Source organism: Perognathus longimembris, chromosome 4, assembly GCF_023159225.1.
Source record: "Perognathus longimembris pacificus isolate PPM17 chromosome 4, ASM2315922v1, whole genome shotgun sequence".
Classification (NCBI taxonomy): domain Eukaryota; kingdom Metazoa; phylum Chordata; class Mammalia; order Rodentia; family Heteromyidae; genus Perognathus; species Perognathus longimembris.
This window is the reverse complement of record NC_063164.1, coordinates 42,559,302-42,698,418: the sequence shown is the minus strand read 5'-3', so window position 1 is coordinate 42,698,418 and position 139,117 is coordinate 42,559,302. Positions and strand designations below refer to the sequence as shown.

The 139,117-nt window shown below is 35.9% G+C and overlaps 1 protein-coding gene across 1 annotated transcript; it reads right to left on the bottom strand.

Annotated features, from left to right (window-relative positions):
- Window positions 1-28,417: 28,417 nt before the first annotated feature.
- On the bottom strand, window positions 28,418-118,496 carry Nckap1 (NCK associated protein 1). Its single transcript, XM_048345133.1, is given in 33 exon segments — window positions 28,418-29,316; window positions 30,917-31,006; window positions 35,697-35,806; window positions 36,563-36,593; window positions 36,595-36,680; window positions 40,382-40,433; window positions 40,435-40,476; window positions 45,001-45,081; window positions 45,492-45,574; window positions 51,986-52,079; window positions 54,932-55,029; window positions 55,313-55,443; window positions 55,628-55,846; window positions 58,217-58,348; window positions 59,124-59,263; window positions 61,572-61,691; window positions 64,831-64,963; window positions 67,495-67,640; window positions 69,421-69,479; window positions 71,773-71,854; window positions 74,888-75,020; window positions 75,807-75,913; window positions 76,300-76,396; window positions 79,122-79,178; window positions 81,447-81,603; window positions 82,889-82,937; window positions 83,995-84,132; window positions 86,711-86,801; window positions 86,881-87,023; window positions 87,845-87,901; window positions 88,438-88,530; window positions 104,236-104,346; window positions 118,247-118,496. Coding segments are annotated over 33 exon segments (3,387 nt in total). The 5' UTR covers window positions 118,355-118,496; the 3' UTR covers window positions 28,418-29,199.
- Between the last annotated feature and the right edge of the window lie 20,621 nt (window positions 118,497-139,117).

Genomic DNA, 139,117 nt, shown 5'->3' with positions numbered 1-139,117 from the left:
GTGAAATCAGCTCCAGTGGTTCACACCTATAATCCTAGATACTCAAGAGAGCTACAATCTGAGGATCTCAGTCCAAAGCCAGCCCAGGCAGAAAAGTCTGTGACACTTTTGTCTCCAAAAAACTAATCAGAAAAACCTGGAAGTGGCCTTGTGGTTCAAACTGGTAGAGAAGGGGCTGGGAATATGGCCTAGTGGTAAAGTGCTCATCTCATATACATGAAGCCCTGGATTCAATTCCTCAGCACCCATGTATATAGAAAAAGCTGGAAGTGGCGCTGTGGCTCAAGTGGTAGAGTGCTAGCCTTGAGCAAAAAGAAGCCAGGGACAGTGCTCAGGCCCTGAGTTCAAGCCGCAGGACTGGTAAAGAAAAACAAAACCAAACAAAGTGGTAGAGAAAAAGCCTTGAGAAAAAGAGCTAAGAAGCACTCAGGCCCCATAACCAGAAAAAAAAAAATAGTGAAGACCTTACCACCAAGATTAGAACTGTTTTAGGAACTTCATCTTGTAAAGTCTGTTTCCTTTAAGCAAATCCTCAAAATTGCTAAGGCCAGATAGGAAAGCTATAACTTCCAATCTCTACCTTCAGTATTTTACCGATGTGTGACTGATACAATATTGAAGGAAATACAATAATAAATAATTTCTTGAGGAAAAACAATCTAGCCAAATCCATTAATTACTACAGCTATGGTACATGAGAGCTCTAAAAGAAGTAATTGTATCTGTCTCTAAAAGTCTGCTTTTACTTATTTCCCTCATAAAAGAAAGGCTCTTATGACCTCTGAAAATTTAAATTATCATTGATAATAAATATTATTTATTTGGACCTTCAAGATGGGCTGCCAGCTTGAACATGTGTACTATTAACGTTGGATTTGATAGAATAAAGACAGTAAGGAGAATGAGTCTATAGCCTGGACACATTTGATGAGGTTCAGGGTTTGATAGGATTTTGCATGTAGGTGCCCTGGGAACTGTTGTTCGCCTTGCCTATCAGATACACAAACATTATGTAAAAGGAAGCACAAAATGCAGAAAGAGTCTCCAAAAGAAAACTAGAAGATCATGAATGATACGCAACCTGTTAGCATGGCCCTCAGGAGGCTGAGGCAGGAGGACCCCGAGTTTTCAGCCTGTCTGGACTACATAGTGAGATCTTGCTGAAAAAATACATAAAACATTTATAAAGGTGTTCTATGAAGTTTCCACACTCCTTTATTGCATCTAAAATCAGCTGTCCTATCTACCCTGAGCAACAAGAACCAGGATGCAACAAGGAAACTTGCACCTACGTGTTCATTGCTGCACTGTTCACAATAGTCAAGATATGGAAACAACCCAGATGCCCCACTACAGATGAATGGACCCCCCAAATGTGGTACCTACATACAATGGAATTTTACACAGCCATTAGAAAGGATAAAATAATGGCATTTGTAGGGAAATGAATGGTACTAGAACAAATCATGTTGAGTGAGATATGCCTACAACAGACAGACAAATGGTGCATGGTTTCCCTGATATGTGTGTGTTCGATTTAAAATGCAGTGAGATACAACAAAGCAAACAGGACTCAAGATATCAATGAGACCAAAAAAGATAGCAGTGAGACCAAAAGAGGACAGTTTGGGGAGAAAAGCACCAAATAGTAAGACCCAAACACCTCTTCACATGTACATAAAATGATTTACAGACTGGAAAGAACCCCAAAGGTAAGGAAACAAAGGACATCTTCTGAAATTATGTTATCAATTTTAGATGATTCTATATTCTTTACCTTATATATAGGGTATGTGTGTGCACATCTGAGGGAAGCTGGGAGGAGGGCACAGAATGAGTGGAAAGTGGGTAGAGAAAAAATACAGCAGAGGGGCCCATCAGCTGCACTGTACATAGATGAAAGTGAACTAAGCAACTCAAGGGTGGTGATGGGAGGGAAGGAATGAGAGAGAAAGAGGGAATGAAGGATACTAAAGGAAAGAAATGTACATATCACTCAATCTGGAAGAAATGGTTTTATTGTTAAAATTCATAAAGTTAAAGTTCATAGCTTTGTATATTAGAATGATGATTTTCATCATTGTAAAGTTTAAGTGTGCACTGTTAAATATATGTAGTTATTAAATCTCAATAGAAAATATATTTAAAAAATAAAATGAGCTGTTTTTTCTCTTTGCCTGACAAAGATAAACTAAGTTTTGAAAGTAAGTTTTGAACCATCCAAGTTCATTCTAAGTAAAGAATTTATCTGAAGCCTTCCTCTTCTCTTTTAGAGACACTCAAACTTTGACATGTCACTACTCATTACCAAAAACCACCTGGGGTTTTTAAAATACTTCGCAAAAGGAAAGAATTTCACTCCTTTTGTAGAATCCACTACCTTGGCAGTTTTGGAATGAAAATGTTTTAATTTGTATGTAGAATACAATCTTCTTTGACTAAAAAAATGCAATATAAGCATCCCCAGAAGTTCTTGAAGTGGAATGCCCATTAGATCATATTTGTATAATTCATGTTAATGTGTCAAATCATGATGACAATGGTGTTGATTAACACAATGACCACATATCTATTTCGGTCTATATCTATTAAGGTTTAAGATACAGGAATGCTGTGTGTAGGAGGACCAAACTGGACAGGATATAGAGGAAATGATGGAAGTTCTTTTGGAGGAGAGGTAGAATAGAATTTTTAAAGACGGTTTCAAAGAATATTGTTATTTGTGGAATGATCATTCAATCATCCATTCATTTGTTGAGTGTCCCAGCTCACCATCTAAGTACAATGATCTTTGGTTTTACAGATAACACAATAAGAAAAGCAAGGTCCCATCATAAAATTTAAATTCTACCAAGTTTTCTCTTCAACGTGGAAAAAACCATACCATGGCCAGCCCAATGACTTACTAAAATTTTTCTAGTGTAGAGCTTAAAGTATTCCCAAACTTAAAATTTTTAATTATGTAGAAAAAAAGAATATTTTTGTCTTTTGTTTCGTTAGGAAAAGTACTTAGATGATACTCACTGTCCTATATGCAAGGACATACACACCACTGTTTTCTTTAGTCTTGGCCTTAAACTTAACATTGGGTGAGGGACTTGAAACATGAGGTTGTGAAAGAACTGGCTGGTGGCAAATAATTAATTAGTACATATGATCTGCATTGGGAAAACTGTTTACAGGGAGAAGGATGGAACATTGAAATGCAATGTACTGACATGTTGAATTGAAACCCCTTTGTTAAACAACCAATTAAAGATAACTAAAGCCAGGTGCTCACACTTGTAATCCTAGCTACTTAGGAGGCTGAAATCTGAGGATTGCAGTTAGAAGTCAGACTGGGCAATAACGTCCTTGAGACTCTTATCTCCAATTAACCACCAAAAGCCAAAAATGTAAGTGTGTATTAAATGGTAGAATGCTAGCTTTGGGGCTGGGGATATGGCCTAGTGGCAAGAGTGCTTGCCTCGTATACATGAGGCCCTGGGTTTGATTCCCCAGCACCACATATACAGAAAATGGCCGGAAGGGGCGCTGTGGCTCAAGTGGCAGAGTGCTAGCCTTGAGCAAGAAGAAGCCAGGGACAGTGCTCAGGCCCTGAGTCCAAGCTCCAGGACTGGCCAAAAAAAAAAGAAAAAAAAAGAATGCTAGCTTTGAGCAAAAAGCTGAGGAACAGCAACTAGGATCTGAGTTCAAGCCCCATTACTGGCACATACACACACACACACACACACTTAAAAAATTAAATTTTATTTTTTTAAAGAAAAATTGTTTACATTTTACTGACATATTTCAATATTGGCATGTATTTATTTCTACATTTTCACCTAGTACAAGCCTATGAGTGTACACTTGAAATCATTGTTAGTCCCTCAAGAGACATATGTGATGTTTCATCTCACCAAAGTATAAGTGCCTATTTTTACTTTCTTTCTGTTTCTTCTCCCACATCATCTATGGATATGCTTTCTGTAGAAAATTGCATTTCACCCTCTAGGTATAAAAAGTCTTAACTAGAACTATCTGTAAGACCATAATTGCCAGGTTTGCATGAAAGTCAAGGAACTCTGTCACTAGGTGCCACATCAACAATTCAATGATGCAGCCTAGTGTTAAAAATATCACTTACAGTGAAAGGCTGGGAGGAGAGCTTTGCTGAGCATTACATCTGTTCTGCATTTTATTTTCAAGCTTACTTCTCTCTAAAGTGTGTGGGCGAGCCAGCCACAGGCTAAAATCTTCCCTAAAATGTTTAAGAACCAAGCAAAACACCCTAAGATTCCAACACTCAGCTTATAGTAAGACAAAGGCAATCAAGTTAATTGCATAGAAGAGTCCAATTGCATTCAGAAAAAGGAAAACATGAGTCATACAATCAATACTTTCTATCTATTATAATTGCTAGGAAAATCAAAACTTCTACCAACTGTTTATGCATACATTTAGGTATCCTAATTTGCTTTATATATCCATATATCCCATGTTTTCAATTGAATGCAATTTTACTGTAAGACTTGTATCATTTTTTTCATAAAATGTAAATTTTACATGAAAGTTGTACCCTTAATAAACATGTAATATAAAAAAAAGACTTGTATCATTTCATGTACACATGTACACAACATATCTAAATAGCATATTTATAAATTAGTATAAGTAATATTAATATATTGCCTAAGCTACTATAAATGATGGAAATAGATTATTGGAAGAAAGTAACTGTGAACCAGTGGTTTATATCTGTAATTCTAGCGACTTAGGAGTCCCGAATCTGAGGATGGAGGTTTAAAGTCAGCTCACACAGAAAGAATTCCCAAGATTCTTCTTTTAACCAGTAAAAAGCCACAAGGAGAGGTGTGGCTCAAGTGGTAGAGTGCCAGTCTTGAGCAAAAAAAGCCAAGCAAGATCTTGAGGCCCCTGAATTCAACCTCCAGTACCAAGCCAGGCAATAGTGGTTCATGCCTATAATTTTAGCTACTCAGGAGGCTGATATCTGAGGATCACAACTAAAAGCCAGTCCAGGCAAGAAAGTCTGTGAGATGCCTAACTCCAATGAACTACCAAAAAGCCAAAAATAGGGTTATGGCTCAAGTAGTAGAGCACTAGCCTTGAACAACAACAACAACAAAGTAGCAGCAACAAAAATCAAGAAAACAAACAACATAAATAAACTGACACTTAAGATATTTGTTGCTTAAGTCATTATTAGAGAGAAAGGAAAGAGAAAGAGAAACAGCAGATCATGGAACCAAGAATAAGAACTATCTAGAGAATGCAATCAGGTTGCTGAAAGAAGTGTGCTAGCCCCAGGCATCAACTTTTCATCAATACTACCTCTTTCCTCCTTTCTAATTCTGATTAAATGGTCCTGATTGGACAAATGAGTTACGATAGGTTCCAACTAGATCCCACATCTCACCAATATAACTTCTAGGAAAGACAAAGCAGTTCATACTGTAACTAACACAGGTAGCTCTAGCTAAGACCTGGCCCTGGCCTTCCTGCAGTACAGCATCCGGACAGGAGGCTTTGCCTCATGCACTTGGATGAAAATGTGAGCAAAGCTCCAACTGGCTAGAAAGGCATTCTGGAAAGGATCCAGTCATAACTTTAAAACCTACCTGATTTTTAAACATTTAGAGGTGACACTGATCAAAATACATTATACTTTAAAAAATGGCATATTAAATTGAAATCCCATTGTACAACTACATAAAGATAATTTTAAAAAGAAAAACGAGCATGTAATAAGGGGAAAAAATCCTTGAATGAATTGGATTTGGTGTGGCAGTTTTGTAATTTCTCTACCTAAAATTCAGGTTTTATAATAATTTACATAACTATAGCCCAGGCAGAATTCCACAAAGCATTTCATTCACTGAAGTTCTCTTAAGGTACCACTTCATTTCAGCCAACATCTGTACCCACAAATTTAGGTTATCTTATTTACTTGATGCATTGGGGAGATGCATGTTAAGTGATGTATTTTAGACACTCATGAAAAAAAAAATCTCAAAACTCTAAACTTAAATCTGATTGCTACCAATTAGGGATTCCTTTATATATTTTGGGAAAATGTTCAAGATATCTCAAATTCTTTCTAACTTGACTGATTTTTTTCCTTGCCAAATTTAGTGTCACCGTATGCCTCTTTCCTGGAAAACATCACTTTGTATTGGAATATTATTGTAAAACTAAATTTATTGCTGGACTATTCTATAACCCATTATACTTCAGAGTGAGCACATGAATAATCTCAGGCTTGTAAGTGTAACAAGGAGAAGAGCGTGGCCTTACTTAACAGTGTTCAGACACTACTTTCTCTTCTGAGGCACACAGGTTCAGCAAGTGGCTAACACTAAGCCCACCCTGAGATTCTCAAGAGCAAGTTCAAATGAGTTTCTCTTACCAGAATTTGTTAAATCATTGCCCTACAATGTCAGTGTGTCTGGAGAAGGTAAAAAGTGGAGCTGTGGCTCAAGTCGTAGAGTGCCAGACATGAGCAAAAAAGCTACATCAGAGTATGAGGTTCTGAGTTCAAGCCCCAGCCCAGTACAAAATAAAAAAAGAAAAGAATCTACCCATTATCAAATCCTCAGCATGGAACTAGCCATTTTTCTGTTTCATTAACCACATAAAAGTATAGATAGTGCTTAATATATATTAAATTATGGTTAGCAGCATTTCTTTCTCCTTGTAATTTTTCTTTTGTCTTGAGAGTTTATGCTCATCATTTCTAGTTTTTCATAAAGTATTTGTGGGTTAATCTGAAATACTCAGGAGACGTAGATCCAGAAGATAATGGTTCAATAAGTCTAGGCCGAAAAGTTCAATAGACTCTATCTCTAAAATAAGCAGCACAAAAAGCAAAGTTGTAGAGGTGGCTCAAGTGCTAGAATACCTTCTCAGAACATGTGAGACCTTCAGTTTAAACACCATAAACTTCCCATGTCATCTACCTATCATACTTCTGACTATATATCCAGAGGAAGTCAAATCACCTTATCAAAAAGATACCTACATTCTTGTTTTTATTGCTGCACTCTTCAAAATAGGCAAGATATTAAAAACAACACACATGCCCTTCAATGGGTGAATGGATAAAAATGTGGTACGTATACACATATATTTTTACATACTATAATTCTGCCATAAAAAGATGAAATACCATCGTTTGTAGTAAAGTAGATGAAATTGGAGAATATTACAAGTGAAAGAGACCAGACACAGAAAAAGGTAGGCTGGATAATGAGTATGATAGTTAATTAATGTATTGTGTGAGAATGAGTGAATGAGGGTAATTGAGTAAAACATAGAATTTGGGTTGTTATTTTTATTGTCTAGTATCTCAACTTTTAGCTCTAAGAATTTTTTACATATAATACCATGTTTTTTAAAATCATATGTGGTTGTGCATATGCATAATCCTAGCTTTCAGGAGGAAGAGGTAGAAGAATCATGAGTTCATTAGCCTGAGTCACATAGAAACCCTGTCTCATTTTTTTTTTAATTTCACTGCACATTTTCCTAGAGAAATTTGTTTTACTCTTGTGAGTGAGTGGTAGAAACGAATCAGCTCTTAGAAGTCACCCAGCATGTACCTCCTGTCCAGAGCTTCAGAGTGTTCCCAAATAGTCAATGGGGCCTTGTTCACTCCTAATCTCTACATGCGAAAGTACCCTGAATCCTAAAGTTCAGCCTTCCTATTGCACACATTTCCTTCATAGAGGCATAACAAGTAAACTGAGGCTGAGGCTGAGACTTTGCCTTTGATGTTTGAGCAATAACTCCTAGGATCAATAGACCCCTGACATTCTCCACCATTTAAGCCATGCTTTGCTGTTCAATAACACCATTCCAAGGCTCTTTCTATTCTTTGACTACTGTTTCCCCTTCCATAGAGGCCACTCATTCTCCTCATCATGCCAACACAAAGTTCTTTCTCAATACATAGTCCCTTCTTCAGCCAGAACAATAAATAAACAGAAGTTCATGAACTCTTTCCTAGCTCTGGCAGTGGATATAGACTGCACCTTTTCAGGACTATATCCTTAGTCACATTGCTCCTTGTTGCATATGCGTGTATGAATTTCTGATACCTCTATGTAGAAGGCCAAAGTGTAACTCTTTTATGTGCCTCTATTATTCCTTAGCGTGGCTCTTCTCAAAGCAGATTCATATTTGTAATCTCAACCAGAATAAATTCTGTTCTATTCTGTAAAGTCTTTTCTATTCTAACCACCCAGGTCAGGAGTGGCTGGTAAGCATGAGAAGAAAGTCTTTCAAATGTTATAGCCTTAAATCAGGAAAGTTCATCTCCTTTTTATGGTGACAAAAAAAAACAAAACACTTGTACAAAACAAAGCCTAAGACCTTCCAAAATCTCACTACCTTCAGAAAAGACCATCCATAACCTCCAACAATAATGACTTAAATCTGCTTCCTCAGCTCAGAGTTTGTTTCCTGAAATTACCTGGGTATTGCCAAGGTCTCTGCTAAAGCCTAAGTTGGTGCCTTGTAGTTTCCTGTTTTGTGACTGGTCTCTGAGACTCACCAACTTATTTCTTGATCTGAAGCACAATTTTTTTCACTATCCCTAAGATAAACACTTAATTTCTTTTCACTTAAAATGTTGTGAAGAGAATTTTTTCAGGAAATTTGAGAGGAATTACTTAATATAACTAAGATAGGAAGGTTACAAGTTGATAAATAGCTCTGACTTGTTCTCCCTGTCAGATGTGGTTCTTAGAAAGTTCCATGGAATTTTAGACCTCCGTTGTTGTTGTTGTTGTTGTTGTTGTTGTTGTTGTTGATGATGATGATGTTGTTAGTGCTGGACTTCACCACATTGGTGCTGTACTTCTTTTTGTAATCTTGAGCAAGTATCTTCACCTTTCTCAGCCTTGATTTCTTCCCCTGTAAATGCCAATGATAATAATCCTAAACCTCATATAGTGATCAAGATTAAACAAGCTAATGTATATTAAGATTTAGAACAATTTCTGGTGCAGAGTAAAATCTAGTAAATGTTCATTATTTTTACTTTTTTCCCTTGAAGTCAACTCTTCCCATCCTAAAGACAAATTCTGAATTCTCTTGTCAGTCTAAGCATCCCAAGTGTCATGGTACCCAATATATGAGGCCTTGACACTTCCTGCATGCTACTTACATGTTCTCATCAAAGAAAATAGATAACTTATAATTTACTCATACTTCCCTGTGTAGGAGCTTCATACTTCCACATGAAGTTGAGAGAAAAAACCACAGGATTTTCCATACCCTGGTAGCTGTTCAGTGAGGAAATTTCTGGCTTTGGATGAGATGGTTTGCCCAATGCTCTAGACTTTTCACTGCTTGCTTTTTCTGGACTGAAAGTATACAGAGATCTACAGTTCTTGCCTCATATCCGTAGGGTCAAGTTAGCTGTGGTTACCTTGTAGTTCCCTCTTTAGTACTCTCCGACTTGGGACTTTAAAAAAGCCAGGCTACCTCACACTTTTCAGTCACATGTTACCAAGAAGGATAAAGGGAATTTTGCATCCATTTAAAAATATAGCAACAGAGATCAAATAATCTCTCATCTGAAAACATGGAAATACCTGTCATGGACTTCACAACTCACACCATGATGGTGAAGAAAGCAGAGGTTCAATCACCTATTACATCCATCTCTATGCAAATTTCCATGTCCTAACCAAGTGGACCATGCACACACATAGTTGCCATCAAGGAGTACACACTCTTGAAATAAAGATATGAAACACAATACTTTATCCAACGTAAACTGGGTCACAGACTTCATGACATGGGGATGAGAGCTACAACTTTGAAAATTCTCTACATAGGTAAGCAGAGGGTAAACAAAAATGTTTTAATAGCTGGCACCAGAGTTCTTAGAAAGGAAGCTGTATCTGTTTAGGAAATGCTTTTATAAATATCAGATGGATGCCAGAGCTAAAGTTCTGCAGCCACCAAGAAGCGAGTATGAATTCAGAAGGTAGAAGAGAAGAGACAGAGAAGGACCAAGCCACACCGTGACAGGCCAGTAAGTAATAAAATGACATGAGAGTGACAATGAAAATAAAAGAAAGAATAATGGCTCTCTACTTCATGGTAGGCCTTGTTCTGTGTGTTTTCCATAGGTTATATCATTTGGGTATTGCATGATCTCATATAAATGTAGATGATTGATATAGATAGATAGATAGATAGATAGATAGATATAGTTGTAGATACAAATGTAGATGCAGCTATAGAAGTACATATTACTTTAGAATGTAGTGCATATGTATATAGATACATATCTAAAGGTTTAATGTATAGTATTCCATTTAGAACAGTTTTACATATAGAGATATGTTTAAAATAGAGATTTTCTGGGTGGCAAAATTAAGTGAATTTTAACATTTGTAGTTTTTGGCTTATTTGTATTTTGCCTGAATACACATGGATTTACTCCCAAAAATATGTTGTAGGTTTTCGTTAATGACAACTATTATGTTACAAAACAGAAAAATCATTTAGGTGATTATCACTACTAAAAAAAAACTTATACAAACCAATAATAAATTATACTACACTTACTCTGAGAAAATAAAGCATATGATTGCATTTTAAAAATATATTTACACTTCCCAAACCCTATGGTTTACAAATGCAGTTTCTTTCCCTATGGGCTTCATTTTAGGCAGAGGTGTATCTCCCATGCATGTGGGCTGATGGTTGTAGCATGGTCTCATATGCTTTGATCGCCAAAAAATTTTTTAGCTATATCTGATGTTTCACAACAATCCTAGAGCACTAAGCCACCCACTGTTTGAAACATAAATTAAAAGTCACTTACTTAATACATTCTTTTTGGGAAACATCTTCAGAATTTCAAAATGAAGAGGAATCGAATCGTAACTCTCAGGCCAAGTACTAATGTCTGGGAGCAGAGAGAACAGGAAAACACAGCTTCTCCTTGCTGGGGCTTTTCTCCTCCACTTAGTAACAGAGAAGGCAATGTGGTCACCACTGTGATGAACTTCCTTTACAGCCAAGCACTGCTGATATATTGCCTTCTCTACAGAATGTCAGCTCCTCTGCAAACGGTTCTAAAGAAAAGTTGGTTTTCTTTCACAACATTTGATGGATAGGATTCAACCAGAGGCTCAGATATTATGCTTGAAAAAGACAGGCAAAAACCACCAATTCATGTTTATGTGCTTGTATAGGCTGCTGAGTCGCTAGAAAAATAGCATATGGTATAGAAAAGCATATACTCAGAGGGTTGGCTTAAGGGTCCCATTGGAAGACATTCTTCTTTGTTCTTCCATTTTCTCAAATATAGTTTTGTGGTCTACAAAAGTAAGACTGCCGCTTCTCATTGAAAAGTTAGCTTTTGGGTGAAGAATATGTAAAAGATAATTGTATACATTTTCTCTGGAATGGGCTAAAAGATACACCATCTGAGCATCACTCAGAACCCTTGGCTGTATCTCTCTTGGCTGAACTCTTGGTTGTATCTATTGCCAGCTTCCTACATTACAGTCTACTTGAAAAAAAAATACCTATCATGCTAAGAAACTATATTCCTAGAAAATTTCCTAGTTTTTAACTCATTGAGTCATAATTTTTTCAAATCAAACCAGCAAAACACATGTATTGTTGTCATCTGATTTGTTCTGTGGTAAATATCCTTACCAGTAATCTTTCACAGATCCAATGACAAATGCCTCTGTTCTCTTCATTTCAGTGTGACAGTTGATTAATTGCTACCTACACTACAGACACAAGCTACTATTAATTACAAAGGTGCTAAATATATTAAGCAAGTTATTATTCAGCAGAGATTTTTAGTAATACATAACTTACTATTTCTTTATGTGCTTGCTCTACAGTACAAAACTATTGCAAACACCATAAAAACACACTCACTTATATTAATAAAAGAGGGATTTGTTGTCCATTTCCTGTGTCTGCAGAAGACTTCTTTCCACAGGTAGACAAAAAGACAAAACACAGGAGAATTTTAACTTCGTCTAATAATTGCATAAACTTTATAGAAGGAAATATACGTTTTTCAGCTTGGAATAAAAATATATGTGTTTATAAAATATATTTTATTATATATTACATATTTATAAAGTATATTTTATTAAATATATTATCTTCTTGGTTCTGAAACTTTCTGGTTTGCATTTCTGAGTTGATAATTAGCCTGTCTTTTAAAAAATGATAGTGAGCCTCTTAAGAGAAAATTAACTAACTTGTTAAATTTTCATCTACTATATCAAATGATGACATCAAAGCTAGATTTCCTAAGTTAGATTTGAAGTCCTTTCCTTAGTAATGTACACTTGCATCTGAAAAGATAATAAGTAATAATAATAAAATAGCTTTCCCAAGCACCTCAGACTGAAGTCCCAGCTGTATTTGGTTACTCGGGATGGGAAATAGAACCATCGTTTTTCTTCTTGGCTTGCAAGCTTTGCTGCTGAATCTTTTCCACATACACAACTCTTATTTCAAAGAGAAACCCTGCTGGGAGGCTGGAAGACAAGACTGTGAGAGAAGGAAGTTATGGTAATTTCCCACCCCCCAAGACACCAGTGAGTATTTCAAATGCTTGCAGCTCAGGGGGTCAAAAACCAGGCTTTACTCTAGATTGCAAGACTGTAAGGAATGATTGCTTTCTTATCCCACTTGCAAGACTTCACAGATCTGTCATCTCATCCCAATTTTTCATGTCACCAGTAACCTATTAAACCAAAGAAACGGTATGATTGTTTAAGTGGCTAAGCCAGGCTCAATGTTACACACAGGGTCCCCAGGACAGGATGTCCCCAAGTAACTGAAGACAGTCCATTGTTGTCTATGTTTGGGGATCAACCTGCCCACAATCTCCCAGGTAGCTTCCCAAGCATTCAGAAAATTGTCTCTTAAATTGAAAGGATGAAAACTAAGGAAGCAGAAAAGTTGGGGGGAGAGAGAGATTATTTTATGTGTGTTTTGATCCTGGGCTTGAACTAAGAGTCTGGGCACTGTCCCTGAGCTATTTTGCACAAGGCTAGCATTCTATCACTTGAGCCACAGCTCCACTACTGACTGTGTGTGTGTGTGTGTGTGTGTGTGTGTGTGTGTGTGTGTGTGTGTGTTTACTTAATTGGAGATAAGCGTTTTCTGCTCTGGGCTGACTTCCAGCCACAATTCTTAGATCTCAGCCTCCTGAGTAACTAGTTAACCAGGCATGAACCACTGGCTCCTGGCTCAAAGGGTCATTTTTTTCTTAGTCTACATTAGTTGTACAACAGGAGTTCATGGTGACATTTATGATAGATATATTGAACAAAATCATTTAGGAAAAAAATACACTCTAGTGTAAATATTCTTCAAGCAAATTTCTTTCCTTTTTAGTCTTAACAATATTATCTGAATTAGGAAGGAGAAAGGGAACACCAAAATGGTGAGAAAGAGGACAAAGGTCATACCAATGCAACAATGATGCTTAAGAGATAATATGTTGTAAACTAACTGTACAACTTAAGGGGGGGTGGAAATTGGAGAGGAGGGAAGATGGGAGAAAATGAGGAGGGAGGTAACAAATTTGACAAGAAATGTACTCACTACCTTATGTATGTAACTGTAACTGAAATGCTCGAGTTCGGATCCCCCGAGAGACCACCAGACACCAAGACCAATGCAAGCAGCAAAAAGGGCGTTTATTTCGAGCTAGCTCAGTCCTCTGCACACTCAGCGCTAAGAGGCCCTGAGCCTAGGGCTTCCAGCTGTTTTATGCAATCTTTGGGGAAGGCAGGGACTTAGCATACATCATAGCATCTTTTAACAAATCAACACACACCGCGGGAAAATTAAAAAATAATTCTAAAGCATGTTTGGCGCATTTGGTGGCGGGAAGGAATCTGGAAAGGGTCATTGGTCAGATCAAGGGACCGATGCATTTAAAATTGATTGGTTAAGCCATAGGGGTGTAGCAAGGGGGATATGTGCACAGCTGCAGGGTTTTGATTAGATATTGGAAATTGCACTAACAGTTGGATACTGGAAATCCCTCTCACAAATACTGGAAATTGCACTCACGATTAGATACTGAAAATCCCAGTCACAATTACTGGAAATCACACTCACCGTTGGAGATGGTCTTTACTGGGAAGCGAGAGGTGGGGGGGTAGGACTTATGGTAAGGTCAGTCAGGTACAGAAGGTCAGTCAGGTACATCACCTTGACAATAAAAAATAAAATAAAATAAAAAGAGTCTCACAAACATTCTTGCCTGGCAGGCTTTGAACCACAATCTTCAGATTTCAGCCTCTTGAAAAGCTAGGATTACAGGAGTAAGCCACCAATGCTTGGTTCTTGTATATTGGTTTATTTAAGTGAAGAACCACATTTAGGACCCAGAGCACTAGAACACAAATAACTTGAATAGAAATCAGAGTTTTCTGAGCAGCATTTTGAATTTGATTTGTATTATTCAGAATGGAGCCAGTGAACAAAAAAGGGTACAACAATTGGGTTCAAAACAAGCTCCTTTCAAATTATTAAGAAAAGCCTTTCTTGGAGTACATTTACAGCAACTGATTTAATAACCAGATATATTCCTGATTTCTTAAAAAAAATACAAATTCTGATTCATTTGGTGTTTACACATTCACAACATGTCTGTTGGAATAAGGAAACTAGGGAATCCAATAAAGGCCAAATACAAAGGAAACAGCAATGTCCTACCATTTGGGGTAGCTCTAACAAAAGAGTAGGGAACTTGTAAAGAAGAGGGTTGTTCAGCTCACCTTTATGAGGTTCAAGCGCAAGCAAATTCTTCAGACTTGCAATATCTTCTTTGTCTGGTTCCCTTAGATCCAACCCCCCGCCTCCCCACCGCCAGCTGCTTGAACATTGATGCTAAGCCTGCAGCAAGTTATACTTTGGGGAAAGAGACCAGTGGCAATAGAACTTGTTCATTAAAAAACAACAGACTTCAGATGAAACATTTTCCTATACTGTTTTATAAATGCCTCAACAAATTTGGGGTGGATATACTTAAGTAAATTTAGGTTATTGACACCTTTTATTCTGAAAGGCCTTTTGGGAATGGTTTTTGCATTATCGTTTCATTTTTCCCAAGGTACATTTCATATTTGAATTCTTTTAGGTAGTGTAGCAAGTGCAAACAAAACACCAAATAGACTCAGCCCTTTAAAAGCTTTTGTCCCATAGAGTAGATATGATTCAATTATGTCATGAAAAATCCTTTTTGTCTAAAAACCTGCTGAACTTGGGTGAGCCTCACCCTAAAACCATTATCTAAGGATTAGAAGTTGCTAAATGACATTCCCAGCTCAGCAAGTAAACTACCATTTTGAGTCTTTAACTCCTATTTCCTGCATTGAGAGTAAAAAAATATATTTATTTCTTTTAAAATTTTTTCCCTACTTTAACTCTGTTGTGTCGATATAAACCTTAACTAACACTTAAAAGAAACTTTTTAGTTTAGAAGGGTGCAATTTCTACATCTCAACATTATGAGAGGCTGGAAAAGAAAACATAACTTAAAAAATATTGTTGGATGTTGTTTTAAAAATCAGGAGGTTTTTGGTTTTTTTTATAGGAGCAAAATATTGTTTGCCTTTTAGATAAAGTGTTGCCTATTGTGTTCTAAGGAACTGGCTTCCACAAAGACTTTCTTATCCATCCCTAAAAATCATCCAACTACAAACAGCTACTACCACAGTTCTGTTTCTGCTTGTGCCTGAAAGATTTCTAAATCCTTTCAGTGGAAAAGCCAGCAAAGATCAAAGCGGTTTCACACATATGAATGAGATACAAGTGCCACCCCTTAGAAGTGCACTATAATAGTTAGTCAGAACTCTTCCAATGACCTGTAAAAGTGATATATTACAGAAAGACATTTTTTTCTCCGCAGAAAGGAGAGAGAATGAATTAGAAAAGGTATATTTAACAAATTCAATAATCCATTGTGTTAATATAATTTTTTCTCTATTCTGTGGAATTCACAGTTTCAAATGCCTTGCTACTTAGCCATAATGAGAGCAGAATTTTAATGTTAGAGTGCAACTTGACGAAAAGGTCTATTGCTTTTTAGTCATCGGAATAAGGATGCTTTTCACTTATTCTGTTATGCAGGTCTTGAAACAAATTAAATGATGTACTAGCAGAATATTGTAGGCAGGTTTCAAACAAAAAAGGAAGGAAGGGAGGAAAGGAGAGAGGGCAATTCATTTTATTTGCTAATAATATATATGTATATTTGCTAATGATATTTTAATTTTCTAGTGAATTCAGTTTTCTATTGGATAGTATTAATAACACTGAAACTTTTGCCTAATGCTGGTACTAAGGCTTGAACTCAGGGCCTAGGCACTGTCCCTTAGTTTTTTGTTTTGTTTTGTTTTGTTTTTTCTTCACTCAAGGCTATCACCTTACCATTTAAGCCACAGGCTTTGCTGCCAAGACTGGCTTTGAACCACAACATTCAGATCTCAGCTTGGTGAGTAGTTAGGGTTCCAGTCACAAGGCATTGGCAATCAGCCCCTGTCTAGTTTTAACACAATCACATTGAATAGTCATTATTTGTTTCACTGATTGCCTTTGGCATCAAGTGATGAGTGTTGTCATTGGTGTTATGGTCAAGATCAAATTTAATGCCTCCTCCATAAGGTGATAAGCTTTGTGACATCAGAACCATATCTTGTTCTTGTACACACCAAGCATTTGGGACACAATGCCCTATGTGTTCATTCACTCTACAAATATTTATTGAGGACTTTCTCTGCACAGGGATCTTTTCATTTCAAGATAGGTAAATGTAGTCAAATGAATTCAAGTTAACCACAACAAAAAAGAATCTAGCTATTTTCTTATTCTTATCCTCTCATGCTTAATTGTTCCTGTGTGTTTGTTCCATTCATCTTTCCCCCCTAGTCCCGTTCATTTTGCTGTTCTCTATTTTAATAGCCCAGAGCCACAGGAAATCTCTCAACTTCTGCCCAACTCCTACTTCATGAAAATTTGAGTTTAACCCCCATAACTCTTGGCCTTTTGGTCCTAATATATGTGAGAAAAGTCTAATAAACAAAACAGCACAACATTTTCAAACAGTTTGACTACTTCTATTGAGTCAGATTTTTTTCCCTCGTTTAATTCACAGTAGCCAGGAAGAAGTCAGATATTGAAATAAGATTATGCAAACACAGATAGTGCTTGCATTAGAAGTATTTCTGTTAAATGAAACTGTGGACAGGATAGGTAAGCATGAATAATTCCACCTGTGAATTTAACTTTGTTCTATATTTTACTTTCTGTCCCCAATATCTAACACACAGTAAGCATTTTGAGCCACAGCGCCACTTCTGGTTTTCTGGTGATTAACTGAAGAGTCTCATGGCCTTTTCTGACACAGCTGCTTTGAACTGTGATCATCAGATCTCAGCCTCCTGAGTAGCTATAATTACAGGTGTAAGCCATCAGTGCCCAGCTTCTTCCTTTCTTTCTTTGTAATGTGCATGTCCTTTAATCCCAGCTACTTAGGAAGATTATGGTCTGAGTCCAACCTGGGTAAAAACACAGATCCTACGTGGTACCTAAAGTAGAAAGGGCTAGAGGTATGGCAGCTGGAAGTGTGAATCTATCCGCCTAGCAAATGCTGTGCCCCGAGCTTAATTCCCAGGACCACCAAAACTAAACAAAAACTGGGTTTACTGAACTGATATTGGGTTATGGCATATGATTTCTAAGTTCTATGATTTATGTGTCAAAGCAAGGAAGGGGTACATGACATAAAAGCTGCTGAGGTTTTAAATTCTAGAATGATACATATCCATTGTCAAGATGAGTAGACTAGGGGCTGGGGATATAGCCTAGTGGCAAGAGTGCCTGCCTCGGATACACAAGGCCCTAGGTTCGATTCCCCAGCACCACATATACAGAAAACGGCCAGAAGCGGCGCTGTGGCTCAAGTGGCAGAGTGCTAGCCTTGAGCGGGAAGAAGCCAGGGACAGTGCTCAGGCCCTGAGTCCAAGGCCCAGGACTGGCAAAAAAAAAAGATGAGTAGACTAAAAGCTGACAATTTGTATTTAACTTTCATATTCAAGCATTGCTTTTAAATGAAAACTTGGCATATCAATCTTTGTTGTTGGTGAGGGTGGGGGTGGTCACCATGGGGCTTGAATTTAGGGCCTAGGTGGTGTCCCTGAGTTCTTTTGCTCTACCACTTTGAGCCACAGCTCCACTTCCAGTTTTCGGGTGGCTAATTAGAGCTAAGAGTCTCAAAGACTTTGCTGCCTCTGAGCTGGCTTGAATCGCAATCTCCAGATCTCAGCCTTTTAAGTTCCTAGGATTACAGATGTGTGCCCACCCCAGCAACCCAGTGCAAATCAATCTTTATAAACTCAATGGCATCAGTTAAAGCAGGAGAGGCTAATGCATAATTTCTCAGAAACCAATTGTCCATTATAATCCTCTTCAAGACACTACACATTGCAAATAGTCATATCTTCTCTCCTGACCTCTTTAGAACTTCAGCTACTTAGAATGTCAAGAAAAGTTCTGTTATTAACTTATTTCAAAAAGTAAAGAATTAAATCCTCTCCTAATAAGACCCCACGCTCAGAAAATATTTTGTGAAGTGAAAAAGGCTAGTGGCTGGACAGATGCTCTAAAATTTCATTGGTCAAAATGTCATTTGTATAATATCAGGAGCAAGTAATATATTTTTTTTTCTGTAGTGAGGAGGCCCAGAGGAACATGTACAAGCCTTTTCTCTCCTTTCAACACAATCTAGTTTTGCAAATGGCAATAAAACCAAGACCAATTGTGATCATTTTAGCTGAGCATCCAACCCAACTAGCTGTCTGAGCACTTTGTGAGCATCTCAAGTGTCACCCCAAGCACTATAGGAACTCTCCAGGTTTCCTGCCTCTCTCCTAGACAGACATCCCAAGGCTCAATCGCTCTGTATACTTTTAGGAACCTTTACTTCAAAAGGTATAAAGAAAGTGGTGCTATGGCTCAAGTGGTAGAGTCCTAGCCTTCAGCTCAAGGACAGCGCCCAGACCCAGAGTTCAAGCCCCATGACAGACAAAAAAACAAAAACAAAAACAAAAAAAGGTATAATGAGGGCTAGAAGCATGGGCCAAATGGTAAAGCCTCTACTTATTAAGTATAAGACATTAAATCCAAGCCACATAATGGAAATAAAAATAAATAAATACATAAAATATAATGAGATTAGCATATGAAGCCAGGCAGAGCTTTCTGAATAGGCTTGCTATAACATAGTTCAAAGGTTTGGGAAGATTCTTGCAAAGTGTTACATCTATTTTCCAACTGTAACATTTTCTGTAGAATACAAATAGTAAGATTTTGCTTTAGGAGATGGTTCACAGCTAAAGAGAGTATAGTTACGAGTTGTGTGACCTAGGCACGGTATTATCAGAGGCATGATATTTTTCACTTGCCAGCAACCTTGGGACCTGTGCTCAGATGTGACAGAAATAGCAGAACTCACTAGAGAGGGCATCATTGACTCCTCCAGTTACTTCTGGGTGCTGTGACCTCCAGCAGCAAAGGCATTCATTCCCCAAGGTTGTTCTGCTTTCTTAAAAGCCTTTGAGTGAGCCTCTACGGTCCTCACTGTGTGATCAGCTGCCAAAGGAATTGCCAGTGCAATCTTGAGCAGAGATGAAGAATTATACTGATAGGATAAAATTTCAAGGCTTACTAATCCCTTGTTTTTGGTGACATGAGATCATCAGGACAGCCTGCATTCAGAAGGCATTTCTGCAGAGGGATATGATTACAGTTAAGTGTCTCAAACCTCAAGCCTTTTCCCCTCATAGAGTACTGAGTCTAATTAAAGGTGAATCACTAGAATGAAAAGACCATTTTAACAAAATCAGGACAATCACTTTATAATTTCTCTGTTGCTCTTTAGTATTTCACTTACATCTCTCTTTTTAAAAAAATTGGAAATAAGAGTCTCGTGGATTCCACCCCCCCCCCCCCCGCCTTTGGGGTAGTGGAGGGGGTTTCAGAGGTGGAGAATAGTCTAACCTAAACATTTAACATTCTCAGGAATGAAAGCTCTCATATACTACTAAAAGTATGTGATTACTCTTTGAGGGCAATTTTATATTCTTTCGAGAGGTCGTATTTCATCACAGTTTTAATATTAAATTCCCTAATGATTAGTGATGTTGAACGTCTTTTCATGTATTCATTGCCCACATTTGTATATTTTCTTTTTCTTTTTAAATTTAACTTCATTGTCAAGGTGATGTACAGAGGGGTTACAGTTACATGCATAAGGCAGTGAGTACATTTCTTGACAAACTTGTTACCTCCTCCCTCATTTTTCTCCCACTTTCTCTCCTCCCCAACTCCCCCCACCTGAGTCATACAGTTAATTTCCAACATATTGTCTTGTATCACTGTTCCATTGGTTAGCCCTTTATCCTTTGTCTCACCATTTTGATGTTCCCCTTCCTGTGCCTAATTCAGATAAACAAATACAATACCCAGGGTACCAAAGTCAAATATAGTGATAACAGGGGCTAAGCCAAAGGAAAGAAAAATCCAAGAAAAAAGAAATAATTTCAATAGTACATGAAAAATAACAACGAGAGACATTTGATTTTCATTTGGTTTCATTTCACTTAGCATCATCTTATATGATCATATAATAGTCATTGAGCTATTTTGATCCTCTGCTAGGGCTATCCCAGACATATATTATTACCAATGAGGGAAAACATAGTCTTTTTCTTTGGGTCACTTCACTTAGTATGATTTTTTCCAAGTCTCTCCATTTCCTTATGAATGGGGCTTTCTGATAGAAGCATAGAATTCCATAGTGTATATATACCACATTTTCTTGATTCATTCATCTACTGAGTGGCATCAGTGTTGGTTCCATATTTTAGCTATGGTAAACAATGCTGCAATTAACATGGTTGTACTGGTAGCTTTAGTATGGCCTTGTTTGTGATTCTTTTGGGTAAATGCCCAGAAGTGGGGTTGCTGGGTTATAGGGGAGCTCTATGTTTAGCCTTTTGAGGAAATGAGGGCAATTCTATAAGATGAAAAAACCCAATCATCTAATAAATATAATCACCATTTACAGAATACCTACTCTAGGGCAAGCCTCAATCTATCTCATTATTGTATTTATGATGCTGACACTGTACTCATAAAAGGACATGTTGAATGGAAACCCCTTCCTATATAAAATAAATTGAAAAAATGTGTGTGCTAGTTAATGCTTACAAGAGCTCTCTAAAAAGTTTATTAAACACTTAAGGAAACAAATACAGAGAATTTGTCCATTACACAGTTGGGAGTCAAATGTCACATTTGCTTGATGCTGTAACTTCTTTCCATTGCCCACCCATCCATTAAATCTTCTAAGGAACCAGTGAATAATGACCATTAGCATTTCACTATGACTATGGTGATAAGGTTAAGCATGTGTCACATGGCATAGCAGAAGCACTGCACTAGTGTTCTAGTTCCCAAACATCCTTTTCTGTGACTTTGGTTAAATTAATTAACCTGTGCATAGGTGAACTGGATAATTCTAAGCTCTATTCAGCTATGAAAGACTAAAATGCTTCAAAATTGCAATCATTGCTACATGAGTGGCTCATTTAAGGATTAGCAATTATTACTGGAAATAACTTCATCTAATGTGTATATATACATATACATACACACACACACACACACACACACATACATAATACGTGTGTGAGTGTTTCTTTTTCCCAGTTCTGGGGCTTTGAACTCTAGGCGTGGGTGCTGGCTCCTGATCTTCTTTTGCTAAAGCACTCTGACACTAGAGCCACAGTGACACTTTTGGCCTTTTGAGTAAGTTTATTGGAGATAAGTCTCATGAAGTTTCCTACCCAAGCTAGTGCTGAACCCCAGTTCTTAGCTCTCAGCCTCCTGAGTAGGCAACAGCGCCCAGCTTCCATGTGTTATAAAGAAGTAATCAACTACACGCAGAGAACCTCCTACATCCATCTACTAGCAGACAGGTATTGTTTGTTACAAGGTGGGAATTCCCTTCAACAGCCAGATCCCTTCACAGAATAGCCAGTGTCATTTTTGTGCACATAAAAATTGAATACTTGGAATTGGAGGCATGACTCAGCTGACAGGGTAGTAGCCAATGAGCAAAAGTGTCAGGTACTGTGTTTGAATCCTGATCTTGGATCAAAAGAAAGAAAAGAAAAAGAAAGTAATATTGTATGAGTTTAACACTTAAATATCAAACGAGTGCTTTGTATGATGTAATTTGCCTCTAGTCCAGCACTTAGAAGGCTGAGGCAGGAGGAGCAAAAGTTTAAAGCCAGCTGGGGCTATGTAGTGAGATACTGTATCTGAAAATGGGAGGAGTATGGGATCTTCAAAATTGGAAAATATGTGACAGACTTTCTGGGAGTGATATTTGTAAGGTCTGCCCAGCCCTATGCAGGCGCCTTGCTTAAGTCTCTGCCCAGTACCTGTGTTACCTGGGTAACTGGCACACACAAACCTTACAATAATAAGTACTGGAAAGAAACCACTCAAAGGAACTAAGATTCATTGTGGTTTACAGTTTCAGTGGTTTCTGTTGTTGGTTGCTTGGCTCCTTTGCTTTTGGGAGACAGTGAGTGCATGGTGGAGTAGAACTGCTCAGCAGGTTGCAGACCCGAAAGCAGAAAACACTAGGAAGGACAAGTTATATATTGTAGGACATAAGCACTAGCTTCAATGGTAGCTACCAACTTAGGAGAAGCTATTTTTGTTGAGCCAAATCTTGCCAGATTTGTTTTTCTAGGGGTTGGATGAGTAGCTCAAGTGGTAGAGCTCCAGCTGAGTAAGAATTGTTTTTCAGGCACAGTTTCTCCTTTGGTCAGATATTCTGAAAACATTTAACCACTTTTCAAACTAGCCAATTGGGCAAGATTGTGATCCAAAGTTCTGACCAATCAGAACTAAGGGCAGTAACTTCATTAGGATAATACCTGGGTGAACTGCATGTTTGTTCACAGCATGTTGTTCACTTGGCTTCCTTTCAGCATGCCCTTCTACAGAAGTGAAATCGGGGCTTGCTGAGGTTTTTGGAGTTGGCATCCTCATTCCTATGTAACACTCTAATATCCTAAGACATTCCCAACAATATGTTCGGGGACATCCTCTAGTTTCCCACCACATTCCAATAATACTGTATTATGAATCCACTGAGGTATTAATCTATTAATTTGGTCAGAGCCCTTAGGACTCATCCACTTCACTAAAGTCCATCAACTGGTACCAAACTTTCAACCCAGGAGGGTCATGTCAAATTGCAAGTAACAGGTGGAGATTAAGAAAGAAATTGATTCAATAGATCCAGCTGAGGAGAACCACAGAGAAAAACTGAAGCAAGGAATCAAAATTGAACAAGTAAAGGCAGAAAGTGGGGCACAGTTCTCCCAAGCCCACTGTTAATTATTGAGGAAATGCTTCCAGTGCTTTATATACTAAGCAATATATAATGGGAAAATATGGGCTAGAAATCTTTATTAAAAATTAACCTCCGTTCTATTATTCTATCATTGTGTGACACTTGGTAAAAGATTTAGTTTCAGATGCAGTTCTCTTATTCATGAAAACTGGAGAAAGTTCTCACTGAGCAATTTAATTTTCAGATTAAATGAGATAAGGGGCATGAACAGCTCTAATTTCAGGACTGGCATTAGGTAAGCTCTGTGCTTTTTTTTTTTTTTTTGCCAGTCCTAGGGCTTGAACTCAGCGCCTGAGCACTGTTCCTGGATTCCTTTTGCTTAAGGCTAGCACTCTACCACTTGAGCCACAGTGCCACTTCTGGCTTTTTTCTATATATGTGGTGCTGAGGAATCGAGCCCAGGGCTTCATGTATACAAGACGAGCACTTTACCACTAGGCCATATTCCCAGCCCAGCTCTGTGTATCCTTTAGGCTATAGTTGGCGAAATAAACTTTACATAGCATTACTGGATTGAAGATCCATGCTCACAGGTGAGCGACATGAGAGGCAGTGCAATGATGAGAATTCAGCCCCTGGGCCACATTTAAAATCTTGGCTTCTGCTTCTATTCGGTATTTATGCAAGTGACCCTTCTTTGACCTTCAATTCCCACACAAATAAATAAGCTTGATCACATACAGGTGAAAATATTACAGAGGACTAAATTAGATAAAACATCACAGTTCTGGTGCAGAAATAAGCTCTCAATAAAATTAGGTAGCACTTTTGGATTGGACATCACCCCAAGCACCAGCCAAGGTAAAAACTTCCCTTTCTTGCCAGCCTAAATTTTGCTAGTTACACACAGACAATTGTACATTTTGGCTGAAGAATAAATTAGGACAAACTGACACTGAGTCAGCTTCAGCCTTTGCAGTCTGACAATGCCTTCTTCACTGTGCCTTCTGTAATCAATGACTATGTGATTGCATAGGTTATGGTCACATGTAATGAGCATGTTTTCTTTTTTTTGGGGGGGGGGGAGAGGGGTCCTTACTATATAGCCCAGGCTGGGATCAAACTCACAATTCTGCTTCCCCTTCCCTAGTATTAAATTTTGTTATAGTTCAATGTTCCCTTTCAAATAAAGATTAGCACTGCATATTCCTGGAGTGCAAATTTCCCTTTGTGCTTTAATGTACTGAATTTTTCTATCAGGTGAAATATGAATAGCCTCCAAAATGCAAGTATTTCTACTCAAGGGAAGAAGCTGAAAACTGTTGTGCATACAATTAAAGATGATATGCAAATTCAAGTTCAGAAGCAGTACTTCATATTGGCAGCCACTTATATTGCTTTACCTTTCTAAAATCAAGATGCCTGTAGTCCTTTTGGGCTACAGAGGCAAAATGCCTTAAACGGAGTGACTTATAAGAACAGAAATCCATTTCTAGCCATGCATGATGGTGCATAGGATTACAGAATCCTAGCACTAAATATGTAAGAGAACTATAGTTCCAGGCCAGCACTGGTTAAGAGAAACTCAGGCTAAACTGGGCTATCCAGCAAGACCTTGCATCAAAATACATTAAAGCGGGGGGGGGGGGGGGGGAATCATTTCTTATAAGTTGATGGTAGATTTGGGCTGAGGTCCTGGTTCAGGGGATGGTGACTTCTTGCTGCATAGTGACACATGGGGAGTTGCAGGGTAGTTCTGAGGAGACTTTTAGGAAACTAATCACACTTGAGAGAGCCTCACCCTCATTCAGAATCCCTTCCCAAAGGCCTATCTCCTAATACTGCCATGTTTGTTGGTTAGTTTTCAACTTGCAAAATTTTGGAGAATACAGATACTCAGATCGTAGTATGACATTTAAGAATAGTTTCTTGCTAAAGTAACTATGTAATGCAGTAAATGGATGCAAAAAATGTTTTTAGAAAAAGAAAATATACGCTAGATTTTTAAAAACAACTTCAAGTAGCACTTGATTTGTGAGGATACTTCAGTGAATTCATACTTCCACTAGAACTTCCAACATCTTCAAATCCTGTTAAAATTAGAAGTGGTGGGTTTTTTAAACTTAAAAAAAAATAAAACTCTCTACTCCATAACTGAAAGTAACTGCTGCCACATATTCTATAAGCTTCTCTTCCGATACTCCTGTTTATTTGTTAGTCAAATGCTGATTTCAAGACTCAGCCATTGACCATTTGGTCAAGTGTGATTTAAAGACACTATGAATGTGACTCAACCATATACCTACCACAGGCAAGATTTGGTAATCACTCAGGTCACATGTCCATACAGGATCATCTGCCCACTATCCATACCAATAATATGCCTATTCTCCTCACTCCCCAAGAAGTTAAGTAGGGGTTACAATGGGGGCTTACACTTTTAAACCAGAAAGAAGACATGGTCCTCTGTCACTAGGTTCTGGACTTCAGATAGCCAGTTTATCCTATTTATCTGTTTGTGTGCATGTGCACCCTCATGCCAGTCCTGGGCCCTGTCTGAGATTTTTTTTGCTCAAGACTAGCCTTCTACCATGTGAGCCACAGTTCCATTTCGGGCTTTTTTGGTGGTTTACTGGAGGTAAGAGTCTCATGGATTTTCCTGCCCAGGTTGGCTTTGAGCCACGATTCTCAGATCTCAGCCCCATGAGTAGCTAGGATTATAGGCATGAGCCTCCAGTGAGTGCCCAATTGTGTTGATGATATATGCTGCCATTTTGAGTGGCTATAAAGAAGTCATGAAAGACATAAGAAGTTATTACTTTAAGGACTATTCACAAACGTCTAGGAAGATTATATCTGAATTCTCACAAAGTCAAGTCATTGTAGTAGAATAAGCATAACTACAATAGCACATTAAGTATACAGTAAGTTTCTGTCTGACAGAATTTGGGCTTTGTTTAGGTCTCCTGATATGTAATATTTGTTATTTTTAATTAATGCCACAACTTAAGAGTGAATTAATGTACGTTTCCTTCTTTATTCATCAAGCTATATGAGAGTAGGTCTGCTAACTCTAAGTAAAGGAGAAAGAAGGCAACGAGAAAAGAAAAGGAAAAGAACTAGATAGCTAGAGGAGGGCCTGTAGCACTCCCTAGGACAAGACACTAACTGGTACACTTCTTTCTAACTTCTCATACATGTCACAAGCCTGTACTCAAATCTAGGGCTTTTACTTTCAATGTTCCCCTCTCTGACCTTTATCAGCTCAAATGTTTTCTCTTAGATAAATCTTCCCTGATAAAGCTTTTTCACATAGTACCTTCATAGATTCCCCACAACCTCCAGAATATCATCTAGAATCTGTGTAATGACCAGAATGCTTTCTCCCATCATTAAACGCAAATTTACAGTTAAAGGGCAGACTTCTCTATTTTACCCACCATTTTAACCAGGCAGATAAAACTTTCTGCTGAATTAATGAATAGGAAAGTGATAGGAATCAATTTTATTTCTCAGACATTTCCTAAGGGTCAAGTTCACCAGGACATAGATCCAAGGAATTTCCAATAAAGAAAAACAAGACCTTCCCTAAATGTCCATCCAAATAAAGTTACTAAATTATTCATGGTATATATATGGAGGCATTACAAAGAATATCAAACACCTTTTACTACTTTTGAATGACATAGCAGATCACAAAGTATGTATAGCATGATTATATTATAGAGAAAACAAAAACAGTATGGAATAATGTAAGGCTAGAAGAAAATAACAAAGGTTAAAATAAGACATTAAAAAGTTAGAAAAAAATAGTTATCAATTTACTTTTAACTTTTTCTTCCAAGTTACCCTACCAACCCCTCCTACCACTTTTTTTCTCTCTCTCTTTTATTTTTGGTAGAAAAACTTTCTGCAAAAAATAATCCAATGAAATGCCAGTCAGTAAGTGTGGTTGGATGTATGAGAAAAAAATCTGGGCAAGAAAGACTTCTTAACTACAAAAAGGTAATCTTTTCTTGGCCTAACAGTGGTAGAACATGGCTTATTTGTTTCACATATTGCAAAATGTACATATTCAAATGCCTGCTTTCCTTTCAGTATAGTACTGCCAACAAAGTTATTACCACTCTAGGATTCTCCTATTTTAAAGTTAACAACATTAAATCATAGTCTGTTTATGTACAGTAAGTAGTTGAAACTATTTTAAGTCTGAAACTATTCCATTAGATTTCTCTTTTAAAAACCCTATGGAACTACTAAAATCCTTTATCATGACAGCTATTCCCTAACAAATATAAAGTACACAAACAATATGCCAAATAGCAGTACAGTGATCTTGTACACACTGATTCCATCTCACTCTCTATATATGAACAAAGAAAAATATTATAACTGAATTCCCAGCAGCTTTCTTTTATCTCAACACAAGCTACCAGTGTATACATAAGAATCTGTAAATAACAGCTCTTTATGATATCCAGAAACCAAGCTGTTGAAAAACAGTCTTTACAATGTCAATCAAAGAGCAAAAAAACAACTGGTTAATTTTTAAACTAAATGAGCTGCTTTGGCCTTTAAGCCAACCAGTGAGCAAAAGGCCCTTTGTGGCTATCCATTCACTACTGACTGACACAGCACTACATTTGCACTAGTGACTATCTCTCATTTCTTCTCTCATTGCTTTAAGTAACTGCATTTGGGAACAGATGTAATTAGCAAATTGATGGCACAAGTTTTCTTTTAGTTCTTAACTTTAAACAGTTTTATGAAATTGTATTTTATTTCAGTATTTTCCCCCTAGGGGAATATTTTCTAAAACATTTAGGCAGCTCTTGTAATAGTTGACCTTAGCAAAATGATTTGTTAAAATATTTCTAAGCCAAAGTATGTTTTAAACTAAGTTTAAACTACAACTTTCATACTGTCATATAATTTTGCAAAGATCTTAATTGAAGAAATCATTCAAAATGTGATATAGTCTAGTGTTTATTTTATGTTATGGCAGATACACTTGAATTTCAAAATTTTAAAACATATAAAAAGTGGTTAAGGACTAACATTTGTATCAACAGTTGATAAATGTCTAAGATTGTTTATTATACAGCAGGATACAATGGTAGTGCTTATGCCAACAGGGCACCATGGAAGTAAGTCTAAAAATTATCACTAGGCTTTGTACAAGCAACAACATAGGCTGCTGTTTTAGAAGTGTAGGACACGATCTGCTTCTAATGCTAAGCAGTCCTTTAACATTTTTAATGTTATACAGTGTTAGAGTATTTAGTTTGGCAAATGTTTCAAAATAAAGTAGAAATGTATTCATAACATCACATAAATGCACATCCAATTTGTGTTTTCATTAAGAACCATAGGTATAGATCAGTACTCCTCCCTATATGAAATAATTTACACACAGATGAATGCTATATCACTATCTAAAATAATCACTAAATACAATTCTTTTTCAGAAATAAACCAAGCAATTTTTTCATTATCAAATATCAAAAACATGTTTTGCAAACAAATGATACTCCAAAATTATAGGAATTATATCAGTGAATGTGCAACCTAAATCAACCAAGTATACTGTAATACAGCCATATTAAGAAACCAATGATCAGAAAATACAACCGTATGAAAGAAACTTATAATTCACAAAACTATTTCAGGCCTTATGGTAAAATATTTCCACAGTTTACAGATAAACCAAGGCAACAAAAATGCGTGCTTGTCTTGAATAAGTAGGTATTTTATGCAGAAGATGTAACACTTTGTTTGTAGACAGCATGGTATGCATTTCTCAGCAACACATAAGGAAAACAAGACTCCAAGAGATCCATTGTCAGGAATGGTGATTCCTGTACAATCTGAAAAATTCCAAAAATTAGTCAAAATTCAAGAGTTTTATACCAGGACATTTACTGACAACTAAAAGGATACAATTTTTAAATTGCTCTTAGTAGAATCCAAACAATTTTCTTCCTTTTAAATTATTCTTAAGCAGATGAACAAAGGAGTTTCAATTAAAGGTCAGTTTGAGTACAACGTATCTTGATCACTGTCATCCCTTCCATCCCTTCTACCATGCTCTCCCAACCCCACCCATTCCCAAATCACTTTATAAAAATTTTATTGTCAAGGTGATGTACAGAGGGGTTACAGTTACATATATAAGGTAGTGAGTACATTTCTTGTCATATGTTACCCCTTCCCTTGTTTTTCTCCTACCTTCCCTTCCCTCCAGGCTCTCCCCCCAATCATTCTCCTTTACTAAAAATCTAAAATGTAGACCAAAACATCTTTAAATGCCACTTTAATATTGAGTACCTTCACTATCTTCAGAAATACATTAGCTATGAAAAAGAATACAAAAATATTTTAAATATGATCCATGTCATTAAGCATAAAAACAAACTCAACATTAAGCTAGAAAATAAAACCAAACATAAGACTTAACTATATTAACTTAAATGGGAAGGTATAATTCTAGAGTTCCAAAGGAAAGAAAGATTAATGTTGATTACAGTAGGAAACATCATCCAGGGGAAAAAAGCTATAGGTTTTTGGTGGTTTTTTTTTTTTTTTTTGGTCAGTCATGGGGCTTGAACTCAGGGCCTAGGCACTGTCCCTGAGCTCTTTTGCTCAAGACTAGTGTTATCACTTCGAGTCATAGCACCACTTCCAGTTTTCTGGAAGTTAACTGGAGTCTCATGGACTTTCCTGGCTGGGCTGGCTTTGAACTTCGATCCTCAGATCTCAGCCTCCTGAGCAGCTAAGATTACTGGCACCCAGCTAAGCTATAGCTTTTTAAGTCATTAGAATATAGACCTCTGCAGAAATAACAAAGGACTAAAAACAAAAGAAGAGGCACAGGCAGGCAGAGCATTGATAAGGCATAGCTGGCTCATAGACTCTGCAGAGGAGGTCTTGACAAGGCCCAGTGAATAGGAAATTATATTAGATGGATACAATGGTCAAAAAATAGTAAGTTGGAAAAGAACAGAAAAGCTAGGAAAATACAAGCAATAGATTAGAAGAATATTGTATGTTAATAGTAATCATTGATTTTATTGTTGTCTGTTATGATATCTTCAGAGTAAACTATAATGTCAGTGCTTTTTAGTAATTTTTAGAAAGTGTATAGCTTGGGTGGAGTGAATGCAAGAGATGAAAACAAGTGTTCTAGCCTTTTAAGACATTGGGGAGCGGCTGGGAATATGGCCTAGTGGCAAGAGTGCTTGCCTCATATACATGAAGCCCTGGGTTCTATTCCCCAGCACCACATATATAGAAAATGGCCAGAAGTGGCACTGTGGCTCAAGTGGCAGAGTGCTAGCCTTGAACAAAAAGAAGCCAGGGACAATGCTCAGGCCCTGTGTTCAAGGCCCAGGACTGGCAAAAAAAAAAAAGACATTGAGGAATGACTAGAAATTCTGTTATTAATTGAAAAAGCAAAGTAAGGCTTACCATATCCAGCAGTAAATAAACGGATTCTCTATTTCTTGTTGTAGTTTTATCTGTCTCTTGACCAATTTTCAGTAGACTGGAAGATGCCAGCTTAAAAGTACACACAGAGAGTATTTTAATGAACTATTCATGAGTTATTTACTTTCAGTATGCTGCAATCCCCAACACATTTCAATCATTCACTGCTATATGTAAAATAATGAGTAACTTAACAAATGAGCCTAGACACTTTTCACTCAAATAATTTAGAGAAGTATCAAGGGATACATTTAATCAAGTATTCATTCTAGTCTTTAAAACTGGTATTTTTCAGAACATGCTTCTTTCTTATAATGATTCAAATTATTTTCTCTCTTACCAGTATTTGCATTAACTATACAATAAACTTTTCCTTAAGCCGTAATTTCATTTTCTATGGCCAACGGTGTTGGCAAGTACTAAATGGAAAATTCCATAATAAACAAGTTACTAAGTTTTAAATTACATGCCATTCTAAGTAGTGTGATGAAATCTGACACCATTGACTGCATCCTGCCAGGGACATGATTCACCCGTGTCCAGCACATCTATACTATAGAGGGCTATGCTACCTGTCTGTTGACTGTCACAGTCGTGCTATGACTATGTTCAAGTAATCCTTATTTTACTCAATAATGGTAACAACTCATATCACCCATATCATCAGCCATGCTGTGATCTGGATATGACAAAGAAGAGCTTATAAAGTTCTTCCTTTAAGTAAAAAAGTAAAGTCCTCAACTTACAGAAAGGGGAAAAAAAATCCTATCAAATGTTGAAACTGCTAAGACCTACAGTAAAACAAATCCCCTATCCATGAAATTGTGAAGGAATAACACATTGTGCTAGTCGGACTACCTGTCAAACTGAAATATGGTAACTGTGTTTTATGCTGTCTTAAAATGGAAAAGTCAAGACAAGACTGTCACACCTATAATACAAGCAACGGTGGGAGATGTACACAAAACTATTCCAACTGACAGCAACACAGTTTGTCAGAAGGCACTGAAGACTTCAGCCATGCATTCCTGGAAATGAGTGCATGTCATTTACTGCAAGTAAGGGATGATTGCACAGACTTAGCAACAGGCTTGGACTGAAAACTATAAAGTTAATTCAAAGAGGCTGAATTGGAGCTGCTGCCACATTTCTGGCAGAATTGAGGAAGTTCATAAAGGAGAAAGAGTACTTTCTAAAGCAAATATTCAACTACAATGAAACAAGAAGATACCAAATAGAACTTAAACTCAAAAAAAAAGTGTAAAGATGGCACCTGAACAACAAACATGGAAGGCCAGATTAAGTCCGTGAGACTCATCTCCAATTAAGCACCAAAAAAGCCGGAAGTGAAGCTGTGGCTCAAGGGGTACAACACGAACCTTGAGCAAAAAAGCTCAGTGACAGTGTCCAGACCCTGAATAAAAGCTCCAGGACTGGCACAAATAAAAAGGAGAGAGAAAAAGACTTCTAGAAGTTGGCACAAAACAAAAACAACTACTAAAGAATCCCAAACATTGACATCATCTCCCCCTGACACCAAACCATAAGCACTGCCATGACTTGATAGATGATCTTCCTTTTTAGGTATTGTCAGAAAATCAATAGTACCATAACACAACACCACAATGCCTGTATCCTTCACCTTGACTTATCATTCCTGCAGGCATTGGGCCATGCACTGCATCATCTCAGATCACTGCAAGGAGGATGAGCAGAATACAGTACTTTAAGACACCATATTCACCTAACTTTCATTTGTGTACTGGTAAACTTTTCTATTTTATTAATCTTGTTAAAATCATATTATGATTAATTTGAGATCAACTTTTTCATAGGAAAAATAGTATGTATATGGTACTGTCCATAGCTTTAGGCATGCATGGGGCGACCTTATACTGCATCTCTGGCAGATAAGAGGAAGTACTATATTTCTCAGTTCCACAATTTCACATTGGGTTTGAATTAAAAGAACTCTGAAATTAGGAAAGCAAGTCCTAAATAACAGGAATAGAAACACTTTAATACTACTTTTTTTTTTTTTTTTTTTTGGCCAGTCCTGGGCCTTGGACTCAGGGCCTGAGCACTGTCCCTGGCTTCTTCCCGCTCAAGGCTAGCACTCTGCCACTTGAGCCACAGCACCGCTTCTGGCCGTTTTCTGTATATGTGGTGCTGGGGAATCAAACCTAGGGCCTCGTGTATCCGAGGCAGGCACTCTTGCCACTAGGCTATATCCCCAGTCCACTTTAATACTACTTAAAAAAAATACTTTTATTATCTTTAAGCAGTTTTGCAAAGAGTTGCCATTCACCAAAGCAATTTATAAATACAGTGCATCTTGATCACTGTTACATCACCTCTTTCAACATTTTCACCCACTCCTCCTAACCAACCCCTCCTTTCCTTACATTAATTTTAGGTTATATACTTAATTTTTTGTCTTTTAACAAAGTAGTTTATGTGCACAACGCGTGTTGATCTATGTCATCACATCAAAATCTTCACACACACACACCCCTTTACCCCACTCCTTCCCTTATATTTCTCAATTCTGTGGTATATACAATGAATTCTTGTCTGCAATGAATCTCTTCCCTGATTTATTCTTCTATCCCTCTCCCTTTGGCTCCACCCTACAACCATCTTGGGAGCATCCATTCCCTGGAACATATTTTGTTGGGCTTTGACTTCATTTTTTTTTAAGGAATTATACTACTTGTACTCTCCATAATTTATTCGACTTCAATTACTTTGTTTGTGCCCCTTCCTTACCACTTAGTGTGTTTACTTATAGATTTATAGACACATTCTAGATACCACAAATGAGGGAGACCAACTTAAGTTTCTCTGGATCTCTAGAAAGCTAGTATGGGGGTTCCTCAAAAGACTAAACATAGGGCTGGGGATATAGCCTAGTGGCAAGAGTGCCTGCCTCGGATACACGAGGCCCTAGGTTCGATTCCCCAGCACCACATATACAGAAAACGGCCAGAAGCGGCACTGTGGCTCAAGTGGCAGAGTGCTAGCCTTGAGCGGGAAGAAGCCAGGGACAGTGCTCAGGCCCTGAGTCCAAGGCCCAGGACTGGCCAAAAAAAAAAAAAGACTAAACATAGAGCTACCCTATGACCCAACAATCCAATCCTGGGCATTTTCCCAATAGACCACAAACAAAGCCACATTAAAGCTGCTAGACAATCATGTTCATTGCAACATTATTTACCACAGATCAGAGAATCAGCCCAGATGCCTCTCAATGGACAAATAAATCAAGAAAGTGTGGTATATATACACAGTGGAATTCTATTCATCTATCAGAAAAAAAAATGATACTGTACCATCGGTAAAGAAATGGGAAGACATGAAAAAATTAAGCAAAGTAAGCAAGACCTGGAGAAATGTAGGCTGCTTGGTCTCCCTCATTTAATACTGCTTCCAAATGGAAGGTTTTTTCTTCAAGTTATTGCTGTATTTGTGTGTGTGTGTGTGTGTGTGTGTGTGTGAGAGAGAGAGAGAGAGAGAGAGAGAGAGAGTGGTGTGTGTGTGTGTGTGAGTGAGAGAGAGAGAGAGAGAGAGAGAGGAGAGAGACAGAGAGAGAGAGAGAGTCCTGGGGCTTGAACTCAGGACTTGGGCACTGTACCTGAGCTTTTTTTTTTTTTTTTGGCCAGTCCTGGGCCTTAGACTCAGGGCCTGAGCACTGTCCCTGGCTTCTCTTTGCTCAAGGCTAGCACTCTGCCACTTGAGCCACAGCGCCACTTCTGGCCGTTTTCTGTATATGTGGTGCTGGGGAATCGAACCAGGGCCTCATGTATACAAGGCAAGCTCTCTTGCCACTAGGCCATATCCCCAGCCCTGTACCTAAGCTTTTTTTAGCTCAAGGCTATTGCACCACCACTCCAGCCACAGTTCTACTTCCAGTTTTTTTTGGTAGTTGAAGGTAAGAGTCTTTCTTGCCCAGGCTAGCTTCAAATCATGATCCTCACATCTCAGCCTCCTGAGTAGCTAGGATTACAAAGCATGAGCCACCAGCATTCAGCTTATATTTGCTTTTAAAACAAATTAACTAAGCAACCTTAAAACCTAATAGGATCTGTACCTGGAAAAGGAAGAAAACACTCATTTTTCCATGTTCTATCTTTTCTGTTAAATAATATGTGAATGGTTATACTGATAAAGAAAAGAATGAGCTATACTAAGATTAATATTTGGCAAAGCTTGATTTAGTTTTTCTGATAGCAAGTAGTGCTTTTATTATTGAGTTTGTTGCTATGATCAGTCTCTTCACATATAAGAAAATAAATCCTTTTATAGGAAATAATTTCTCTCTGCCTCATTCCCCACCCCCCCATCCTATTCTTACAAACTACAGGAAAACTTCTAGGTCAGTCCAAATATCAACTTGGGAGAAAAAAAAAAAGGTCATTTTGTAAAGCTCAGTAAGTGGGGACAAAACTTTAGTTTGGAAGGAAAAATCATAAACTATTCCTTGATTTTTTTTTCTTTTTCTATTTTTGGTGCCAGTAAAGGGCTTGAACTCAGGGCCTTCTTCTGTTCCTTGATCTTACTGCCTGCTTTCACTTGTTGCTCTTTCCAAAACAAAAGCATTTAAGGAAAAGCAAAAGTTATATACTTGAAAAAAGAATTCAAGAGGTAAAAAATGTCATACAAAGAAGGATGTAAGTGAGGAGATTACTGTTAGAACTCACAGTCATAATAATTTTGTTTCCCTTTTAAAATGTCATGAATTTTGTTACTTGCTTATACATACCGCTAAAAATTCTTTGAGGCGGTCTTCAATACTTCCTTTGTGAATTGTAAATAAAGCTGCAGCAATCTGGTTGATAGCCTTGGCCAAGCAATGTATATTGTTGCAATGCCCTGAGAAAGAACAAACAGGGTTCTGTACACTCAGAGTGACCCCCAAAATTTCAAGTTACACACAGACAGCAAGTCTTTAATGATTTCACAATCTACATAAATCGTAACATGATTAAAAGTACAGCTGGGCACAAATGACTTGCTTACTTTCATGAAGTCTATGTTTTACAAATACTGTAGCAAGTAAGGAACAAATAATCAGGTCTATGTTATATAAAACAGGCAAATTCTTTCAAAACTCCTTAAAATAAATCAGGCACCCAATGTATACTACTTACAAAATTAAAAAAGACATATTAAGCTGCTTTACAAACATTTTAACGCCCAATTCCTAAAACAATCCTATGATTTGAATATTCTCTTTATCTCATTTCATATATCAGAAAATTAGGAATTCACAAAAGAAAATAGACTGTTTCAAGTTACACAGCTAGTAAGGGGCAGAACTTAAGTATCAATACTTTAATACATAAATAATACTACACCAAAACCAATGACTGTTGTTGTTGTTGTTGCTTTTGCAAGTCCTGGGGCTTGATCTCAAGGTCTGAAAACTGTCCCTGGCTTCTTTTTGCTCAAGGCTAGCCACTCTACCACTTGAGCCACAGCACCATTTCTGGCCTTTTCTGTTTATGTGGTCCTGAGGAGTCGAACCCAGGGCTTCATGAATGCAAGGCAAGCACTTTACCCCTAAACCATATTTCCAGCACCCCAATGATTGTTTTTATTGGCAAGATTATTTTAAACAACTCTTACCTTCAATGGCAGGGCTGTACTGAGACATCACAATTGCTGGCAAGTGTTGGCAAAGAAACAGCTACAAAGACCATGAGAAGGCAGGCAATTTTATATTCTTCTTCAGGACTAATGTTTTCTAAATAAGAATAAACCAAGTTATTTCTTCAAGATTAGATAAGAGATGATAATCTAAACTAGACAAAATAAATTTACTGAAAATTTTGATTACTTGTTTAAAAATGTGTTATTTCAATCAAAGATATTGAAATAAAACATTTCACTGGAGTTTTATAGAACTGGCTAAAATTTTGTAAGAAGAAATAAAGTAGAAACAATATATATTACTACTGGCTATAATCAACTTTCCAGGCTCCTAATATAACAGGACTCCTAATATAACAATAAAGCAAGATTTTATTTTGTTTATTTTTTTGGTCAAGTCTAGTGTTCTACCACTTTGAGTTACAGCTGTTTAGGTAGTAGAGAAAGAATATCTCGGTCTTGGGGCTGGAATATGGCCTACTGATGATACAAGTGCTTGCCTCCCACCTGTGAAGCCCTGGGTTCGATTCCTCAGCACCACATATATAGAAAGGGCCAGAAGTGGCACTGTGGCTCAAATGGCAGAGTGCCAGCCTTGAGCAAAAAGAAGCTAGGGTCAGTGCTCTAGGCCCTGAGTTCAGGTCCCAGAATTGGCAAAAGAAAGAAGAAGAAGAAGAGAAGAAGAAGAAGAAGAAGAAGAAGAAGAAGAAGAAGAAGAAAGAAGAAGAAGAAAGAAGAAGAAGAAGAAGAAGAAGAAGAAGAAGAAGAAGAAGGAAGAAGAAGGAGAAGGGGAAGGGGAAGGGAAGGGGAAGAGGAGGAAGAGGAGGAAGAGGAGGAAGAGGAGGAAGAGGAGGAGGAAGAGGAAGAGGAAGAGGAAGAGGAAGAGAGGAAGAGGAAGAGGAAGAGGAAGAGGAAGAGGAAGAGGAAGAGGAGAAGAAGAAGAAGAAGAAAGAAGAGAAGAAAGAAGAAGAAGGAAGAAGAAGAAGGAGAAGGAGAAGGAGAAGGAGAAGGAGAAGGAGAAGGAGAAGGAAGAAGGAGAAGGAAGAAGGAGAAGAAGAAGGAGAAGAAGAGAAGAAGAAAGAAGAAGAAGAAGAAGAAGAAGAAGAAAGAGAAGAAGAAGAAGAAGAAGAAGAAGAAGAAGAGAAGAAGAAGAAGAAGAAGAAGAAGAAAGAAGAAGAAGAAGAAGAAGAAGAAGAAGAAGAAGAAGAAGAAGAAGAAAAGAAGAAGAAGAAGAAGAAGAAGAAGAAGAAGAAGAAGAAGAAGAAGAAGAAGAGAAGAAGAAAAGAAGAAGAAGAAGAAGAAGAAGAAGAAGAAGAAGAAGAAAAAGAAGAAGAAGAAGAAGAAGAAGAAAGAAGAAGAAGAAGAAAGAAGAAGAAGAAGAGAGAAGAAGAAGAGAAGAAAGAAGAAGAAGAGAAGAAGAAGAAGAAGAAGAAGAAGAAGAAGAAGAAGAAGAAGAAGATGAAGAAGAAGAAGAAGAAGAGAAGAAGAAGAAAGAAGAAGAAGAAAGAAGAAGAAGAAGAAGAAGAAGAAGAAGAAGAAGAAGAAGAAGAAGAAGAAGAAGAAGAAGAAGAAGAAGAAGAAGAAGAAGAAGAAGAAGAAGAAGAAGAAGAAGAAGAAGAAGAAGGAAGAAAAGAAGAAGAAGAAGAAGAAGAAGAAGAAGAGAAGAAGAAGAAGAGAAGAAGAAGAGAGAAGAAGAAGAAGAAGAAGAAGAAGAAGAAGAAGAAGAAGAAGAAGAAAGAAGAAGAGAAGAAGAAGAAGAAGAAGAAGAAGAAGAAGAAGAAGAAGATGAAGAAGAAGAAGAAGAAGAAGAAGAAGAAGAAAGAAGAAGAAGAAGAAGAAGAAGAAGAAGAAGAAAGAAGAAGAAGAAGAAGAAGAGAAGAAAGAAGAAGAAGAAGAAGAAGAAGAAGAAGAAAGAAGAAGAAGAAGAAGAAGAAGATGAAGAAAGAAGAAGAAGAAGAAGAAGAAGAAGAAGAAGAAGAAGAAGAAGAAGAAGATGAAAGAAGAAAAGAAGAAGAAGAGAAGAAGAAGAAAAGAAGAAGAAGAAGAAGAAGAAAGAAGAGAAGAAGAAGAAGAAGAAGAAGAAGAATCTCAGCCTCTCCTGCCCAGCTGACTTTGAACCACAATTCTCAGATATCAGTCACCTGGGTAGCTGGGATTCCAAGAGTAAGCCACCAGGGCCTGGCTGTTATTGCCTTTTTTTTTTTTTAACTCTAAGGTTATAGGGCAAAATATAGCTAGGATAACTAGATCCTAAAATTTCCTAATTGGAAATTGATGAGAAATATACCAAAAAAACTTATTTGCTACAATTTAGATAATTTATCATCTCACACATTATTCTGCAAAAAAATCACCATAAGAAAAAATCTTTTAGTTTTTCCCTTAAACTAGATATGAATATAATTGCAGCTGCTTCTCACTCCATTAGTCAATTCTTACTATAATTTCTTAGGAAAATTGGAGTGTTATTCAGAAAATACTCAGTTATGTACCTAGGAACTTCTAATTATCCTACTATTCACCATCACATATAACTAAGAATTAAACATTTTTTAAAAGCAATGATATTGTAAAATTTTGGTTATAAAAAACAGCAATAGCAAAACAAGTGGTAATATAATGGTAATAATAATCCATAACTATAGTTAATGTACTGTATGACTAACATAAGGAGGAGGTGGGGGTAGGAGAAGAAGGAAAAGAAAATAAACAACAGAAAACAAACCAAAAATACTTCCCTTGACTTTTCTCCCTATTCTAGGTATTATATTATTTTTCTCCCTTAAAATAAAACTCTTTGGCAAAGTCATTTTATATTACAATCTCCCATTTTATTTTACTTTTAAAACTTCTTGTGGATCATGAGGCTTGAACTTACTTAGAGCCTGTCTCTAAGTTTTTTTTTTTTTTTTTTTTGGCCAGTCCTGGGCCTTGGGACTCAGGGCCTGAGCACTGTCCCTGGCTTCCTTTTGCTCAAGGCTAGCACTCTGCCACTTGAGCCACAGTGCCACTTCTGGCCGTTTTCTGTATATGTGGTGCTGGGGAATCGAACCCAGGGCCTCATGTATACGAGGCAAGCTCTCTTGCCACTAGGCTATATCCCCAGCCCCGTCTCTAAGCTTTTTTGCTCAAGGCTAATCACTTTGAACCACAGCGCAACTTCTAGTTTTCAGTTAGTTAACTGGAGATAAGGGCCTTTTCTGCCCAGGCAATCTTTAAACTGTGATCCTCAGATCTCAGCCTCCTCCTGAGTAGCTAGGATTACAGGTATGAGAAAGCAGCACCTGGCACTATGTCTATTTTTTTTTTCACCAGTAAGAATTCAATCTTTTGACTGTAAAACTCTGCTGGCACTGATTTTGTCAACAGAACTTATTAACATTTCAGAGTTGGTCATTCTCTTTCCACTTTCCTCTCTCCTGGTTTTTCCTCAACTTCACTAGTCCTTCCAGTGCAGTACCTTTTTGTTATTTCTTCCTCTTCTCATTGAGCTTTTGAAAGCTGAAGTAACTTAAAGTTCAAACTTTAGTCCTTGTCACTGCAGCAACAACATACACTAAAAAGACTAAGCAATCTCACTCAGTCTTCTGGCTTAGATGGTTTCTGTATAGTGACCATGAGACAACCTAAGCTCCAGAAAAAAGAGATCTTGATTTTCTGAACTAGTATACTCAAGCCAAGAAAGTAATATTAACAACAAAGTATGTTTTTGAATACACAGATAAATATACACATGTAACTATATTGCCCTGTTATTTTTAGTAAGGGTGCTACATATTTACCAATCCATTTTACCTGATTTTTGTGAGGAAAGAGCCACCACCAATGCAGGATCGATCTCACAAGGTAATCCCAGCAGCTGATGATAACTCATACACATTCATTGCAACCTAGTAAATACAAAGAAAATTACAAAAGTAAGAAATATCCTAGCAAACATCTGAGCAGATTCTCTTTAGTAAGCAAAAATTTAGTGTTTTAATCAGTCTGTTTGCTTGTAGGAACACTAGAGAACTTCTGAAACTTGGTAAAGCATATAGTATAACATATGTGTGTAAGTGCTTTAGTACTCTGTGACATACTGCTAGTTACAACTTTCCCACTATTAGGTCAAACACAGTTTATGTACACTTTGTAGCAAATTCCAATTGAATCACTGTAAAGCTAAAATTCCTCCCTAAATGTATAGGTGCAAAATACGCAACCAAGAGAAACAAATAAATGAACAAAATATGAAATAATACTGACTTATGTTTCATGTTTATTCAAATCTACAGAGACAATTATTTTTTATCAAAGCAATAACTAAAAATCTGATAAAAGAATTAATTTTTCTGTAAAACATAGGGATTTCAAGTACTTAGGATACTCCGACTGCTCAAAACTCTACTTAATAACTATTTAAATAATTGTGTACCCTTGGTACTGAATTTTTGTGTGTGTGCCAGTCCTGGGTATTAAACTCTGAGCCTGGGCACTGTCCCTGAACTTCTTGTGCTTAAGGCTAGCACTCTACCACTTGAGCCACAGCACTAATTCCAGTTTTTTTCTATGTTCTTTGTTTGAGATAAGAGTTGCATGGCCTTTCTTGCCTGGGCTGGCTTCAAACCGTGATCCTTGAATCTCAACCTCCAGAGTATCTAGGATTCTGTAATCCTGTTGTACCTAGCTACAATTTTTTTAAAAATCCAAGAAATGAAATTGTACAGCTTAGACAGAAACATGCCATGCACTAAATTCTAAATAAAACAAAGTTAACTAGAATTCACCACTGAGAAGCTTCAGGGGGCACTATTTTTCCTCCCTGGAATAGTTGGCAGTGTGATTTGACAAGAAAAAGAAAAACAGATAGAATGAAAATCAAATTTAGACACTCTTGATAAAGTGACTTCAGTGGGTGCTCCTGAAGAGATCTTTACTCCATAAGGTATTGATACACATTGTTTAAACAGTGGTAAGGGATTAAGTCAGATAAGGAGAATATAGTAAAAAAGAAGTCTTCTAGAAATATAGAGGAAACCCTTCCTTGAAAAGTCAGTATCCCCAAACCAGGAAAGCTCTGCCAGAGATGAGTCACAGCTCCCAAATGTGAAATGTGATAGAATCTCTTGCTTTACACCTTGTTCTGAGGTTAAAATGCAATCATATCAGTGAAATTCCTTTATATGTAAATGCATTATATACATTAAGTATTTTCATTTTCCACTAAAGAATAAATTCCAGATAAATACATATTTGTAATACATTATTTCATATACAAAAATGAGTAGAAAATAGGTAACTGATTTAAATGTAATAACTAAAACTGCAAAACTCTTAGAAAATATGAGCACAAATCTCCATAGCCTTGAACTAGGAAACAGTTTCTTATATATAACAATGAAACAAATAATAAAAGGAAAAGTAGCCAAACTGAAATGCAGATACCATCAAGAAAATGAAGTGACAAGTGGGGGAAAAAAATCACAAATCATGTCTCTATTAATGGTCTTCTTTCCAGAATATATAGACTTTTACATTTCAAAAGTAGAAAGACTGCCTAATTCAAAATTAGCAAAAGTTCTGAATATATACTTCTCTGAAGTTATACAAATAGGCCATAAATACATAAAAAGGTAATATATGCCATTAAAGAAATGCAAATCAAAACAAATGAAAAGCCAATTCACACTGTAACCAAAAAATATTGTGAGGATGTAGGAAATGTGAAATTGGGATGGAGACATGGCTCAAGTGATAGACTACTTATCTAACAAGGGCAAAATGAGCCCTGAGTTCAAACCTCAGTACCACATAAAGTTTTATTTATTTTTTAAGTAAAACCCTTATAACATTGCTATAAAATGGTGCACTCTTTGAAAACAGTTTGGTGGTTCTTCAAAATTATAAACATACAATTTCTATATGACATTATAGTTCCATTCAAATGTTTATGAATTTGTGAATGAAGAAACTAATACATCCATGCAATAAAATATTATTCAATGGTATTTTTTTAATGCAGCTATATGGTAAACATGAAGGAATCTTGACATTTTACAACGCTAAGTTAAAGATGTCAGTGTCAGGGGCTGGGAATATGGCCTAGTGGCAAGAGTGCTTGCCTTGTATATATGAAGCCCTGGGTTCAATTCCCCAGCACCACATATATAGGAAGTGGCACTGTGGCTCAAGTGGCAGAATGCTAGCATCAAAAAGAAGCCAGGGACAGTGCTCAGGCCCTGAGTCCATGGCCTGGGACTGGCAAAAAAGAAAGAAAATATATATCTTAAAAAAAAAAAAGATGTCAGTTTCAAAAGACTATGTGCTAAATGAGGGAGGAGGTAACAAGTTGAACAAGAAATGTACTCACTGCCTTACATATGAAACTGCAACCCCTCTGTACTTCACTTTGACAATAATGGGAAAAAAAAAGACCATGTGCTATATAATTTACGTGTTGTATTCAAAATGGGTAAATCTATAGTTAAAAGATTAATGGCTATCTTGGGAGAAAGCAGAGAGTGACTGCTCTTGGTTTATGGGGTGAAGAAATCTGATGACTGCAGGTCTGTGACTATCCTGAATCCCACTGGATTTCATATAAATTTTATAACACTTGAATTCTAACTCAATAAGGTTATTAAAATCATTTTGTCGGTTTTTTTAAACAGTAAATTCTATTAAAAGTTTGCTAGAAACAATTGTAAAAAGTGCTAAAAACTGGATGGTTAATTCACTACTGCCAGAATATTAACTACAATTTTTGTAATCTCCCCCCTAATATAATAATTGATTTTTTAATGATTAATTAACTTCATGCTTCCTTCATAGCTTCTACTGCAGAAATAATTTTGAAGCCAGCCACAGGTCTGTTATCCTAGTTGTTCAGGAGGAGGAGATTGGGAAGACTGTTGGCAGAAACTAGTCCCAGGAAAAAAGCAAGACCTATATGAAAAATAACTAAAGCAAAAAGGAATAGGGGTATGATGCAAGTTTGAGGCCTGAATTTAAACCCTAGTATCATACTTGCCCCTCCAAACAAGAAACAAAATAGCTTTGACCTATTTGTACACAGTTTAAATGATAAAATCGTAAAATGATCACTAATGTTAAATAATCATTCAACCTAAATGATTATTTCTTTAATGAACTATAGGAAAACACAAAATTTAAGGAAACATCTTGGCCTTCTAGATTCACTATCTTGTATAAAGATCAGTAGAAAAACAATTACATACATGGTATCAAATACAAAGTTCTCACTAAGAAAAAAGCTCTTATCTACAGTTCTTACAAAGTGTCTTCTGAAATAAAACTTAACTGATAACTAGGACTTCAAAAGGTAGATAAAGGGCAACATTTTCAATCAGAATAAAGAGGTAAAAAAATATACATATATATATATATATATACATATAAATATGCAAATGACCCAAGACCTGGTTAGTGCAGAAGATATTTAATAAGAGGAAAAGGAGACTAAGAAAGAGAAGGTTAAAGAAGAAAAAAGACGTGGGAATTATAAAAGACTGATCAACAAGAAATTATTATTTTTAGTCAGCATTTTTCAAGATACACAGGAATAAAAATAATTTTCAAGAAACAGGAAAGCTCAGACATAGCTCCTGGCATGTCACATACCATATATTTAGATACATAATTACTAGCAAATCACGACTAGGATTAAATGAGTAGTTATATTTCATGGCTCAGTAAGTCTTCAAAGCAAAGACTGTGGGCTCACATGAAGCTGTCCATCTTCTACCTTATATTCATTAATTAATATTAGCTAGGTGTAGTATTACATGTCTTCAATTCCAGCACTCAGGCATAGTGGCATAAAGATTTAGAGTTTTAAGCTTGCTCAGGCTAAGCAGCAAGTCCCAAGACCAACTTGGGCTACATTGTGAGACTATGTCCCAAACATCAAAACAAAACAAAAAAACAAGATACTAAAGAAGACAGACTATAATTAACATCTTTTACAGGGAGGGGATACAACTCAGTGGTAGCATACTTGTCAAACATATCAAGCCCTGGGGTTCAATAAGCCCTGGGTTCAATCCTAAATACCTAACAACACTGTGAAACAAAAAGACAAAAAATCACTTTAAAAAACAAACTAATGTATTTAAAACAACCCTCATTTCATTGGCTCAGCTTTCTCATTCTGCTTTATAACTAAATATCAATAGGCATGAGTTTAAGGAAAACAAGACTAATTTTTCAGCAGTTCACATTGCTGCACGTGATTAAGACTGACTTCCACACTGCCTCGATAGTACTTTGGTGCCACACATTCGAAGATAAAATTTTAAAGACAAGCATGGCAATTCTAAAAAGAGGAATATTAAAGCTGTTTAGGTTTTATTTCATATGCAGCTTAAATATTTTAGTTAAAAAACAGTAAAAATCCAAATAGAACTTATTACCTTCATATCAGTTTCTCTTGGAATGTGATCTTTGAAATCTTCGATTGAACTTACAAGAAAAGGAATGTGATAGGATAAGACCTATGCAGGACAACAAACAAAAACACATTTTAAATGGTGATCTCCAAATACCTGAAATATTACTATTTGATAAATTATAATTTTTGAAAAATTATTTATCAATTTACATGTCATTTTTCTAAAGGATCAAAACACATGGAAATGGAATGGATTCAATGTTAAACTAAGTATGGTTCCAATGAAAAATTCTTTAATAGCAAGGTTGAAAAAATAGTGCAGAAAAAATAGACAAGCTGTATCCCTCCAAATTTCAATACCAAAGAGGAAACAATACGTTTAAACTCTTTCTATATATTTTATTTTCCATAACTTAAAAACCAAAATCTTAATTATATCATTGCCAATTGTGATTTTAAGAAATTAACAGGGTTTATATGGACAAGGGATATATACTTGTAATGGTTTCTTACATCTCTAAGTGCTTCTTGTGCCAATGACCGGAAGGATAAAATTACACCAATTATTGTCATCCTCTTCAAGACACTGTCAACAGCTATATTTGAAAAAAGGGAAGAAGAGAAGTAAAAAGTATGAAGTGAATTGTTTCATAACCTTGAAGAAAATTTGCAGTCATATAAAATTTTCATGACAAAAGACATGACTGGGGCTGGCCTAGTGGCAAAGTGTCTGCCCTCAAATACTTGAAGCCCTGGTTTGATTCTTCAGTAGCACAGATACAGAAAAAAAGCCGGAAGTGGCTCTGTGGCTCAAGTGGTAGAGTGCTAGCCTTGAGCAAAAAGAAGCCAGGGATGGTGCTCAGGCCCTGAGTTCAAGCCCCAGGACTGGCAAAAAAAAAAAAAAAAAAGACATGACTAATGCCAACTTGATCAACACATGATTAATATTTAATCTAATTAGAAATCAATGTAGTTGTAGTTTATTAATTCACATATCTATACACACACATATATAAAATACTTCATCCCTATAAATGGGTTAGATGGCTTAGGATCTGGAAATTATCCTACCTGTAATCACCTCTATAAAAAGAGTAGAGGTGGTCAAAGAAGAAGAAATTAGTGAAAAAAAGACTACCAAAATGAGTAAGAGTTAAATTCTCTCAAATGGCCTAGGAACTTTGAAAGACTAAAATTTTAAATTGTTGTGGGCTTGAGACAAAAAATGAAAAGTTACTATTGAAATTAAGACGGTTTGGCAGGCCAAGGTTACTCAAACCCACAAACAGATTTGATCACTCACATACTGATTAGAGAATATTATTTTGAAGATTATCATGTATTTAACATCCAAATTGGGTTAGCAAAATCCAGAGAGATTAGGACTAGAACAGCCAATACTTTCGGTCATTCTTTATAAAGCTAAGAAATTACTTAAGGCACTGAACTGTGTAACAAGAATATTCATATAAATGGAATAATGGTCTAGAGTTCAAGCTGCAAACTATCTTAATGGACAATTAATACATTACTGAGAGAAAAAAATATATGCATATATTTATTTATATACACACAATAAATTTCTAGAAAGAGGTATATAGAAAACTGTTAGCCATAGCTACTAGTTGAAGAACAATGGAGAGGCGCTACTTCTTACATAGCTGTTTAACTTCTGATCATAAATCTCTTATTAAATCAGACAAACAGGAATAAGATGAGCTAAAATGTGAGAAAAAAACAAAGCGACATAAGGCATGAGTACATTATAAATTCCACATACGCAGCCAGTTTTATTAATCTTTTTATCTATCTGTAGTACTCAAGAGTAACCAATAACCAAAAGAACGGCAGATGTTGAAGGAAATGGTGACATATGCCTAATAAGTTATTAACCAAAAACAAATGAGAAATTTTTTTCTAAGAAAATGTCATAAGTTGAGTACAAAGGAAGAGTACAAAGAGAAAACCATTCTATGCCATAAACCAAAACAACAAAACCTATGACAGGGAATGACAGGCCAGGCCCATCATTGGTGGCTCATACCTATAAAACTAGGTACTCAGGAGGCTGAGCTCATGGTTTCCCTAGCAGGAAAGTCCATGAAACTGTTATCTCCAAGGACAAATAGTAAAGTACTGGCTTGTTCAAATAGCAGAGTACTAGCCTTGAGCCAAAAAAATAAAAATTAAAGCTCAGGGACAGTGCCCAAAGCCTGAGTTCAAGCTCCAGGACCAACACAAGAGGATGTGGCCCAGAATTTAATAAAGTGGAAAAACTACTGCCGACAACCAAATTAAAAGTTCTAAGAAACTTTAGAGAAAGCAATTTGCTTAATTTGTTATTTAATAGCCTACTTACCAATCTATTTGACCACTGATATGCCCTAAATTCTCAATTTCCATTAGTTCCTCAGGAACTAATCTAATACTAGCTAGTGCAGGGGCTATCTGATCAGGAAAGCAACAGGTAATGGAAGAAAATAATAGCTAAATGTGAGATTAACCTAGAAAATGTCTTGCTCATGAGCTCATAGTATTCTTTAAGCAATGAAGTTGTTCTAAGTTTTTGGATGATATTAACAACAGATGTTTAAAGTTTGAACTGAATAATGCCAAGATAGAAAGGAAAACTAGAAGAAAGCAAGCTGCTTGCTTATTTATTTATTTATTTATTTATTTATTTATTTATGCCAGTTCTGGGGTTTGGACTCAGGTCCTGAGCACTCTCCCTCGCTTCTTTTCGCTCAAAGCTCACACTCTACCACTTAAGCCACAGCGCCACTTCCAGCTTTTTCTGTTATGTGGTGCTGATGAAATTGAATCCAGGGCTTCAGGCATGCTAGGCAAGCACTCTACCGCTAAGCCATATTCCCAGCCCTGGAAGTATATTTAGAACAAACCTATGAGTGTTGTTCACAAAAAGACAGTGAAACCATTAACAAGAGCTATAGGAATAAAAAGCAACAGACCTGAGGTATTACATTTAGAAGGTAAGATCTGCAGCAAGAGTTGTGAACCAAAATGCCAATAGCCTCTACCATAAAACTGTGAAGTAAAGTGGATTATAGACAATAAATAGGTCTTATGGGGCAAGTCACTCTATGTGGGAAGTACTCCATAGGTTTTTTTCAAAGAAGCCCTAAGTTTAGATCCTTTTTGTTAGGTTTGTTAATAAATTCCCTATTATTTAACAAACTAAATACCAGTAAGGGGAAACATGTTTGGGGGTGGAGAGGAATGTGTTCAGAGGGAGGGAACACAAACAGAGAAAGAGTGAGCAAATAAAGTAAATATGATGTACATTATATAAAAATTAAATTAGGTAACCTGAGATTAGGAATGTGGAGAATGTGAGAGAATGATGGAAGAAAGGGGTGACAGTAGTCAAAATGTATTATACTCACAAGCTGACTGAAGGAATTGAAACCAAACCTCTTTGCACAACAACTTTAATAACAACAACAATGATAAATAAAATAAAGACAAAAATAACAACAACACCTTGCATAGCATAGGGATAAACAAAGTCTGCCTTTAAACCACAGGTGACGCACAAATTTCCAAACTTTAATCTACAAAACACAGCTATTACCTGAGGAATGTGAGGAAATGAAGAATGAGACGTGAAATGAAATGGTTAATAATGTTTTTTAAAAAAAAAATCAACCCTTTTCTTTCTACCTATATGAACTGACTTCCCAGGAGAGAAGAGCATTTCCATTGCAGAGATCATCGCAATTATCTGTGAATCATACATCTGAAAATGTCCAACATTATGTTCCTTAAATTGGCTTATTAAACATAGATTGCTGTGTTCCATCACCGTAGTTCCTAAGTCAGTACATTCTGGGTGAGGCCCAATAATTTGTGTTCTTAACAATATCCTGAATGGGGCTGGGAATATGGCCTAGTGGCAAGAGTGCTTGCCTCGTGTACATGAAGCCCTGGGCTCGATTCCTCAGCACCATGTATATAGAAAAGGCCAGAAGTGGCACTGTGGTTCAAGTGGCAGAGTGCTAGCCTTGAGCCAAAAGAAGTCAGGGACAGTGTTCAGACCCTGAGTCCAAGGCCCAGGACTGGCAAAAAAAAAAAACCCAATATCCTAAATGGTAATGCTGCTTACTGCTCTTGGTCCTTGGGTCATACTTAGAGACACACTGGTCAAACTACCACTTGGTATTTAAACATACGCTGTTCAACAAAGCATTCAGACTCAAGATTAATTTAAAATTTAAGACTGAAGAGTCACTGGTAAATAACATGAAATAAAATTTGCTTAATAGAATTTTAGAGCAAGAATAAAAGAATAGGAAATCTCAAACTGATACTACTGGATATCAAGTGGAAGGCCCTGAATTCAACCCAGAACTGGGAAACAAAAACAAAACAAAACAAAAAAAAGAAGACTATGGATACAGATAGATGTTTTAGCTCAGTAAATAACGATCATAAACTTCTACTGACTAAAACTGCTGGTCAAGAATACAGAAATGAGTCAAGTACTGTGCTTGAGGATGTTCAGGAAAGTAGAGGCATCATAGTTTCAGTGAGCTACACAAGAAGTTCAGTATATACAATGAAACAGGGAAAAAAGATGTGGTTAGGGTCTGAGAAGTGTTTCAGAACTCTAGGTATTTCTGTGGGAGTAGTTTAAGCAAAATATTGTTACAGTAAAGGTCTCTGGAACAAACTTTAGGTTTGTTTATAGATGGTGGGAGGAAGGCAAGGTGAATGGAATGAGTTTTAAGAAGGAAAAAATTGTAATATGGAACTAGAAAATAATGGTCATAGAATCGAGGGTCCAAAATAAAATGAAGAACCTAGTTCCAAAAATAAGAGTATATCAGAGATTATAATGTAAGGAGAAAGAACATTATGAGGAGTTGCTCAGGTCACACAGAAGTCCTGGAAGTAAAAATAAATTCCAGACTTTATCTTTTAATAGAATGTATTTAGTGTTTGTGAAATTGGATTCCTATAAAAACACATAGACTTCTGTACAAGGATGAAGAATACACAAGAAAGGGATCAAAGAAAAAAGAGTATTTTGGATACAAATCAACTGAAAGAGTAGTTGCTACCTATAGATAAGTTACTCTCTTATATGAATCTTTTCTTTTTTTCTAAAACCCACATTAAAAAAACGTAATAAATTATATTCTTAAAAAATTTGAAAAATCAGCTATACAACTTTTGGGTGGGATGGGAAGAATAAACCAGGAGAGAGCAAGGGAAAGGGTAACAATTGTCCAAAAAAAAATGTACTTATCCGACTTACGTAACTGTAAGTCTTCTGTACATCATCTTCATAACAATTAAAAATTAAAATAACAAAACAAATTTTGTAAATTTGTGTCATAAAGATTCAATTCTGGCATATATTAAGGTTATAAAACATTACTGTTACACTAAAAATTCAAGTAAGCAGAATTTTTAATCTTGAAAACCTGCAAATTTTCTTTAGAAGTTTAACAATGTCAATTTTGTTCATTTATACAAAGGAGAGTTAATAAACAAAGCATTAAACATTTCAGGGTAATTTTAAATTTGGCTCTATCTAGAAGGTGCTTAGGAAATAGGAAAGTCAGGCTAAGGCTGGTAAGGTAGACACGACTTAAAAATGAGAAAAACCATCTGAAAAATAAGAAGTATAAAGAAAAATGACTAGAAAACAAAGAGTAAAACTATGCAAAACTTTTAAAAATGACTTATTTATTCACACTGTTCTTCTCTATAATATCCAGTCAATATTTTCATTTTATTAATGCATCAGTTCTAGAAGCTGATCTTCAGTATATTTTAACTTTATGCCCATTAGTTGTTTTGTTTTTGCAAGTTTACTGGGGCTTGAACTCAAGGTGTCATACTTGCTATGCATGCACTCACTCTACTGCTTAAGTCAAACTCCAGCCTTTTTAGTCTGGTTTTTTTTAATAGGTTCTTTCCAGGCCACCTAGACTAAAATCCTATTTATTGTCCCCACCATAGCTAGGATGACAGACCATATCTCACCAAGAAAAGTTGTTTTTGTTGTTGTTGACATAAAGTCTCACAAGATTTTTTGCCTGGGCTTATCTCAATCAGCATTCCTCCCAATTTCCACCTTCCAATTAGCTAGGATTACAGGAATGAACCACAGTGCCTAGGCTGGCTGATGATTATTGTTTTTAGTGTTGGATTTGAACTGCAAGTTTAATATATTCCAAGAATGCACACTACCACTGAACTATTCTTTCCTCCTCAAAGATTATTTTTTATTAAAATAAGCTTTTTCCTCATCTTCCAATATAAAAGAAGTTTCATTCAGAATTTCATTTTTTAGTGTTAGAAGAAATTTTAAAGTAATCAATATCCCCCACAATCAATTTCAAAAAGACATTTGAAGCAGATTTTAAGTTACTGGTTCAGACTCCCATGAAACCAAATCATTTAACAACACTGATAGATGAATCTTAAATCACTATACTAAGTCAAAGAAGCCAGAAAAACATTTTTCCAAAGAGAAATGCTGAGCTCCCTAGTAGTCTAGATATGGAGGCTGAAGTAGGAGACTACATAGAAATAGGAGACAACTTTCCAAGGTAATGGACCTATTCACCATCTTAATTGTGGCAATAGTTATAGAGATGTATATACTTGTCAGTAAAATACACTATTAAATGTGTTTCATTGTATGGAATTATACCTCAACAAACTAGATGTTTACAAAGTTATAGTATCAGAAACAAATTCTACTTTAAATTAGTGTAACTTACCAGCTATTGAGTTCAAGAACTAATTGATAATAACTATTCATTAAAATAACTGACATATATTTAAAAATTCATAAACAGATGTTTTATATTGTACAGATCCTCTGATGGTAAAAATGCTTTTGTTCTCTTCATAAAATAATGAGTATAGTTTTAAATTTTACTGCTTGGATTTATGTTACAAATTTTGGGCAAAAGTAAAATACTGAGTGTCAACATCTTGCTAAGATTTAGAAAATGTATTGAGTTACTCACATGATAATCTTTTAAAGAGTGCAGCCATCTGGTCTGGTTTGTCAAAGCTGGTCCTCATTTGTGTTAGAACATCAACATTCTCCACCACAAGTTTCTGAAAAAAAGAAAGATCCTTAATCAGGCACAGATTTCTGTGTTAATGAGATAAGAACATGCATGGAAATTACAATGTGACAAGTAAGAAATGTAAGTCATGAAATCCAGATGCTCTATTTTTGTTTTTTCAATAAAAGAATAGTAATAATTTAGATAAGAATAGCCTTTTTATCAGTTTTTCAAGTCAAGGAAAAAGCAACAAATTAGAAGAATAAAAAAAATAATTTTACAGAAGTGGTGCTGTGGCTCAAGTGTAGTGCTAGCCTTGAGCTGAAGAGTTCAGGGACAGGGCCCAGGCCAAGGCCCCATAACCACCACCACCAACAACAAAAAAATCATCTTACATTGAGATAGAGAACATTAGACACTAGAACAGCAGACACTAGAATGGACATATAAAGAGCAGCATATTCCAAAATAAAAAGAACTGCTAAAGCTAAAAGTAGCCAAAACAATCTAGAGCGTGTCTTTGGACAATGAGTACGTTACCAGATACACACAAAGGGAGAGTAACTTGTTGGGGAATAGTACCACTTGATAAGGATTGCATTCCAGAACAAATTATCAAATGGAAATAGAAACTATCTACTTTCTTCAGGAATCACCAGGAAAAGGAAAGAGAACAGAAAGAAGAGATATAAACAGCAAAGAAAATAAAGGACAGCTATTTAAGGAAAGTATGACTTGATAAAGAATGTTTTTCTTAGAAGCAGCAAGTTTGTTTAAAAGTTTTAAGTAAAATAAATAGAATTAATTTCATTTGGACAGAGATAAGCCTAGACAGTAAGCTGAGCTAGAAAGAAAATGAGATAGACATTCTACACCGCTACCGGTACCAGTACAACTAAGCTCATCATTAGCATACTTTCCTAGTTATTTCACAATGCAAATGTAATTACTATTTAATTTCTGATCACTCTATAAAGTTTTTTTTACAAAAGAATATCCTTTAGCAACTGTATAGTGGCTCTAGTCCTTTATTACACATTAATAGCGCCTGGGAGCAGTTGCCAAAAAAGTGTGTGGGTGTGTGTGTACATTCATGTGTGCACACTGCCTGTATGTATCTCCAGATTTCCTATCTTGATATCTCCCTTTCAACTATAACTTAAAATAGGGCTATATATGCATTTAAATTCTATGATTAATTTAATGACAAAATAAAAACTGCTAATAATCATAGAAACTACCAATTTAATAATAGTTTTCAACAAAATGAGACTTATCAAGTGAAACAAAAAGGAGTAAATTTTTTAAAAATTTACTTAGTATTGAGTTAAAAAGAAAATACTAACCTCTTAACATACATTTAATTTTGTTATTCTTTAGGATCCTATGAAGAACTAGAATTGATAGGCAAAATCCCAAAATAATTCTTTTGGCAAGACTGGAAAAAGAAATTGACTTACAAGCTACAACTCCAAATTAAACAATCAATTTTTCATAGAAAAGTAGCTACTACTATTTTTTCTCCAGAAAGTAATAAACATGTTTCACTATGAGTACACAAGTATAGTGTTAACTTTGTTTGACACAATCCTCAAAAATAAAGAAGCTCTGCTTTTTTCATGGCTCTGCATTTTTGGAGGGGAGAGTTCACAAATTTACTAACTGAAATAAAGAGGTCCTCAGCTACAACAGGAACAAGGGGTTTTTAAATGTACTATTTGCAGTTTCTCTCTCTCTCTCTCAGCTTACTCCCTTTGTCACTGTTTTTTATTTCTGTACCCTTTGTGTTGTAGGTAAGTTCATCTGATTTGGGAAGAAGGGGAAGCACAGAAACGGTGGGAAAAGGGTGAACCAATTAGGAGTGATACTCACTAGACACTATGTTGGAAATTATATAGTTTGGGGGTAGGGTTGGAAGGGGAAAAACTGGGAAAAAAGGAAGGGGGGGTGACACTGTTCAAAAAGAAATTACTTATTACCTGACTTACCTAACTGTAACCCTTCTGTATATATAACCTTTGCAGTAATGTTTTTTGGGTTTTTTTTTTGCCAGTCCTAAGACTTGGACTCTTTTTTACTCAAGGCTAGCACTCTACCTCTTGGGCCACAGTGCCACTTCTGGCTTTTTCTGTTTATGTAGTGCTGAGGAATCAAACCCAGGGTATCATGAATGCTAGGCAAGCACTCTACTGCTAAGCCACATTCCCAGCCCCTACAATAAAACTTAAAAAAAATTTTTTTAAATCTTTGTACAATATCAGGCAATCCCAAACAACTGAATTCTTAGGACTGATTATTCTGGTTTGAATAATCTGAATGACAAAGGCACAATGCCAGGTATGAGAGGATTGCACGTGTAGCCTTTAAAAACATGCTAATATTTAGGCAATCCTAGCTATTCAGAAGCAGAGATCAAAAAGCTCAAGGTTCGAGGCTAAGCTGGGCAAAAAAATTAGCCAGACCTCATTTCAATCAGTAAGTATTAGCAGCAAAGTCCTAGCTTCAAAGGAGTCTGTAGACAGAAAGATTATGGTCTGAGGCTGACTTCAAGTGAAAAAAGCAAGACCCTACCTGAAAGATAACTAAAGCAAAACAAAGTTGGGGGTACCAACTCCATTTTGATGTGACTCAACTGGTAACTAATATTCAAAGCTGTTGTTATTTCTGCAATGCTTTACAGGAAATTCATGTTTAAAGGGGTAAAACTGAAGTTGGGCATACATAGCATCTACCTGTGATCCCAAGCATAAAGATCACAGTTCAAGACCATCCTAGGCAAACAGACAAGATCCTGTCTCAAAATTTAAAAAGTGAAGGCGTGCAAAGCTCTGACTTTAATCCTCAGTACCATAAGAAAAAGCAAACAGGAGGGGAAAAAGTCAAGATTAATAAAGATATTACCTTAAGCTCAGCAACTTGTGATGAAATATGCCACATAAGGCTTTCACTTAGAAACTTCATACCATATGGACCAAGTAGTTCTGATAATGACCTCATTTCTGAAAGAAATGTAATTAATTTTATAATTGACAGAGCAAATACATTAAGAAAATAAATATTAACAAATTAAAATACTGCCTTATAGAAACATCAATACAAAATCTTGAGGAAAGTTTCTGTGATAAAAAAAAATATAAAATACTAAGTAATTCTCAGATATATTATATATAAAATCAAATGAAGTCACACCAGAATCCAAAGCCAAAAGAATAAGGCAAATCAAGTTTTCAAGCAAAACTATCAGGGTTTTTTCTTGTAGTAGACCTAAGACACATTGCTCACCTGATATGTCAGAATATTCTTCTGCATTGAATGTTAACTCATTTTCTGTAGGTAAGTTTACAAATGCTTTCATTGCAGGGAAATAGGCTATATGGCCATTACTGACTTGTCTTAACAAAGTTTCCAAATACCTAAAGGAAAAGTGAATTTATAACTGAGAAAGGTGGCTTAATTAAAAATTTATTATAGTATACATCATGCATTTAAAGTTGACTGATACCATGAATGAGTATCCATTAAAAGTTAATTTTCCAAAATAGTTCAAGTACAAAAAAAACCTTTTTATCACTCCAAATTTCTAAATGTGTTCCTTACCAATTTGTGTATAGACTTGTAATGGTTGGCTCTCCATGACTGTCTAAGTGTTGTGTTTGTTGAAGAAGAACATTATTAAACACCCTTGTAATATCAATCTGCACATAGTTTTCTATTGATTGAAGCACAGTCATATATGCTCTTACACTTGTTAGAAGCTCTGATGGTTTTGCAATTTCCTGTGTGGCTTGATTATACATAGTCATCCCAACAATTGATCTACAAAAGGCAGGAGGCAGGGAATAATGAAAGACACATGACTTTTCCATTTAATGCAAACAATTCATTCAACTTCACACCTGATAATAGCTAGCAATATAATCTTAAAAGTAATTTTTATAAAGCCATGAGATTACCACTGGCATTATCATCCAAGCAACCTACAAAGATGATACATGAAAGAGGAACACAAATGATTTTAAACACTCTAAGACAATCACAGCAACAAAAGTGACTTAGACATAGAGGGCTTTAAAAATTGCTTCATATGACAGCTGTATCAAGAACAGTTGAGCTATTTAGCTGATAGTTTGAACTCATTTGGCACTTTCACAGGAGTTTTTGTTTTTTATTTTTACGATTCTGTGAAATTAACTACAATCCTTATATTTAATACTAGGAGGTAACTAAAACCCATCATTTTACAAACAAAAACACTAACACAAGACTAAGGTTTCGAATACAACTAAAAGAAGAGTTACTTTGTTTGGAAGTGGAATGTCTAGAAAATGACGCCTACTTTGCTTGACTTACTGCTCTCAAAATACTGTATCACAGAACAAGGCACAACTTTATTGTTTTAATCACTCATAGCACATTAGAACACTTTTCTTATGTCCTAAGATGATTGCATAAGGCTAAAGGGAAACACAAGTGGACGTCTTCTACACATCAGGTCATTCACGTTCTGAAAAAGGCTCCCTTGGGTATTAGACATGTATATATTTAGACTTCTATTTGTTGAGATGGATCTTTAAAGACTATATAGACAAATTTTATCACTAATAAGAGGCCCAGATGAACCAACTCAAGATGAAAATTACTATTCTTGTATGTATCCACTGCTTTTTAAGTCATCAGCAAAGTGCAACTCACTAATATACACACAAAGCTATTTGTTCTGGAATAAACATCTTTCCTAGGTAAACAAAATGATCACTAAACAGTGGTTTGGTAAAAAAGAACATTTCTTTTCCAGGGAACCAAACTGTTTATATAAGGAAGAGTGAGCTGTAAACTGAACCCTTCCTTCTACTCACCAATCTTCCACCCTCATCCCGTTGAGAATAATAAACATTGGAAGGCATAATGTCCGATTAGAGCATTTCAAGTTTTTTTTTTGTCAGGATGCTTGCCTCATGAAGGAGAGCAAAAGACACTCTGCAACATCATCCTTTGCCATCTAGCCAACTGATGATTTAAAACCCAGTTTAATTACCATTTACTTACTTCATATTTTTTCTCTTACCGTACAACGTAAACTAAAGTTGTAGGCTTTACTATAGCTCCTTATTACTGTACAGTACTTAACAGTTAAACATATGAAAAATACAAAAATTCTGAGGATTAACAACCACAGAAACTTTAAAGAAATTTTGGAAAAAGTTTGATTTATGAATTGCATTGTCTTTAAAGAAAAAAAATCAAAATAATCATTTTTAGTAATATATACAAAAAGTACAAAGCATTATTTTTTAAATGAGGGGTTTCTCATGTTATTCAGTATCATTTCAAGGAATACATCTATCTCTAGCAAAATTTTAATTGGAATTGAGTTGTAGTCAGATGTTGGTACATCATGCTTGGAATCCTAGCTTCCAGGAGCCTAAGATCTGGATGATTGTGGTAAGCCAACATAGGCAGAAAAATCTACAAGATTCCATATCCAAAATAAACTGCAAAAAGCTGGACTGGAATCCTGGATCAAGGAATAGAGCCACAGTACCAGCTGTTGAGTGTGAGGCCCCAAACTCAAGCACATGTACTGGCAAAGAAAAACAAAAAACAGTTGGGTTCTCAGTGAAAACCTACTAAAATAATAGCGTACTCAAAATTCAAAACAGATGTAAAAGTTCACCTAGTCCTGAGGTTTTCAAGCACTGACTGTAACCTACCTACAAGGTATTTATATAAATACACAATTCATTACAGACATGCATACACATAACTGGAGTTTCCCAAAGTTAGTTATAGTTACTACAAGCAGTGTACTCATTTTTTCTTCCTTCTTTCCCCTCCCACTTCTTTTCTGCAACTTACTAGACCTATTTCATGACATTAGTTTTCAACATACAAACTGAAATATACTAATTTGTTCAAATCTTCTCATATAGCATTTAAGAAAGCTAAGACTCAGAGAAATTAAGTGAATTCGCCAGTGTTACTAGTAACAAGTATGCAATTAGAATTTGGAAATTTTAATTAATTCTCAGTTTACTATTTTTCACACTTCCTAGATTATTCTTTATACTACATGTTTCATTAATATTTTTCTCATAAAGTAAAATACTGTACAGAAATACTATTAACAATTAAGATAACAAACTCCTAAATCAACAGGAAGAAAAACCTTTTTATATTCTTTCTTACTTAGTGAAACGGATTTCCAGATGAGAAGTCAAATATTCTCGTGGTGTAAAGGTGTGTTCCCATACCACCATGTTTGGTACATAGTTTATAGAGAAACATAACTCAGAAAGTGCAGTGTGCAATTTATCAAGGCTGAAAAATAATTAATAAACAGTAAATAAAATGCTTGATCTGTCATCACAAGCAATACAAAATTAATTTTATAAATGTATCAGAGCTTATTTGGAGACATAATTGCAGAATTTGATTTTTTTAACCTTTTAAAGTGGAAATCATAGGTATAACGTATTGAAATAATTTTTAAGAGAACCTTATCCATTTCTACATTCACTAGTAATGACTATACTGAGTTAAGACACCATTTCCTAGTGCTATTATAATTTATTACAAGGGAAGGAACAATGCTCACAAAATGGCAATGCCTTGCTCAACTGAGGAATAGGGAATTTAAACGAAAAATATTGACACAGTCTCCCAATGCTTCCCTTCCAAACAATCAAATTATGTAGAGTCCTGAATGCTACCTAACCCAGCATTTCTGTTTTGAAATACTGGTATCAGGTATATCATAACATGCCAAAATAAAGTGCCAGTGATTTCATTTTAAATAAATTAAAATTTTTACATTGTTTATACTGTACCTCTGAAAATTTTCAGACTAAATTTTTGTCCTTCCATATCCAAATATAAAGAGAGTTATCTACTATATATTATCTATTAAAACTAAAAATCTTAAATTTTAGAAGAAATCAGATTGTAATTAAGTTTACAAAGATTTTTTAAAAAGCAATTGGCTGGAGGGTAAAAAAAAAAAAATACAACTTCTACCATTGCCTCAGCATCAATGTCACACAAAAAAGAAGTGTCTTATCAGATCAAAATGAGAGAATAAACAAGGATGGCTTACTTGGTCACTACCAGCCTGTTTTTCCTCATGCTCTCAACACCTGGTTTTTCTCTTTCAGGTTCTCCTTTCTTACCAGTCTGTTTTTTTGACTTCTTATTCACTGCTTGACTGATGGTTTTGGCACAATGCTTAGGCAGCAACTAAATATTAAGAACAATATTTTACATAATAGCAACTGCTTTGAATGCACACTAACCACTGAAGCAAATCTTAGCTGAATCCAGACTATATAGCAAATAACATGTGAGTAATGATACATACACACACACACACTCACACACACACACACTCACACACACACACACACACACACACACACGAAGCAGCCTAGCCATCTTGGATAGCTTACAAAACCTGGTATATCTGGTATGAACAAATACTTCATAGAGATTATTTCAAAGCTTATTCAAGTTATTATTTAAAGGATAGCTAAAAGCATACCAAGTAAACAAGGAGAAATAATAGTCACTAGGGGTAAATGGCCTACTAAATAAAACTATGTCAAGACATGACATACTACACTTTTAGAAATGGCTGGGGCAAAGCATAAAGTGAAGAGTGAAAGTACAGATTTTGAGGTTAGGAAAATCTTCAATGCAAAGCAAGAGAGGTTGGATTTTAAAGTGTAACAATCCCAAAGACAGTAACAGTTTAAAAAAAAAAAGACAGAACCACAACTTTCTTGTCTTAAAAATGTATCAGCATGTATTAGTTATACATTGTTTCAATTTAACATTTCCACTACCCTCCATCACTCTATCTCTTATGGCTCCTTCTCTTAAAACAATTTCAATGTATTTCACTGTTCTATTTCCACACATGTATATAAAGTATTTCAATCATATTTACACTCCATCTTCTGTGTTCATCCACCCCCACACTCTACCCACCCACAAACAGAGTCTATTTTACATTGTTATTATTTTTAGTACATATTTATTGTCCATGGTTTTGCTGTTGTGGTATTTTGCACATTCATAATCACTCTTTCCCTATCCCTTTCCCCCTTCTACTCTATAGATTTCAGAGAGCTTGGTTATGCCACCTTCATATGCAGATGCAATGCATTCTGATAATATTCACTCTTTATCATTCTCTTTCAGAGTTATTTTCTAAAGCTAACTCTACTCTGGAAGAAGAAAACCTTGGGACAAGGAAAATGATAATAAAGACAGTCAAAATGAGATGAGGAAAAAGTACAAAATAAGGAAATGTTAGATGAGACTTCTGATATAAATTAGACTTCTGAAAACTTAGATGTGAAATAAAAGAATAAAAAATGACACAAACATTTCTGTCTAGTACACTGCCAATATTACTGATTTACAAAGAGGTACAACTGGGATATAATTTAGTTTGGCAGGCGGCATATCCAAGAAATAAGAAATAAAATTAATATTTATAGGTAGAAGACAGCTTTATTTTACAATACAGTAGTATGTGACACATGCCTACTGTACACTCAGAATATGCCAATTCCAAATATAAAATGCTACCAAATTTCAAAATATTTAGTGCCAGAAATATAAAATATCATACCAGTAACATAACATGATACAATGATATGATGTTGGATATGCTGTCTCTTTAACAGAAAAGGAGCTTCAGATTAAAAACAAAATGAAACAGAAAACCCTCAGGATAGGTATCAACACATGAAGAAAAAGGAACACCAAATATATACTTTCTTGCAAAAATAAGAGTAAATGAGTATTAACAAGAAGAGAGTATGGTATATAATATTCATAAGTCTGTCATACAATTACCCTAAAATAGAGTACAAAATACTCTATTTTTTTAGATGTCATTAATTATATATCGATGGTGGCAATACTAATATTATTACTTGTAGGGTTTTTGTATACATTGGAATAACTAAATCTATTATTATAAGAAATAATAATACTTCCATCTTCTGTGTCCTTGAAACTCAAATTTTTAATGTGGAAAAGACAATTTGCATGTTAAACTGAACATGATAGCAATCTTGGGTCCTAAATCTGAATTAGAAGTATGAACTCCATGAGTGAAAGGAATGAATGAATCCTAATGAAGCCTAGATGAGATCAACAGGCATCCCTAATGTACAGATTAGGGTCTTAGATATCCCAATAAAATGAACCAAGAGAAATAGCTATGTTAAGAATATGAATAAGAAAAGATCTATGTAAGAATATGGGCAAAATGAAGATAAAGCTAGTACATATTTCATTCTTTTTTTGGAGGTGGTAAGGATTAAACTTAGGGACTTTGCACTTGCTAGGCATGCATATTTCTATACCACTGGGAGTATATCATGAAAGATAGTAAGAAAGCCCTCAATTGAGTAACTGTAAGGACCAAACATGGAGCAATTTTAGTGTGTGTGTGAGAGATCAGTAGGTAACAGCTCAGGCTTTGCCTTCACAGTCAAATTTTCTGTCTGTAAGGAAACATTTAAATTACTACCTGGTCACTAAGAGTACACTGTTCTGTGCAAATATCAGTGATGAGATTTCGAGCCTGTTTGGCCATTTCATCCAGGAACATATTACATAAGGACAGACTGCGATCTCCAATATGATGTCGCTATTAAAAACAGAATTATGGTAGTAAGAATTACAAGAAAGTAGCATGAATTATAACACATTTAAATAAACATGAAAAATCAGGTATAGGAAATTATAGATTTCTTTTCTCTCTTGTGACAACAACTCTACTGCCCTACTATTTTGTATCTGTTACAATTAACATAAAATATTAAGTACTTGGTGATTTCAAAATGTATAGGTAGGAGAAATCTTCATTTAAAAACTAGACATTTAGTCACTTTGGTGGCAAAGACCTATAATTCTAACACCTGGGAGGCTGAGACAAGAGGGTTACAAATTTGTGGTCAGCCCAAACTATATAGTTAGACCATGTTTCAAAACAAAACAAAAACAAACAAAAAAAAACCCACAACAATAACAACAGCAATCCTCTGGGTTTAATCTTCAAATTCCATAGTCATAATTATAATAAATTCATGACATTCAAGATTGCTAAAAATCCGGGGCTGGGGATATAGCCTAGTGGCAAGAGTGCCTGCCTCGGATACACGAGGCCCTAGGTTCGATTCCCCAGCACCACATATACAGAAAACGGCCAGAAGCGGCGCTGTGGCTCAAGTGGCAGAGTGCTAGCCTTGAGCGGGAAGAAGCCAGGGACAGTGCTCAGGCCCTGAGTCCAAGGCCCAGGACTGGCCAAAAAAAAAAAAAAAAAAAGATTGTTAAAAATCCCTTTCACATGGCACAGAAAAAGAAAAACTAGTGTACATGTATTTCTTGACCACAGAGGGAAAAATCATTGTTTATTATAAATGATCCTCTGAATAACAACAGTTGTTGTTACCCAAGCTTAAAGATTGGGATGAAATGACTGTTACCTCACATTTTTTAACAAATTCTACAATTCTAAATAAAGATACTAAACACTAAGTTATTTTTAAAAATACATCTTAATTTTTAATGTTTACTCTTACATCACATAAAATGATACTCTATTATTAAATATTACAAAAAATATTTACTGGGACTGGGAATCTGGCCTAGTGGTAGAACACTTGCCTAGCATTCATGAAGCCCTGGGGTTCTATTCCTCAGTACCACATAAACAGAAAAAGCTGGAGGTGGTGCTGTGGCTCAAGTGGTAGAGTGCTAGCTTTGAGCACGAAGAGGCTCAAAGACATTGCTCAGGCCCTGAGTTCAAGCCCCACAACTGGCACCAAAAAAAAAGTTTACTTACTTTCAATTCATAAATGACAATGTGTAGACTTATGGGAGAAATTTTAATGTTACATTTAAAAATTTTTAGTACTGAGGATTCCACCCAGTATATTATGCATGCTAGACAAGCATTCTTCCACTGAGCTTTTACCAGTTCCTTCCTGCACTAAAATTAAGACCTGTGTAGATTACACAAAGTTGCAATCAAGGTAATTAACCTATCACTTCAAATTTTTTCTGTGGTGAGAACAGTGTAATCTTTTTGTTGTTGTTTGCCATGGGACTAAGCTTTTTCGCTAAAAGCTAGCACTCTACCACTTTGAGCCACACAGCCACTTCATTTTCTGGTGGTTAATTGGAGATGAGAGTCTCACAGACTTTCCTGCCTGGAATGGCTTCAAATAACAGTCTTAGGATCTCAGCTTCCTGAGTAGCTAGGATATAGGTGTGATCCATGTATTGTTTAAGCAAGTTAAAAATACTTTTTTAAGCTGGGAATGTGGCTTAGTGGTAGAGTGCTTGCCTAGCATGAACTGAAGCCCTGGGTTCGATTGCTCAGCACCTCATAAACAGGGAAAGCCAGAAGTGGCGCTGTGGCTCAAGGGGTAGAATGCTAACCTTGAGCAAAAAAGAAGCCAGGGACACTACTCAGGCCCTGAGTCCAAGCCCCAGGACTGGCAAAAACAAAAACAACAACAACAAAAAAAAAAACCCAACTTTTTAAACTTGTTTTCCAACAGGATCTTGTTATAGCATGATTAGCCTTCAATTCACTATTTAGCAAACTTGAACATGTGTTTCCTCAGCTTCAGTCTCCCAAGTGCTGGAATTGCAAGCATGAGCCACTATACTTTTATTAACTGTGCCACCATCAAGTACAATAGATAACAGCCTCTTGAGTAGCTAGGATTACTGGTGTGAATACCCAGCAACCAGCCATAATAATTTTTGACAGATACTTGAGATCATTAAAACTACTGTTTAAACTGATCAGTAATAGTACATATGTGTGCACAAGCCTATGTCCATCTTATAATGTATTTTTGAAAATACATCTCTCATATTAATAACTCAATTAAATTTCTCACTCTCATTTTATTTTATGTATGGATTTAGGTATTGGACTTGAACTCAAGACCTCACAATCTCAGTTGGCCATTTTGCTGAATGCTGGAACTCTTGAGGCATATCTCCACTTTGGGCTATTTGCTGGTCAGGTGGAGACACAAGTTCATAAACTGTTCTGCCCAGAGTGACTTTGAACCACAATCCTCTGATCTCAATCTACCGAGAGCTAGAATTACAAGTTTGCACCATCAGTGCCTGCTTTTTAAATTCCCTTTGATTTTACCCCATAATTTGTAAATTCAAATTTCAAGTCTTTTCAGCAATAATTTAAGATGAAAAATAGACATGTAAACTTACTTACTACATACAGCTAACTAAATAGATTTCTAAGGAAATGATTTAAATCCACAAGGGCTAGGAAGGTGGATGGATTCGTGGTAGAGTGCTGGCCTAGCATGCATGAAGCCCTGGGTTCAATTCCTCAGTACCACATACACAGAAAAAGCTGGAAGTGGCACTGTGGTTCAAGTGGTAGAGTGTTAGCCTTGAGCAAAGGAAGCTCAGGGACAGCCCAGGCTCAGAGTTCATTCCCATGACTAGCAAAAATAAAAGAAATTCACAAATATTAATACCCACTTCACCATTTATTTTACATATATCAACCAACAAGTGAATGATGTATGCATGTTAATCCACCACACATACACATATAAATATGTATATAAATGCATACATATCTTTATCATACATATCCACCTAAGCATTTCTCTGACTGCATAAAAATAGTTTGAGTGGAAAGAAAGATTAGGACTTTTGTAAACCTTCGTTTGGTGACCAATTTAATCTAATTTACTTTGCATAGCATATAAATCACAATACTACACTGAAATTACCTCTTCTGGACACAGTTCATGTGTGCAACTCATAAAGTGAGTGCAAAGTAATGGAAATGCAATTGAGTATCTTGATTGAGAGGGTAACTCCAAACATTGCTGAAACATCTTCTCAAAAGCACGACTATAAAAACTACATTAGAAAACAAATAAAAACTAGAATCACAATTTTTATCATTAGTAGTTAAATGATTATATGGTTTATGCTTAAAATAAAATTTTCATTACTGTATTCTCTAATTAATTTCTTTTACCTGAAATGAATGAAAGTTATTAATTGGTTTTATTTATTCCCTTAAGAATAGTTATATCTCCCTCAAAGTATCTTTTACATGCTAATAATTATTTCAGAGTATACAAATAAATCTGTATATACATCAGTATTTTAAAGAAAAAAATATATAGAACATAAGTCATAACCATGGAATATGAATACATACTAAAATCCTGTATTAATAAATTTTATCAAAGCTAAGTTGCTATCAATTATCAGAACCATTGTTTTAAGTATTAAGAAAAACAATGCCGGGCTGGGGATATGGCCTAGTGGCAAGAGTGCTTGCCTCATATACATGAGGCCCTGGGTTCGATTCCTCAGCACCACATACACAGAAAATGGCCAGAAGTGGCGCTGTGGCTCAAGTGGCAGAGTGCTAGCCTTGAGCAAAAAAGAAGCCAGGGACAGTGCTCAGGCCCTGAGTTCACGGCCTAGGACTGGCAAAAAAAAGGTATATATGGTTTTGTGTTTCATGAGCTCCTTTTAAGAAACAAGCCTTAGGCTAGGAATGTGGTTTAGCAGTAGAGTGCTTTGCCTAGCATATACATGAAGCCTTGGGTTCGATTCCTCAGCACCATGTAAACAGAAAAAGCTGGACGTAGGGTGCTAGCCTGGAGCAAAGGAAAGCCAGGGACAGTGCTCAGGCCCTGAGTTCAAGCCCCAGGACTGGCAAAAAAAAAAAAAAAACTTTTCTGCTTGGTGATTTAGATTTCTTCTGCAATAATACTAATTAACGTCACACTAACAAATACCAAAATCACAAAGAACTGATTATTTTCCAAGGTAAAGGGCAGGAAAAGCTTTTCTAATGACTCTATTCAGTATGTAAAAACTCCTTATCTCAGCATTTTAGAAATAAAGAGACAATTAGGTTATTCAATTCACTTCCTGCAAGGCCAAGAAACAGGAAAAGAGCTGAAACTATACACCCATGGAACACTGAACTTAAGAATATTTGATGTTGAACTGTGGCCCAGTTCTACTAAACACTTGAATTTATTCATCTCATTATTAAGTAGTTACTATGTTAGACACTAAAGAAACAAACATATAACCTTCAAAGATTACATTCTCTAGTGAGGAAGAGGAGAAAAGTAAACTATAGTACCAAGTACAATAAAAAAAGGAAAGGACATTATGATAGTAACATTAAATTTCAATACTACAGAAGTGAAGTTATTAAGTATTTAATTCCAACATTCATTTTACTTGACCCTGATTCACTCTGAATTTCCCTTAGTCGAATCATGTAAAGGAAGCTTCCTTAAGGTAATCTGAGCTACTTCATATGTCTTCAAACAAAATCTTAAAAAAAATTCACATTAAGAAAAAGTGCTCTTACAGAAAAGAAACCTAAAAATAAACAATCTCAGTTTGGCAAGTGTCTTTTGTTATAAAGGTTCTATAAAAAGTCTATGATTCCCCTCTCCCACCCCTTTTTTTCCAGTCCTGGGGCTTGAACTCAAGGCCTGAGCACTATCCCTGGCTTCCTTTTGCTCAAGGCTAGCAGCACTTTACCACTTGAGCCACAGTGCCACATCCAGTTTTTTCTGTTTATGTGGTGCTAAGGAATCGAACCCAGGCTTCAGGCACGCTAGGCAAACACTGTACTGCTAAGCCACATTCCCTGCCCCCATTCCCCCTTTTTAAAAATTTTTATTTATTGTCAAGGTGAAGTACAGAGGGGTTACAGTTACATATATTAGGTAGTGAGCACATTTCTTGTCCAACTTGATACCCCTTCCCTCACTTTTTTCCCACGTCCCCTCCCCTATTCACCCCATTGTACAGTTATATTGTGCAGCATATTGTCTTTTAAGTATTGCTGCTGCATTGCTTTGCCTTTTACCCTTTGTCTCACCATTTTAATGTTCCCCTTCCCTAATTCAGACAGACATATATAAAATACCCAGGTTACCAAAATCAAACATGTAACAACAGGTGCTAAATCATGGGGAAGATGAATAGAGGAAAAAAGAAATAATTTCACATAGTATGATGAAAATAATAACCTCAATGACAAATCACTTGCTTCCTTATTTTGGAGGTCACTTCTTTTAGTGTCATCTTATGTGACCATATATGAGCTACTGTGATCATCTGCTAGGACTATTCTGGATATATCCTAATTATTACCAATAAGGGAGACTATAGAGTCCATGTTTCTTTGGGTCTGGCTCACTTCACTAATATGATCTTTTTTCTAAGTTTTTCCATTTTCTTACAAATGGAGCAATATCATTCTTTTTCTGTCAGCAGCACAGAATTTCACCGTGTATATATACCATACTGATACCTTTTTTTTAAGAACCTACTATTGAATTATCTTGTTAACATGAACCCAATAAAGAAACTTAACTTCAGATACTAAAAATTTCAAAGCATACCAAAATATAGAGAGATCTGATGTTTCCACTAACATTTCCACTAAGGAATCTACCATTTTTGTATGAAAGATAATTGTATTCATCATCTTTCCAAGTTCTCGGTGATCAGCAAGGCCAAGTGAAGCCTTAGAAACACTAGTATATGCCTGTAAAATACAACAAAAAACAAAAGCAGTTTAGGTAGAGACAACCTGTCATTTGACAACTCCACTGCAACACAGTATTCATCTATGCCCCTCTTGCAGGGCTCACAAAAGAGACATAGAAAATGTACATATGCTGGTCCTCACACTAATTCCTGTATGCTGAAAATTTTGGTTGGGATCTTTCCTAGGAACTTCATGTCTTCCATCCATATCCATAAAAAGAGTAAGAAACACTACCAACTTATAAATAGGATAAAAATCAATTCTCAAGCCCTGTAATGGCACAGAGCCACTAACGACTATTCTACAGATAAGACCAAGTTTTGTATACTGTTATTTTGCTGAAAAAGTAGAGGGAATGAGGAATGTGTATGGCAATATTCATTCTAATCTCAAAATATACTATGTGCATTTATTATAATGCTAAGCCTAATTAGATTTGCTTACCTTTAATTAGGTTTAGATTATAAATTTAGCTGAGTTCAATCTTTATTGAACTTCTGTTAACTAATATATACTTAAAACAATTTTAATAACAATGTGAGAATAGATTCAAAAGAAAGTAGCAAAATAAAATAATTTGATTTAAAATATTCATCTAAAATGACTTAACAGCAGTGGAAGGAGAAACATGCTACTAAAATGCTTTTAATTGAAAGTATAAGCTCACATTTGTCCTAGGTATTCAGTCCTAGGTATTCAGGAAGCTGAGATCTAATGAAAAAAGCCAGAAGCAGAGATGTGGCTCTAGTGGTAGAGCACTAGCCTGGAAAACAAAAGTCATGGACAGTGCCCAGGCCCTGATTTCAAGCCCCAGAGCTTGAAATCAGAGCTTGATGCCAGGCACTGGTAGCTCACACCTATAATTCTACCTACTCAGGAGGCTGAGATCTAAGGATTTGCTCATTCTTACAAACTCACATTTCTTTGCTTGATCTTTATTGAATCCTGGGCTTGGGCACTGTCCCTGAGCTCTTCACCTCAAGGCTAGCATTCTACCACTTAAGCCACAGCACCAATTCTGGTTTCCTGGTGGTTAATTTGAGATAAGAGTCTCAGAGACTTTCCTGCTAGGTCTGGCTTTGAACTGTGATCCTCAGATCTCAGCCTCCTGAGTAGGTAAGATTTACAGGCTTGAGCCATTGGCACCCGGCTGAATCTCAGCTTCCTGTTTAGCTATTCAGCTAGGATTAGAGGCATGAGCCACAGCATCCAGCTCTTTTGTTCTTTCTGCAACACAGTTTTGCTACATGGACTAGACTGGACTCAAGGTCAAAATCAACCTCAGCCATCCGAGTACAGCCATCTGAGTACATAGTGTGCACCACTATGCATTTCTAAAAATATGCTTTATTCAAAAATGTTTATATTGGCTTAAATTAGAAATATATTTATCCAAATTTAGTAACTAACACAAAATGTTTAAGGTTAGGCATACAAAACAAGTCTTCAAAAGGCACATAACAATTTACGTTGTTTTATAAAAATATTCATGTTAGGGGCTGAGAATATGGCCTAGTAGTAAAGTGCTCTCCTTGTACACATGAAGCCCTGGGTTCAATTCCTCAGCACCACATATACAGAAAAAGCCAGAAGTGGCACTGTGGCTCAAAGTAGTAGAGTGCTAGCCTTGAGCAAAAAGAAGCCAGGGACAGTGCTCAAGCCCTGAGTTCAAGCCCTAGGACTGGCAAAAAACAAAACAAAAATCCCAAAAATATTCATGTTAGTTAAAAATCATGTATGCAATAACAAAAAAAGAAAGAAAATTAAGTATTCTTACCTGTAACCTAAACCAATCTAATCTCATTCCCCTGAAATCAAATACTTCCCCATCTTCAACTACAATGTGGAAAAGAAGATTAGAAAACAAATTAATTTGTTTACAAATTTATAATCTCATAATAACAGCTAAGGAAATACTATGCCTGGGTATATGAGCAAAAGAATACTAGAGTTTCAAAGAAATAGTTGCACTACTGTAATTATAACAAGATTCTTCACAATAGTCAAAAGAGGAAGAAACTTTAAATGTCCATTAACAGAGGAACAGATGAATAAAATGTAGTATTAATTACCTTGGAATACTATTTAGTCTTAAAAAGGGATATCTGATACACGGTACAACATGGATGAAGCTTAACAATATCATGCTCAATGAAATAAATCATTTATAGAGCCAGGTGCAGTGACATAGGCCTTAAGTTCCACCTACCTAGGAGGCTGTGATAGAAGGATTGCCTGAGTCAATGGAGTATGAGGCCAGCCTAGGCCACATAATTGGATCTTGTTTAAAAAAGGAAAATAGGAAACCAGGCACAAAAATAAAAATCGTATTGATTCTATTTATATGAAGTATCCAGAGCAAACTAACAGAATGGTCATCTTCTACAAGTTGAGTAGAATAAGTGTTGTCTAACGGCCAGAATTTCTGGAAACTGGTGATACAACAATAGTGGTAGAACTTACCACTACTCAATTCCAAATTGATTAAGGTGGTAAATTTTTTAAGTATATTTTATACTAATATATGTATTTATATTTGGGGGGAGGGGTGTCACAGGGCTTGAACTCAAGGCCTGGGCTCTGTCCCTGCGCTCTTTTGCTCAAGGCTAGCACTTTACCACTTTGAGTCACAGCTCCACTTCTGCTTTCTGGTGGTTAAGTGAAAACAGGAGCTTCACAGACTGTCCTGACCAGGCTGGATTTGAATCAAGATTCTTAGATCTCTGCCTACTGAGTAGCTAGGATTATAGGCATGAGCTACCAGTGCCCAGCAATTATTTCTTTTTTGAAGTACTGGGATTTGACCTCAGGGTGTCATGCCTGCAAAGCATGTACTCTATCAGTAAGCCTTGCCTCCAGTCCTGTCTGGTACTGTTTATTTCTGAGATAGTCTTACTCCGTTGACCAGGTGTGTACCTGAATTACAATCTGCCTACTTTAGACTCGCCCTTCTTGCTGGATGGAAGAACATGCTACCATGTCCAGCTTCTATCCAGTAAGATGGAATCCCATAAACTTTTCTGTCTGGGCTGGCCAGGAACCGCAATCCTCTCAATCTCAGCCTCCCAAGGAATGAGGATTAAAGCCATGAGCCACCAGTAACTGGCTTATATTTTACAACTGAAAAACAAAAATATATATTTTTTTTAACTTAGGAACTGACATAGAAACACTTTTCAAATCCCATGAAGATAAATAAAGCAGTAATGGAAGGAGAAGTATGGAACTTATCTTAAGCTCTCTGATTTTCAGTGTGCTTATATGTCATCTTGAAACAATTGTGTACAACATAAAAAATGCTATGAATGGAAAATCCTATGAATGTATACAACATTTAAAAAAGCAATGAAAGAACATTCATAGGATTCTGGACAGTTTGCTAAAACTCCTTCAAATACTGCTATAGAAACCAAGCACCACCACCAAGATTATAGTAGTTTTTTACTTAAATATAGTAACTACAAACACTGATGGGACAAACATAAATGTTTACATATTTATTACTCAAAAGTTTTCAAGCTTTTGGTACCTCTAATTTAAAAGCTACTAAACTAAACTATTAAATCAATCCATTTGACTAGAATGCTGAAATAAAGAACAGATGATATGCTTAAAATGTCAATTTGAGGGATAAATATAGCTGACCTCTAAGTACTAACAGCTACTAAAACTTGCATAAATTGTTACATAATTGAGAGGTTAACTCTTAAACCCTGAGTTTCCAAATCTGTTATATGAAAGTAATAATTTTTAAAGTGATTCAGGACTCTGTACGCACACTGTGTGTGTATGTGTCTGGCTCAGGCTACACATTTTATAAATGGTATATGCTATTATTATAGGTACGCTTGGACCAAATACACACTTTATTTCAACATTCAGTATGTTGCTTTACTTTAAAAAAAACTGCTTTTTATCTCTACATAAGAAATATCAAGTTATAATTCTTAAGATTTTTTTATAAATAACATCTCAGATTCATCTTTGCTCCACAGAAAATAAAATTAAGACAAAAAAAGAGATGAAATATATCAAAAAATGAGATGAGTAGGTAAACATAAACTATTAAATTCTCTTATTATTTCAAGCATGAAATCTACTTAGAAGTATGCATTGATTTAAGACTTACCTTGTTTTACACTTAGGGAAGTCATAGTGTTAACAAAAGAAGACATGATAATTGATTCATCTTCAGGGCAAACAGAAAGATTCTGGAAAAAAAAGAAACCAAAAGTAACATTAAAAGCATGTAGTAGGGAAACAAGTCATAGGTCCATCAACTAGTAGATAAGTGAACAACCAGGTACACCCACATTATGTATGAAATAGTGTTCAAAAATAAAAAGAAACAGAAGGGTTATATACACTTTATCATCAAAACAAAAAAATATGCTAGCTAGCTCGGTGTCAGTGGATCATCTCTGCAACCCCAGCTACTTAGGAGGCTGAAATCTGAAGATCATGGTTTGAAGCCAACCTGGGAAAAATCCATAAGACTCTAAATAACCACCAAAAAGATGGAACTGCATCTGTGACTCCAGTTGTAGAGCACTAGCCTTGAGCACAAAACTCAGTGACATTATCTAGGCCCCCAGTTCAAGCCTTAGGACTGGCACAAAAAACAAACAACAATAACAACAACCAAAAAAAAAACCCTTTGCTACATGAAAGAAATATAAAAGATTATATAAACTATATGAACCATATACTTTCACTGATGTGAAAAAATTTCAAAAAGAAAGTTTTTAAAGTTAGAATGACATCACTGTATGGCAGTGATGAACTTCCTACTTGTGTTTCCTAGTTAAAGTAAGAGCTACCCATCAACATGACCAGTTATTGAGGGAGATTTGAGTCTTACAAACTTTTATAGGGCCTCAAGCCACAATTCTCGAGTTTTTGCCTTGCAAATAGAATTATGGGCTTAAGTCACATACTCAGCTATGATTTTTAATATAAAATTAAATTTGTATAACTTCCGTATCTCCCCACCCCAAAGAAGAAAATAAATCTTTCAAACTGTTTAAGGAAATGAGTATTTCAGGACTGGGGGTGTATTTCAGTGATAGAATGCTTGCTAGCATGCAAGAGACCCTGGAATGAATCCCTAGAACTGCAAAAAAAAAAAAAATCTGAAGTGGATGTTAAAATTACCATCTTTTAAAAAAGTGTATGCTTATCTGAGAAAGAGCGTATATAAAATACATTTTCAGAACATTAAGATCTACAAAACAATGTGAATGTACAAAATAATGTCATTGAATTGTATACTAATTAGAAAAGTCCAAATAATAAATTTTGTTATATATACTTCATCACAATAAAAATCTAATACCTATAAAAATAAACATTAACAGGTTTATAAATTTATTTCTAAATCTACATCTAAATCTACAAAATCAAAAGGACTGAATGTACTCTGCAACAGAAGAGAGGAATAAAAAGCAAAGATTTAGAGTTAAGTCTTAAATTTGAATACTTGCTCTATTCCCTATCAACTGCTGCTTCTCATTCATTAGGTATTTTTTCTCTTCAACTAATAATGATATCTACACTAATAAAAGATATTGCATAAAATTAAGAATATATATTACCAGTGAGCAACTTTTAATATCAGTATCATTCCTCCTGGTGATACTACTATTAGTATAATAACAAAAGATGCTAAGATGGGCTGGGAATATGGCCTAGTGGCAAGAGTGCTTGCCTCCTACACACTGGAGCTCTCGATTCGATTCCCCAGCACCACATATATGGAAAACGGCAGAAGGGGTGCTGTGGTTCAGGTGGCAGAGTGCTAGCCTTGAGCGGGAAGAAGCCAGGGATGATGCTCAGGACCTGAGTCCAGGGCCCAGGACTGGCCAAAAAAAAAAAAAAAAAAAAGATGCTAAGAATTTTCTTTTTTCAGTATGAAGGTTGGAGTGCTGAAAATTTTTTGTTATTTTGTCATTTTATATTAAAAAAAACCAAAGATTTCATTTCAAGTGCCTCAAACATTTCAAGATCATATCAAATATCTATAACCATGTTGATAAATGTCTAAATAGCTATAATATAGTTTCAAAGTTAGTTGGAACCAGGAGTTTTAGTTTCCTTCTCAGGCTATATGGTAATATGATTAAATAATAAACATTAACCAATGCCTCTGGATTAGCTAGTAAGTAATAACTATTTATAAGTAAAATTATTGTAAGCCAATAATATACAATTATTTAACAGGTTTCTGTTCCTTTTTTAGTAACAAATCTTTGTACACAAAGTAAGTGACAGAGCTCCATCTAGTGGTCAGAGAAGAAATAAATTGGCTAAGAAAAAAACCATTAGGTTTGAAGTTGTGGCGGTTTGTGTTTGGTTCTTAGTGGTTTTCTGAGCCAGAATCTCAATATATTTATGTGTGTTTATCTTCAACTTGTGAGCCTCCTGTCTCAACCTTCCAAGTGCTGGGGTTACACGCACGTACTAGCATGCCCAGCTAGTAGAGACCATTTTTTTGCTCTTTAGTTTTTACATAGCTATGAATGAAACAAAGTAAAATACTATTTTGTTATAGTCAGTTTACTAGACATAAAAATAAAGAGGAAATTTACACTAAGGTAAAAAGAACTCAGTGAAATACAGAAATTTTTTAAATGGGAAGACTAAGAGCCAATGGAGAAAATTTCAAAATAAAATTAGAATACTTAAATTAGAATCACAATATAAACTTTTATCTTTTTGGCCATCTTCTAAAAGTACTACTCAAAAGCACTTTTTTTCTGCTTTCCTCTAATACCTAATTACTAACTATACTGACACCACTTCTATACCCATAGCACTGTCCAAGTTCCCATTCTCATTACTCTCATCTGCCTTCCATAGCAGTTTTTCTTCTCTCTAGTTTCTGTGTCTTCTCTGGATCTCTAGTAATCCATTATCCACACTGTGCCAGGATGATCTTTCCAGATAGTACATCTGATTTCTGACTACCCTCTTGTTTCATAAAGCCTTCTATAACTGGTCAATGTATAACTCCATCCTAAGTATAAATAATTGTTTTTTTCATTGTGCTCATTCTGAGGTTTGTGTAAGCTTCATGCATAGATGCATCTCACTGGATTGTAACTGTTTTCTCACCTCAAGACAATTATCTCATTAACAATGACCATGACATAAAGTTTTTTTATTTCCATTACTTGGCACATAATTAGATTTCTTAAGTGTTAAATACTATTAAGGCAAAAAGTACCCAATGAGATAGCTTTTACCTGTACAAGTTCATTCAGAACAACAGCATCAAAGCCAGAAAGGTACTGTACGTAATACCTCTGCATGACGGGTCCATATTTCCTCACATGTGCTCTAAGTTCTTCCATGTAAAATATTAATTCAGCAATGTGCCTTTTTAAAAAATTAAGAAACATATTTCATATATAAGCTTGCAACATCAAAGAAAATATTAAATGTTTTGATATTATTTTAGAACTTTTGTCTTAGCCAGGATATTGTTGAATATTTAATATTATTTCCTCTTTAAATGATTTTATATGAATAAAGAAACCATGGAAAATAAAAAAAACTAAGATTCATAACAGCAGAAATTCCAAAATGCAAATAAAATTTGGAAAATTCATAACTATATCACTAAAACTACCAGAGACAAAAGAATATTACCAAGAGATATGATTTTGCTTTCATATGTCCTTATCTCTGTTTTCATTTATGTAACTCCTGTTGAGGGAATATGAGCTAAAACAACAATAGTCATTTCAAATGATACACAGAACTGCAATTCTTTTTTTCTTGTATACTAAATTCATTCGTATTTAATTTTTTCCTCTAAGAATTCTTATTTAACTGCTTTTTATGGAATATAACTGTAAAAAACAAATTCAAAATAATTACTGAGTATAGCCAGGGAATAAAGAACTTCATCACCACCTACAGCAGGAAACCTACAGAGAGGAACACCTCACCTACAGAGCACCTACAGAGAGGAAACATTAATAACACTAAAGCTTTCCCATTCTAATTTGATATCATCTAATATATGGACAAACATTCCTACTATGACAAACATAAAAAAAATCCTAAAAGTTTGCAAAGCAACTTTGCTTCAAACATAAACCCTTAGATTTCATAGCCCACAAATCAAAATAAGCAGCAAATAAGGTATTTCTAACTTACTTATCTATAAAGTCATCTGCACTCTTCTTTGGCATATTATCTGCATGACGAAGTAGCCAGATAATTTCATCTCGGGCAAAAGATAATGCCATAAAAACAAAAAGTGCCTATTTAAAAAAGCAAACAAACATTATTTATTCTCAAAGATTAAAACTAAATTTTCTCAGTCTTTATCTAAGGCAAAAGTCAATGGCAAGAAATGACAATATGAAACTCAAAAGAGAAGACTAACATAAAAAGACAAAAAGAAAAAAACAGAGTTAAAAAAAGAGAGAAAACCTGGAGCTCTGGATTTAGATGAACATGCATACTAGGAAGGAAAGTACAAGGAAGCTTGATATGTGAGAGTAGGCAAATTTATTCTTGAATAAATGTAAAGATCCTCTTTGTAGTTTCTGGCTCAAATCACAGTAAAAACTCACACAGAAAAAAAAACACGTTTTAACATTGTTTCATACAGCATACTTACAAAAGTAAAATTTCCATCAATTACCTTGGGACCAAGTAAGCCAGGCTGATCAGACAGGACAGTAGCCAATTCTTTCAATGCAGACCTTAAAAACTTGCGTCTTTCTCTGTGCATTGAGCCACTATAGGAAAAAAGACATTCGACAGTAACGTTCTACTAAAATACTTAGTGGTAATTAAAGTAACCTAGCTTTGTCAAATCAACTTCCAAAGTATTTTTAGAACACTGAAGACCCAACAAAAATACTGTTATTGTTCCTTATATTGTTACTTTCATAACCAATGTATTTGTTACTCTCTACCTACAAAAATTCTGCCTAACTTTAAACACAATTCTTTAAAAAAGCATTTCCCGGATGTAAGGGTGATCTGGCTGTGACATGTCACCCCATTGATCCTCAGGGTTGATTCCGCTGATCTGGCTGGCTAGGTGGGTGTCCCCTTCCTCCCTCACCGCTCCATGTGCGTCCCTCGCTCTCGGTCGAAGAGGATGACCATCCCCGATAGAGGAGGACCGGTCTTCGGTCAAGGGTATACAAATAGCTGCGCACCGCTGCTAGAACCTCCAAACAAGCTCTCAAAAAGCATTTCCCAATATTCAGCTATATTCTGTAATTTTAGTTCCTTGTGGGTTAACACTGGATTATGAAATACTTGAAGGCAATCACTGTCTTACTAGATACATTTTTGTCATTTCCACATGGAAATTAATACAAATAATTTAATAAATGTCTGATTATCTACATCCTTGTTTAAGTATATGCCTATTAAGTACATAAGACTAAATAAGTAAAAGCTGGATCAAAACCAGAACAGGGAAAAAGATAATGATAAAAATGTATTTTTAAACTAAAATGCAAAATTGAACTTATTTTTTTAACAAAAGGAAACAAAAAGTGTTTTCCAATTTCTCACACTACATGAAATATATAATATTCAAGAGTTTTAAATGTTTAGGTAGAGAATAGCTCTACAGGACACAAATAACTTGGCTTAAAACCAATCATTATATGTCTCTATGACCTATGGCTTCACCTCTAAGTTTAACTTCTCAAGTATAAAACAAGCAGGATGACAACTGCCTCAAAAGCTACATACAACTTTCAGGACACCTGATGCATACTACTTATATAATGTATTACTTTAATTCCAGTGTCATTTTCTTTTTGCAATAATGAAGTCCCTGGTGTCATTTCAAAGAAAGAAATGAATAAATGGTATTACTTTGCAAGGTTGTTGTGAAGATTCTGTATGTTCATTAATATTGACAAAAAGTATCTAATGTATTTGGATGGATCTGATACATGGTAACAAGTTACATGCATACTATTGATAATTATTTTACATAAAGTAGAATAAAGACTCAAAACTATGTTATCTGTACTAGAGAATCACTTCTTTTTTTTCTTTATTGTCAAAGTGAAGTACAGAGGGGTTACAGTTTCATATGTAAGGCAGAGAGTACATTTCTTATTCAACTTGTTACCTTCTCTCTCATTTCCACCCCCCCTCCGCTCCCCCCTTTCCTCCCCGGCCCCATGAGTTATACAGTTGTTTACACCAAATCATTTTTTTTAGTATTGCTTTTGAAATGGTTTTTTTTATTCTTTGTCTCTTGATTTTGGTATTCCCTTTCCCATCCCTAGTTCTAATACACGTATATACAGTATCCAGGATACTAAGATCAGATACAGTGATAGCAGGGGTAAAACCACGGGAAGGGAATATGAGGGGAAACAAAAGGGTACTGTTTCACATGGCATGTTGAAAATAATTACAACAATGATATACTACTTGTTTCCATAACCTGGAGTTCATTTCACTTGGTATCAACTTATGTGTTCATACGGGCATAGCTATTGGGCTATTCTGATCTTCTGCTATGACTAACCTAAACATGTACTAAGTATTCCCTATAAGGAAAACCATACTGTCCATGTTTCTTTGGGTATGGCTTATTTCACTTAGTATGATTTTTTTCTGAACAATGAAAGCACCTGTTCACCAGTAAAGGTGAAAAATGTAGGCACAAGGAATGACAGAACAGATATAATAGATAAAGATTGTTTAAATATCCCATATTCATCTATTATATTCCTGGTGAAATGTAAAAATGTTCTTATGTGGTCTGACTTAAATCATAGTAAAATTACACATGGAAGTAATGTTTTTAATTTTTTCATATAGCAAACTTACTGTAGTAAGAATTTTAAACTTCTAATGGTGTAATATTTTCATAATGGAAGGTGCTTGTTTTCTCTGACTTACAAAAGTATTAATGGGTCAGATATTATCATTTCTATTATCTTATTTAAGCTCATTGGGGAGAATATATACAATAAACACAACTAAGGTGAAAATCAAATTATGTGGAATTATTTTATGAGAAAACTGGAAAGTTGTTCAAAGGCCTTAAATATACTAATTTCTAATTTAGGATTTTTACACATTTATTAATATAAGAAACAAACTGGAGGAGTGTGTGAAGTGAACACTTTGAAAAGTATGGAGAGGGGCAGTCAAAGGGTGGGTGTGGACAAATATAGTCAATATATTCACTACACATATTTTTGAAAATGGAGCTACACAACTTGAGGAAATGGGTAGAGTTGGAAAAGATGGGGAAAATTATAAAATAAGTGACAGTGATCAAGATACATTGTACTTAATAAAGTGACTTGATAGGTTAAAACCGTATTAAACTTACTGGATAATATAGAGCTTAAACACTATTTATTTCATCCTAAGTAGAAGGTATACTTTCCAATACATCTTGAACATCATTGATCTGTACACACTCACTTATGTTTTAAGAAAGAAACTCACAGACAAAACAGAGCTACTTACGCATGCGAGACAGCTGCCTCTTTGCATTCTCTTATATCATTAATACGTTTGTTGTAGCTATATGTAGAAAGGAAATTTAAACCATGTCAATTTTAATTTGAAAAATAACAGTCAAAAAAAGCAATTAAAACACTAAAAAAAAATCACCTTAAAATTGACTGTTTCAACAACCAAAAAAAACCAACCAAACAAAAAAAACAAAAAACCTGGCCTTCGAAAGAGCTGAACAAAATCTACCTGCATCTTTTCCTAGCATCTTAGGTGCTTTAGTCATATTTTCCTAGACCAGAAAATCTCACATTATAATAAATCCAACAATAAAATGAAACTTCACAATGTAGATTTTTATTTTGCTAAATTTTATTTCCTTAAACTCCAATAGAAATACTAAAATTATACTTCTGATATAATTAACAATGATTTTAAGACTCTAACTGCTGACAAAGCTACCACTCTCTATCAAGGTTAACTAACTAATAAGCACTAAAAGCTCTGGAAGGACCTATATAAAGGACCACAGCAGTGATTCAGTGAGTATAGTAGTTTTGTGGTAGAGAAAATTGACATAAAAATTATCATCTTACTATTATTTTATGAGAGAAAATTGTGGTGACTTCTTTTATTAATTTGGCTTTTTGTTTTGATGGTTTAAACTCAGCACCCCAAGCTTGCTAAGCAGGCACTCTAAAACTTCAAACACTCCCCTAGTGCTTTTGGAAAAGAATGTTTCTTGATGTTGTTTTGTATTGTGTGGTACTGGGGATTGAAACCAGGTCCTTGTGCATGTGAGGCAAGCATAACTTTATCTTAAGCCACATCCTCAGCCTTATCAGTAATTTTTACCTACTACGAATGTTTGATTATTGTGTATGAGGCCCTGGATTTGAACTTTAAAACAAAAAAACCAATAAAATAAACCCAATGGCTAATAAAAGACAATTCATTTTGTGGTTCCATTAGACTTACTTCTATCACATGAGTTCACAGAATATACAAAGATTTGATTAATTTAAATGTTTACATGTACCTATGATTCCTTAAAGAGGTGATCCGTATTCTAAGACATTCTATACGTTTCATAGTTTTCAATCTCAGAAAGTAAAAATAAACAACATAAAGTACAATCTAAAATAAATTTATAGTAAGATTTGACATATATATTAGTGTCAATTGTTAGGACTACATACATTTTAATTTTTTTAATAACAGAATTTTATTTTATCTCAGTTTCACTGATATGAATGTAAACAAATTTCATTTTTATCTGAAACTAGCAAGTACAGCAAAACTATTCATCTTACATATAGGGTATTCCCAGAATATTTTAGATGCTCCTCTTTCTGGAGAATTTTTAAATTGCTAGCAAGTGTGAATTCAATTTAGCTTTTAATATACTGAGACTACAGAACCTCAAGTAAATGAGACTACTAAGCACTTCAAGAAAATACATTTCAGAGAATTATTTCCTTTACAAGAAATGAATAAGGGCTGGGGATATAGCCTAGTGGCAAGAGTGCCTGCCTCGGATACACGAGGCCCTAGGTTCGATTCCCCAGCACCACATATACAGAAAACGGCCAGAAGCGCCGCTGTGGCTCAAGTGGCAGAGTGCTAGCCTTGAGCGGGAAGAAGCCAGGGACAGTGCTCAGGCCCTGAGTCCAAGGCCCAGGACTGGCCAAAAAAAAAAAAGAAATGAATAAAAACAAATCACTTAGGATACATTCTATTCAAGAGAACATGATTTTCAGTGGTCTTACTGCTGTATTAGTTCAAAACCTAATGACGTACCTTTGATTACTTCAAGTATTTTATATACACTTTTCTTAATAATACTTCTACACTCTAAAACATACATGGCACATTCAGTAATGTGTCTAAAACCACATCATGATTTTTTTTAAAAAGATTCTTTTGGGGCTGGGGATATAGCCTAGCGGCAAGAGTGCCTGCCTCGGATACACGAGGCCCTAGGTTCGATTCCCCAGCACCACATATATGGAAAACGGCCAGAAGCGGCGCTGTGGCTCAAGTGGCAGAGTGCTAGCCTTGAGTGGGAAGAAGCCAGGGACAGTGCTCAGGCCCTGAGTCCAAGGCCCAGGACTGGCAAAAAAAAAAAAAAAAAAAAAAAAAAAGATTCTTTTTTTTGTCTTTAGAATAAAAGTTTGGAAAAAGAGCAGGAATCCTTAAGTTTTGTAACCTGTCAAGTTATTTGTAAAAATATTATGCTATAATTCCAGCATGGTTGATAAAAGCAACTTGCTGGAACCAGGTAATATAACATAGGATTAATATAATATAAAGACAAAATAACTGAAAATGCCTTACCCACGTATGTTTACAAATAAATCTTCCGCAGCTTTGTGAATGTGGAAAACTTCATCCCGAAAGAGAGAGAGGCAAGAACTACTTTGAAGAGCTAGCTTCCAAAGATTCAGTGCTGTAGCATCGGTATTTAGGATTCCATGGCACAAAATAAAGCCAACTTTAAATAAAAAGAAAAGTAAATGAGTGTAAAAGTATTTCAAAGTTACATTCTTATGTCTACAGTGGAGCTTTTTAGACACAGTCATTAATTGAGGCTTTAAAAAAAATTTATTGTCAAGGTGATGTACAGAGGGGTTACAGTTACATAATAAGGCAGTGAGTACATTTCTTCTCTTATTTGTTATACCCTCCTTCATTTTTCTTTCTCTCCCCTAGCTCAGATAAACATATATACAATATCCAATGTACCAAAATTATATACAGTGACCACAGGGGGTACTCCTTGGAGATTCACCTAGTACATGAAACAAAATGACAACAGTAAAATCCTCCTGTTTCCATTTCTTGAAGTTCATTTTGCTTAGCCTCATCTTATATAATCATGTGTACACAGCTGTTGAGCTATTGTGACCCTCTGGTAGGTCTATCCTACACATTTTTATGTTTATTTAGTAATTGGTTTTAGAGACATGATGTAAAGTCGCTGACCAAAATATGTGAAAGTTTGTTTGTTATTTTACAGACAAGATCTTTACTGTCTTCCCCTCCCCCCCCAACATCCACATATAAGGGAGACCATGTGCCTTTGTCCTTTGTGTTCTGGGCTTGTCTCGCTCAACATTATTTGTTCAAGATCTGACCATTTCCCTGTGAATGCCATTCCATTGTGTACAGGTTCCACATTTTTTAGATCCATTCATCTGTAGTAGAGCAAATGGGTTGTTTCCATATTTTGGCTATTGTGAATTGTACAGCAATAAACATGGATGTGCTAATTGAGGCTTTTAAGTGACAAGTCATAATACATAAACAAAAGGTTTCTTCTTCAATTGTAATTTTCTGTATTTTGAAAAGTCAGTTACTTAAACCCATACTAGTGAACAAAAGAAATGTCATTTCTGCATTGTAATGGAGAGCTAGAGGTCTTCTTGAGTTCAAGCCCCACTTCTAGCACCAAAAAGAAAAAATAAAGAGGCAATGTAATATAGCTCATATGCTACATTTTAATTGGCCTGGGCTCTTACTTTGTCTTATCACTTACTAGTTGTATAGTCAAAGCTTTACATTTCTCACCTATGAAATATACAAGGATTATCGGATCAAGATGAGGAATGCATAAGGATATATAGATACATATCTATATATAGATACCTATATACCTATATCTATAGCTATATATAGCTTAGCACCATGAGTAAAAAGCACAGAGGTTAAGATATGTTACAAGTTTATCCCTAAAATTTCCAACTTGGAGTAATTCCAAAACTAAGCCATTTACTTACAGATAATCCATTTCTCCATGGCATCCAAAGAAAGATATTCACAAGGCATCTTTAAAATATAGAGAAATTTGTAATTAAAAGAAATTCTTTAAAAAGAAAAAAACATATTGAGTCACTCTCCTGTCTCCCTCCTAAGAATCCAATTCTTGGTTGAAATAATATAACAAAATTGATAAGCTAGATAAGAATTTATAATGTATATTTAAGCTATAGTCAACAAATGACAATTAACAGCTTAATTCTTTCACATATGCATATCCTCAACCCAAATCAATGTACTATCTGTGTACACTGTCTGTAACATCTAAATTCTATACTTAGAAAGATGGTTTTTTTTTTTTCTGGCCAGTCCTGGGCCTTGACTCAGGGCCTGAGCACTGTCCCTGGCTTCTTTTTGTTCAAGGCTAACACTCTGCCACTTGAGCCACAGTGCCACTTCTGGCCGTTTTCTGTATATGTGGTGCTTCATGTATACAAGGCAAGCACTCCTACCACTACGCCATATCCCCAGCCTGGAAAGATGGTTTTTTTTAAAAGAATGTAATAATGATTTCTCCAGCTGTTAAGATATGGAAGTAATTCGAGTCCTTGATATTTTTCTGTATCTTAAAATTTTTACACTATGATAGAACAAAAAAAATGCTAAACATTAAGAAAAAGTATTCATTATTGGTCATAAAAATTTCAGTTTCTGTTGAAATCTTAGGAGTTACAAAATTACACAGTATAACTTAACTCATGAACATTTCACAATAAACATTACTGATGGATAATGCTGATTAGAAAAAAATTGAAACAACATTGCTTCGATCAGTTTTTTATGAGGCAAGTTTTTTGTTTTTTTTTTTTCTATTTTTTGCCATTCCTGGGGCTTGGATCCAGGGCCTGAGCACTGTCCCTGGCTTCTTTTTGTTCAAGATTATCACTCTACCATGTGAGCCACAGTGCCTCTTCTGGTTTTTTCTATATATGTGGTGCTGAGGAATCGAACCCAGGGCTTCATGTATATGAGGCAAGCACTATACCACTAGGCCATATTCCCAGGGCACAATCAGTTTTTTAAAAAGGTCACTGATGTTCATTCATAAAGGAGAATATAGACATACAGTGTCAGACTGCGCAGGATTAAGCATTGTACTGGGTGCACTTATGAGGCTTAACAATTGGGCATTTCTCCACTGATCAGCTGAAAGATTCCTTCGAGGATATACCATCTGAAGAGAAATTAGTGCATCTGAAAGAGACTAATTAAAACAAAAAAACAAATAAATATTTTTTCTTTTTCATTTCAATTTCAGCTACAAGAGAACCGAATTACAACTATGTTGCCTATATGAGTTAGATCTGTTCCATTCCTATACAGGTAAAACCTGCCCCTCTACCACTCCAATTCTAAAAAAGCTATACAGACTCTACAACCCTAGGCAAAAGCTTTGCGCAGGAAATCATGTTACTTTTTCAAGAGTTAAAATGTATGGCAACCTGGAATATTTATCTAGCTATTGATTGATACTGTGGCGGTAATGGAGACCAGACCATGTACAAGCTAGACAAGCACTCCCAATGAATCTTATTCTCAACTCAGGATGTTTATTTAAGAATAGATAGAGATTAGTTACTATCTTTTTGTATAATAAAAACTCTATGTTGGCAGTTCTTATTAATGAAAAACAGGACTGTATGGCTAAGTCTCAAGAGAATTTAACATGTTTTGTATTTCTCCAAAGAATGCCTCGTAAAAATAACCTGTATCATCTTATCAAATCTACATCTAGCTGCTCATTACAACTTTATCACCAAAGTAATGAACGTTTCATCTTATTTGTTTCGTACTCCATTTTATAACTATCCCTGCTATTTATCCTTCCTACTTAAAACTCCATATTGTGATTCTCAACAAAGACCGTAAATCAAAAACAAATAATATAAAATGATGGTTTAGGTATGGTTTATGTGGTTAAGCACCTACTTTGCAAGCAAGACACCCTGAGTTCAAATCTTAGTAACCCCCACCCCCCACAGCTCCCTCCAAAAAAAAAAAACTCAAAAAATTTTCTTATTTCAGACATTTTGGACTTAGGATTATTCAACCAGTATATAATACAACTATACAACAAAATAATATTGGGAAAATGTCTTCAGAATTGTTACTGAAAAAAATTGAAAGAAAATTCTTGTACTAACTGTATGTCAAGAATAGTATTAAAAATTTGAATTAACTCATCATACAAAAACAATAGATCACAATAGTAATGTTCTCAACTTTAATTCTGGTTTTGATACTCTTTCTTTCTTTCTTTTTTTTTTTTTTTTTTTTTGGCCAGTCCTGGGCCTTGGAGTCAGGGACTGAGCACTGTCCCTGGCTGGCTTCCTTTTGCTCAAGGCTAGCACTATGCCACTTGAGCCACAGCGCCACTTCTGGCCGTTTTCTGTATATGTGGTGCTGGGGAAATCGAACCCAGGGCCTCATGTATACGAGGCAAGCTCTCTTGCCACTAGGCCATATCCCCAGCCCTTGATACTCTTTAGAAAATATTTTTAACCTTGCCATGATACTTCTCCAGAATTTCATCTATAAATAACAAGGTTGGGTTTGATAATAAAAATTTGAAGAAAAAAAAAAAAAAAGAACAAGGTTGGAGGAGGTGACTAAAAATGTCCTTGAGGAACACAGGAACTGTTTCATTCTATGCATGAGCTCTAATGGCCATATTCTTTGCAGCCAAAATTATTTCATTAAGAACTTATATCATTATTATGCCAGTCCTAGGGGGCTTGAATTCAGGGCCTGGGTGCTGTCACTGAGCTTTTGTATTCAAACTGCTCTACCACTTGAGCCACAGCTCTACTTTTGGTGTTTTGATGGTTAATTGAAAATAAGAGTCTCATGAACTTTGCTGCTCAAGGCTCGCTAGCTTCAAACAGTGATCCTCAGATCTCAGCCTCCTGAGTAGCTCAGATTATAAGCATGGGCCACAGATGCCCAGCAAGAACTATTTATAATATATCTTTAAAGACAGACATCTCAAATTATTTCTACAAAATTCTTGTCATTTTTCTGAGATATGATATAATAGTTAAAACATATCAACTACTATATATATAAATACTTTTCATGGAGCTATTTAACATTTATAACAACTCATAGACATAGTGGCATTTTTACTCCATCTTAACAACAACAAAAAAAGAGTTAGGTTAGATAAGTAACTTATCCAGTATTGCATGGTTAGCAGTACAAAGAACTAAGATTAGCTGGGCACTGGTGACTCACACCTGAAATCCTAGCTACTCAGGAGGCTTAAATCTGAGGATCGCAGTTCGAAACCAGCCCAGGCAGGAAAGTCTGTGAGATTCTTATCTCCAATTAACCACCAGAAAAACAAAGTTGTGCTGTGGCTCAAAGTGGTAGAGAACTGGCTTTGAGTGGAAGAGCTCAAGGACAGCACACAGACCCAGAGTTCAAGTCCCATAACCAAGAAAAACAACAACAAAAAAAGGACTAAGATTACAACCTCATGGAAACTAATATGAGAGCTGACCACTTGTCTATAACCATATACTATACTGTCTCTATGTTATATATTAAAAATAAAACCTAACAATCACTATATACATTTCCAAGATTATATATACATATTTCTTGAGTCTGTACACACCACTGTGAATCTAACTCATTTTATGGTGCACAATTAGGTACAATTACACAGTCATTCAAATCCTTCATAATTTTCCCACAAAGAACTTTATTTTTTTAAATATCTATGATAAGTAAGTAATCTCTTATAACTACTGTAACAGACCTAAAACAATAGCTCTTACCTTGCTATGGGGTACAAATTCTTCCATCATTTTTTTTAAAGGGTTTTCATAATCCACAATCATCTGACCAAGGCGTGGGTATTCTCGGTCACTTAAAAATACACACATCGAATTTTAATGAGTTGTAAGCTATCAAATAATTATACAAAAAGCTTTATAATTTAGTCTACCTTGCTCCATGTGTCATTTCGTGAGCATAGTTGTACAATCCAATGATTGCTTTCCTTTCTTCAATTCGAGACAGCAGTATCATTAATGTTGTATAAGTTATAATCAAATCTAAGTAGTTCTTTGTTAAATCAAAGTTCACAGTCTAGAAAAAAAAATAAAGTTCAACTTTCTCTATGTCAAACTTGTAAACACAAAAACTTCATAATAGGTACTGAAAGGTAATAATAATTTTCTATTGTTTATTTTTACCCCCATTTCTGGAATCCTATCTAATGTAGAATCTCAAAATATATCTGAAATTTAGGAGTTCCAGATTAAAAAGACACTGTGTTTGTGATAATCTAATACATACAAGGGGCTTATCAGTGTTGTATTAAAAATGGTAATAGCTTTAAGGACAAAAGCAATAATAAGAAACACTGGCACCAATTTCATCAAAGAAAAAAGGAATAATTTTCTTCTGGTTGGGGATATAGCTCAGTGGCTGAACACATAGATGTCTTGCTTGCTTAAGGTCCTAGTTAAATTCCAAGCTCCAGAATAAAAAAGAAATGAAAAGAGAGAAGGAAGGCAAAGGGGAGAAGAAGGAAGAAAAAAGGGAGTTTTTTTAAACCATTAATTCAAAGGAAACATTTATCAACACGAGTTCCTCTATCAATGAATCATTAAACTAATAAAAATTCTGTCACATATGCGCTACAAAAAAATCTACTTTTTAAAACTTAGACAAACTAAGATAAAAGTACTAAAATTAAAATGATTTCACAATATGAACAAGATTTATACTCTGTAACAATGCCAAAGTATGTAATAAGTTTTTTTTAAAGCTACTTTAACCAAGCAATTTAACAATATTCAACTCTGTACTCCAGTTACAGACTTCTGTCCAAAGAAAAGCAGTTGGTTCCCTGAGTTCTTCTGAAAACATAAAAGCAAAACTTTTTTTCTTAAAATGGTACTCACAATATCAAAGAAGACTTGGCAAACATCAATTGTATTTAGCAATTCACAGACATGATCCTGAAAAGAGAAACTTAATTAATATTTTCTGTCTTTGGGGCGGGGGGGAGGGTTAGGGTAGTGCTAGTATAAGCCAGGGCCAGCAACCTGCTCAACGAGTGCTTTACCACACAGCCAGATCTTCACCTCTCTAAAAATAATTTTAAATCAAAAGACAGAAACACAGAAAATACATTTTAGATTTCAGTTCTGGAAGAATTTCTTTTCTTCTTTTTTTTTTTTTTTTTTTTTTGCCAGTCCTGGGGCTTGGAATCAGGACCTGAGCACTCTGGCTTCTTTTTGCTAAAGGCTAGCACTCTACCACTTGAGCCACAGCACCACTTCCGGCTTTTTCTATATATGTGGTGCTGAGGAATCGAACCCAGGGCTTCATGTATGCAAGGCAAGCACTCTACCATGAGGCCATATTCCTAGCCCCCTGGAAAAATTTCAATTTCATTATTTAAGTGACAAGGTAAGTATACAATTAACAAATATTAAATCCACTTGTAAAATACCAAGTTATATATATATATACATATATATTAAATACATACCTTAAATTCCATAACATCTACAAATGTGAAGTAATACAATGCCAGATTTTTCAGAATCTCTGACTTTTCTTTCTGCAGTTGTGCAAGCTGTTGCTGTAAAAACAAATTAGAGAGTACATTTCATAGAGAACAGCAATATAAAAATTTACTAATCTTCTTTTATGATTGCTATATGGAAGCATAAGCTTTTAGAGCAATATTTCTAAATGAGCAGGGCTTTTTAATAAACCAAAGTATTTGAGACAGCAACTGCTGCTAGTGATCAGCAACTGATAGATAGTGTGAGGCTACGAAACAAATCAAAGCATATTAGTACCAAACTGCACTACTATAAAGGAAAATTGGGAAATGTTAGGGGGGAAAAATCAGTTACCAAATGAATGCTTTAAGACAATTAAAACAAATCATGAGCATGATCATATTTCTAGAAGTGGGAGAAAAGAAAATGAAAAACAGAATGAATTACACTACAAAAACAATATGCTATATAAATTTCGAACTTACCAAAAAGAACATCCAGGCAAAGCCACGTCACGCATGCAAAATAAAATGTAGATACAAACATAAAATACAGTAACGGTTCCCTGACCAGATCCACAAAACACAATACATATTGAACAAAAGCAAAACCACAATAACAAAAAATAAATGAGGAAAAAGCAAAACTAGAATTAGACATGGAAGAAGGAATGTGAAAGACAAATATTTCAATCAACAGTATTATTAAATTTGCGCATTCTAATATTTCATTTAAATTCAATTGATACAATTTCTGAAAGAAAGGACCTAGTCATATCTAATGTCCTATATATTATAGTGCTGTCAGAATCCTGATACTCTTCAGAGTAGCCTATTTAATAGCAGCAGACCATCAGTTAGGAACTCATAAGGAAAGCAAAATCTTGAAAGGCACCTAAAACCAAGTGATTATGAATCTACTTTTTTAACAATATATAAACCAGGTGAGCTTCATTGTCCTTCAGAAACACTTACCTAATAAACGAGGAAGCTAGAAAATATGGAAGAGTGGTTTCAAAGTATCAACTATTCTATCAAAATCCACACAACTTTGAAGCCCTCATGTAGTTAGTTATTTATATGTCTACAGGAGCACTGGAAGAGAGATACCTCCATAATATAATTATAATGAAACATTATGGCAAGTCAGAATATTTACAGCAATAAATCTAACATCTGGAAAATATAGATACTTAAAAGAACTATCAAAATTCAACTTAAAGCATCAATGATAGCAGTTTGGTAGACTCAATGACAGGGTAAACTACCGTAAATAACTAAAGAAGTAAATTAGTAATGGGAAACATCCACAAATGAAATACCTCATATCTCTATAAATGACAGAAAAAAAAATTGGCTTATACTAATTGAGATAACTTTGTCTCTGAAAATAGCTGATCCTATTTTGCATACATTTACAGTTTTCTAAACAATTCATGTTACATCCATATATCCAACCATTATTAAGTGAACACGTATTTAAGAAATGATTGTATTTTCTCAGATTACACTACTTTTGCCATGTTCAAGAGTACTGAACTTTCATGACAGGTACCTCAGTCCTATCATGCTTTTCAGTACTAATATGAACTTCCAAAATACAACTAGTTAAAGCCGACTCATAACAGTATAACTATGAAGAGCCTAATTTGGTTGCCCCTGGACATATTAATTTCAACTTCTTCCAAATGAACCAAATAATTATAAATAGTGCCGCCCCTCTTCAACTTCAGTGTCCTAGTTTAGACAATTAATAACTCATAATTTTCTTCAAGAACTTACTCATATACAAATCCTCATTTAATATATTAAGAACATTTTGCTAACAAAACTCAGAGGGCTAAGTGTGGTAGTTCATGCTTGTGTCCCATGCTTGTAGGGAGGCAGACATTTCTCAATGTCAATCCAGGCAAAAAAGCCTAATGATGTACCTTCCCGCCATCTCAACAAATAAGTCAAATGTAGTAGTATAAGTCCGTAATCCTAGCTATGTGGAAGAAACAGGTAAAAAAAAAAATGTCTAAAGCTCTAGATTGTATCTAGATTGAAAAAAAGTGGCAGAGCACTTGCCTAGCAAGTACAAGGTCCTGACTTTAAACCTCAGTACCACAAACAAAAGAAGACAAATTAAAAAAAAAGTGTTCTACTCTTCCATGAGTCCAACATCTCCCTTAATAATAAAGTTACATCATAGTTTAAATTTCTCAATTTTATTTTCCCTAAAACTGTTGTGTTTCACTATTTGCTGACTATAATGTGTATTGATCACTAAGATAACTAAGTTCAAAATACACAATCTAGCATTCAAGGCTCTCTATAATCTGGTTAACTTAATTTCCTGATATAAAATGCCCCTACATCCATTCATTCACTATATAATAAGTACATTTTTTTTACCATTGTCTTTATACAATTCATACTTCCTTACCAAATCACAGTTTAAACCTCTCAGTTTAAATTCTCATTCTCATTTTCCAACAGCCACCCTGGGTCAAATTTCTTCTATGAGTGTAAACATTTTTTTCCTCTAAATGTGTGTAATTTCTAGCAGCAGCTATTCACTTTCTACTTTATCATAGCTACCTTCATCACAATCCACTCCACTAGACTTAAAGTTTTTGTCTCCATAGTTCTAGTTCTTATCAAAACCTCTGAAGAGGGGCTGGGGATATAGCCTAGTGGCAAGAGTGCCTGCCTCGGATACACAAGGCCCTAGGTTCGATTCCCCAGCACCACATATACAGAAAACGGCCAGAAGCGGCGCTGTGGCTCAAGTGGCAGAGTGCTAGCCTTGAGCGGGAAGAAGCCAGGGACAGTGTTCAGGCCCTGAGTCCAAGGCCCAGGACTGGCCAAAAAAAAAACTTTTGATAAGAACAAAGGCATGATAAAAAAAAAAAAACCTCTGAAGATTAAAAAAAAGCATCCAATACAAGAATTTAACAAATAAGGGATTGAAACTTCAAACTTAAGACATTTATTTCAGTATCAGGACAAATTTTGGGAAGTATTGCTAGAAAGTCCATCACTTACTATTCAAAAAAGGCAAGGTGACTCAGTATCTCATAGCCTAACATTTGCATCATCAAATGGGAGCTGAGTTGATGTGTACAATTAACCAAGGTAACATATACAAGAACATGTAAGCACCGAAGACCTAGAGATTATACATTAAATTCTGGATGTATAAGCAAAAATAAAACTATTCTAAATAACTCTAACACTACTTTTATTACTTCAAATAGAATATGCACTGAGCAGTTATGCCTTGACTTTTATATGTCAGGCACTGCTACATTTAACAAGTATTTCACACAATTCACTAGTTACATAGTGTAGTGGCAAAAATAAATTCCCATAAAGCCCTACAAGAAGGGGCTTTATTTTGTAGAGCAGAATCATTTTCAACATTGTGAAGGTTAAAATGTATACTGTAAAATATATGTAGTTATTTAAAACTCAATTTTTTTAAAAAAAGGAGCTTCAGCTTCAAAGAAAAAAATTGCTACATTTTAATTCTTAAATAAAAGAGAATCAACATTACCAAGAAGTATCGACTTCAGGTTCAATATCCAGCATAAGGCTTTCTTTTACTTCTGGTAGCATTGGAGTTCGAATTCAGGGCATTGCACTTGCTACACAAGTGATCTACCAACTGAGACACACCCTCAATCCTCTTTGCTTTATAGATCCTTAAAGTATCCAAAGATACCACCAATTATGAAAAACCCCAACTGTTCAGAATACATAGGGTTCTGTATTGTACCACGGATGACTCATTTTTCCTGTAACACTGCCCAAATTCTATTTAAATACATTGCATCTTTCAACACATCTGAAATTTTTACTTTGCCACTTAAATTAAGCACATTAACTTTTTCATTGCTTTTTGAGTACCACTTGCCTCTCAGCAGACATATTTTCACAAAATTAAAGGTAGAAAAACAATCATCAGATCACACAATTCGTAACACATTATTGTCACAATTGACGATGATGAACGACTGATTTAGAACTTTCTGTATCAACTGCTTAATGCAAAATTTTTGCTTTTGAAAAATTTTTAAAACCATACTTGATCAAAACAACATGTAACGAATTTGAAAATAGCACGGTTTACTTATTTTTCAGACAAGTTCTCATGTTTTTTGTCTGAACTCACCTGGACCATGGTCTTCCTAATTACGCCTACCAGGAGTTGGGATTACCACCATCCCAAGTTTGTTGGGTGACCTTCAGTTTCCTACTTTTTTTCCCCAGACAAGACTCTAATTACAATCCTCTCAACCACTATGTCCTAAAGTGCTAGGATTACCAGTATAAGCCAAACACACATCATTAAGATATTAAACATTGAAATCTCATTGTTTTTATTACATAAAAAGCAAGAAATGGGGGCTGGGGAGATAGCCTAGTGGCAAGAGTGCCTGCCTCGGATACACGAGGCCCTAGGTTCGATTCCCCAGCACCACATATACAGAAAAACGGCCAGAAGCGGCGCTGTGGCTCAAGTGGCAGAGTGCTAGCCTTGAGCGGGAAGAAGCCAGGGACAGTGCTCAGGCCCTGAGTCCAAGGCCCAGGACTGGCCAAAAAAAAAAAAAAAAAAAAAGCAAGAAATGGTTTTAAAACATACATAAGTAATAAATTGACATTATACAACAAGACATTAGAAAAGAACTACATGGAAATAGATTCTAGTTACTAATAACTTAGACATCTTCATGTCCTATAAGATAGTGTATCCACAAAGATTTCGAGCTTAAGAGCATTATTCTTAACCTTAGATACTGTGCAAAAACTTCTAATAGAGCTTGGAACCAGTGGCTCATACCAGCCAGTGCTTTGAAAACTCTGTGAGCCTCTAATTTTCCTAACCAGCAAAAAGCCAGTAATGGGGGTATGGCTAAAGTGGTAGAACTCAGCTTGAACAGAAAGCTAAGGGATAGCACCCAGCTCTTGAGCTCAAGCTCTAGTACCAAATATTTTTTTTAATTATAATAAGAAAAATGGTAAATATCAGGCATGCAAACTAACTACAAAGTTCTCATCTCTGCATGAAAAAAAAATCTTAGATTTGGGCTGGGGATATAGCCTAGTGGCAAGAGTGCCTGCCTCATATACACGAGGCCCTAGGTTCGATTCCCCAGCACCACATATACAGAAAAACGGCCAGAAGCGGCGCTGTGGCTCAAGTGGCAGAGTGCTAGCCTTGAGCGGGAAGAAGCCAGGGACAGTGCTCAGGCTCTGAGTCCAAGGCCCAGGACTGGCCAAAAAAAAAAAAAAAAAAATCTTAGATTTAACCTTTGTTCAGTTAAGAAGCATTTTCCACACAAAATAATATACACGAAACATTGATTCATGTTTAGTATTTACTAGTTTTCATTCTTTTAAAGAAAATTGGCCTAAGGAACCAGTGCCTAACAGAGCTAACTCAATGTTCTAACACAAAGATGTTGCAAATTTTTTATTTCTTCATTTATTACCTTTTACAACACTGAAGCTGCTTTTGTCTAATTATTTTTCTTGGACAAAATAATACTAGTATCTTTATCCTCTTAAAACAAGCCAGGCAGGGCCAGGAATTTGGCCTAGTGATAGAGTGCTTGCCTAGCATGCACAAAGCCCAGGGTTCAATTCCTCAGTACCACATACTCAGAAAAAGCCAGAAGTGGTGCTGTGGCTCAAGTGGTAGAGTGCTAGCCTTGGGCAGAGAGAGCTCAACGACAGTACCTAGGCCCTTATTTCAAGCCCAGGACTGGCCAAAGAAAACCTAACAGTCATGGCTTGGAAGAAAAGGAAAACAGTTATAAACATAGGAATCTTCCCAAGAGGAAAAAAAAAATACATTCATCTGAAGCAATCATTATTCATAACAACCTCATACTGGAAATAGTTCAGGTGCCTATCAAAGAATGAATAAATAAACAAAATGAGATATATACTTTTAACTGACTACTAGTCAACAAAAGGAACAAACTTCTTATGTATAAGCCAAATGAGGTCTGGGGATATGGCCTAGTGGCAAGAGTGCTTGCCTTGTATACATGAAGTCCTGGGTTCAATTCCCCAACACACATATATAGAAAACAGCCAGAAGTGGTGCTGTGGCTCAAGTGGCAGAGTGCTAGCCTTGAGCAAAAAGAAGGCCAGGGAAAGTGCTCAGGCCCTGAGTCCAAGGCCCAGGACTAGCAAGAAAAAAAAAGCCAAATGAACATCAAACACAATCAATTAAATGAACAAAACTAGCTGTAAACAAAACCAATATTACGTCATTCTCCTTTGTATGAAATGCCTAGAAACAGCAAGTTTATTCAAACAGAAACCAGATCCATATTATTTGTCTTGGTTTGAGGGCAAGCATAGGATTCATTACAAATGGACAAAGGATCTTTTGGGGGTGATGAGTTCAAGCTCCATTCTAAAGCTAAATCAGGTTAATGGTTTCACAACTATAAATTTACTGCAATTATACAAAAAATAGATTTGAGCAATAAGATGGTATTATATAATAAATGAAATTTATTCTGAGAAGAGCTTTAAGATTCTCCTATATCCAGATTTGTTAAGTTTATGTAGGCAGAACTATAACAAGTGTATTTTCTAAGGTACTGTACTATACTGTCTTCAGGAATAAACAATAATTGAAATGAAGAAAAATAAAAACTTGAAGGTATGAAAGGCAATAACTCAATGTTGCCTGGTGAACTTGTACCTGTCAGCAGCACCAGTTGCCATCTTGATGTTCATATCTTGCTATAACTAATTACAAAGATGGCATCTGATCAGTAAGAAAAGCTTATGCCTGGTAGATTCAAGTTAGAAATATATCACACATATTTTTTAAATTAGTAAAATGGAATGTAAAGGATCTACTTTATCTATTTCTATTTATAATTGAAAATGATGTCATTAATTGTATTATCCTAATACAGTAAGATGTCTTTTATTTTAAAAAGTTATACCTGACCAACTCAATTAGACAAAAGCATAGTGGTTTAACTAAAACTAAAAAGAATACTAATTTCAGGGGCTGGGGATATGGCCTAGTGGCAAGAGTGCCTGCCTCGGATACACGAGGCCCTAGGTTCGATTCCCCAGCACCACATATGCAGAAAACGGCCAGAGGCGGCGCTGTGGCTCAAGTGGCAGAGTGCTAGCCTTGAGCGGGAAGAAGCCAGGGACGGTGCTCAGGCCCTGAGTCCAAGGCCCAGGACTGGCAAAAAAAAAAAAGAATACTAATTTCATGTTTGCATTCATTTAGCCATTTTGTAACCAGAATCTTAAATTTCCAAAATATTTACCTGCAAAAAATGATTATACTCAGGTAATAAAATAGCCTTTATTTTAATTTTATTACTTTTATATTAATTTTTATTACACTTACTACTACATAATAGACAACTCCAAATGTGGATGAAAAGCAACAAGTTTTTTTCCTAATATAGTGGCAGGTCTGAGCAGTTTTTCTGTTTGTCTCTCCAGCTCTAGATTACAATTATATTCAGTAGATAAGTTAGTCTGCCAGCAGAAATACCTTTACTTTCTATATCATCCTTCTTTATACATGGCACATAGGGGCGCTGTTTCAAAAGAGCATACTAAGAAGCTGTTAAGTCCTATTGAGTTTAATCCCTAGCTTTATAAATGTCACTGCCTTCTATGGACTACAACTCTTAATAGAAGGCATAATAAAGCTCATTTCTAAGAGGTATGGGCATACCTTTAGTTTTATATTTATTTTTTTCCTTCCAGTTCTTTTTAGAACTCATTCATTTTTGAGGATTTAAACAAATGATTAGCAATATAAACTTGGAAAAAGTCATAAAGGCTTTGCATTAGAGAAGAATCTTTGTGTCTGGTCAATGACACTACCGGTGTATTCTTAAATGAAAGCCTTCGCATTGCTTGTCCCTACCCTACTTTTGTCTTGTTGTACGGCAACCTAAATATTGAAAAGTATTAAAGAAATATTTATGTGTGAAATCTGGTAGACTTGTATTAGAATGCTATATTACTCTAGTTTGCTTCTATACCTAAAAAATTAGGATAAGGGCTGGGGATATAGCCTAGTGGCAAGAGTGCCTGCCTCGGATACATGAGGCTCTAGGTTCGATTCCCCAGTACCACATATACAGAAAACGGCCAGAAGCGGCGCTGTGGCTCAAGTGGCAGAGTGCTAGCCTTGAGCGGGAAGAAGCCAGGGACAGTGCTCAGGCCCGGAGTCCAAGGCCCAGGACTGGCCAAAAAAAAAAAAAAAAATTAGGATAAAAATATACCTTTAGTAAGAACATGAAAAAAGTCTTGGGGATGGCAGTGATGGCTGTAGAATACTGCAAATGTACTGAATATCTCAGAACTATACACTTAAGGCTGTATCATTCACGTGATAGAGTGTTTCAGGTTCTGAGTTTAAACCCCAGTACCATCACCACCACCACCAACAAAAAGATTATACACTTAACATGAGGAAGATAAAGATGGGCCTAAAAGTGAGAAGCCACTTATAGATTTTTCTGCACACACACACACATACACACACCATGTTGACAAAGAATTGCAGCTAACATTGTTTCCTTGAGTGGTAAGCTTGAAAACAGGAATAAACTTTGTCTTCAAGCTACCTTAGCTTCTCTAGGGTCTTCTTAGAATCTGTTTGTTGTTTGAGGTGGGGGGCTTGGAGACATGGTAAGGTATTGTCTAGTAGTGAACTCTTGAGTAGTGGGAGAATAAGACCCACTTGAAATCTTATTCTATTTCCACTACTTCTTTGAACCTGAGATACCTCTTAAGTATTCACTCTACAATCTTTTTTTCTGTCACTGATCACCTATCTTAATTCCTTTCTTATCTATCATAACTTTAAATAATCATTATTTTAATCACTTCTTGTCTTTTTGTCCTGTTAGAACTATAAAACCTACAGTAGGAGAAAGTATATACCCATGATAACTTCATCTCAATCTGATTATATGTGACCAAAGCTTAGTTGCAAAATACCTTCTCTCCTCCCTTCTTTCCTCTCTCCCTCACTCTCCATACTAAGACTTCCACTTGGGTCTTTTGTTCTTGCTTAGCTTTTTCACTCAAAGCTAGAGCACCACCACTTGAGCCACACCTTCAATTCCAGATTTTTGCTGGTTAATTGGAAATAACAGTGTCACTGACTTCTCTGCCTTGGCCAGCTTTGAACCGTGACCCACACATCTCAGCCTGAGTAGCTATGATTATAAACCACCAGCCCCTAGTTACTACTTCATTTTCATTGCTAATTCACTCTCCCACTTTCCTCAAAGATTGCTATATGTCTACTCATATCTCTTAAAACTCACAATAAGTATTAAATTTGGCTCTCAGATTAACTCTAGCCTGAGCTCTAGATTAATATAGTCAATATTTCCACTCAGATTTCTAGTCCATCTTTCAAATCTAACACATATAATATTGAGCTTTTAAGTACTAGTTCCATTTTAACCACCCAAACTTATTCTTCTTGCTTTCTCATCATGGTAAAATCTTGACATTCTTTCAAGCTAAGAACCTTTAGCTTTTATTGCCCCTAGTCTTTTGAAAAGACTACTGACACATAAATTAATTCTCATTAAAATTCTTCAAATGTTGGCAACCCAAGTTTAACACCAAGGTCTGGGAGAGTGGCTCAAGCGGTAAAGCACTTGCCGAGCTAGCATGCATAAGGCTCAGAGTTCAAACCACATATATACATAAGACACATAAATACATACATCCCGAATGTTTCTTCAGGGTCCTATTAGAGTCTCTCAGTATAAAGACATATTTACTCATAAAGAAGTACACTGTCACAACTCCCTCATTATACTATGAGAGAATTCCTTTTAAACCAGTCTTATTTGTAGGTCTACTTCCTTCTAGTTAACAAGGATTCAAAAATGAATGCATGATCCACACAGACAGATAACAGGGTACCACTGAAAAATAGTGTTTTTCACAAAGTCTGAATTATCCTGGCACACAATGTACACCTTAAGGTGATAAATGCATGAGCTACTGTTAGTCATAAACTGACATGCCCTAAATGATTGGCTCAATGTTTTATAAAAGTCAAAGTAGGACCTAAAAGTTCTAGTTGAAGCAAACAAGTAAATGATGATGGCACAAAGGAGGAAACACAAATAGAAACAAATAAATAACAATGTTTAATGTTATAGACAATGTCTGTTGTTAACCTTGAGGATCTGTGCAAAGGGTAAATGAAATTCAAAACAGAGAAGATAGTATATAACTTGACTGAAGCCATACAAATAAATGTTTTCTTACATATATAGTGCTGGCACAGTGTATGAGGATCATTCAAAAATAACCCATCACTGGTTGTGAAGTTGACAAAAAGTTCAGAAAGTAATACAAGTAACAGTTTCCATTCTTCAAGAGCAGTTTGTCACATACATTGCAAAAAATAATTTAGAAGGTACTGTTCTTCAGTACTGACATTTTCATTTCAGACATAAGCACAATTATACCTCAAGATAATAAACAACTGCTCAAAATTATTCACTTAGTAAGTGTGAAGATCAGAACTCCAAATTCAGACTCCAAAATTCATCTTCTGTAAGACTAGCTAGAAGAGGATAGGAGTTAAGTGTCCTTTTTAATCAAACCAGATGGGCCTTTAGAATCTATTCCCCAATTTGGGCTGAAGGCATGGTTCAAGTGGTAGAGTACAAGCTGTATGTAAGAAACATGAAAATAAAACCCATTTCACAGCTATACTTCCCAGAAAACAGAAGATGAAATATCATAAATTAGATCATCTCTCAATTAACAAAAACTGTGTTTAAACTAAAATTAAATAAAGAAATCTACTAAAAAAATCTAGTAAAAACACTTAGCCTAACATAGATTATATATAAAATAAGAGGCTGCTATACTTATGAAAGTAGTGTGTCATTTCAAATTTTATTTCATCAGCCTGCTTTTAAACATATGAGCATTTATTAAGTGAACATCACAATGTGGGGACACCCCCCCCCCATTCCTTGGTACCAAGTTTTCCCTAAATTCAGAACTGAATATATAAAAACGGACCAATGGTCACCAAAGACCTGGTAAACAGGAAAAATTACTCACTGAAGTCTAGTATCATTACTGCGGAAGATACATCATTTATGATTGTTAGCAGTGCCTTCTTGATGAAGGCTGGCTGGTTACATGCTCATGCTTTTCATAGAATTGAAAAGTAGGGAGGTAAAGGCAGTTACTTACTGAAGAAGCAAAGAAAAACAATATTTTGGCTGTGTAGGATTGTCTTTTCATAAGAGCCTATTTTAAAAACGTCATAAAAACATTTTGATGAATTTTTCTTTTTTGGCCAGTCCTGGGGCTTGAACTCAGGGCCTGGGCACTGTCTCAGAGCTTCTTTTGCTCAGGGTTAGCACTCTACCACTTGAGCCACAGCGCCACTTCTGACTTTTTCAGTTTATGTGGTACTGAGGAATTATACCCAGGGCTTATACATGATAAGAAAGCACTCTATCACTAAGCCACAGCCACAGCCCTTTTGATGAATCTTTACCAAAACAATTTCTTCATATGAGTACCCTTTCTGAAACTGAGGACAAGTAGTACCCATAAGACATGAATCAAAGCAGAAATGCTGCTAGGCTTGATAACTGAGATAAAATGAGTGGTCCATATCAAAGAAGGTAATAACAATACCACTTGAATAAGACAGTAATTTGCAACCTTTTGTCAATCCCAAGTATTATATTTCAAGAACTTACTTTATGGACTTAAAAAATTAATAAAACTGAACAGTTCCATTTTTTAATCAAGCTAGCCAGGAGACTCTTACCAATATTTTCATAGGCCCCAAAACAAATCAAAGTCACAAGAACGCCCAGCATATAGTACTTTAGCAAGTTAAAAAAAAAAAAGTATAGCATTATATGAAATAGCTGTAAAAGCTGTATGATAAGCTCAGGTTTTGCAAATAATGAGAGTAAACTCTGCAAGTAGTTACAATATCCAACAACATTATACAGCCAATTTTATAGATTCAACACAAAATAACCACATAACCCAGCAATTTTACATCTAGTTATACATATGCCAATCAAACTGAAATATGTATGCATTAAGGAGTTTTTATACAAATTCAAAGCATCATTACTCCTAATAAAGAAAACAACCCAAACATCCATCAAATCATGGATGATGAACAAAATGTGGCATATAACAGAATATCATTTAGTAGTAAAAAAGGTATGAAGTATTTATACATGCTACAAGTTGGATGAACCTTGAAAACACTATGCTATGACCAAATGCCAATCAAAACCAAATAGATATAGAGACAGAAAATACATTCGTTTACTTAGTGCTAGTATGCTTGCATTCCAGGAAATCTGGAGTGAATGTTAATGGACACTGACATTCTTTGTAGGGACAATATAAATGTTCTAAATTTGCCTGGGTATCAAATGTACTAAACACCATTAAATAATATACCTAATATAGGTAAATTGTATGGTATTTGAATTAGATACCAAGAGTTATAATCTGTGACTAAACTAAAAACCAGTAAATAGTATATTTGAAAAGTGTATTAAAGTGCATTATATACTTATAGTATACATGATTACATCTCAATAAAGCTATTTTTAAAATTCCGTACTTCAAAAGTTGAAAAGAGAAAACTATAAAAAAAAAATAAAGAGCAAAAGCATTACTGCCATAGTACTTTTTCCTAAGTCCATCAAGAACAGTAAAGACTGTTGATAGCTTTAACAAAAACAGCATACTATTATTAAACAGTAAATATATATTTAATTAACTCTTGGTAATTTTCTAAGGAAGATCTCATAATAAGGAACTATCTACATTAAAACTTACAAATAAAACATCACAATGTTGGATCTTATGTTGTTGAGTAAATTTATGTTGTTAGAAAAAATAATAAATCAACATACATTAAATCTGAAAACTTTTTAATTTATGAAAGATTTTATGAGTACACAGTAATACATACTGAATTAATATGAGAGACTTAATAAACTTTGTTAATTTGATAGGGAGGAGAGGGGAAAAAATGGAGAAGGAAGAGATGACACTGAGCAAGAAGCATTGTGCTCATAACCTGACTTATGGAATTGTAACCCCTTTACACAACGAGTTAGTAATAATCAATGAATTAATGATAGTTTCATAAAAATCTCTCCAAGTACATAATCTCTCAAAAAAATTACCCAGCTAACGTCAATAGCTAACTAAAAAGAATTGTCTATATAACAATTGTACGTTAAAGAAATATGTACTGTGGGCTGGGAATATGGCCTAATGGCAAGAGTGCTTGCCTAATATACATGAAGCCCTGGGTTCAATTCCTCAGCACTACATATATAAAAAATAGCCAGAAGTGGCGCTGTGGCTCAAGTGGCAGAGTGCTAGCCTTGAGTAAAAAAGAGGCCAGGGGACAGTGCTCAGGCTTTGAGTTCAAGCCCCAGGACTGGAAAAAAAAAAAAAAAAAAAAAAGGAAATATGTACTTTGGGGCTGGGAAAGTGGCTTAGTGGTAGAGTACTTGCCTAGCATGCAAAAGCTATAAGTGGTATTGTGGCTCAAGTGGTAGAGTGCCAGTCTTCAGAGGCTCAGGGACAGAGCCCAGGTCCTAAGCGCAAGCCCCTAGACTGGTCAAAAAAAAGAAAAAGAATTATGTACTTTGAATTACTTATTTTCTAATCAGAAATGAAAGATTAGGGGCTGGGAATGTGGCCTAGCGGCAAGAGTGCTTACCTTGTATACATGAAGCCCTGGGTTCGATTCCCCAGCACCACATATATAGAAAATGGCCAGAAGTGGCACTATGGCTCAAGTGGCAGAGTGCTGGCCTTGAGCAAAAAGAAGCCAGGGACAGTGCTCAGGCCCTGAGTTCAAGCCCAGGACTGGCAAAAAAAAAAAGAAATGAAAGATTATGATATCTTAATACACCAATTTTACAACATAATTTTGGCTGGATGCAGGTAGCCTAGGCCTATAATCCTACCTGCTCAGGAGGCTGAGATTTGAGAATTGCAGTTCAAAGCTAGTCCAGGCAAGAAAGTCTATGAAATTCTCAACTCCACTAAACTAAAAAAGCCAAAAGTGCATCTGTGGCTCAAGTAATAGATCACTAGCCTTGAGCAAAAGAAGCTCAGGAAGAGCACCTACCTAGATCCTGAGTTCAAGACCCAGGACCAGCATAAAATAATAATAATTTTTAATAAAATGTAAAAATATAATCTTTTTATCTCAGCTACTCAGAAGGCAAAGATCAGAATGACTGCCGTTCCAAGCCATCCCTGGCAAAAGTTTTAACAAGACTTCATTTCAATAAACAAGTATGGTGGCATTATCTGGCGGTTCATGCCTATAATCACAGCTGTGACGAGGGAAGCATTAAGTATGAGGATTATTATTCAAAGGCCATTCCTGGGTCATAAGTGATAGTCATTATCTAAAACATAATCAATATTTGTAGCAGAATATAAATCTAGCCACTCTCTGAGTCCAAAAGCTTGAAACTTATAAACTTAAAGAACTTTACTTATTTTTATTGGACTGGCTTTCCTTCTACATCAAAATGGTTTTAAGTAAAAGTAGTAACAACGAGGTAAATACTAATATTCAAGGACCACACACAATATGAGAAAATGAAAAGATGACAATATATGTCTTAAACAGATTTTCAAAAACATCAAAATCATGAGAGATTTCCAGACTACATTTGCACAAAAAGTAAAAGAAATAGCAAGGATTTTAACACTAGAATATAAAAGAAAGAGAAAAAGAAGATATGCAGTTAAAATTCCAACACAACAAACATATTAAAATGGTATGGTATAAAGTAAAACTCTCATTTTCTAAAAATTCAAAAAAGTTACTATAAAGAAGAAACAAAATTCTGTGCACAAACCAATAAGATGGTAAATGCAACTATACTTCAATATACTAAGGAAAAGCTCCACATGAAAAGTAATGGGGGGAGGGGACCAGCAGATGGGACTCAGTTGCTAGAATGCTAGACAATGAGCAAAATGGTCTGTCTTGAACCAAAAACAAGAAAAAAGAAAGAGGAAAAGAAAAGTACTACAGGAACAATAAGTAATCTAACACCAAAATCTTATTGTATTATTTGCTTTTTAGAAATATCTTGCAAGTTATGAAAATACTGGAGAAGCAGATATAGTTGTTCAAAACTGAACCCAGCAAATAAGCACAGCAATAAAAGCTCTATGAGCCAGAAGCTAGTGGCCCATGCCTGTAATCCTAGCCACTCAGGAGACTGAGATCTGAGGATCTCAGTTTGAAGCCAGCCTGGGAGCAAAAGTCCTTAAGACTCTCGTCTCCATTTAACCACCAGAAAACCAGTAGTGCTGTGGTTCAATGTGGTAGAGTGCTAGCCTTGAGTGAAAGAGCTCAGGGACAGCACCCAGGCCCTGAGTTCAGGCCCAACAACCACCACCAACAACAAAAATGGCTCTAGGAAGTCATTTACTAATTCCACAAAAAGGCCAAGTTTATGACTTATAGAGCAAAGTAAGCATTCGGGATACTATCTATGTATCTATATCATTTCATTATTCTTATTGTACTTTGAAAGGAAATAATGCAAGAGAAATTTAAATCTTACATTCTTAATGACAAGCATGTCTTCAAAAGTCCTTAAGCAATATATATAATCGGTATACATTAGATAAATACTACAAGCATTACAGACTAACCATTGCTTTCCTAACAGATGCCTAATCAACAGGAAAGTTGAGAAAACTTACATTGTTGTTGCGGGTTTCTACGGCAGGGAATTTTCTGACTATGAATTTCACAGCAGATTCCAGGTTTTTGTCAATAAGGTAGGATGGTTTGGCTTTGGGATCTCCACATGCCTAAAAAACAACAGTAACAAAAACAAGAGTGAAATGCATCCTCCTACTAAAATCAAAGAATAGAAGATCTGCAATCAGAAATTAGAAAGATATTTATTGTTTTTGGTGAGCAGGTGATAAAATGAATAGGCAAGTGCAAGGATTGTCACAGCTGAAATATGCAATGGGAGACAGTACAGAGATGTTCTTCTACTGAAAAAAAAAATGCATGGAAAGTTCCAAAGCAGTTAGCGCAGAACAGCAGTGAAGGGAAAAGCTCAAACCTAAAAAACAAAACAAAACAATAACAAAAAAGAGAAAAAGAAAAAGAAAAAAATTCTTGGTTTGAGGTAGAATTGTATTCATCTGAATCTAACAAAGTATTAAAAAATTAACTATTAAGTAACCTAATGGACATGTTGCTTTCTAAGTGTGATAAACTTATTTAAATGTCTTTTCCAAAATGTTTTCACTTTAAATATTTTAATATTGGCCCTAGTTCAAAAGAACTGAAAGCTAAAAAAAAAAATGTCTTTATATTGCTTAGGTGCGTTCCCTATTCTTTAGGTTACCACAATGTTTTCCATCATACCAGCAGCACTACAATGAAACCTAAACCTGTTCTCCATCTCATAAGCACAGAACAAATGAAAATGTTTACATCTGACCACATCAGCAGTGCAGTATTCTAGGTAGAGAAATATAAAACATTATACAAAAGTAAAAAATACTGGAAGTTTTCCTAAAGTAACACAGACTCTTGAATGTGTTACTGTTTCATTCTGTGACATTTAATTAACTGCTTGCTAAATGAGATGCATCTTAAGAAATTACTAAAATTGTACCATTCCTGATTCTTTTTATTATATTTTTAAGGACGTGTCCTTTGAAAAATAATTTGTCTGCCATGTGTGAGGAAATAAAGTTATAATTTTTAAAATTATTTACTATGGCTATGTTGTGAATTACAGAAAGAGAAGTTATGAAACATGAAACTGATCTGAAAGCGGGCAAGCGGGCAGAGGGAAGGTGAAAAGCTTTGCAAACCTTCCAAACTTGTCCTTGCTGGGGAAGCATTGTAATAAAAAGAGAGAAAATTACGTGTCAACAATGATTGTCAAACTAGGACATACTTCTCAGTAGAAAACTTATGCACTGCAGACTATGAATAACAAAACAAGATTAGAACTGTATGTTGCTACATTCTAAAGGTATTCTAAATAGCTACTCAGTATACAATAGATTCTTAGTTTCATAGATTCATAGCTTATACTATTCATATATATTGAAATATACTGTGTAAGTGTACAACCCATGTCAGTATCTTGGTGGTCTTTTCTTAATCAATTTAAAATAATAATAGGAAGAAGGAAAAATAAAGACTACATGCATCTATAAAAATGGGAGCAAAATCAGCAGTGAAATTTTACATACCTTAAAAACAAACGGTAGCCAAGAATAAAAATAAATTGTTATTGGGTGAATTTTGCACTTCAACTCAAATTTAACTATATATCAAGTATAATCTAGCTTCCTTCCAAGCCAAAGTATAAAAAAGTCAATGAATGCAAGCATCCCTGTATTTTAGATGTGAAAATAGGAATTCAGTAAAAAAAAAAAAATCTTATTTCTCAAACACAACTAGATAAAATCATTATAACCTAATCATTTTTATTTTTAACAAGACAGATACAAAGCTACTAAATAAATTTAATCTGAACATAATATTAACATATAATCTAACTTTTCCTCAGACTATCATTTCTTTAGAATACTGTCTCCTGATAACTATGATTCCACTGCATCATCTTCCTCATAATTATATAACAAAGTAAAAACTACACATAACAATCTGCCCCAAAAGAAACAGCTACACATTAGCATTTCCGTACTTAACTGGTATAATGAAAATCAAGTTTCATAAACATTACTGAGATAGTACAAAACCCTAAAATTATTCCAAATTGTTCTCTTTTCCTATGTACTTTATCCTAATTATTTAAAAATTCAGCTATCCATTTTAATAGCATCCATATCAAACAATGAAGAGATAATAGACTGTTATACCCATATTCCATGGTCACAAATTTTAATGAGTAAGAATTTAATCCACTAAAATAAAGTGTTGAGTGTGAGTATACATTAGTATGTGTAAATAGCTCAAAAAGAATGAAACTGCACTTCAATGGAAAAGTAGCTATAGATAATCCCTTTCGGAATTGATTTACCTTTTTCCACATTGTTTATTGGGTCTTAAACATATTATGAGAAAGTTATGGCAGAAAGGCTAAAACCAGAGTTTGAAATAAAACTAGACAAAGGATCCTGAAAATACTATACAATATCTCATAGCCTCAGCTTCTTCATCTTTAAATTGGGGTGGGAATCAGTACTTACCTCAATATAAGAATCTGAAGAGGGTAGATAAATCCAGGCAAAAACATTTAGCAACATGACTGGCACTTAAGTGCTCAAATACTACAGCTTTGTTAATGACAGTTACAATAATGAAAAGGCTAATTTGGATAGTTATCATAGTAATAACAGTCCTCTTCATAATACATGGAAGTAAGCAAACTTAGTAATTTCCTTATGTGATTATTGATTCTCCTTTGCAATGTATTATTTCCCCATTTAGCATTGGTTTTACTTATAGATAGAATTTAGCCTTTTGTTAAAAACATTAAGATTTGTTTGGCTTTGTTTTGTTATTCTAGTGCTGAGGACTGAAACCAGGACTTCATACATGCCAAAAGCATACTGTACCACTGCCAGTCCTAAGAATATGAGTTTTATTATAGTATAGCCATGTTGAAATCCTGGCTCTGTCACACAATAATTATGTTACCATAAATAAATGCTTTTACCTTCTGTCTCAGTGTTGCTAACAATAAACTGAAGAATGTAAGTATAAACTATACAATAAAAAGTTTTAGGTGCATGAAAAGAGCATACATGAATAGAATTTATGAGAGTATATAGTATACTATGAGCAATCAAAATTTGCCAATGGCCAGGAACCTAGGGTTCACACATGTAATCCTAGCTACTTAGGAGTCTGACATCTGATAATCAAAGCTAGCCCAAGCAAAAAAGTCTGAGACTCTTACATTCAATTAGTCACCAAATTTCTCAGAAGTGGAGCTATGGCTCAAGTGGTAGAGTATCAGCCTTAAGTGAAAAAATTTAGGGTCAGTGACCAGGCTTTGAGCTCAATTCCCAATTCACACACACACACACACACACACACACACACAAATACAGAACTAAGGGTACCCATTTTACGTTTTCTCAAATTAATTTTCTTAAACTTTTACTCAATAAAAAGATGCTTAAATCAGGCATCAGCTGCTCAAGCCTCTCCCTAGCTACTCAGGAGGAGGCTGAGATCTAAGGACTGTTATTCAAAACCAGGGGAGGCAAACAAAAACAGCAGACTCTTAACTCCAATTCATAAATCAAAAGCAGGAACTGGAGGTGTGCCTTAAGTGATAGAGCACCAGCTGTGAGCAGGGGGGAAAAAAGTGAGAGCACAAGACCCTGAGTTCACACCTCAGTACTGGGGGAGGGGGGAAAGACACTGAATGAATATGAGGAATCTTCAAGAAAAAAAAAAGTGTAAGAACAGAAAATAGGGGCTGGGAATATGGCAGAGTGCTTGCCTTGCCTGGTATAGATGAAGCCCTGGGTTCGATTCCTCAATACCACATATACAGAAAAAGCCAGAAGTGGTGCAGTGTTAGCCTTGAGCAAAAAGGCAGGGACAGTGCTCAGGCTGCCCAGTCCAAGCCCCAGGACTGGCAAAAAAAAAAAAGAACAGAAAATAAAACTATAATCCAGTTTAAAGTTATAACCAGGTAAAATATGTTCTGGCAAAGATCTTCTAAATAGTGAGTCTTAGTATACAATAGATTTATGATGTTTATATTAGTCATATAAATAGAAATATTAGAGTTATAAATAGAAATACAACTGTATTGGTGTACAACAATCTCAATATAGTGTTTGTACTTATAACTTTGTAACTGTCATTATAATAACAGTAATTCTAAGTTTGCAATTGTGCAACTGCAATTCAGTCAAGAAAGTTTTATACTACAACCACAGTAATAGAACAAAATTCCAACTAATCAGGAGTCTCATTATAAAGACTAATTTTGCCCACCCTAACAAAAAAATTTCATACAAGGACAAAGAAATCGTAAGATAACAATTCAAAAAATTTTTAGCAGAGCATGTTGTTAGCAAACCTGAAACAAAGTATTGTGTTTACAGCTGCATTATCTAAAATTAATTCTTCACTATTAAAATTATCATCCTGAAGTACCCAATTTTAGGAAACTATATATACTACCATACTTCATTACTAATACATTTCAAAGGCTTAACACAAAACTAAATCAAAACAATTAACAAACTGCTGACTGAATTAATAACTTGGAGCCCTTCTATCCGTTTCCTGCTCTCAAAAAAAAAAAAAAAGGCGACTATAATACAAAAACCACATTTAAAGGGTTGGGAAGGTAGCTCAGTGTAGAATGCTTGTTTAGCATGCATATGACATGGGATTCAATCCCCCACGCACCACAGCTGAGAGAAAAAAAATTTTAATTTTGACTTTCAATAGTTTTATACTTCTACCAACTATTTTTCATTCATAGGACTGAATAAAAGGGCACATTTCACTACATAAGAGGAAATATGTGAGCCATAAAATTACAAAAAAAATCTAATATTTTGCTTTACTTAGCTCACTAATGTTCATAATGCATAAAATACTATGCTTAAAATTCCAGAAAATCTAAAATGAATTTATTGCTGGAAATCTCTAGTTCTCATAACTTGGAACTTTATTCTACATAAATATTATCAATAAATATTCTAATTATAAATTCAAAAAGTTCAAAACTTATTGTTAATGTTTGTACAGTTCATAAACTTGGCAGATTAGAAAGACGATGTCCATCATTGGGAAGGTAAAAAAAAATGATGAAGTGGGGTTAGGGGAAGGGATAGTGGGAGAAAATGAGGAAGGGACAAACAAGTTTGACAAGAAATGTACTTACTACCTTAAGTATGTAACTGTAACCCACGTACATCTGTACAACTGTAACCCATGTACATCATCGTGGCAATAAATTAAATGAATAACTAAATAGGTTCAAGACTATAGTGGCTGAAAAAAAATCACAGTATTATAGAAAATACTTCACTATCTTGCCAGGCTAAGGTGGTAACTCAGTAGTAAAGTGTTTGCCTAGCATGCACAAGATCCTGAGTTTAATCCCCACTATTTCTGAAGAGAAAAAAAGAAAGACCCATCTATCCCTTGGGCCAAGTTCACAGCATATAACTTAGCAAGCTGTTTATTAGCTTCTTTGCCTCAGTTACCTACTTAAGAAAGTGAGGACACTATTACTGCCTACTTCAAAGACCATTTTTTAAAAAGCAAACTATGGTACACACAAAGTATTCTTTCAATGCCTAGCAAATAATCATTTAGTAAACTCTAGTTATTTTTCTTGTAATATGAAACTTTTCAAGATATGTAGCTCTCTAACAGGAGTTCCCAATTTCAAAATTAATTGGGAATCCAATATCTCTAAGTATATTTTCATGCAAAACACAAACCTAATGTGATTAACAAGAATAAAGGACAAAGACATTTCAGAAAACAACATACTTTATTTAGGTCACAAAGGAAATGTCTTTGACTAGAAAACATAAGATGTACTTGATACGATTTTAAAATGTAATTTTAAAAAGGCATTTCTGCCAAATCCTGTGAGTCGTAGTTACAAATAAAATCACATACCATGTATGTCTTAACATTCCACAGTTCATTCTACATACATTAACAAAAACTAACCATAATGCCAAAACAGTGATGCTAAAAAAAAGTCAAATATAGATTTAAAAAAACTTCCTTCATCTATCACTAACATATTAAGCAATGATCAAGAAAACAACCAGACACAAGAACATTTCTCAAGAATAAAAACATTTATTGGGCAACTCCAGTGTGCAAACATCTATGTTTTAGAAATCATCTACACTATCAACAGAGATGGAGGGAACTTCAGAGAAATTGATTTGTTCAAGGCTTTTCAACTAATAAACAGGACCCAAATACAAATGTGTATTTAATTCCCAAACACTAGAAAAGTGTGTGTGTAAATACATGCTTTAAAAAAAATACATAGACATGCTCATTCCTTCCATACTTTGCTACTCTCAACTTTCCTCCAGTTTGATCAGTCTTATTTAAGTTGTAATTCAACACAGCAGTAAAGCACTTTCCTTTGCGTAAACACTAAAGAATAAAATGATATTAAATAACTGAAAGGAATCAACAAAAATCTCAGTGTCAAAGTAATGACACTATTTGTGAGACTATGAAACATATCAAATCAAAATAAACCCTGAATTCTAGTATCAGTGCTTAATTTCCCATTTTTTTTTCTTGTTTATCATTGGCCAACATGTCTTTTAAGTAGTATTTCCCCTTGAACTTGGGTAGGTGAAGAGAAAAACAACATTCTGTAATACTTTCAATTAAGAGGCTTAATAGGAAAGCATACTGAAGTCACTGGAAATGTTTTCAAATTAATTTTATTAACAACTACATCTCCTGATTAAAACAAACGAGATCTTCTCAAGGCTGCTGCTCTACTACTTGAGCCATGCCTTCAATCCATAATAAATAATAAATCTAAAGATATACAAATTATGGCTATTGTTCCCTAAGTACAAGTTTTAGGAAAACTGTACACCAAGAAAATATTTAATTTATCACATGCTCCAAAATCCTGTGTTAAAATTTTAGTTATTTTAGCTAGAGAGGCAAGAGAGTAATAAGGTCAAGGCCAGCCTGAGCTACAGAGCCTCCCCACCAAGAAAAATATCCTGAATGACTCAAGTAGGAGTAACTAGTTACCATTCAATTGAAAGAAGCTGTCTATGTCATTATTGCCCTTAAACATCTTAGTCTGTAACATACAGGAAATCCTCAGTTTATAGAATGATATTATAGTCTTTCAAAGGTATTATATACTTTTCCACTTTCGCTATTAAGAAGTAGTTCTAGCCAGATATGCCTGTAGCTCACATTTGTAATCCTAGATGCTCAAGAAGCTGAGATATGAAGATTGTGGTGTGAAGCCAGTCCAAGCAAAAACATGCTAGACTCTTATCTACAACTAGCTAGCAAAATGCTGGACTGAAGGCATGGTTCAAGTAGAAAAGTACCAATCATGAGCAAAAGAGCCAAGTAAGGACACATGGCCTTAAGCTTAAACATCAACACACACACAAAAATGTAGATGTTTGAGGATTACTATAGAATATTCATCTTAAATACAAATAAATTTTCTGTAATAAATTCAAATATATATCCAATTATATTATCTAAAAAAGGGAAGAATTAAGAAATGGCTCCCAAAGGTTATGAGCTTGACTTAAGGAGGAAAAATTGAATACTTATTAAGTATCTAAAGCCAGGCAACAGTGGCTCATGCCTGTAATCCTAGGTACTCAGGAGGTTGAGAGATGAAGGTCACAGTTCAAAGACAGCCTGGGCAGAAAAGTCCCTGTGAGACTCTTACCTCCAATTAACCACTCAAAAACCAGAGGCAGAGCTATAGCTCAAAGTGGTAGAGTACTTGCCTTAAGCAAAAAGAGCTCAGGGACAGCGCCCAAGCCCTGAGTTCAAGCCTCACAATCAACAACAACAAAAAGAAATGTACTTATTACCTGAACCCCAGTACATCACTTTACTAATAACAATTTTAAAACACTTAGCATAGGGCTGGGAATGTGGCCTAGTGGCAAGAGTGCTTGCCTCACATACATGAAGCCCTGAGTTCGATTCCCCAGCACCACATATATAGAAAACGGCCAGAAGTGGCGCTGTGGTTCAAGTGGCAGAGTGCTAGCCTTGAGCAAAAAGAAGCCAGGGACGGTGCTCAGGCCCTGAGTCCAAGCCCAGGACTGGCAAAAAAAAAACCACTTAGCATATTATAAATGGTAGATATTATTAGTTTTATTAGGCCTAACAGTATACATAATATTTTTATTAAACAACTGGTCTAAGAACTTGAAGGAATGAAACTGCTTAGTTCAATAACAAGAAATGTGCATTGTTGGAATTTTACTTAATACTAATATTGTTAGAAAATTATGGGAGAACATGCATTAAATTTTCATTCATCATAACTGGTGAAAAGGACAGAAATTTCCCACATAGACACATTTTAATCCTGGCCTCCTCACTTTTAGCATATTGAATATACCTAGGTAAGTGTGTCCATTCCATCAATTTTTCTTAAGCATAAACATATAAGAACAGATTAAGAAACCTAACTCCATGTATGTGTAAACTATACCATGCTGCTTTTCCAAAGTTATTTTTGTAAAGAATCTATCTAGTTTAATCATCATATAATAAAATATGCATGCACATATGTTAGCATTTATACAGAAAAGGGTAGAAATATCTATAACTTATTTTTAAAAGGGAACAGTGAATTTTTAAAGCCACACATTTCTGTTATATTCAAGTTTTAAATAGTATATATTTCCTTTTAACCATCAATTTTCTCATGCTTAAGTTATTTTGTAATTCCACAAAAAATGTAATTTGGAAAAATCTATCACTGTCATTCAAAAAATTAGGAATAATCATTTTTCCTCAGTATTTACCAGTGATTTTTTACTGTCCCAGCCTCCTACCTGAATAAAAACAAAAAAAAAGAATTAGCCTCATCTTACATTCAAAACTTCCTTGAAATACAGCTACAAGCAAACATAATAGAACTTAAATGTTATTACACTTACATTTAATATCTTTACTTGGCTATATATTAAAAATTCAGGTTTACTGAGAGATGTTTACATAACATGTCTAACTCTCTCAATAATGAAATCCAATATGAAAAAAAAACAAATTTATACTAACAATTCTTATTAGCATAGCACTGCAGCAATCCAATTTCGAACAACTGACCTAATTTCTCTGCTCCTGATTGACCAACCAAGAAAATGATGCCCTAAATAAAGACAAGAACAATTCTGGAAGGGAAGACTAAAGCCAGTCTCATGGTCCCCTTTACAAATATCTTTTCTTGCCAATTTTTAAACAAATATAGCTAAAGACTTTCAACATTACACTGCTAACCTGGTTAATTTTTCCCTCAAGAAATAAACTTATCCAAAAGCATTTAAAAAAATGGTAAGGGAAAAATACTTCTCCAATCCAATTTTTAAAAAGGTAAAACAGTCCATTGTAGGAGTCATTCACCATTGTTGAGAAGACTTTTTCCTTCTTTCCTATGCCTTAGAGTTGGTACAATAATTTAACAAAAGGAAAATTACAAAGAATTAACTGAGATCTTTTTGATACTGAGATAAATCTCACATTAGTGATGGCATGGCAGGGGGAGGATAAAAAAGAGTAAAGTACAAAAATGAGTATGTCTTAAATTCAGCAAAATGTTTTCTTTGGGAATTCGGGGGTTTGTTTTGTTAAATGGCTACATGTTCTCTAAAAGAAATGCACCAAAAACTTGTTCAGACTCAAACACACTTGCCAACATTCATAGGGACCTTAAGCATTTTCCTGTACTATCATCATCCCTTTATCTTCACAACCAACCCTGTGAAACAGGCAGAGCAGACACTGTCAGGGGTCACAGGACTTCATGAGGGGAAAAGGATGACATAAGAGTGAAGAGACTTTCCTGTTCCTTTTCCAGTTACCTCTTCCCATTTCACAAATGAAACAAACGAAAAGTGCAGGAATGGTTAAAGAATTTTAAGTGAAAGTATGAAAAGTGGAATGCTTATCTCCTCACTTTGGGCCCAGTATTCGTAACTCTATGACCACACTAACTATTCATCCTATACAAAAATAACTTCAAAATGTTTTTAAACAATCACTATGGAAATGAGCAGTATTAGTAAGTTTGGAAAGGGAAGGCACGTTTTTAATAATTAAGAAATAAATTTTGGGCTGGGGATATGGCCTAGTGGCAAGAGAGCTTGCCTCATATACATGAGGCCCTGGGTTCGATTCCCCAGCACCACATATACAGAAAACGGCCAGAAGTGGCGCTGTGGCTCAAGTGGCAGAGTGCTAGCCTTGAGCAAAAGGAAGCCAGGGACAGTGCTCAGGCCCTGAGTCCAAGGCCCAGGACTGGCCAAAAAAAAAGAAATAAATTTAAACATAAACTACATATTTTTCATTAAGCCCCTTTATTTTCTTACAATTTCAACTATACTACAAGCTCCCTAAAATTTTCTCAACTTGTAAATATTTAGGTCTCCATTTTTTTCTCTTTTTGAAACAATCTCACTGGGTAGCCTAAACTGACTAAACAATATTTTCCTAACGTCTCTGGGGTTCTGGTACTGTGAAATTACAGGTGTTCACCATATCTCTGGCATTTTTATGGAGAAGAGGGTGTTGTTACTATTGTTTTGGTTTGGTTTTGTGGTGGTGCTAGGATTTACACTTAGAAGATCAAACTTGCTAAGGAAATTCCTGCCCTTTTTTGCTAAAGGTCTTTTTGGTTTGTTTTTAGTGTTAGTACTGGGGCTTGACCTCAGAGCTTTGAGCTCTGGCTTTTCACCCACGTCTAGTGATTTTGAGCCACATTTCTACTTCCATCATATCACTAGTTTCTTGGAGATAAGAGTCTCATGGAATTTTCTGCCCAGACCAAAAGGCTTGCTCTTGCAGAGCTTGGATTACAAACTCAGTTTGTTGTTTGAGATAGGGTCTCAGTAATTTTGCCTGGGGCTGGTCAGCCAGCTTCAAATACTTTTGACTAAATCAATTACAAAAATATTTTCAAGGAACCATAGGAAACCCTTAAGTAAATGTTGAAATTTATTAATTATAGTAATATGGCTTACTTAGTTCACTAAAGTATGGTTCTTCGTACTTGCTTACTAAAGAGTCATTTCCACTGTATACAGACTGTGTATTTCCCTAACCTGAAAATCTAAAGTCTGAAAATACTGAAATCCCAAAATTTTTGATCATCTACATGACACCACAAGTGGAAAATTCCACACATGTATATGACAGATAATAGTAAAAATGCAGTAACAGTAAAACCACTGTGTAAAGTTACTTTCCAGCTATGACGTATCAGATGTATTTGAAGCCAAGTAAGTGCCCAAAACCATGCCTGTAATCTAGCTACTCAGGAGGCTAAGATCTGAGGATCGGGGTTCAAAATTAGCCTGGACAGAAAAATCAAGGAAACTCTTTATCTCCAATTAACCAAGAAAAGACCAAGGTGTAGTTGTAGTTTCTAGTTGTGGTTTCTGTGGTGGATGGCTAGCCTTGAGGAAAAAAGCTAAGGGACAGAGCTCAGGGTTGGCATTGCCCCACACATGCAGCGTGCAGTGTGCGCGCGCGCACACACAAAATCTGAGGAAATTTGTTACTTCTAAACCAAATTTGCTACTTCCAACCAAAACAGCAGAAAATCAAGTTTGGTTAATGATCTAATACACATATGTATTAATAAAAAATCTAACAACTAGCTGGCCATCATGTATTATGAGGTGGAAAGTCTGAGAACCATAAGAGATTGAGATTGAAAAGTTTATGTGATTTATATTGCTAAAAAATGTAGATAATGTGGACCTTATAAACACATGGTGAACAGACCTTACTTCTTTGGCAGAATATTTTAACAAATGCTTCAATCCCTAGCCAGCTGGGAAGTTATAACAGCCTTACAGACAATTTCCCAGACTGAAAGATTAAAAATCTATCTGATGCATTTATAAGCAAAATTACACACAAAAACTACCTAAAAGCCATTAATATTAAAAATTAAGAGTAACGTACATGTTTACATATATTTACAAATGTTTATATTCATAAATGACATATATAATTTATTCCAACAAGCCCTAATCAATGGCCTCATGGCCTCATGTGGCAAGTAATAATCCTAAATACTAGTACTATAAAAATATTATACTGCTCAAGAAGAACCTGGGTAAGCAAAACATTTTTCAGGAAACTATCAATATTGGGCAAGTGTTGAAATATAGTATTTCAATAACTCAATATTAGACAATTAGATATGATAATGGCTGTATTCAACTTAAATTTCAGTAGTTAAAAATACAAAATCTTGGTGTTTCTCAAAACAGGAAGTGAATAAAAATACTGCTTTGAGTAAAGGCAGTAAACTGGAATTATCAGAGCTCAAACGCTTAGAATTTAGCTATGAAACTAGTATATTAAAGTCTTACTATATTCACACCATAAAAGTGTTATAATGACTGCTTAAAATAAGGTATTTTGCCCAAATAACCCAAATCACTTTTGATGTTACTCTCACTTCCTCTTCTGAAAACCATCATAACCATTTCCTTTAACCACAATACCACAGGTCTAGTAAGTTTTAGTAAGGTTTGACGTGCTTGTTTTTTTAAACAAATAGGAACCACTCTGTAACTAATCTCACCCAAAAGTTTAGGACAGGGCAACTTGTAAGTAATACTATTTAAAATTAAGTTAATCCATAACCTACACATATTTATAATCAAGAAATGCAGAAGACTTTTTTGCAATAATCCTGTGCTCCAGACACATGGCTTGTAACAAACTGAATAGCCTGTCAAACTATTGCACTGAGTTTATAGTTAGTGGATCCTGGCAATCAGGTGAACAACCATATCAATCCTTTTCCAAACATAGCACTATTAATTCAGGATGGACTTTTCTACACCTAACGTTTAAATCAGATTGCAAATGTAAATCAATTTTATATACTCAAACACTTTGATAGGAATTTTTTTAAATCAACAGCCCTAACTCACAATCAACCTATTGCTATCATTTAAAGGGTAACATTCATAATACATTAAAAGGCCAAGAAAAATAATTATGACATGGCAACAGATATACGTTGGGAACTCACAAAATCCACCGTCCCCCCCCAAAAAAAATTTTTTTCTCTATTAAACTCCTTGAAATTTATCGAACTTTACACGTCTTTTCCCCAGGGTACGTTAGTGTCATACTAGTTTCTGTCTTTACATCTAGTTTTCCTATGCACTTCTCCGCTCCTTAGTGTAAGGAAATAGGGAATTTTCAGTGGTCCTATTAGCTAGTTACTTAGATTTTCAGACTACACTCTAAATCAGCAGTAACGGCAACATTTTTAGTTTTTTGTTATGTGCTGAGACTATACTTTAAGGACTGGTGTTTCGGGACTATCAGATAAGGCTGAAGAAAAAAAATTAAAACGAGGAGGAGTAGGGAGAGAAGAGAGAAGGTTGTTATTCCTGTTCTAGTGACTCACAGCCTAGAAGTATTTAAGAAGAAAATTGGTTCCACCCTCACTCCCCCTCCTCTCCACCTTCAAAATGAAATAATCCCAAACGTCAACACGCTCTCAACAGGGTTTGTGTTTAGCAATCTAGAACACAGAGGAGGGGATACGAGGGTCATCCTACCTTCTCCACATTCCCACACTTACAGACCAAAAAGAAAATTATGCCGGTGGAGCTGGGGAGACTCCCGGCCCAGTGCCAGAGCCCCCATTCAACCCCCGCCAATGGGGCACCCAAGTTTCTGACCCCTCCGGAATTAGGCCCACCCATCACCCTCCATCCCACGGACACGGTCCGGGGGCCAAAGCCGGGAAATGGCTTCTCCCCACCTCGGGATGGCCCGCGAGGCGCCGGGGGAGGGGCCCTGGACTCCGCTTTAGGCCGCGGCGCTTCACGGCGACCCCGAGCCTGGCCTGGCAAAGAGGCTGAGATTCCCAGCGCCGGGCGCCGCCCGCCACCCACCACCGCCCCCACCCCCCCGGCCTCTGGCCTCCGGTGGGGCCACGGTTCTCGGCACGCCCGCCCCCGCCCCGCCGCGGCCTCGCCGGCCGGTGCGCACCTTCTTAATGTTGTAGAGGCGGGTGAGCATGCCGACGCCCCGGTCGTTGAGGATGGTGAGCTTCTCCGCCAGCTTCTGCTGACTGGGCTGCAGCACGGAGCGCGACATGGTGGTCGCCGTGGTGGTCGCGCTGACGGTAGTGCCGGTGCCAATGCCGCCGCCGCCGCCGGCCGCCTCGAGCCCAGTCCCCGGCCCGCGGCCTCCGCAGCAGCCACTCCCGGGCCTCCTCCCCCGCCGCCCGCGACCTTCGCCTCAGGCCAGCGCGCCCATGGCCCGCGGGCCCCAACCCCGCGCGGGTGACAGAGCAAGCCGCGCCGGACGCCTCCCCGCGGGACTCCTTTCCCCTCTCTCCCCTGGAGAAGCAGTCTTCGCCCCGCAGCCTTCTCGCCTTCCGCCCGCCGCCCTTCCGTCTCCACCCCCCGGCGCTTTCGCCCCAGCCCCCACCGAGCGGCCTTCCCCGGCTCCTCCACTAGGTGTGGCGGCGGCGGCGGCGGCGGCGGCAGCGTCTCCGGCGGCTGAGAACGAGGCCGCTTCCCGCAGCCCCGGACCAGCGCGCGGTCACCTGATCAGATGCGCCTGCGCCCCCGCCAGGTCGGACGGGGAACTGCAGTCGGCGGGCCCTCGTCTGCCTTGCCGGGCATCACAACCGCCGACTGCTCGGCCAGACCTGGGGGACGGGGGTCGGTGGCAAAAGCTGAGGCCTAACCGGGGACCCCCCCCTGGTGTCTTCTTCTTCTCCTTGTCCCACCACACCACACACCTGTCTCCTCCAGGTTTCCCAAAGTAGCCTTTGCACACCACCCCCAAAGAAACCCTGGAGGAGGGGGTGTTTGTCAGCAAGTGTCGCCTAAGAGTAGGCTGGTGGCTCCCAGCGCTGGTCCCTCCCTCCATCCTCCCACGGCCTGACAGACGCTCCCGGCGGAACACGGCAGATGCCGCGCTCGGAGCCCGCGAGCCCCTCCCGGCCTTCCAGCCCACCCCACGCCCCCTCCGCGAGACGCTGGGTGAGGGAGGAGCTCAAGTTCCGGAGATAACCAGAATCTGCAGTCTGTCAACCGTGAGCACCCATCCGGAGGAGTTACTAAGAGGCTCTGATATGTGGTGGGCAAAAAGTAAATAAATACGTGCTTACTCGGTGAATAAGAGGATGTTTCTGTTTGTTTTTTTCAGCGCCTCCATCCTAAATCCCACTCCTTGAAAACTTTTATTTTCCCATCTCGCTTATTCCCCTGATCAATTCTCAGTGACACTCTAGCTCCCAACCTCCCTCCTTCCCTTTCTCTCTGCTTCTCTTTCTGTCTAGATCTCTGTCTGTCTCTCCCTCGCTCTCTTTCTCTCTCTCTCTCCATCCCTCTCTCTCTCCCATCCCTTCCTCCTTCTCTCCCACCTCCCCAAAGTGAATAAATGAAGGACCAATGTGATTGATGACTAGGTTGAAAAGTTCCAAGCAAGAGAATGTATACCACTTTGATATTTTTTACCTACTTTCTCTATGTTAATCTTTTATATTTATTAATTTAAGTCAGCAACAAAATGTCCTGCCAGCTTCAATAAACAAAGTTATAAAAATACAATATCGTTGAATTAATAAAATATGATAACAAAAACAAAACAATTGTGATAATAGTTTTTAAAACATTTCTAAAAACTGCGATACTCTTGCAATGATTTTTTTTCTTCTTGCCAGTCATGGGGCTTTAACTCGGGGCCTGGGCACTGTCCCTGAGCTTTTTTCTTTTACTCAAGGCTAGCACTCTACCACTTGAGCCAAGGCGCCACTTGTGGCTTTTCCCATTTAAGTGGTACTGAACAATCAAACCCCGGGGCTTCGTGCATGCTAGGCAAGCACTCTACGGCTAAGCCACTCATGAAAATCTTTTAGTGTCTCAATGAGAGAGGAAGTAGACTGAATGTATTTGACTTAAGAGGTATTAAATAACACTTCCTAATAACAAATAATAATAAAATGTCATAATCATATACTGAGCTTGAAATTCTATGCCTAGAGCTAGAGTACTTTGAATTCTTGTTACATGGTCTTTTTCTTAAAAATATAAACATCAGAGATTATCTACAATTATTTCATATATCTGATTACATTGTGGTGGCTAACATTTTAATTACTTTTCTCTGTAAAGTCGTGATCAGGACTTGAACTCAAGGCCTGATACTTTGACTCGTTTGCTGGCATTCTAGGAACGTAGTGTTACCTCTTTTAATAAAGAGGCCAGGATCTGAAGCCTGAGAAACTGAGTGCAGACCTGGAAAGGAGAAATCACTTGAGAGTTTAGGGCAGCCAAGTAAGAAAAGATGTTGGGTGTTGGGGGGGGGGGGGGAAGGAAATCTCTGCTCTTTTTAAATAAAATTATAAATAATTCAGTTCTAAAATTCTAATATTTAAACAGGCAAGAATGACATGAATTTGAAAACAACTCTTACTCAAGAAAAGCTACCATCATGTTTCTATCCCAACTGGAATGCTTGCAGCTACTTATAATTTAGACTATGCAAGGAGAACTCTGTAGAGATTGGTCTTATTGTTCAACTGATATTATTATAACTAATTCTTAGACAAGCTAGCCCCAAATTGTAATAAAGTATATTGCATAAGAGATTAAATCTGGGCCTTGGAATATGGCCTAGTGGTAGAGTGCTTGCCTCGCCTTACATACATGAACCCCTGGGTTCAATTCCTTAGCACCATGTCAAAAGTGGCGTGGCTCAAAAGATAGAGTGCTAGCCTTGAGCAAAACAAGCCAGGGCCTGAATTCAAGCCTCAGCACCAGAGAGAAAGAGATGGGGAGAGATGGGGAGAGGGAAGGGGGGAGGGAAGTGGGGAAGAGAAAGGAGGGAGGGAGGGAGAGGGGAAGGGAGGAAGGGGGAAACGGAGAGAGATTACGTCTAAATGAACTATGTATGTTTTTCATTTCTCTTTATTTTTATCAAAAACAGTTATTTTATTAAAATAATGTTCTGTGTTCATGTGTGTATAAGTGTGTCCATGTGTATATGTGAAGGGGTGTGTAATTTCTTTTATTCGTAAAAATGGAATAAAGACTACATCTCCCAGACTCCCTTGCAACTTAATCTGACCTTGCAACCAATGTTCTGGCCAATAGAATATAAGCTTTTAAAACGCTTGTTTAGGAGACTACTGTGTTTCCTTTTGCCAGTCCTTCCCTACTTCCTTCATTCTGACAGAAGTAACAAAGATATAACAGGTCTTTTATTAAAGGGAGAACAGGTTCAATTTCAGCAGTACTTGATCTAAATCTATTTCAGTGGCTACCATTATAATATCTCTACTAGGAACAATAATAGTAATAGTGAATAATTATTAAGTGTTTTGGCACTGTCAGCTCCTACTATTCCAGTTCATTTTATCATCTACCTTTAGCAAAAAATTCTTTAAAATGTTATATTTCTTTTTTGTTTGGTTTTTTTGTTCCTGTTCTTTTCCTCCCGTATTGTGCTACTGATCAAATATAAGGACTTGGGCATGCTAGGCAAGTGTTCTTCCACTAGGTTATATTCTTTTTTATTTACAGATGAGAAACATGATATTTAAATAATGTTTCAATGGATGAAAGGCCATAACTATAGAAAGTGGTAAGGCTGATACCCGATCCTTTATCAATCTGACTCAAAATGCATGCATGCTATTTACTGTGATAGTACTAAAAACCATTTGGATAGTATTACATTTTTTTGCACCCAGTGAAGATGAGTCCAGTTCCAACTACACCCCAAATCTTCATAAATAGTTATAATCTTCAATTCACAACTGAAGTCTGACATATTTTTCCCTAATTGATATAATGGCTGTTTTAAGTTGCTTTCTTTAGCTTTGCTTTCTCCAGAAACTAAAATGAGGATTGTTTCTATAATACTTCTTGCTAATCATGCAAAGTGTTTTACTTTGTTTTTAAAGGATCGTTTAGCTGAACCAGGTCCACTGTTGCTTCCCTCTGTGAAGCAAGAAGAAGGAAAATTGGTAAAGAATGTTTCTGTGTTCTCATGCTAAAATTCTTTGATGAGGGTATTTCTGGTCAAAGGTGATTATAGAGACAGAACAAGAAGGAAAAAGATGTACAGAAAAAGTATGATACAAAATCAGGGTAATTTTTGTTATTTGCCTGAAGGTTGGATACAAATTTAAAAGAAAACAATATAGAACTATTAACTCGCATTTATTGATTACTTTCTACATGTCGTGCCATTCATGTATAAGTGTTTTATCTTCCTATTAAACTCTTAAAAATAGTTACTTTTTTCAGTGAAATATTTCATCATGTAGAGAATTTTCCTAGCATGCATGAGGCCCTGAGTTCTATCCTCAGCACCATAAACATATAAGTAAACACATAAATGTTTCCTTGAGCTTTATATCATATATTTTAAGTGCTTAGAATCCTAGCTTTGCTCCTAACAGCAGTATGTCTTTGGACATGTCACTCAAACTCTGCAATCTCATGATTTTTTTCCTTTTTATCATGAAGAGATCATTGTACCTTTCTTGTTAGTGTTATGAGGAATGTATGAGATCATTGTAGCATTTGAATCTTATAGAATAACATGAACTATAAATGTTGCTTATTGTTACTATTCTTGTCATTTTTTTAATTGCTTTAGGTGTCCAGTTTGCTGATTTCCTAAATTGGTATATGGCTTCAGGGCAGAAATAAACAGAAAAGTGTGGTGGTTTTTGTTATTGCTGTTTGTTTTTAGGTGAATGCAATGAGTGCTATGGAGGAAGAGAATGGAAAAGTTGAATAGTGGCTGTGGGTAATGGCCTCCTTTAAATAACACATTATGTTCTAGCACTCAACCAAAAAAAATAGAAGTCTTCCTAATTGTTTTAAATTGCTTTGCATGACAAACTCGTATTTCAAAGTAGTCATTTTTGAAAATGACATTTTTGCTACTTCACATTAGGCACACAGTATAATCACTATACTTCTAAGTGGTGATTATATGTAAATGTTAAGGACATTAAGTTTTTTCTTATTATACAATATACATTATGCTAAAATATTACAAAGTCATTATAAGATAATTTTGTCCTCATTAAAACATCATTGAAGTCTAAATGTTTACAATAAGTCAGGTGTTCACTAGTGCTGAAATTCAACCTCATATTCCCAGTCAAATTCAACCCAATGCCACATAACCATTGTTATACAAACTTGACTGCTGCAGTAAAATCCTGTTTTTCTTCATTAAAACCACAAGCATATACTACCTGACCTAGATTATTTCTATATTAACGTTTTGCAGTTTCTTATATTGCTTTTAGTAGTTTCAAATAATTTCTCTTTCATAACCTTTTAAAGTCAGAATTTAGGCACATTTTCCATAATCACATTTTGTGTTTCTCTAATTCCATGGTCTTAGTTTGTATATTTTGTATTTGTATTATTGGTTTATTTTGAATAAAAATATTTGCATTATTTGTGTATTTTGTATTTTATTTGTATGTTTGTTTATTATTTTGTATATATTTGTATATTTTGAATGAAAATGTAAACCATTTATTTTTAACTTTTTTTTTTTGCCAGTCCTGGGCCTTGGACTCAGGGCCTGAGCACTGTCCCTGGCTTCATTTTGCTCAAGGCTAGCACTCTACCACTTGAGCCACTTCTGGACGTTTTCTATATATGTGGTGCTGGGGAATCGAACCCTGGGCTTCATGTATTCGAGGCAAGCACTCTTGCCACTAGGCCATATTCCCAGCCCCTATTTTTAACTTATAAAGAGAGAAAAGTTGCTTTCCTAACTACTATCTCATGTATTTATTTGTATAAATTATTTTATTGTTAAAACAATGAAGCTATAGAAATGAAGAGGCCAGAGGCTGTAGACAAGTAGTGCAGCACTTGCCAAATAAGCATTTGATATGTGGTACTGGAAAAGAAAATAGATGGGGCTACAAGACCAGCCACAGTGCCTCACATCCATAATCCCAACTACTCAGGAGACAGAACAGGAGGGTAATGGTTTGAGGCCAGTGCAGACAAAAGGTTAACAAGATATCATCTCAACCAATAAGGCATCTCAATCAATTTCATCCAATAAACTTGTCATGTCAGCTACACAGCAGGAAAGGTAAGAGGAACGTGGTCCAAACTGGCTGGCCTTATTTGAAAAGTAACTAAAACAATAAGCAATGAGGCCGTAGGAGAGTACTCTAGCAAGAGTCAGACCTCAAGTTCAGACCCTAGTACCACCAAAGAAAAAAGAGTACATATTTTTATCAACATTTGTTATTGTTTGATTTAAATATTTTTGTGGTACTAGGTTTCATGCATGCTTACATGTGCTGCTTATCCCAGCCCAGTGCAATTTTTAAAGAGTTTATAGAGTTGTTGTTTTGGAGTTTTTTTGGGGGGGAGGGCAGGTGGTAATGTAAGGAATGACATTGTTCAAAATGCATTGTACTTCAGCTGAGAATATGGCCTAGTGGTAAAGTGCTCGTCTCATATACATGAAGCCCTGTGTTCGATTCCTCAGCACCACATATGTAGAAAAAGCCAGAAGTGGCACTGTGGCTCAAGTGGCAGAGTACTAGCCTTGAACAAAAAAAGTCACAAACAGTTTTCAGGCCCTGAGTTCAAGGCCCAAGACTGGCAAAACAAGACAAAATAAAACAAAATGCATTGGACCCATAAATTGACATGTTGAATTGAAAGGTATTTGTACAACTACTGAACTAAAAAAAAAATTGTACAACTACTGATAGATCTATCTATCTATCTATCTATCTATCTATCTATCTATCTATCTATCTATCTATCTATCTATATATTGCCAATCCTGGGGCTTGAACTCAGGGTCTGACCACTGTCCCTGGTTTCTGGGGCTTGAACTCAGGGCCTGACCACTGTCCTTGGTTTTTTTTCTTTTTTTGCTCAAGGCTAGCCCTCTACCACTTAAGCCACAGCACCACTTTCAGCTTTTTCTATATATGTGGTGCTGAGGAAGCGAACCCAGGGCTTCATGTATACGAGGCAAGCACTCTACCATTAGGCCATTGTCCCAGCCCCCTGAAAGATATTTTTTAATGGGTTTAAGTGTATATAAAGATCCAAAGAACCTAGAAAGGGAATAATGGGCTAATGTATTGGCACATGTGCGTAATTCCAAGGTTCAAGAGGCAGAGACAGAAGAATCATAATTTAGAGGCCAGCCTATATAGTACATAGTGAGACCTTGCCTCAAAAAAAAAGGCATAATCATATGTTGTTTAACCTGGCATAATCATTAAGAAGCAAGCTTTTGAGCATAGAAAAGTGTGTATTTTGTGATCAGTTCAGTGTGCTAGATGATAGTCATAGGGTAGCCTCTGTAACTAATGCTTTAGCAGGACAAAAAAAATCCCACTATAGAGCAACTACTCAAGTTCTCTCTTTATCTACTCTCTGGCTGCCAGGCCTTTGGCACCTGGAGCAGAAGGTAGACTAGAGAACTGATATGAAACATCAGTTGTTTTGCTCTGCTTTCAGTTAGACAACTTGGCTAAATAATGGAAAAGAGATAGAAACTACTGTTTAGCACAAGGGATTTTAAATGTCTGCAAATTGTACATTATCTGAATATCACTTTCCCTTATTGCTATAAGCAACATGGTCGACTGCTTCCTAAATGAAATGTACAGTGTTTTAAAGAGAGCAAATGTCAGCCTTAGAGCAATTGCAGTGATTGTGAATTTAGTCTCAGGAACTGCTGCAAAAGTAGACATTGCCAGCTCTTTAGCTCTCAAAGCTCTTTTGTGTCAAGCTGCACATTTGGAAATCTGTTACTGTTACATTCTTTTCATACCTATTCCCAAGAAGTAAAAGTTAACACAAGAGAGAAAGAAAAGACAGAGGATATGTGAAAAGATTACAAAGCAGGAGCAGCAGCAATAGTTTCTCAGAAAACTCAGTATTGGCTAGGATTTCAGATACCTAGAAATGTTGTTAATATTCTCTTGTTAGTAAAGTATCTTCTCTTGACTTCTATGGCAAATGGCAAACTCCCATTCCACTGATAAACAATTGGTTCTTTGTTTCATACTGGTATTGCATTTTCAAGTATGGAAAAGCAAATCTCACCATTATCATCACCTAACATTAAATAGCTGTTTGAGAGCTGGGCGCTAGTGGCTCATGCCTATAATCCTAGCTAGTCAGGAGCCTGAAAGCTGAGGATCTCAGTTGAAAGACAGCCCAAGTAGGAAAATCTGTGAGATTCTTATCTCCAATTAATCACTAAAAGGCCAGAAATAGTGTTGTGGCTCAAAGTGGTAGAGTACTAGCCTTGAGCACAAAAGTTTAGAAACAGTGCCCCAGGCCTGACACCAAATAAATAAATAAAAATAAGAGAGATGCTAAGAAATAGGCCTGACTACCATTATCAAGTTAGGCAAGCTGCCTCAAATTATTGTGTTGAAAATAATCAAATACTCATGTTAAAATATTAGGGTGTTTTTTTTCTGTCTTCCTGCATAGAGACAGATGAGCTTAATTCATTTGAAGGATTTTTCTGTCCTTTCATTTCAAGAAACTTGTGGAGGGGGGTAATTTTTATTAAGTTTTTTAAAGATGAAACAACAGAAGTGCTAGAGATGTGATTTGATGATAAAGTACTTGCTAAGATGCACAGGGCTATGTCCTTATAATAGTAACAATGTACTTATCACCTACCTTGACTCCTTTTTAAAATAATATTATAAAAAGTGATGTTCAGAGGGGTTTCAGATACACAGGTAAGATGATGAGTACATTTCTTTTTCAACAGTATTATTCCCTCACTCATTGCCTCCCATTTCCCCACACATATACTCCCTCCCCCATCCAGGTTATAAAGTTCATTTCCAACATAGTGTCCAGTGAGCATCAATATTGCATGGTTCACCCTTTGTCCTACTCTTTCTGTGATTCCCCTTCCCTTCCCAAATCAGATAAACTTATACATAAGACAAAGGGTACAAAAATCAAAAACAGTGACAACGGGGAATAAACCAAAGGCAGGGGAAATAACTGCAAACAGTACCCTAAAAATAATCGTCTTGTTTCCACTTCTTGGAGATCATTTTGATAAGCATCATTTTATATAGCCATATGCACATAGCTATTGCGCTACTGTGATCCTCTAAGAATATCCTAGACATATTCTAGTAATCACAAATGATGGAAACCATGCAGCCTATATTTCTTTAGGTCTGGCTTGCTTCACAATATAATTTTTTTTCATGTCTTTCCATTCCCTTACAAATGCAGCCATGCCATTCTTTTTGATGGATGCATAGAATTCCATTGTGTATATATACCACATTTTCTTGATCTACTGAGGGTCATCTGGGTTGATTCCAAAGTTTAGCTATGGCAGAATGCTGCAATGAACATGGTGTGCTGGTAGCTTTAGTGTGGCCTTGTTTGTATTATTTGGGTAAATGCCCGGGAGTGAGAATGCTGGGTCACAGGGGAGCTCTATGAAGAACCTCCATACTGCTTTCCAGAGTGGATGAACAAGTTTACATTGCCACCAACAGTGTAGTAGCGTTCCCTTTGGCCACATCCCTGCCAACATTTGTTATTATTAATTTTCTTGATAATGGCCATTCTAACTTGGGTGAGGTGGAATCTCAGTGTTACTTTGATTTGCGTTTCTTTTCTGGACAGAGATGTTGAATATTTCTTCATCTGTCTATTGGTCATTCTTATTTCTTCTTCAAAGAAGTCTCTCTTTTAGTTTTTAGCCCACTTATTAACGGGATTGTTGTGTATTTGAGGCAAGGGCAATTTTTTTTATCTCTAAGTATATTTTAGATAGGAGGTCTCTGTCTGTTGTATAGCAAGTAAAGGTTTTCTCACAATCTATAGGCTTTCTATTTATATGGTGAGCTATGTCCTTTGCCATACAGAAACTCTGAAGTTTAATGCAATCTCATTTATCCACCCTTTCTTTGATTTGTTGTGTTTCTGGATCTCTTGATTCTTTTGTGTGCGTGTGCCAGTCCTGGGGATTGAATTCAGGGCCTGAACACTGTCCCTGAGCTTCTTTTGCTCAAAGATAGAGCTGAACCGCTTTGAGCTGAAGCTATACTTGCACATTTTTGGTGATTAATTGGAAATAAGAGTTTCACAAACTTTTTTGACCAAGCTGGCTTTGAACTGCAATCCTCAGATCTCAGCCTCCTTAGTAGGTAGGATTACAGGCATAAGCCACCAGCTCCTGGCCTCTGACTTGAATCTTAATGATATTTTCCCAAAATTGAATATAAAGATTTCTAATTTGTCTATAATCTAAGCCAGTAGGCTCTTATTTATGCTATGAAAAAAAGTAGAATGTAAGTAAGAGTCAGAAATTCTCAGAAATAACTTGAATTATTCATTTAAAGATAACTGCTTTTAGTTCCCTCAGAAAAGTATTACTCTCACATTTCTTTTTTTTTTAAATTTTTTTCTTTATTGTCAAAGTGTGATACAGAGGGGTTACAGATTCATATGAAAGGCAGTGAGTACATTTCTTTTTTTCTTTTTTATTTATTTTATTTTTTATTAATTAAATTTTGTTGACAAGGTGTTGTGCAAAAGGGGTACAGTCATAAAATAAGGCAGTGAGCACATTTCTTGTGATATCTAACACCCTCATTTTTCTTTCCCTTCCCTAGATCAGGTAGGTATATATACAATACCCAGTGTACCAAAGCATATACAGTAACCACATAGCATATGCCAAAGGAAATTCACCTAGAACTTTAAATGTAACATCAACAATAGAATCCTCCTGTGTCCTTCTCTTGGAGTTGCTTTTGCTTATACATAATGTAAGGTCCCTGACCCAAACCTGTGGAAATACCATTTGAAAAGAAGTTTTTTTGTTTCGCAGACCTGGTCTCTACTGTCTCCCACCCCCACCCCTACCCTACCAGTCATATATCAAGGAGACCATGCCCCTTTGTTCTCTGTGTTCTAGGCTTGTCTCACTCAACATTATTTGTTCAAGTTCTGACCATTTCCCTGCAAATACCAATATTTATCATTTCTAATCGCTATGTAGTATTCCATTGTGTATAGGTACCACATTTTTTTGTATCCATTCATCTGTAGTGGAGCATCTGGGTTGTTTCCATATTTTTGGCTATTGTGAATTTACTCTCACATTTCTTGGTGGTAGTTTTAGCAACATTTTTGTAAGAGGAAACTGTAAGAATAAATATCAAAGTAATACTCCAGGAAGTATCCAAGTTAAGGAGGAAAATTTGTTACCATCAGTTAGTGATCTATCTCTTTATGAAATGGAACCTTAGCTAACAGTATGTGATTCCAAGACTGAGTAGTGCTTCCTAAATCAGTTTTTTAAAATTTATTTTCTAGCCCTGGGGCTTGATCTCAGCTTTTTCTTTGGCCAGTCCTGGGGCTTGGACTCAGGGCCTGAGCACTGTCCCTGGCTTCTTCTAAACCACCTTTTTCTTCTTGGTAATTCCCTCTTCTTTAAGAACTCACAGGTATGAAGACAGTAGGCCTTGCACATTTTCTCCTTTCTTCAATAATTCTCACTCCTTGCTTATTCAATACACTTTAAAGTCAGGCAAAACAGCATGATGAACCAGAAATTTAATTACATGAAAAACTTTCTAGATGTTCTAGATGTGTGAACAAATAATATTCAATAATATAGTAAAATTGTTTCTTAAATAATAAAGGCAAGTATGTGTTGGTACTCATATGTATAGCTTTGGAATAGTTAACTTATTTTATTAATAAGCCCAATTAACATACCTATATAATTTTCATTTAGTAAATTTTAAGTTAAACCTAAAAGTCTTTTACAAAGAGCTACAATAAAATAAATATTAACCTTTATAATTTTGTATTGTTCATGAGATCAAATATTTTCTCCTTTCTATAACACACAAAAATATAAATTTTATTTTATTTATTTGCTTACAGTATGCAAAAAAGAGATCCTTAAATGTTAGAACAGCAAGAGACTAGAAAACAAGAACTACGGGGCTGGGAATATGGCCTAGTGGCAAGAGTGCTTGCCTCGTATACATGAGGCCCTGGGTTCGATTCCTCAGCACCACATATACAGAAAATGGCCAGAAGTGGCGCTGTGGCTCAAGTGGCAGAGTGCTAGCCTTGAGCAAAAATGAAGCCAGGGACAGTGCTCAGGCCCTGAGTTCACGACCTAGGACTGGCCAAAAAATAAATAAATAAAATAAAAAAAGATAACAAGAACTACTACGTTTAGGGCTGGGACCTAGCTCAGTGTTGAAGCACTTGCCTAACAAGTACAATGTCCTGTGTTTTGTCCCTAACCAAAAAGAAAAGACAAGAATATAGTTAAAAAATTGAAACCAAGGGGCCAGAGTGTGGCATATTGGTAGAGTGCTTGCCTAGCATGCACAATTCCTCAGCACCATATACACAGAAAAAAACAGAAGTGGTGTTGTGGTTCAAATAGTAGAGTGCTAGCCTTGCACAAAAGAAGCTCAGGGACAGTGCTCAGGCCCTGAATTTAAGCCCTAGGAATGGCAAAGAAACAAACAAAAATTAATGTGCACTTATACATTTATACAAATTTGTACAAATTCCACTCCTAGAAATAGTAGGAAGACTTGTCAGCATAGGTGAACAGCTGTGAGTATAATACTCACAAGTCAAAAAAGATCATTGGGAAGGAATTTACTCAGAACTAAATAAAAGATCTACCTCTTTCCTATCTCTCTAACTCTTGGAGCAGAGATAATTCATGGCGTTAAGAGCTTTGATGTGACTGACAACTACCAAAACCAACTAATCAGCTTTATACTTTCTGGAAAGGACTGAGTAGAATCAGCAGTGCTTTCCCCTTGATGTATTCTTTTTTCCTGGCCACTCCTATTTAAAGATCACAGTGGGGCTGGTAAAGTGTTCCTCTCATATACATGAAGCCCTGGGTTTGATTCCTCAGCACCACATATATAGAAAAAGCCAGAAGTGGTCTTGTGCCTCAAGTGGTAGAGTGCTAGCCTTGAGCAAAAAGAAGCCAGGGACAGTGCTCAGGCCCTGAGTTCAAACCCCAGACTGGAAAAAAAACAAAACCAAACAAAATAAACATCACAGTGGCTTTCCTGCTTCTTAGAAGGGTCTTGCATTAGAACCTAAGTAGAGAAATGCAGAAGGGTATGTGAACATTTAAAAACAAAAAGAAAGGAGTTTTCTACCAATATGAAAATTCTCCAATCTGTCCTCAAATTAGAAAAATTAGAATATTTTAAACTTCATGGAAATGTAATCAACTGTCATAGAAAAGAATAAGGACACAGGATACTAAAATATTTGGAATTGATAGGATAATCTATTAGGTTGTAAACTTATTTTTAAACTCCTTTGTCTAATCTAGAAAGAGTAATTTGAGGGCTCGGGATATGGCCTAGTGGCAAAAGTGCCTGCCTCATATACATGAGGCCCTGGGTTCGATTCCCCAGCACCACATATACAGAAAATGGCCAGACGTGGCACTGTGTCTCAAGTGGCAGAGTGCTAGCCTTGAGCAAAAAAGAAGCCAGGGACAGGGCTCAGGCCCTGAGTCCAAGCCCCAGGACTGGCCAAAAAAAAAGAGTAATTTGAGTATTTTCCTTTAATATTTTCTCATAATAATTAAAGTGAGTGGCAAAATTATAAAGCAAAATTTCAAAGCTAGAAGAGGTATGGGGGACTGTTTTTTCTCTCCACTTTATAAACAAGAAATCCCAGAAATTATCATGAAATGCAAGAAGTTAAAAAGTTGCAAAAATATAAATAATCATAAAATAAAAATCATGGCTATGAAATACTGAGTTTATTGCAGAAATTTTCAACTCATGTAGCCATATTTTCTCTGCAGGGTTGGATATGTTGTTGTTGTTTTGCTGGTGGTTAAGGAATGGATGTTTTTCTCAAAATTGTTTTTTGCTGCCACAGTGGAAATCTGCCCCCCAAAAATGGGTAATAGACTATTCTGGGACCATTGTTCTGGAATGAATTTATCTTAGAACTGGTTACCATGGTGATGAGCACATGTTGTGTGACTCTGCAGCTGGCAGGTTGGAATATTCTATGCAGTAGAGACATAAATAGCTGTATATACACACAGATTCACAGGAGCCCAGGCATATATGCACACTGAAGTTATGCCTTTCTCATTTTGTAAAGTAATAATAATAACAACATTTCATGCAACACTGACTCCTGATGGTGAAAGAGTCAGCAAAAGTCTAGATGTTTCAAACAATAAGATTGTACAGTGACACCAAAGCCATTTGTAGAAATCATCATCGAGTAGTCTGAATCAAGTTAAAAGGTTAATAATACACTTAATATGCAAAATGAATATTGAGGTCACACTTTAGCTTCTATTTCTCTTTAAAGTATAAGTATAAAAGTAAGATGGCAAAAAAACCCTCAAAATATATTACAAAAAGTTATTTTCTTTCCTCCCAAACATTCAATAATGTTAAGCATAGCTATTAGCCTATGCTTTCTCATCTCTCTCTCTTTTTCTCCCTCTTTATATTTAGCTGGAAATGTTTTTGGTTGTTTATTTGCTTTTAAGATATTTCCTTTCTCTGTTGAGTACTAGTAGCTAACCCCTGTACCTTACACAGGAGGCTGAGATCTGGCAAGCACAGTTTGAAGCCAGCCTGGGTAGTAAAGTACATGAGACTATTATCTCCAATAAACTACCTCACCTCCAAACTCTGGCTCAAGTGGCAGGATGCTAGCCTTGGGCAAAGGAAGGTCAGGAACAGTGTCTATGCCCCGAGTTCAAGCCCTAGGACTGGCAGGAAAACGAAACAAAACCTTCTTTCTTGGCATTGTCTTTTCCTTCAAGAAGCAAAGATTTTTAGTATGTTTAAAATCCCAAAACCAAAGGGGGAGGGAGGAGGGGAGAATGAGGGAGGAGGTAACAAACGGTACAAGAAATGTATCCAATACATGAAACTGTAACCTCTCTGTATATCAGTTTGAAAATAAAAATAAGAAATCAAATGATTTCAACAAAAAATAAATAAATAAAATCCCAAAACCAATTTTAGGAGATCACAAAAACATGGACTTTTATTGTTTTTCCCTTTACATTTATTTTACATAATGATATTTTCAAATTTTCAGACAAAAAGAGAAGACGTAGTAAAACTAAACACCTATTTATCCATCATCTAACTTCAATATTTATCAGTAGATGATTAATTTTGTTTGTCTTTTAACTTTATTTTTGTTTTTATTTCAAATAGTTGTACAAACAGGTTTCAATTCAACAAGCAGATTATGAGTACAGTGCAACTTAAACAATGTCTGTTTTATAACTCTTTCCCCCATCAGTTAAGCCAAGTGGAAAGGATCGTGATAAATATGCATTTGAATAATTACAGGTAATGAGAACTTTTATTTCTTTAAGTTGGAGGGTTTTTTTTCTTTCCTTAAAATATTCAAACATTTTATTATATATAAAATGTAACACAAAGTAGTAATTTCAGTGGTATAATAATGACTAGAACTCAAATACTAATAACACTACTTCTTTTAAAATTTTTTTTTTATTTATTGTCAAAGTGATGTACAGAGAAGTTACAGTTTCATATGTTAGGCCTTGGGTACATTTCTTGTATTGTTTGTTACCTCCTCCCTTATTCCCCCCGCCCCCTTTTCCTCTCCCCCCCATGAGTTGTTCAGTTGGTTTACACCAAATGGTTTTGCAAGTATTGCTTTTGGAGTCGTTTGTCTTTTTATCCTTTGTCTCTTGATTTTGATATTCCCTTTCACTTCCCTAGTTCTAGTACCAGTATAACACTACTTCTAACATGGACAATTTAATATTTATTTCGCAAGACTGTATATGCATGCTTGTATTTAAAAGTAAATTTTTTAAAAGACATGTGTTTTGACTTGCTTTATAGGAGCATAAGAACTGTACAACAAATAAACAACAGATAGTTTTTGCTATATCTTAACATAGTTAGCCAGTAATGAAACACTGTGTCTGCTAATGAGTGCACAAACAATATAAGTATAAAACAGCACATCATTTTTCACAATCATTTCAGAGAAAAAAATTCTCAAGGTTAGTACTCAGTAGTAAAAGTGCTTGCTTAAATACATGAGGTCCTAGGTTCAATCCCTAGCACTGAACAACAACAATAATGGTCCTTAATATTTGTTGTCAATTTCTAACTAAAGCATTTAGAGATAGGATAAATTCAATTGAAAATCAATATAATACAAAGGTGATAGCAGCAAAATGTTGATAACAACTGTTCTCTTTTACTTCAGTACTATTGCTGCAGTGTTTTCTAGAATTTTAGAACTGAAACATTGGTGAAGCTTCTATTTTTCCATCCAAACACAGTTATCTAAAATTCTTTATTCTATGTCATGCATTTTTTCTATCAATGCCTTAACAATTTGATCCAAATCAGGGCTAGGAATATGGCCTAGTGGTAAAGTGCTCCTCTCGTATACATGAAGCCCTGGGTTTGATTCCTCAGCACCACATATATAGAAAAAGCCAGAAGTGGCACTGTGGCTCAAGTGGCAGAGTACTAGCCTTGAGCAAAAAGAAGCCAGGGACAGTGCTCAGGCCCTGAGTTCAAGCCCCAGGACTGGCAAATAAAACAAAACAATTTGATCCAAATCTTTTAAAATTTGAATTTTTTTTTTTTTTTTTTTTTTTTTTTTTAGCCAGTCCTGGGCCTTGGACTCAGGGCCTGAGTGAGCACTGTCCCTGGCTTCCTTTTTGCTCAAGGCTAGCACTCTGCCACTTGAGCCACAGCGCCACTTCCGGCCGTTTTCTGTATATGTGGTGCTGGGGAATTGAACCCATGGCCTCATGTATACGAGGCAAGCTCTCTCGCCACTAGGCCATATCCCCAGCCCTAAAATTTGAATTTTAAATCTCTTTTCAGGAAGTGAACATGTTTTTCATACAATTCAAGGAAGACCCCTCAGAGATCAGAAAAATTTTCTTTTGCTGTAACTTCTTCCCAAAACAATTAGTAAGGAGTGAAATAGCCATTGTTTGAAAAATGATTTCTCTCTGTGTGTAACTCCAGTGATTTTAGTTTTTACTATTAATCACCAGAGAATTATATCTACAGTGATATTTCCAGAGAAATTTATAATGCTTTCAGAATATTTCCAAAGGAAAAACATTAATAAAATTCAATTGAAAAGAGAGGATTGAAGGTAAAATAGATTGCATTGTATCAACTAGAATAGTGATATGAAAACAGATTTGGAAGGGACATATAGTAACTGTTGAAGTCATCCATCAGAAATGTAGAAACATAGATGACTTTCTTATTGAACTGGATCAGTTCATGAGTGACACAAACATTTCCTAAGCTTCTTGATCACTATTCTGCTGTTCGTCAATATCAGGTATGACTCCATAGTGAGTTTACTGTCCTTTCAATTGACTTAAAAATACTTTTAATATTGGTTCTCTAATCATTTTAGTATTGCTAGGTCTTATTTAGTTTACATTATCTGTATCATTCCTCATTAAAAAAATAATTTCCCATATTTCTTCTCTAACAGCCTCATCATTATTACATTTTGTTGTTTGAAATGCAATCTTACTACATAGCCAAGGTTTTGTTCCAATTTGTGATCCACCTACTTCAACCTGCCAATTAGCTAAGATTACAGGTGTGTTCTACTGTGCTAAGTGAGTATTGGTCCTACTATCCAAATTCTCACATATAGGCTGGGTGCCAGTGGCCCACACCTGTACTCCTAGCTACTCAGGAAGCTAAGATCTGAGGACAGCAATTCAAAACTAGCCTAGGAAGGAAAATCTATGAGACTCTTACCTCCAATTCACTACCTACGAAAAAAGCAGGAGGTAGAAATGTAGGATAGCACAAAAGCTTAGGGAGAGTGACCAGGCTCTGAATTCAAACAGTAGTACTGGCACATAAACACAAAAAGTCACATATGTTATTATTTTTTAAAAATGTAATTAAAGAAGTGTAGAAAAGATAAATTCTTGGAAGAGTATGAATATATCATCTTCTCTTTAAGAAGACAGTAAAGCAGTGAATTTTCTATCTTGACAATTTAATGTTTCTGAACAAGACCTACATCTACTTCTACTTTCAAATGATCAAGTCACTTCAACTTCTCTAACAGTTGTTTGTTCCTACCACACTACTAAAGCTATTCTATTAAAAAATGGCCAATAGAACTCATCATTTCAAGTTACCCTTTCTTAGTTCTTTCCATCAGTGGCCTCTCTGAAACTTTTCACAGTATTGGACATGTGAATTTAAAAAAATTCCAAAGCTCAAATTGGAGCTGTAGCTCAAGGGACAGAGCACTTGACTTGAGCAAAAAAAGCTTATAACTTCTTGTCTCCTGAGTATTCATGTTTCAGTGTTTTCAAGTCTACATTTTGTCTTCAAGGTCACCGTTCTTTGTGAGCTTTGTCCACACCAGCAATTCTGAGAAGTTCATGCCATCTCACTCAATTATCACCTTGATATGAATGGTTTCAACTCAGATGCCCTGGCTTTACTCATTCATTCATGCACTGATGAAATATTTACTGAATGCTTACAATGGGGCAGCTACTAAATAAATTAGTTGAGCAACTCCCTACAACAATGCCACTTATTGTAACACCAGTGTCCAAGTTTCCCTAACTAGAAACTGCCAAGTCATCTTTAATGACTTTTTCTTTAATCCCTATATTTATGGTTTTAGTAAACTTCATTAATTATTTAAAAAGCACTTTTTGAGTCATCAATTATCTTATGGGCTTCAATATAACCCAGTATATTAAGTCCCTAATACCTAGATTACAACTTAGCTTCCTAGTTGGTCCTCAGACTAGTTTCTTCAACTTACATGGTAATAACTTGGTCATGTCATTGCTAATGTTCATAGATGCTATCTGCACAAACATCTCTACTTTGCTTTTAAAGCTTACATAATCTAGACTCACCATAGCATATATATACTATTCCCAATGTACACTCTTTTCATAACAAGGAAGTATCCCTATAAATCCGTGCTCTTTTTACTTCTTGCATTCTTTCCTCATACTGTGATTTTTTTCTCATTTCTGTGTTGATTTTTATGACCCTCAAAGCAAAATTATAGGCTCTCAGAACACAGAATCTTAATTTTATCAGCTAATTTCATAAACTCTAAGATATATGTACGTCATATTATTTACTTTAAAATCAGAACGCATTTTAAAATCAACAATGTCTTAAATGTTTAATATTGTTGGAAGTATTCCTCTTAGTGTTACTCAAAGCACTAATCAATGCTATTTTAAATTAAATAAAGTATCTTTTTATGCACTTTCACATCCCTTGATGAAGGATTAAGCCCATTGCAAATAATGCAGAATATAGTTTATTGTTGATTGATTTCCTGGCCATATAGTTAAGAAAACATATCTATTCAATATCTAATACATCACTAAATTTTAAATTGGCTTTGTTTTTGACAGAAATTAGAAAAGATGAAAAGGAAGTTGACAAGTATAGAAACCTACTTTTTAAAGTATATATAGAATGTATATCACAAAGGCTTGAATTCTAAAATATATCTTGGCTTTATGTCTTTAAGCTTTGAAAATATGTTATTTCTAAGCAATGTAAGGTTCTTAAAAATCACCAGAGACTTGAAAATAATTAATACTGGGAAATCCAGAAGGGCTGTACTTCTGTTCTTATTGCTTCTTCTAATGGTATCATAAATAAGCAAAAGCATGCTTGTATAACAAAAAACCTGTTGTGTAACCAAAATGCTCAATTAACAAATTTACATATGAAGCATTGTGTTCATAAAGAAAATTTATATTCAAATTATGTTTTAATTGAACCATATCTTATGAAACTGTCTTTAAAGAATCACACAGGGAGCAGGTGCAACAATAACAAAAAGAATTTTTTCTTTCATTTTATTTCAAGCTGTGTCTGCATGTTCCTAGTGAATTACATAACTAAGGTTACTAATTCATACCAGAAACTGTAATGCAAAGTGGAGAGTTGTAGGTTACAACCTTTATGAATCTTTTTTTACCCATATAAGTCATATCTAAATTAATGAAGGTTATATATTCCCATTGCCGAATTTATTATATAATATGTCAAAGTATGTAATGTTGCAGGGAAGAAAATAGGTCTTAGAATCCAACGTACCTGAGATTGAACACAAGATCTGCTGCTTACTAGCTCTTTGGACAATCTGAAAGTGATACTTTTTAAAATGAAGATTAGAAGCAATACTTGGAAGGTGCCTGGCATTTTCAGTTCTGGGTTGATATTTCATGTCTGTGTTCTTGGCACAAACATTCTAAATCTGTTAGAAGGGTGTAAGACCATATTCTCGAGTATATTCACTTTACATTTTTACCTTCTCCCCAGACCCAGGCTCCTTAGCCTTTTAAAACAAGCATTCCTCTTCCAGAGCAATCCCTTGCTGGTCATGTTTCAACACAGCCGATGACTGGGTGCAATGTGATCCTTGTGCTCTGGCTTGGGTCTCATGATACTTTGCATCTCCTTTCTCTTTTGGCAGCACTCTAGCCTGAGAGAGTGATGCTTCTTCTTCTTCTTCTGTTGTTGTTGTTGTTGTTGTTCTGTCAGTCATGGGGATTGATCTCTGGGTCTGGGCGCTGTTCCTCAGATCAAGGCTAGCACTCTACCACTTGAGCCACAGTGACACTTCCGGTTTTCTGGAGATACGAGTCTCATGGACTTTCCAGCCCAGGCTGGCTTTGAACCATGCTCCTCAGATCTCAGCCTCTTAACTAGGTAGGATTACAGGCATTAGCACCAGCGCTGGGCAAGACTATCTTTTTGGAAGGTAGTTTTTTCCCTTTAAAATCTTTTTGGTAAGCCAC